At 37.5% G+C, this 135,919-nt stretch overlaps 1 long non-coding RNA gene and 1 pseudogene across 1 annotated transcript; both read left to right on the top strand.

Annotated features, from left to right (window-relative positions):
• The first annotated feature begins 17,683 nt into the window (after window positions 1-17,683).
• On the top strand, window positions 17,684-60,158 carry LOC144299583 (uncharacterized). Its single transcript, XR_013366272.1, has 3 exons — window positions 17,684-17,850; window positions 47,509-47,597; window positions 59,219-60,158. It is a non-coding gene; the product is annotated as an uncharacterized LOC144299583 (long non-coding RNA).
• A 71,896-nt stretch (window positions 60,159-132,054) lies between these two features.
• LOC144299582 (large ribosomal subunit protein uL1 pseudogene) lies at window positions 132,055-132,716 on the top strand (annotated as a pseudogene).
• The last annotated feature ends 3,203 nt before the right edge of the window (window positions 132,717-135,919 follow it).

Raw genomic sequence — 135,919 nt, 5'->3', positions numbered from 1 at the left:
AACTATAATCTTCCTCAGTTTAGTTAGTTCTGGAAATTCTTACCCATTTTAGCTTTATGATTTTAATGATACTAAAAACCTGTATTTGTCCTAAAAGTCCTTTTTATAAATCCCCTTGAAGATGAAGCACATTTTGCAAGAGAATAAGTACAATTACAAATGACAAAAACTCTGAAATGGACATGGTTAAAGATCTGATGAGAGCTCATATATAGTTGGCAAGGAAATCCCGGTATTTCTGTGACATGTAACATTTTAATAATTGGAATGTTAAGAGATGATCTTTTACCAGAACATATTAAAACTTTAGGAATTGCATGTCATATCTCTGGGATAATTAGAGCATTTACCCAAACATAACCTGAGGTCTATCCTTATTGGTTTGACTTATTAAGGTCTATTAATAAGGTCTATCCTTATTGGGCTTCCCGAGTAACTTAACATACCGAATAAACAAGCCTGGTTAGTCAAAGACTTCACTGACAATTTAAATCTGGAAAATGTGCTTTAAAAACCTCAGGAAGTTTTGAAGCACATGCCTAAATACCCTTGGTTATACTCCACATGTTTCTCATCCTCCTAGCAATGGCTGAGGGACAGAAACACACAGCACCGCACAAAGCCTCCTGAGTCCTAGGGTTGGGAAGGACACGCTGCCTCCTCTGCCACATTGTGTTGGCAAGTCACGAGGAAACAAGGATTGGGAAAATAGGCACCCCTCTTTATTGAGAGAAACTGAAACATTACATAAGAGAGTATGAATCCAGGAGATTTAAAGAGATGGGGCCAGTAAGACAGTGAATCTCTCACAGAGAGATTTCCTGCAGGAAACAGTGTTCAATAAAGTCCACTCTTGATAGTGACAAATTTTACAAATTGTTTAGATATTTTCCATATTTTTATAAAAGCTTACTTTTACTTTTTAAATTGTTATTTATCTTTGAAAGTACATTTTTTTTTTATTTCCTAGAAAAATACTTGGTGCTGGTGTTTAAGAGGAAAAAAGTACAAACTCCCTCCCCCTGCTAAAGAAATGTGAAAAAAAAAAATCAAAATGACAACATAGCACTTCATACCCATGAGGACAGCTATATTCAAAAAGACCAGCAATAATGAGCTTTGGTGAAGAGGTGAAGAAATGTAAGAAGAAATGTAACTCTTGTCTGTCGGTGGGAATGCAAAATGGTGCAGCTGCTTTGAAAAAAGTTTAGCAATTCCTTTGCAATTATGCTTACAGGTGTTATATTACCAGTGTCTTATTCCCCATTGCCCCTGCAAAAAAATCACCACAAACGTGGTGGTTTATCAAGTACATACACTATTATCCTACTGCTCTGAATTCTCACACAACTCACGTTCTGCATGTCTTCTATAGGAGCTCCAGGGGTGAACCACTTCCTTCGGCTTTTCCTCTTCTAGAAGCTGTCTGCATTCCTAAGCTCCTGCCCATCCTCCCCACGTCCCCATTTTCAGAGTAAGCTGTGCTAGGTTGAATTCTTTTCATAATAGGTTATTTCAGCCTCTTCTGTCTCTTTCCTCCACTTTTATGGACATGTGATTAGATTGGGCTCACGGGTAATCTAGGATAATCTATCTTCAGATCAATTTATTAGCAATCTTACTTTCATGGGCAACCCTTCCCATTTACCTGAATGTAATCACAGATTAGGGAATTAGGCTGTGAACATATCTGAGGATCTCTGTTTCTGTCTACCACACTTGCACTTCCACTCCTAAGCACACACCCAAAAGGAGGGAAGACATACATCTATGTAAAAACTTGCACATGAAGGTTCATAGTAGCCAAAGAGTGAACACAACCCTCCTCTCCATCCGCTGATAAATGGATGAACAACAATCATATCAATGGTGTCATTAATATCGTGTGATCTTTACAGGAAGAAAAATTCACAGTCAATATTAGGAAAATCACAGAATGCTTCACGGAGGAGGTGAAATTAAAGTTGAACTTTGAAAAATAAAAAAATAAAAATAAATTAAAAAATAAAGTTGAACTTTGAAGGAAAGTAAAGGGCAGAAACAATTACTATTATGCTCTTTAAGCTAGAGACACATTTTAATTATCAGGTGTTATTCCAATGACTACTTTAGCAGGACTCTATGCAGAATACCATCATATGATAGGTCATTATCCAATTTCATTTATTTTCTCCAGGAGAGTGGCATATTATTATTCTCATTAATCAAGTAAGATGGATTCCCCATGGCTGGCTTATATGGGATGATAGATCAAGCCACAACTGGTTCTGTTCGGGAAAAGCATCCTAACCCTCCTTCCTTTAAGATTAGAGAAAAAGAAGAGAATAGACCAGTTATCACTAAAGAAAACATTCACAGGATCCACTCTTCAATCAAACTACACATTTCATATTTGGGTCACAGTTTGAGTGTTTGCAAAAGCCCATGCCTTTGACAAATGCAGCACAGTATTGGTGCCTGCCCATTGTTCTGCTTGCTCATCCCTTTTCAAACAAGCAACATGTTCATCTCTCTACTCATGGGGACCAAATGCAGTTTAATTTACTCATTACTGGGATGCCTGGGTGGCTCAGCGGTTAAGCGTCTGCCTTCAGCTCAGGGCGTGATCCTGGAGTCCTGGATCAAGTCCCACATTGGACTCCCTGCATGGAGCCTGCTTCTCCTTCTGCCTATGTCTCTGCCTTTCTCTCTGTGTGTCTTTCATGAATAAATAAATAAAATCTTTATAAAAAATAATAATTGACTCCTTACTTCTTTTTGGCTATTTCAAATAGTTCAGTTTTGCCCAATATTGATTGTTTTGTAGCAATATAGAACACTTCTGAAGCTTTCCCTTCAGATGAGGAGAAAATCATCCAAGTGATCATTATCTCTGACATAATCTTGGGAAGTGTGAGTATAGGTGCTTTTCTCTACTTCCTGAAAGATGGTGAGGATGTAACACAAAGACAGAAGCCTGAATTAATGTATCAGGAGCTGGTGATGACTCTATTTTGCTGTTCTCTGCTCTCTTCAATGGTATTCTATTTGAATCTTTTACTATTTGACAAAAACTTCAAAAAGCAGAGTTCATGAAAATGAAATTGGAGTAGCAAAAAGAGACAAGCTACATCCCAGTAAAGCAAGTGGTAGAAATCTGAAGATAATCATTAGCGCCTTCTTTCTGTGGAAAGGGATCTCTTATTATTTTTGGCAGATTACCTAATGGCTGATAATGCAGACAGTGTATTTGAAATCCAAATGAGTTCTCCAAATTTCATCACAGATGTTGGTTGAAGGCTTGCCTCATCAGTGTACAGCACCTCTGTCTTCAAAGGAAAGGAGAGAAGAAAGCCCTTGGGTGGAGAGAAGGTAGAAAGTGGGAGCAAAGAGCTGCTGTCTGTTCACTTATACCCAAGTCCTTTTGACTTCAATCAGCTTCAGCTTCTTGGAAGGGAGAACTTCGCAGTGGGATAGAAAGTGGAGCTTCACTAATAGTAGGAAAGGGGATCAAGGCTTTCATGAGGAACTTAATCACTTGGATGCAGAGTCTTGGACACTGGAGAGTCCTAAACATTCTCCTGGCTTGGCCAATTTTATCTTTCCTGCAGATGGAACTTAGTGTGAGTGCTCATGAGATATGTAGATGCTGGAGCTCAGAACTGGATACGAGACCATCATAATGTTACCTGAGTGGTTTTCACTCATGGGTTACAGATTTATGGTGTTTGGATCCCCAAAATGAAACCTGCATTATAATGGATTTACTTAAATTAGACTTCCATAGTATCCTTGCTTCTTTTCCTCTTCCTCCTCCCCATCCCGATTTCTAAAACACGAATGACTAATAATTACGATGAGTGTTTTCTATGTGTCAAGTAATGAGCTATTTACCTTTACAAGCATTTCCTCATTATTTCTTACTGCAATCACTGGAGGTAGGAAACTTACAGCAAGGAGGGTTAAGCAACTTTTCTAGGTCACTTGCAGATGGGATAGAGGAAATTGAATTCTGGTTGGCATGAAATCATTGATGTTGGTGAATCAGATGATTGAGGACACTTGATCCTTCCTTTCTCTCCTACATAGAGAATAGGAAGGAACCTGGCAAAGGAATTGGCTTCCTATGCCAATTCCACTGGTAGACGTGTACCATACGCAGTTCAACCTGGAGCTAGCATGGTTGGGCTACGGTCACTGATTGGAATTCATCGGAAATATAGTGAGAGTTAAAGGTCGGGTGATCCCCACGCCTCAAGCTAACGGGAAATAACACAGGTCGAAGGTGGAATTGTCAGAAACAATATGTAAGGGGTGAGGCAGGAAGACTTGAAGAACAAACTGAGCCATCAGATCATCAGAAGACAATGGAGAGAAGAGGAAATCAAGAATGAGCAGTTTTGAAAAGGAAGTGAGGAGCCAACAGTGTGAAATTCTGCAGGACGAGAGTAAGGCAGTAACTGAGAGATCATAGGGATGGGTAGAGAAGACCGTGGGGTGATGGTGATGCAGGTGAGCACATGGCAGCACCACGGAGCAGCAAGAGGGAAGGGCTGGGAATAGGAAGGTGGACCAGGATCCTTTTTACAGGGTTCACACGTGAGAGGGATGAAGGGGTCGTGGGCTACAAGACACCTCACAATGGAGGGATATTCACTCCAGCCTCTACGATGAGGAGGGCGTGTTCCCAGGCTAACAAAGGAGATGATGGGGACCATGAATTTACAGAAGGGGCTGGTTTTATCACGTCTCTAATATTTTCTCCCAGAGTCTGCACTCATTTTCCTCATGTAGACCCTTCTCCATTCTCCTTAATCCTCTTTTTCTTTCTTATCTCTTCTTCTTCTTGCATTCATGCTTACTCTGGCACTTGCATCCAGAACCTGTCTGTTAACAGGTCCCTTCATTTGCACGTCTTCTATTTCCTCCTCTGCTATCTTAGGCATTTTGCCAGATGACTGTGCCTATCTTGATAGAAGTTTTTTCTGCTGATGTGACGTTGTTGATAACAGTTGATTGCTGGTTGTGGAAAATACCAGTATTTTACTCTGATAACACTTGTGTAGTTTATCAGTTATAGTCCATGCATATATTTAACCCCATGACCTAAGAAGAATCCCAGGTCCAACAAACCTGAAGAAAGAGTAGATATGTTTGCACCATACTCTAATACTATTTAAACAATAGTTTTTGAGAGAGAAGACACAGTGAATGTTGATTTTCTGCCTCAGTTGCTCAGAAAAGGACCAAACCTTCACTCACAAATAATCTGAAACAGAAACCTCAAAGATTGAAATTACATAACCACTTCACGCTTACTGACTCTCCTGGTTCTTTCAGATTCTCTTATTGGGAGGGATGTGACCATCTCCAAGCTATGAAACACTTAAACAAACCAGGGGAAATAAAAACTCTAAGTAGAAGCCTTATTATGACTGCTTCAGAAAGTTGATCAGAAAATAGTGTTTTCAACATGTGCTTGTCTTTGAGATTGCTGGATGGACATGGAAGTCACATAGCTGCTTCTTCCTTTCTGACTGATGCTCTACATGGAGTTGATGCTCTACACCAAGCTACTGCTCTGCAGCAACAAAGGAATTGGAGTGCATTTTCTTGGTGTCAGAGTGGACCACTCATAACCAGCAGAGCCACCAGCATTGGCTGATTACAAACTATCTCTAAAAACATCCACTGCTCAGATGCAATTTCAAAAATAGGATAGGCTTATATTGGACTACACTGGGGGATATTGTGCATTCGCTGGAGCAGCATACCTGTAATAGAGCAAACAGAAAGCATATCTGACAAAGATGATTCTTGAAAAACTTTACCTTAAATATATTTACTTCCAGTGTTATGGAAGTTGGTAAAAGATCTCAAGTTTATAGTCTTGAGAGATGGTAAAAACCAAGTTTAGACCACAGGCTTTTGGCTCACATACATCTAGTTTCCAACATTGACTTTGGTCTTAGTTGCTGTGTGACCAAAGGCAAGTTACACATCCTTCCTGCGCTGTTGTTTGCTTATCAGCAAATAAAACTACAACATCTATCTCAGAGGGCTCTAGTGAAGATTATGGCCTGATATTCATTAGGCTCATATATTACTATTCCTGTTGTTATTTTTCCTGTTACTCAGGAAATAAGTATAAGGGAGAGAGTGGTATGATTTGGGTCAGAAAATAAGAGATGGAGAAAGAAGAAGAAGAAGAAGAAGAAGAAGAAGAAGAAGAAGAAGAAGAAGAAGAAGAAGGAGGAGGAGGAGGAGGAGGAGGAGGAGGAGGAGGAGGAGGAGGAGGAGGGGGAGGAGGAGGAGGAGGAGGAGGAGAAGAAGAAGGAGGAGAAGAAAAAGCAAAGATTCAAACCAAAACAATTACTAAAGAAGATGGCAAGCCATATGCAAACCAAAAAGATCTTTTTTTTTTTTTTTTTTTTTTTTTGGTTAGTATTTGCCTCTGTTTTTTAGCCTAATGCTATATGGTAATTCTCTCGTGCTAATATTTTGACATTTTGGTATTAGAGGGCTGATTTTGCTCATTTATTTTTGGTTGGATGAGAGATACCCTGGCTTTCATCTTTCTAGGAAGTACTATCACACCTTAATTGAGTACCAAAAAGATATATTTGTCCTAGAAGTAGGAGGATTATGTCTATCGTCCCCAAAACAAATGTTATACAAAGCAGCCAAATTCTAGCAGCCAGGCTCTTAGAGCGGAGGCCTGTGGCCTTGGAAATTCATTGCCTCTTTCAGTAACAACTGATGGACAGTAACCTTGTCCTTCAAAGTGTAAAAATGAATGGATGAATAAACCTAAGGACTCATGATGGGTGGCCCTGGTGTGCGCAGGGTACAGAGGGTCGCTGGTTGGTAGGATGAGTAGTTAGATATACTAGGCATTTGGTCACATGACTGCACCATCTGAAGGTGCAATGAACTAAGATTTAGATACTAGAGAAGTGGAAGGAGAATAGAGAGAAAGCCAGCAAGGGAACAAACTTGATCCTTTGGAGTAAAGACCCAGCAGAGTAGGCCAGGGACTCAGCTGGACAGTTGGCCTCCCAGGGGGAGGGGGCTTCCAGTGGACTCTGCTCACCTGAAGCAGCCTTGTCCCCAGAGCTGAGCTAGTTGTGTGCTTCTTGCACTGGGAAAGTTGTTTGAGCAGCGGATGCTAGATGAGTGTTCTCATGAACACAGTCTTCCTACAGCAAGGAAAGGAGCTTGTGTGGTCCCCAAGGTACAGAGGAAGGGCAAGGAAGTACCCTATGCTCTCCTGTTTCCCTTCCTTCTCCACCCTGGGGGAAATGAGAGGCTCTGATTTTGATATTAGGAGATACCTGGAGTGGTGTACGCATGTATTCTGGGTAAGAACCCTATGACCTCGTCTTCACTTTGGCTTCTCACATAGATAACCTCAAAATTATAGATTGATAATATATACCCCCCCACACCCAAAACCTTGAAACTTCAAATATAAATCTATTTGCCTAAATTCAACTCACCAAAATCAAGTTTATCAATTGGGATAATTTCTGAATGACCTATTAGATACATTTGCACGTTTCTTTAAACATTTATAACATTTAGAGCAATGCATATATATTTTTTTTGATTTCTGAAACTTTTGAAGATCTCTATAAAGTTTAGTTATCTGGCTCCCATTTTATTTTGCTAAGAGTCTTTTAAGGTTTATTGCATTTACTTCTCTACCACACGGTGAGAGCTGAGGCTATGAAAGGGGGATCCCTCATCTGTGGGAGACTGTCAAGAGGAAGTTCCATAAATTGGGCATTTAGTACATACTGGGTGAATTGACTTTTGGCAAATTAGCTCTCGGTAAACTGGCTTGCTTTCTGGAACCTCAGGAACGAAATCTAAAAGATTGCTAACTGCTTTTCATAGGAGTATTCTTCTCCAGAGAAGAATCAATTTCCCAGCAAGTAGAATAAAATCATGCTAGAGGGGGGACAGGTGCCCTGCACAGGGTTATTTACAATTAGAGAAAGATGTGTTAACATGAAAAACAAGTCTCTTGTTAGATTAAACAAGGCAAAACCACAGGCATAGGGGGCTAGTGTTATGGAGATTTGGGGATGAAGAAAGGGTTTTCTGTGCAAATAACTGTAAAAATCCTAACAAGGATGATTTCAAAGCTCACTGAAAAGCAGAGTCTTCCACTAAAAGGGGCTGTTTTTCTTCTGGTTGTAAAAGAAAATCCTGTTGGAGAAAGGAGAGTGCTAAGTTATCCAGTGGTCCTGAGACTGTCAGAAGGAGTAGCTGTTGCTGGGAGGAAGAGAACATAAGGACAAAATTGATTAGAGCCATAAACGGAAGTCCTTCTTCTGGAGGGTGCATTTGCTGTTGTGGAGTGAAGGCATTCACACATGAAGGAGCACAACAGACTTCTTTCTTCTTTTCCACAAGTACTAGCATGCAACACTCATTGGTTTGCAAATAATAGGCTAATTTCCCTCTTGCTATGTTACATATATTTTTCCCCTGACAATTGGTGGGTGGGCATAAAAGAAAACTTAAACTCAAATTAGTTTGAAAATTATTAATATTGCCGATATAACTGAAAAGCAACTATGCTTTTAGAGTATTGTTGAAGTATTTGTTCATTGAATGTGACTTAGAGAAAGAAAACGGGTTTATTTTATAACAAATATACATTTAACTACAGATTTGTTGCGTCCATCAGAAAGGCTTAAAATTGGAAATGTAATTAGATACAAACAGTACAAAACTAACTGAAAATTTTTTTCTAAAGATTTTATTTATTTATTCATGAGACACACAGAGAGGCAGAGACACAGGCAGAGGGAGAAGCAGGCTCCCTGTGAGGAACCCGATGCAGGACTCGATCCCAGGACCCCAGGATCACGCCCTGAGCCAAAGGCAGATGCTCAAACACTAGACAACACTGAACCACTCAGGTGCCCCCAGAACTAACTTTCACAAAGAAAAAATAAATTCAATAAGGAAAAGGAGTTTTAAAAATTCTAGTCAGGGATTCTTCGCGCTGCCTTAGTATGAGCATAAGAAAACCTAGAGCAGTTATACAAAACATAGATCCAAGCGGACGTCTGTGGGACAAATTTCAGAAAGGAAGAGGGTTCTTCTCATGTGGGAAATCTTCAGGAGGGTCCTTAGACATTTAACCAACTCATTTCATCATTATGAAAGGACAGGTTTTGGGGGTTTTTGTTTGTTTTGGTTGCCTTTACTTCAATGATAAGTCTATGACTAAAACCACAGGTTTTCTTTCCATATGGAAAACAATACTGTCATTATTGATTATCAGGGTAGGAGTGATTTTCCCTGAGTCTGGAACCTTCTCCATCTCTGCAGAGCTCTAACGTTTAGTTTCATTGTTTCCCCATTAATTTTTGCAGTAGCTTATGCTTCTACAAATGCTACATATGCTTCTATCAATCCTTTCACTATCTTTCTCCATCGATCTTGAGTTTGAGGATATAAGAAGCAATCTTTTGCTGGTTTCATTTAATTTAAATTTGGCATCTTGAAAGATAATTTCATCATAAACATGTATATCCATACCCTGTTGTCCTCGTGTTGAATTGTTTTACTATTATTAACTGACTCCAAGGACTTTGTTCATCTTTTTCATTTTTATTAACTCTTCTCCCTAACTTGTACAATCCCTTAGATGTTTTATATTCACTCTATATCCAACATTTTGAATTTTAATGGTATATTTTTATGCTCTGCTTATTTCTCCTATCTCCCGAAGAGTGTCTCTAGAAGAGTTATGGATAAGTCATAAAATCCAATAAAGATGCATTTGTCAAACTGATTCATTTTCCCAACTCTGTCCCTGTTAAATTCATAAAAGAATCCAGATTTCTGCAGATATTTGACTACTGTAGTGGAAATGATAAGAAGTGCAAGAGTCATCCAGGCACAGATATTAAAGAGAGCCACATGAGAAAAAGCACTGTCGCTTAATGCTAAATTGTTTCTTCTCAAAAGATGAGGCAATTGCCTAAGTAGAAAAATTAATCATAAAGCATGTTAAATCATCAAGCAGGGTGAAAGTTGGCTTTTAGGATTCATAATAATTAGTTTGGAGAACTAGAAGTTGTAACTTAATAGACTTGTGAGATCAACTCACAACTAAGTAAGTTCATTTTACTTTCAGATTCAGCAGACAAGGCAAATGCTTTATAGAAAACAAAAGTGTCCAAATTTATTATAAAACCTACAGTTTTAAGTCATGGAGCTTCAGTTTTTATATGCCACCTGTTAAGTAAATAAATGGCTCTAATCAAAACCTTAATATAGAAGTTCATTCCCGTTTTTTTTTTGTCCCCTTTCCTTGTCATATTTCCACAAAATTCAGTGCTTTTTTTGTTCTTGTTCCTAGCATCCCATAAAATTCAGTCATAATAATAATAGTAAAGTTGATCACTCTGGTTTAGTTGTCAGAAGCAAAATAGCTGAAAATAACAGACTCAGATTTTCCCTTGCTTGTTTAAGGGAACAACCCCAATGTCTTCTGTGTCCTTGCAATCAACACATTTTTTTTTTAAATCAATTGTTTTACACCTTGTATTTTTTATCTTTTCCTCTGACACTGAAGACATAATCCACTTGTTTTCTGATCACTGTGTTTAGTTCCAGTGGGAAATTTGTTTCTGTTGTCTCTTTCATCATCCTGTTGGCTCCCAGATTAGGACAGGATTTCTGGTTGATGACACTGACTCAGATTTTTTTCCCCCTCAAATTTAGTGGACACCATACCCTATTTCTTTTCTTATCCTTTTTTCCATGTTCTTTTCTCTTCTTATTTTGAAGATACCTGAAGACACAATTTATGGATACCTTCCTTCCTCTTGCCTCTTTTCCCAAGGACTCTCTTACAAGGTACCTTGGGCTGGGCTAAAAGTCTGGTTGACTCAAGGGAGTATAAACACATTTTTTTTTTAAATTTTAATTTATTTATGATAGTCACACACAGAGAGAGAGAAGCAGAGACATAGGCAGAAGGAGAAGCAGGATCGATCCTGGGTCTCCAGGATCGCGCCCTGGGCCAAAGGCAGGCGCCAAACCGCTGCACCACCCAGGGATCCCTAAACACATTTGATCCTTCTCTTTAATGCTTTTTCATTGTCCCAGGACCAGACATCCTGTATCTTTTCACCCTTTACCCTCAGACAAGCCTATGGGGTTCTTCTTTGATATGTTAGTGGAGCCCTTATAGTCTAAGGGATTAGAGGTAAATGGCCTGAGGGTTGGCCATTAGACCAGTTATTAGTAACAGGATACGAGTTTTGTTTCCTTTCTTGCCTTCAATTTCATGGTAAGGCAAGTCCATAATTAAGGAACAGGCCTGGGGACATCTGATTTTGCTGTGGATATAAAGCTTAATTCTGTAGAGTCTTCATTCTGCAGGCAACACAAAGACACAACCCGGAATTATTTGCTTATTGATGAAATATTTCCAGGAGTTTTACATGTATATAACTGGTGGGCCATACTATATAATCATGTAAAAAATGGCTGCTTTTCATAAACATATTTCCCCTAATACAAATCTCTTGGGATTCACGCCTATCTTTTCATATGATAAACTAAGCCTAATTTAAATTAAGAAGGAATTGAAAATTGAAAAACCATGGTGTTCATTCAGCCTTCATCTTTAAAAAGTATGTGGCAATCATAATTATCAAAGTAACCCCAAATTAAGACAGTTTGTTAATCTTAATTTTACTGATGAGGAAATGAAGGATAGGGAGAGGTTAAGTGAGTCACCTGTAATTATACAAAAAATTAACAGTAAAACTTGGACAGAAACTAATATAACTGAATCCCTGGGTACCTTTGTTATTTGGTTTGTTTATTGTTTATTGAACAGTAATATTTCCTAATATAAAGAAAAATTGCCATTCAAGATTTTTAGCCTCCTATTATTAACTTACATTCTAAAAATTATAGAGAAAAAAAACATGCTTTGTAAAAATATTATGATATGAAGATGACTTAGACATTATTTGTATAGTTTATCAAAGACATTGTGAAATGGTGCTTCTTTGAGTCCACATAGAAAAACCCTTTTTGGGGGATCCCTGGGTGGTGCAGCGGTTTAGCGCCTGCCTTTGGCCCAGGGCACGATCCTGGAGACCCGGGATCCAAACCCACATCGGGCTTCCAGTGCATGGAGCCTGCTTCTCCCTCTGCCTGTGTCTCTCCCTCTCTCTCTCTGTGACTATCATACATAAATAAAAATTAAAAAAAGAAAAGAAAAACCCTTTTTGGAGCTATTGATACGTGTCAAGATCACAATCATTTAGATTCTTGCAGCATCAGCAAAATGGAGTTGAAAGTTAGGGAAACATCTCAAACACTTGTTTGAATGAACATATGTATAAAATATAATGATCTTCTAAATTCATTCTTTAATCAAACATTTATTGAGCCGTTACTATGTGTAGAATTTATTCTAGTTTTTTTTATTTTGGGAAAATGTGTACTTAAAAATGCAATTCTAGGGGAAATGTGTACTTAATACTCTCAAAATTAGGAGAAAGTAGTAAAGTTTTGGGTCTATCTTGAAAGCCATCCTAAATTCTATCAGGCCCTCTTTGGGTTCCTTTCTATCCTGCTATTCTTGTTTATAAACTCATTGTCAAATGATTGATTAAAATAGTGCCTGTTTCTATTCTGAATGTTGCCCTTTGTACCATGTCAGGAAATATATGAACTTACTTCCCTTTTTCAGTGTTTTATATCTCAATTGTCAGTTCCCAATTATTTCATTCTTCTTGCTCTGATTTATGATTTCAATTTCCCCCCTTTTGTTTACTTTGTTTCAGATTACCTATTCTATTTTATCTATTTTGTTCTTTTTTTTTTTTGATGAATATTTCTTTGACATTCCCTGACATCAAGGCAATAACATTGGATTTGCTAGCAAAGATTGGTTAGAAGTCTATTTCCTTTTGAAAAATAGCCATTTCTAGAAAGTGTTTATAAAACCAACTTTTGTTCTTTAGTAAGACTTTTTTTTTCAGCTTTTGCTTCAAGTATATTTTATCTGGCCATGGCACTTCATAATAAATTATAGACATTTATTGATTTTATTTTCCTGGGGGAAAATACCTGTTAAATGGCTAATGGAACCCAGAAAGAAACGAATATCTTCATGCTCAAGTGGAAAAAAATGTGTTTGATTCCCTTTAATCTGTTGAGAAAATGAATTTAAAATTTCTCAAAGATTAGAGAATATTGACATGTGATAACCCATGATATATTATGTGCAGTAATGAATCCTATGAAGTTAAAATAATCAAACCAAAATGACCAAAGATGATCCTTTGTCATTTTCACCTGAAGTAACCCAAGAGCATCTACTAAGTGACTATCTCAGTATTGTGAGTTTTAAAGGAATAGGCATAATTACATTTGATATTATTTTGGAACACATTTTAAAAGAGCACTAAAAAGGGAGGGATTCATGGCAAGACACACTACTCTATTCATAAATCTCCCCAAAGTAATAATTATTGCAATATGTTTTCTTCAAAAATGTATTAAATTTCATTTGATGACTTGTTTAGGACAAATGGCTACATCCATCGTAAACCAACACTTTCACTTCACATATATCAGCTGAAGTTCTTATAATTGTGAGTTTTCTAAGTGCAGAAAGAAAATACACTAAATGGTTTTTTATATAATTTCAAAATAGCAGATAAAAATTTAACCATATTCCTTGTATTTAAAGAGTATTTCTCCTTAAGAATATGTATCTTTAAGTATATGTTTAAGGGATCATCATGGTCAAAACATTGAACACTATCAGCATATATGTATTATTTACCTTCTATTTGAGTTTTTGTAAGATGAATAAGGTCAATGTTTCACATTTATGTTCACATGTATGTTCACTATCATTGTTCTTCCAATGACTACTAAAAATCAAATTGTAATACAAATATTAATATTCAAAAAATCTGGGATCCCTGGGTGGCGCAGCGGTTTAGTGCCTGCCTTTGGCCCAGGGCGCGATCCTGGAGACCCGGGATCGAATCCCACGTCGGGCTCCTGGTGCATGGAGCCTGTTTCTCCCTCTGCCTATGTCTCTGCCTCTCTCTCTCTCTCTGTGTGACTATCATAAAAAAAAAAAAAAAAAAAAGTCCATGAAAATGCTTCCTTAACTGACTATATTTGGGGAGAAGACTGGAAATAAAGCCTTTTTTTTTTTTTTTTTTGTAGAGATGGAGAATGAGAGTGGTGGGGGTGAGGGGTGGGCAGAGGGAGAGAGAGAGAATCTTAAGCAGGCTCCATGCCCAGTGCAGAGTCCAACACAGGGCTTGATCTCAGGACCCTGAGATCATGGCCTGAGCTGAAATCAAGACTCTGACACTTAACTTAGCAGCCACCCAGGTGCCTCAAACATTCTTTTTCTTTCTTTTTTTATTTATTTATGATAGTCACAGAGAGAGAGAGAGAGGCAGAGACATAGGCAGAGGGAGAAGCAGGCTCCATGCACCGGGAGCCCGATGTGGGATTCAATCCCGGGTCTCCAGGGTCGTGCCCTGGGCCAAAGGCAGGCACCAAACCGCTGCGCCACCCAGGGATCCCCAAACATTCTTTTTCTTAAATTCCTCCTTTCCACAAACCCCATCATGAAGTATAATTTTCATTTGGATGACTGCTACTTCCTTCAAACATCCTCCCTTTGGTTTTACTGGTGCCTCTTTAACTGATCCTTACAATTCCTGGGTTACTTCACTTGAAAATGACGTAGGATCATCTTTTATCAACTTGACTATTTTCACTCCATAAGAGAGATTCATTATTGCATATAATATATCATGGGTTATCAAAGTTGATGAATATTTGGAGTTTTTTTCTCAAATCTGCATAGAACTACATTTATTTATTGAATAGCAACCCACAATTAATATTACATTTTTTTACATTGCATATTATTTAGCTTCAGAATAATTTTTATTTCTTTATGACTACATGAAGGCAGATGACCAATCTCTATAGACTGTTACAGAATTGGTTGGCATAGCATGGTATAGACAACAAGTCCAATAGACACAAACCAGAGAATGGAAAAATCAAGTTTTTCTGGAGTCTCAGTAAATATTTCCTAGAAGAGTTGATATGTGAATTAGATTATTTTCTTGGATAAGTATAATATTTTAAAAATGTGTTTTGGGAGTGCCTGGGTAGCTCAGCCAGTGGAGCATCCTACTCTTGACTTCAGCTCAGATCATGAGTATTCATGATTCATTCACAGTATAAACAAATGTGGGACAAGACACATGCCAGCACATTGGTTTAACTGATTTTATAATGGAGAATATTAATAAAGAAGAACAAATAGATAAAGACTCAAAGTTTATACAGAAATAACCCTCAGAATATTCTTACTATTTGTAAGTGGAACTAGTTTTTAACTGCTATCACTCTGGCTTTGGTCGTTATTCATTTCTATATTTATTTAAAAATGAGAATAAGAAAAGAAAACAGGCAGTCACAAATTCCTGTGCTTTGAAGATGTCTCTATCTTTTATTTATTTTTTATTTTTTTTTATTTCTCTCTCTCTCTTTTATTTTTATTTATTTATTTATTTATTTATTTTTTTAAAAGATTTTATTTATTTATTCATAGAGACAGAGAGAGGGAGAGGCAGAGACACAGGCAGAGGAAGAAGCAGGCATCATACAGAGAGCCTGACGTGGGACTCGATCCAGGGTCTCCAGGATCACGCTCTGGTCTGCAGGCGGCGCTAAACCGCTGCGCCACTGGGGCTGCCCTCTCTCTCTCTTTTATTTATTTTTTTTTTAAATTTATTTATTTTTTTTTTTATGATAGTCACAGAGAGAGAGAGAGAGAGAGAGGCAGAGACATAGGCAGAGGGAGAAGCAGGCTCCATGCACCGGGAGCCCGATGTGGGATTCGATCCCGGGTCCCCAGGATCGCGCCCTGGGCCAAAGGCAGGCGCCAAACCGCTGCACCACCCAGGGATCCCTCTCTCTCTCTTTTAAAGTCCGTTTGCCACATCTGGGTAGTTGCCCTGAGAAATTTTTCTTGTTTCTCTTCATAGTTTTTCCTCTTGCTCCACCTGGGAGATTGTCTTTTTTGAAGCTAATGCCCGGCTTGTGGGAAGTGACTTTGGGGAGCTGGTCCAGAGGACTTGTAGTTCTTCAGTTTACATCTCCATCTAGAGCTGTCCCATTCTCCTGGGTGAGGTTCATCGTGATGCCTTTAAAGTTCACATCTTCTTCTAAATGGGACATTGGTGGCCTGTGGCTTGTTCATCCTGCTTCTCTGTGTCTCCTCCAAGGATCAGCAGGTCTTGAGGGCTCCTTTGAGAGCTCCTTTGAGCTCCTTTGCTGCTTTGAGAGCTACTTTGGTTAGTGTCTTCACGCAGACCATGTCCATGCCTGGCATTTCCAGCCAATGCCCAAACACTTTCCATCTCTCCTGAAGAATGACTGTAGGTACCTCTCCTCCTGAGGTCACTTTGAACTTTAGCCTTACTTACCATGAAACATTCTTTGTTCTGAACATTGAACATTTATAAACTGGACCAATGCACACTATTTATTTTACCTTGGGATCAGTTGCTTGGTAAATAGTTTTTACTCTCACATGAAAGTTACCACGTTGCTGTGTAGGAGGTAATGTAATGTAAAACTTGTAGAGTGTATCTTTCCTTCTCCACTAAAAAAAAAAAAAAATACTACGCATATATGGACTTGTTTTGTGAATTTGGTTTATAGACAGAAAAGACAATAGTTACCACATTTAACTGGGAGTAAATTATATTCTTTCAGTGGCCAGATACCTTTTTATTGAAGATCTTGGTGTAGTTAAGCAATAACTTGGGTACTACTTGGAACAAGGAATTAATAAAGAAGGAATAAAGGAGAAAAATGAAACACAACACTATGAAATAGAGGGGTGAGTGTGGTAAGTGCAAGCCTAACACCAATATTGGAACATGTGCCATAAATTTTATATGTGCCCTTGTGGGTTTTGTTACTTAAATTTATTAGGTACTATGTAAAATGATAACCTTTCCACCCCTAGTCAGTTTAAACACAATTTACCAATTGAGTACAAATGTTTGGTAATTAAAAAATTAATATTTATCATGAAATGAGAAGAGTTTGAAGATAATGTAATGCTATAATTATTTCAACCTTGATTTTTTAAATCTGTCTTATCTGATTTCATTCTCTCAAAACAATCTTTGAAGGTAATGAGACCATTATTATTATTCCCATATTACACTCAAAACTGTTTTTTCTAAGGCTAGTGCATGTTGGGGTCTGTTAATCTTAACCATCTAGTCTTAGTGACTTGGATTCAAGAAATTTCCTTCTCTTGTGTATCAGTGTGGACTTTTGACATGAAAGAAGCTATCTTGGAAGCTAATACTGGCACAGTGAGAGAGAACTTTCTTTATATTCTGGGCTATGGAGGCAGACTGAACATTTTCATCAGTGACTCAGACCTGGTGGGGAGGAAACAGGCTATGAGTAATGCTCCCAAAATTCTGTATTGCTGCTACATGAAGCAAAGGAAATGAGTATTAATGATATAATTATCAGCCTCAAGGGAAGGATTCTAACAGTCTAGCAAACACTGAGATGACTAAGAACTAACAACCAGAGTCCTGTCCCTGCAGTGAGGTCAAGGCTAGTTCTGAGCTCCACGTTTCCTGGTGCTGGAATCCTCCCTTACCTAGCTAGTGTCACTACTGGAAGAGAGATGCTTCATTCCTATTCCTCTACCCACCCAACAGATACTGTGAGGTCTTACCTTGGTGATTCCAGAATTCTAAAATAAATGGAAAGAGCCTCAACTATCAAACTGACAATGCAGTAAGTAGGCTCTCCCTTCTAAATTCTACATCTCCAGTTTTGGGGACATGCTTTCCATGTTTCATGTTTGCGCCAGACTTCTGGAATCCTTGTTCCAGCAGGGATACTAAGCAATGTCAGCAACATTAGAGGGAAAAAGGGCTTTCAGTGGATCAATCTAATTTTCTGTCTCTTCTCTGAAAAGCAGTATTAACTAGGCTTTATCTCACTTGGGCTGGATAGTCACGCTTGGAATTATTTTACTTACCATAACTGAAGTGGTAACAGACTTCGTCAGTGGGACATAGATTTAGAATTATTTACTATGTATATTATATCAACTCTGATCCTATTTTTGTACTCCAGCAAATTCAGAGAATATATCATATAATAAATAAAAGTTTACTTCTCTAATGGGAACTGCTCTTTTATGAGTTTCATAAGAATTGAATTGGTTATATTTGAGTTTAAGAACATTTAAATCTTTGGGGAGGAAAAATTTCTCTTGTCAATTTTAACAATTTTGACTCTCACTTTTATGATTTTATCTCATTCTTCCAAAATGGAAAGGTTCTGAGTTAATATTTCTTTAGGATGCATTTATAAGGTATAAATTTTGACAAGTGTTACAAATCTATCTCTTCGTAAGAATTTTTTACATTTCTGGTGTCTATTTTGATGATCTTAAATTGTGTTTTATTTAAACTATCTCCTGGGCAGATTGAATAGTGAAAATAAGTATTTATTAATACCAACTAAGTTTTGGAAGCCAGAAAAGGACTTATTTTCCTTAAATGAAACAAGTATATCAGATTGAATCATACTAGAAAGAAATAACTTAAAGAATTACTGCTGCTCATCTAAGTTATTTTTATCTGTAATTCATTTGGGATTGCTCCTTCAATTATATGAAGTATGAATTATGCCATATGTGATCTATTATTTATGACATGTATGTTAAACTTTATATATATGCATATCTTGGAGTAAATAGTATGATTTTAGATTTTTTTCTAGCAAAATTATCATCTTTAGTTGGCAAAGCATTCCTTGAATTATTATGCCACATTCTGAAAGCATTACAACATATTTAAAGGAACATTATTTACTAGATTCCAAGAATTGGATTCCAAGAATAAAGACTGAAACAAATAAAAAAATGTAAATGGTAGTTCATGAACATAAAGCCAAGGGACTCAGATGAGTTTGGGTATTGTTGACAGCTTTTTACTATTCCTTTTTTTTTTTTTTTTTTTTTGCTTTTTACTATTCTTACTTGGCTGCAGATAGTTTTCTGAAATGCTGAAAGAAAAGAAAGGCTTGGATCATGAAGAACTCAAAAGTAGGACTGAAATTTTTTCTCCAAGTGAGTAGTTTCATTCTGTGAAATGTTTTATTGTTTGAAGTCAAGAAAAACACTAGTGTATCTTTTATGTCTATGTTTTTACTGCAATGGTAATGCATTTAGGGACACTTTCAGGAAATAACAGACTGTAGGTTGTTGAAGATGAACATACTTGCTTGATTTCTGCAATTGTAAACCAGAACTGGAACAGGACTTTGTGTTTTCTACTGGGCAAATTTTTGGTCTAATTTGTAGTTGGCATGGCATCCTAAAGCCATTTTGAATGCCACTAAATCATCCAAAATGATTTAGAGACAGAGCTCTCAGGGGAGTGTTCCTGCTTCTGTTGTTAGAGTTGTAGTAAAGTCTAGTGATGAAGAGCTTTGAAGTGAGAAAGCTTGGATTTGAATTCTGACTTTACCACTTACTAGCCATGTGACCGTGGATAATCTCCCAAGACCTCAGTCTCTCCATCTGTACAATGGGGAAAACATAAATGATAATTACAAGGAAAAGAGAAAGGTTAGACTGAATCCTGTGTAGTTGGCTTAGAATTGCAGCTATTCATCTCTGTATATATTTATACATATATAAAATCAAGGTTTTATATATGTGTAAAATAGAGAAATGCATAAGCATGTACAAACATATGTATCTGGGTTTTTTTCATAGTTCTGAGAGGGCCTAGCAGTAATGAATTCCAGAACCAGAAAATACCCCTAGAGTCTATAACTTGTTTTCTAAACCTATTCCCTTCCTCCCACCAAGACCCAAGTGTGGCTGGATAAATGGTAATTTCAGAAAGTGTAAGATGAACCTGGAATATTTTGCATTAAAACAGCACACAAAAAGCTTCCTTTAAATCTTGAATATTTCCAAAGGTAGTTGAAACATCTGTTAAGGAAAATATAAGGTGATCTTTTAAGCCATTTTGTCTACAGGGTAAATGTAGTAATATTACTTTATTTTTATAGTGAAAATTATATCCTCTGTACACTTGTCTTTTAGTGTTTTCAGAACCCACTCATCTGACTGTGTGACTATTAGAAGGACAAGGACCATATATCTTTCGTACTTTGTTCTGAATTACCTTATCCATAAAAGCAAAATGATATAGATGGCAAGGTTGGGTTATGGTCATTGTTTTCTCCTCTTTCATACTAGAAACATCTCCCTCACATGTGCTAGATACCTCACATGTCTCATTGAGGGTTTCCTGCTACTTTCCATCAGAAATAAAGCATATGCCTCAGAACTTACCCAAGGAGTGCATTTGCCTCTGAAAACCCACTTATATCATTGCTTCTCCACTTTGCTTCATTGCTGTAGATATCTTGTGATATTGGTCTCCCTAAGAATCACATGACCACGAATGTAACCTCATGCAATCATTGCTTGAGGTCTATACATTTTAATTGGTATTCCTAAAAAGTTAAAAGAATAAAGCTCTAGTGGTATAATTTCAGGCAAATTTCCAGGCTGAGCTGAGAGAAGTAATTCTCAATGTGCTTTCCAAACTATACCGCATCAGTTTCGGTTTATTCTTTCTGACTATGATGTTGTTCCTGCCAAAGTCAGATATTAGTGCTGATGAGTAAATCAAATCATCCCACTATCAGGTTTGTTGAAGAAAAGAAGGGAAGGGGAGGTTATGAATGACTTTTCCGTAATCTATTTAAACATGTTTAGTGTCTTCTGTTTTAAAATAATGTATTCTAGTACAAACGGCTTACTTTTCTTTGCTTTTTTGGGCATCCCTAAAATTGAATTTTAATAGTTTCCTGTATAATTTTAGACAGAGAGCTGGGTGTAGGCGCTTGCTCTTGTGAGTATTTCTGTACATATAGTTGTGAACCTCCTAATAGACACAGGAGGATAGGCCAAGGTACAAAGTAGAGAGAAATAGAAGGGCTGGCAGGTTTGTCAAAAGAAATTAGCTATCTCGTGTTGATTTTGAAATCTCATGAAATATGTATTCGATGAATATGTTCCAGGAATGTGGAAAGGAAGACAGGAACTGCTCATTCTTTTACCCATTTACCTCCTCACGTTCTCATTCTCCCAGACCCAAGAGGCCCTCAGCACTGCTCACAGAGCCCATGATGAGAGCGCTCATAAAAAATAAGGGAAGATAAGAAAGTATATCTATAGGAAGCAGCATGACAAAAATTGCAGAAATTATAGTTAATGTATAGCTAAATTGAATTGAATAACATATGACACTCATTCCACCTTTAAGAGTAACAGTTGGGCCTGGCTATTATTGGGCTCAGAAACATTGATTTTTTTTTCTAAAAAAAAAAAGAAAGAAATAAAAGAAATCAAATAGAACTTCAGAAAGGAGAACCTTGTAGAATGTTAGTTTAAATTTTTTTAAAGATTTTATTTATTCATGAGAGACAGAGAGACACAGAAAGAGAGAGAGGCAGAGACACAGGCAGAGGGAGAAGCAGACTCCATGCAGGGAGCCTGACATGGGACTCGATCCCGGGTCTCCAGGATCAGGCCCTGGGCTGAAGACAGGTGCTAAACCGCTGAGCCACCAGGGCTGCCCTACATTTTTAAATAAATAAGCAATATTGGTTCCTTTACAAATTTTGAGATTATGAAGGCAAATGCAAATTAAAAATAAGAGATTTAATTCTTATAACTGAAAATAAGGGAAGAGTCTTCCCACCCCTTCCCTTTTCCTAGAATATTTACTTAAAAAAATTGTGATTTCAAGGTCTTTTACTGTCTCTTTGAAATGTATATTAATTTTTTAAAAAGCTAAATAAGTGTCTTACTAGCTTTACAAAACAAGATTGTAAATTGAAATTTTCTTTAACGATTTTTAAATAACACCTATGCCTCCGCAGGTCTGAGGGTGGAGGCCCCAGGCAGGAACCAGCCCTCTGGTTCCCCCTCTATCCTCACCAGGTCTCCCCCAAGAAAGCATTACCCACCCTCGGGGTGTCCCAGCACCTTGCGTGAGTTTCCTGTATGAAAACAAAATTGGGAAAGATAAACCTATACAAACACCATGATTGCAAGTAATAAACAGAAAACGAAACAAGTGAGTGTGCTGCCCACTTGTGGGAGGTGAGGGGGGGGTGTCTTGGCCATCCCACAGGGAGCCTCCCGAGAGCGATGGGTGGCCTTACATATCTGGGAGTGGCACGGTGGGTGAGTCTCTCCCTGAGAAGGGGGCCTGGGGTAAAAAAAAAAAAAAAAAAAAAAGGACCTGGGAACCACCTCCTTGAAATGTAGCCATTGGGGAAGATAGAGCACCAGCTACTGTGGAGATAAGAACCTAACTTTAGCAGGTGCCTACCTCCAAGATGTGAAACTACTGTCATAAAGATATTAGATAGGTTTTTCCTCTGGACAAAGACAGTTAGCAAACACATATTATCACCCATTATCAGGTGAATTTAGGATGACCTGTGTGTGACAAATGGTGCTGTCAAGTCCTCTAACTTAAGGACTAGTGATAGTTTTTGTTTTTGAGAACATGTATGTAAATGAATGTTTTTATTAGTAATATAAAAGGGTGCTATTTCTTTCTGCCTTTTGCGATCTCTTAGCAGATGTCCTGTGATGTGCATCATATTATGCTTTAATGCTTATTCAATAGTAATATTGTCTTCTGCCTTCAGGGAGAGATTTTCTGGTTTAGGAGGAGATTTATTTTATTTATTTATTTATTTATTTATTTATTTATTTATTTATTTATTAAGGTTTCATTTATTTATTTGAGAGAGAGAGAGAGAGAGTGTGTGCACAGGAAAGGGGAGGGGCAGAGGGAGAGGGAGAAGCTACTCCCAGTAGGAGATTCCCTACTGAGCAGGAAGGCCAATGTGGGGCTCAATCCTAAGACCCTGTGACCATGACCTGAGCTGCAGGCAGATGCTTCACTGACTGAGCCACCAAGGCACCCCTAGGAGGAAACTTGTTTTTTAAATTATATTTCTCCAACAGTGTATTTGGATAAAAGCTTTTAAAGTATATATTAATAATGGATAATGTTTATTTAACATTTAGCACTCTTTGGCTTTACATCTCGCACAGTCCGCATTTGCAAGTTCATCTAACTAGTAAGTTATGAAACCAAGATTTGAATCCAGGCAGAATGAATTACCTGCATATACATTTCACAAGTAGCTGTAATGCTTCCCTACACAAAACTTGGTGGGTTCCTGGTTCAATATTTTAGTCAAAATTCTCATGAAGATGGTAACTCCTCGGTTATTTAGGTGTAATGCAATGGTTGGAATTTCCATTTTCCTTACTAATTTTGAAAGAAAACCTCTGTGTGAATTACTTTGATTTGTTGGCCAGGAATTTGGGTCTACAGGTAACTGCTAATTATGTAGTGCTTTGAATCTGTTATCAGCTGTTAAATTGATGAGGAAATAATTAAAAGATTGAAATAATAACCAGTGCCTTCATTTGAATCTAAATTCTAATATAATTCTCTGCCGGTCTCCTGAAATCTTTTGGATTTTGCATTTGTTTTGTTTTAGTATGCATGTAAAAGCCCACTTTCATTTTCTTTTGGCCAACATTTTTTTTCTGGAAAAATATTTTAAAACTTGTCTCTTTAGATGGATGTTAGGAAAAACCAGGCTCCACGATTTGCTCGTAGTGGGCTTGGACTCAGATTGTTTTGGATATGTTAATAAGACTCCAGACCCATTGGTAGAATTCTGATTTAGGTTGAATAACAAGCCCACCCTACCCTTGATGAGGTAAGTTCCTGAGTGCGGGAGGTTGGAAAACATCACTTGCTTTTTCTAGGTTTTACTTTCCACCTTCCTGAATTGTGTGTTGTGGAGGGAGTTGCCGTAAATGAAATGATTTATAAATCTTATTTAGTGACGGTAGGATGGGGAGTGGTGGTGGTTGGCTGTCCTCATGTAGAAAGAGAAACTTTAAAAATCAGTGAGTTAAGGGGCACCTGGGTGGCTCAGTCAGTTAGGCATCTGCCTTCAGCTAAGACCCTGATCCCAGACTCTCAGGATTAAGCCCTGAGTCAGGCTCCCTGCTCAGTGAAGAGTCTGCCTCTTGCTTTGACCTTCTCATGCTCATGAATGGATAAAGAAGATGTAGCATGCACATGCAATGAAATATGAATCAGCCACAAAAAAAGAAGGAAATTTCACCTTTTGTAGAACATGGATGAATCTGGAAATGAAATTAAGTCCGAGAGAGAGAAAGACAAATACTGTATGATATTGTTTGTATGTGAAATCTTAAAAACAAACAACAACAAAACTGATTTCATAGAAACAGAGGATAGAATGGTGGTTGCTAGGGTTCAGGGGAGGGGGAATGGAGTGGTATAGATCAAAGGATACAACTTTTTAATTATAAGAAAAATAAGTTCTGAGGATCTACTGTACAGCATGGTGACTATAGTTGATAATATGGTGTCACACACTTGAAAGTTGTGGAGAGTAGATCTTCAGCATTCCTACCACATATACACACAAAAAAAGTTAATTATGTGAAGTGATAGATGTGTTAATTACCTGAAGTGAAGATATGTTAATTATCTTGATCTTGGTAATCATTCTAAAGTATAGATGTACATCTAATCATCATGTACACTTTAAATATATATGATTATGTTTGTCAATTATTCCTCAATAAAGTCAAAAAAATCAGTGATGAGGAATAAACATGAAATGGTCATCTGGCTCCTGCTGGTGGATGCTCCCCTCAGTTCTTCCTATATTTAGCATCTTGTTACAACAGAATCTTATTTAGAAATAAGTCTGTCATCTGTTTTCCAAAATAATGGCTAATGTTTTTTCATATCCTTTAGATTTCAGTTCCTTCTTTGGGAAATTCTTTAGAGAAGTTTAGTTTTCTTACCTCCACTCTAAAATATGCTTCTTCCCCTATGATTATTTTCTAAAATATCACTACCTTCTTTTTCACTTCTAATAATAATAAATCTAGCACAATGCAGAATATTTATAGCCAGTTCTCATTATTCAAGGTACTTATGTTCTATAAAGTCCTCACAAACACTAAATTAGTAAATAACTGAACCATCACTCCTAAGTTCCTGTGAATTGCTTCTGGTCACACATTTTCATCAGCTGAGTAGCACATGACTTTGTTTTACGTATGTTTCTGTTTACAAACATCTTATTTAGTATGTGTTGTTGATTCAATTAACATTGAACTCATGGACAACAGCGCTGTAACTCAGCCTGAACAAAGCTTATGTCACACTCATATTTTTCCCTAAGGCACATCACAGCCACCCAGATGCCTCTGTATGTTGAAATTCTGTATGTTAAAGTAAAATGTATATTTATCATTGCAATAGTATAATCCTGAAATAGTTGATGGTTTCTGAAAGCTGTACATTTCATATCCAGAATAAATATAATAAATTCTTTTTTAAAGATTTATTTATTTATTTTGAGGTAGAGAGAGCATGAGTGGAAGGGGCAGAGGGAGAGGGAGAGAGAAGTCTAAGCAGACTCCATACTGAAAGCACAGCCCAATGCAGGGCTTGATTTCATGACCCCGATATCATGACTTGAGCCAAATATCAAGAGTCAGACACTAAACCAACTATGCCACCCAGGTGTCCCAAATATTAATAACATTGAGATAGTTATATAAATATATTTTAAGTATGACTATCAAGAGGAAATATGCTAGATATATAACTTTATGAAAAATCTCTCTTGAATAAACAATATTTATAAAAAATTTAAAAATATAGCAGAAAAAGATGAATCTAAATCACAATTGAAATTTACTGAGTTACATGTATACTAGTGTATTTTAAAATTAAGATATAATTTACATATAGCATATTAGTTTCAAATGTACAATATAATGATTTGATATTTGTATATATTGTGAAATGATCACTCTAATTAGCCTAATTAACTTCTATCACCACATATAGTGACAAGTACCTTTTTTTTCTTGTGGTGAGAATTTTAAAGATCTACTGTCCTAGCAACTTTCAAAGTTCTACTAGTATTTAAAGAATAAACCCATGATCTTTAAGATATCCATTTACAAGGATGTGTGAGTGGCTTAGCAGTTAAGCGTCTCCCTTCTGCTCAGGGTGTGATCCCAGGGTCTGGGATCAGGTCCCGCACTGGGCTCCCCGCAGGAAGCCTGTCTGTCTGTGTCTCTGCCTCTCTCTGTTTCATGAATAAATAAATAAAATCATAAAGAAAAGAAATCCAGGGATCCCTGGGTGGCGCAGCGGTTTGGTGCCTGCCTTTGGCCCAGGGCACGATCCTGGAGACCCGGGATCGAATCCCACGTCGGGCTCCCAGTGTATGGAGCCTGCTTCTCCCTCTGCCTATGTCTCTGCCTCTCTCTCTCTCTGTGTGACTATCATAAATAAATAAAAAATTAAAAAAAAAAGAAAAGAAATCCACTTACATTTTCATTAATTAAATTTAAGTAATGAGTCATGAGTCTTGGACATGAGTAGAGTCACTTCTTTGAGGATATTTTACACCTTGGTCTTGGATTTTATTCGAAAAGGAATAAACAGTCTTTGAATGTTTTAAATGGAAGAGTGGTATGAACAAACTCATATTTTGCATTGATCTCTTTGGTTTAGGTGTGGAAGACATTTGATTTGATCAAAACAAGATTCTTAAATACCAATTATTAGATTATAGCATAGTCCATGTGAAAAATGATGAGAGGAATGGTTATGTTGGAGCAATGTGTAGGAAGTGAAATTAACATGCTTTCATCTTTTATTTCATTTAGGATAAAAAGATTAATCAATGACATTCCTAGGTTCTGACCTGCGTGACAAGATGTATAGTAATTTTATTAACTGAGACTGGATTAAAATTAGGAAAATCTGATTTTAAGCAATCTGAAGTTTTGAGTTTTAGATTTATTAAGTGTGAAGTACTAGTGTATATGTTAGCCAGTAGACACGTTTAGAAGTGTTTTGTCAATGTAGAGATTAGAAAGTGTTCAGAATATAGACAGAGATATAGATTATAGAGTTTTACATAAAATTATACAATAATTATTTAAATAGTAAGAATGGACAGAAAAAACAATAACATAACTATAAACAGCTATAGAACAAGGCCAACTTGCAGTCTAAGGTATGAGCAGAAGGAAGGGCTTCTATGAAGGTGGTGGAATTAAAATATTCTCCAGAGAAGTGTGAGAAGAATGATGAGAATATTATACCATGATAGCTCTTAGGAAGAGCAGAGTGTGAAGCCTCAGAAGAATAGTCAAAAAGGTAACTTGGCTGGAGCAATAAGACAATCATTGGACATTTTAGAAACCATGGGTAGAAGTAGGGATAAAACTCCAGTGGACGGAGTTGTGGGTGTGAGATCCAGAGGTGGATATTCTAAATAAAAGGTTCTGATGGAGTAAATTTGCCTACAAGGAATGGAGAGAGTTCTTAAATCCTTTTAATTATCTCTTTAACTTTCTGATATTTGTCTTGTTCTCTTTCTCTGTCACCAGACTCATTCGGTTCCCCTTCAACCTCAGTTTTATTCTAACAAACTGTTGTTTCTCCATTTCTTTTTTTTTAATTTTTATTTACTTATGATAGTCACACAGAGAGAGAGAGAGAGAGGCAGAGACACAGGCAGAGGGAGAAGCAGGCTCCATGCACCGGGAGCCCAACGTGGGATTCAATCCCGGGTCTCCAGGATCGCGCCCTGGGCCAAAGGCAGGTGCCAAACTGCTGCGCTACCCAGGGATCCCGTTTCTCCATTTCTAGTTTCTCCCCTTAACCACCAACCTGCTGTTCTCAGATCCTTGTTCCTAAAATGATGTTCTCATTATACGGTCTCTTCAGAAATCATTAGCAGTTCCTTATCTGCACCACTCAGGATCTTGCAAAATTTGATGTGTATCTAGTTTTCCAGGATTCTCTCTCAATAGTGTTGTATATATAACTCCTATACAAGTAAAATTAAATTGTTTGCGCGATGTTCTGCAGGTATGTTCAGCCTTTTTTTCCTCTGTCTTTGCTCTGACCCTTCTTTATGTCTCCTATAGTGCAAATAAATGACGCTCATTGAAGTGGAAGTTGGAGTTGGCCTGAGATTGAGTGTAGGAATAGCAGCGCTAGTGCTAAGAACAGGAAGGGTGATCTTAGCATTTCTGTCCCAACAAGTATCCCTGTGTATTGAATCTGTTATGAAGATAATGATATTTTCATCACACAAGACACTTGTTCAAAAGTTGTAGCTCCTGTATATTGTTACATCCTATGAAGATACTGTTACCAATATCTGTGCAAAAACACATGCTCATCTGGAAGAAAAGTAGAAGTTCACACATCTTTATGGCTTTTTTCTTGGAAGTGACATAACCAATCCCGGAAAAGGCAATATGCAGTGTCCACTTTGGGTCACCTTGGTACCCTATACTCAGATGTGCCCATTTCACTGATTGTTTATTTCTCTTCTCCTAACAGTGACTCACATCTCTCATTGAAACTACATCTCTTCCACTCTTGGTCAACATGCCTCTAGCATGGTTAATGCCAACTCACTCACCCATGACTTTAAAATGGCACATACTCCGCTAACTGGAGCACCAATATCTATTTTTCTTTCTTTCTTTCTTTTTTCTTTCTTTCTTTCTTTCTTTCTTTCTTTCTTTCTTTCCTTCCTTCCTTCCTTTCTTTCTTTTTCTTTCTTTCCCTTTCTTTTCCTTTCTTTCTTTCTTTCTTTCTTTCTTTCTTTCTTTCTTCTTTCTTTCTTTCTTTCTTTCTTTCTTTTTTCTTTCTTTCTCCTTCCTTCCTTCCTTCCTTCCTTCCTTCCTTCCTTCCTTCCTTCCTTCTTTCCTTCCTTTTTTTTCCCAGAGTGCCAACATCTTATTGGCAAATTTATAGCCCATATAATCCCAGATTTTTTTCAAAAAATAAACTTTATCTAAGTGAAATTTGCTTGGTTCATAGATTATATAATCGAAGTGGTTTTGTTCTTTTTATCCTATTTTGTGGAAAGATTCTCTTATATAAAAATTATTGCAGAGAAAATCAGAGCAGACAGGAAGATAGATGCTAAATGACATCTGAACACCTGAGCTGTGCTTTAACTGAATCTGAATGTGAGGCTATGATTAACCTTTTTTGTTAGTTTCTGTCACTTTTAACTCCACAAAATGATAATTGTGACAATGTTACATCTATAAGAATAAAAGTCACAAATCAAGGAAAACTGTTATGCCAACTCATCATAAAGCAGAATTAATTTAATGGTAGATGACAAAAAGAACTTTTGAAGTAACCTTTGTGAAGTATCTTAAAAACAATTTTCTTTAAAATATGCAACAGAGCTTAGCTTAAAAAGGAGAGGGATACCTAGGATATTTAACAATAATAGAGAAAAGTACAAGTCTTTCTGTAATTTTTTACCCCCACATGAAGACCTGTGTTGTCTGTGTTGTTTATAATAGTACCCGTAGCTCCTATCTAAATGCTAGGCAACATGATAAAGCTTCAAGAAATGTTTGATGAAGGAACACCACAAATGAATGAGGCCTGGGTATATTGACAATTACCTGAAAATTGAGAGAGGATGAAGGGATTATTATAAAGAACCAGAACTCAGGAATTAACATCGTATTCTTCAGAGACAAAGTGAGACAGAGAGAAAGAAAGAGAGAGAATATGTTCCCCTACATTGTATAGTATAATCCAAAAGCTCAGAGAGGTCACATAAAACAAAATTAAACCATACATTTGGTACATTAATATGTCTTGTGTAATGTTGTTAAATATTCTAGAGCAATTTTTATGAGAGTATTTTAGGATGGTGGGAAAAGAGAGTTTAATATGGATTTATTAGAGTGGAGAGTAGAGTTAATTTGCCTAATTAATTCTTTTATTCTATAATAAAATCTAATAAAGGATATGCCCCAGAAAGAAATATTGTAAGAATTGGTATAAAATAAAAGCAAAGCCAACTTAGATAAGGAGAGATTTTATTCAAAAAACATGTCACGGGGCACCTGGGTGGTTCAGACAGTTATGTCTGCTTTCAGCTTGGGTCATGTTCCCAGAGTTCTGGAATCAAGTCCCACATTGGGCTTCCTGCTCAGGGGGGAGTCTCTCCCACTCTCCGTGCTTGTGTTCTCTCACCATCAGATAAATAAATAAAATCTTTTTAAAAAAAGAGTATGTCACATATCAGATAAAATGGTAGCATTTCAAATCTATAAAGAATTTATCAAACTCAAAACCCCAAAACCCAAGAAATCCAGTCAAGAAATGGGCAGAAGATATGAACAGACATTTCTCCAAAAAAGGCATCCATATGACCAACAGACACATGTAAAGATGCTCAACATCACTCATCATCAGGGAAATATAAATCAAAACCAAAATGAGATATTACCTCACACCTGTCAGAATGGCTAAACTTAGCAAGTCAGGAAACAACAGATGTTGGTGAGAATGTGGAGAAAGGGGAACTCTCTTACACTGTGGGTGGGACTGCAAACTGGTGCAGCCACTGTGGATAACAGTATGGAAATTCCTCAAAAAGTTGAAAATCGAACTACCTTATGACCCAGCAATTACAGTACTCGATATTTATCCAAAGAATACAAACATACTGGCACAAAAACAGACACATAGATCAGTGGAACAGAATAGAGAATCCAGAAGTGGACCCTGAACTTTATGGGCAACTAATATTCGATACAGGAGGAAAGACTATCCATTGGAAGAAAGACAGTCTCTTCAACAAATGGTGCTGGGAAAATTGGACATCCACATGCAGAAGAATGAAACTAGACCACTCTCTTTCACCATACACAAAGATAAACTCAAAATGGATGAAAGATCTAAATGTGAGACAAGATTCCATCCAAATCCTAGAGAAGAACACAGGCAACACCCTTTTTGAACTCGGCCATAGTAACTTCTTGCAAGATACATCCACGAAGGCAAAAGAAACAAAAGCAAAAATGAACTATTGGGACTTCATCAAGATAAGAAGCTTTTGCACAGCAAAGGGTACAGTCAACAAAACTCAAAGACAACCTACAGAATGGGAGAAGATATTTGCAAATGACATATCAGATAAAGGGCTAGTTTCCAAGATCTATAAAGAACTTATTAAACTCAACACCAAAGAAACAAACAATCCAATCATGAAATGGGCAAAAGACATGAACAGAAATCTCACAGAGGAAGACATAGACATGGCCAACATGCACATGAGAAAATGCTCTGCATCACTTGCCATCAGGGAAATACAAATCAAAACCACAATGAGATACCACCTCACACCAGTGAGAATGGGGAAAATTAACAAGGCAGGAAACCACAAATGTTGGAGAGGATGTGGAGAAAAGGGAACCCTCATACACTGTTGGTGGGAATGTGAACTGGTGCAGCCACTCTGGAAAACTGTGTGGAGGTTCCTCAAACAGTTAAAAATAGACCTGCCCTATGACCCAGCAATTGCACTGTTGGGGATTTACCCCAAAGATACAAATGCAATGAAACGCCGGGACACCTGCACCCCGATGTTTATAGCAGCAATGGCCACGATAGCCAAACTGTGGAAGGAGCCTTGGTGTCCAACGAAAGATGAATGGATAAAGAGATGTGGTTTATGTATACAATGGAATATTACTCAGCTATTAGAAATGACAAATACCCACCATTTGCTTCAACGTGGATGGAACTGGAGGGTATTATGCTGAGTGAAGTAAGCCAGTCGGAGAAGGACAAACATTATATGTTCTCATTCATTTGGGGAATATAAATAATAGTGAAAGGGAATATAAGGGAAGGGGGAAGAAATGTGTGGGAAATATCAGAAAGGGAGACAGAACGTAAAGACTGCTAACTCTGGGAAACGAACTAGGGGTGGTAGAAGGGGAGGAGGGCGGGGGGTGGGAGTGAATGGGTGACGGGCACTGGGGGTTATTCTGTATGTTAGTAAATTGAACACCAATAAAAAATAAATTAAAAAAAAAAGAATACAAACATACTGATCTGAAGGGGATCCTGCATCCCAACGTTTACAGCAGCAATGTCCACAAACTAAAATATGAAAAGAGCCCCGGTGTTCATTGACTGATGAATGGAAGACATGATATATATAGATATCTATATATCTATATATATAGATATATATAGATATATAGATATAGATATAGATAAAGATATAGATATATAGATATATAGATATAATAGAATGTATAATAGAATGTATATATGTATATATGTGTGTATATATATATATATATATATATATATATATATATATCCCACAAAAATGAATGAAATCTTGCTGTTTGCAATGATGTGGATGGAACTAGAGGGTATTATGCTAAGCAAAATAAGTCAGAGAAAAACAAATACTATATGATTTAACTCATATGTGAAATTTAAGAAACAAAACAGAAGAACAGAGGGGGATGAAAGGAAAAATAAAACAAGATAAAAACAGAGAGGCAAATCATAAGAAACTATCAACTATAGGAAACAAACAGGTAGGTAGGTGGAGGGATGGGGTATGGGCATTAAGGAGGGCACTTAATGTAATGAGAATTGGGTGTTATTTACAACTGATGAATCACTAAATTCTACCCCTGAACTAATAATCCACTACATGTTGACAAAGTTGAATTTAAACAAAAAATTAAAAACAACCCACTTCCCCACAAAAAATCCAAAAAGGATGTCACAATATGGAGAGCATTCTGATCTCAGAAATGTGCAATCATGCAAGAATGAAACAGAAGTAAACACGACTAGTGGAAACTTTGAAGGGACATTGGCAAGTGAGAGAGAATGAGCAGACAGCATGATGGGGTTTGACCTGACAGTAAGTTGTGTGTCCTCATGGTCAGCAGGCTCTTTGTACCATTAATGGGAAGAGGGGCATGTTTTGCATTTAAACCCTTTCTTATCCTCAGGGGTGTGGTGGACCAAAGTGCAGAGACCTGTTGGGAGGAGGGAAGCCTGACCAAACAGGTCAAGACAAGACAGGGGTGGGCAATTATGAACACATGGTCGTTGGCTAGAATGATGACAATGCAAAATGATATTTCCAAGGAATATATAGAAATACTATAGAGTAAGTGAACATGAGTTGATAAGTCAAAACAATGGGAATTGGGCAGTCCGGGTGGCTCAGCGGTTTAGCGCCTCCTTCAGCCCTGGGCATGATCCTGGAGATCCGGAATCGAGTCCTGTATCAGGCTTCCTGCATGGAGCCTGCTTCTCCCTCTGCCTGTCTCTCTCTCTCTCTCTCTGTCTCTCATGAATAAATAAATAAAATCTTAAAAAAAAACCAAAACAAAACAATGGGAATTTATAAACGTCCAAGTTAAAGAGTCTGAAAGGAGGAGTTGATACCATTCACATGGGGAACTGTGATTGGAAAAAAAAATATTTCATATTTATGTCCCAATTAGTAAAGGCTTAATGATAGACCTGTCATTTAACAAGTATACTACGGTGTTGACAACATGAAAGGTGGGATTTGAGATACCGTACAAGTAGCCAGTTCTCTAGGGAGGTGAATTAGAAATTAGTATGGCATAAGGTATTATGAGCACCTTTGAACCCATGTACATGATGCTCATTATTCATCAAGTCACCAAAACATGTCAAATACAGGAAGTATTATTTATGCAAGAATAAAAAAAAAAACAGAACCAGCAAGTGAATAAAAACAAACTGATGCTCAAGTGAATGCCCTGTATATATTTTTGTGTATATCCTGTCATAATAAACAGTACTCTGAGTTTGTGGGACTTGAACATGCATTATAATTAAATGATGATATTCTAATAATAATGGCAATAATATAAAATAATCATTAAAACTCATATGTATTGCAAACAATATAATATGCGAGGCAGATTCTGAGCCCTTTATATGTAATGTCTTTAATTTTTACAATCTTCCAATGAGGTAGGAATTTTTTTAAATTTCTTTTTTACAAAATCGGAAACCTAGAAACAGGTTTATATTTAAAGATTGATATTTGGGAAAAGGTCATACTTTGGTCTTACCTATTATTAGATATCAATGGAGGGGGAGCAGATATCAATGGATTTTCTACCTTTTATGTGTGTGTAGGAACTTAAGTTCGACTCTCTTAGCAATTTTTAATTATACAATACAAAACATTGTTAACCATTAAAATGCTGTGTCATGCATTAGATCCTCAGACTTTATCTTGTAACTGAAAGCTTGTACCCTTAACCAATATCTCCTATTTTTCCCCGTCCCTCAGCCCTGGCAACCACCACTCTACTCTCTTTATGGTTTTAGGTTTTTTTCTTTTTTATATTTGGCATGGAAGTGACACCATGCAATATTTGTTTTTCTCTGGCTTCTGTCACGTAGCATAATTCCCTACAGGTTAATCCATGTTGTTGCAAATGCCAAGATTTCCTTCTTTTTTGAAGGCTAAATAATATTCCAGGGTAATGTATATGTATATACCCACTCATCTTTATCCAGTTATCCTTTGACAGATACTTAAGTTGTTTCCATGTCTTGGCTATTTATGGATTATTCTGGAGTGAACACAGGAGTACAGACATCTTTTTAAGTTAATGATTTCATTTTCATGAGATGTATATCCAGAAGTGGGATTGCTGGATCTATGGTAGTTAATTTTTAATTAACTGAATTTTAATTTCTTAAGAAAGTTCTATGCTGTTTTTCATAGTGGCCTTATCAGTTTACATTCCCATCAACAGTGTACAAGGATTCCCTTTACCTCATGCCCTTGGCAGCATGAGTCATCTCTGTTCTGTTTGGTAACAGCGATCCTCACAGGTGTGAGGTGACATCTCATTGTGGTTTTATTCTGTGTTTCCCTGAAGATGAGGGCTGGTCAACACTTTTCCATGTACTTCTTGGCCACTTTTAAATATCTTCTTTGGAAAAACGTCTATTCAGTTCCTCTGTCCATTTAAAATTGGGTTGTTTTTTCCTAGTGAGTTCTATGAGCTCCTTGTATATTTTGGATATTAACTGTTTATCAGATATGTGATTTGCAAATACTTGCCCCTGCTCCATAGACTGCCTTTTCACTTTGTTGGTGGTTTATTTTGCTGTGCAGAAGCTTTTTAGTTTGATGCAGTCCCACTTGTTTAATTTTGCTTTTTTCCTTTGCTATTGATGTCAAATCCAAATAATCATTACGAAGACCAGTGTCAAGGAGTTTATCCCTATGCATGCATTTTCTCCTTGGATTTTCATGGTTTCAGGTTTACATTCAAGTCTTTTGTCTTTAAATTGTGACAATTTAATTATAAAGTGCCTTAGTGTGGATATCTTTGTTTTCATCTTATTTGATACTCTTTGGGCTTCTTAAATCTGAATGTCAATTTTACCCTTTAGGTTAGGGACATTTTCAGCCATTTTTTTCTTTTCTTTTTTTAAAAATCATTTATTTATTTATTTATTTATTTATTTATTTATTTATTTATTTATTTATTTATGATAGACATAGAGAGAGAGAGGCAGAGACACAGGAGGAGGGAGAAGCAGGCTCCATGCCAGGAGCCCGATGCGGGACTCGATCCTGGGACTCCAGGATCATGCCCTGGGCCAAAGGCAGGCGCCAAACCGCTGAGCCACCCAGGGATCCCCCAGCCATTTTTTTTTCTGTGAATAACTTCCTGCCCCTTTCTCTCCCTCTTCTCATTTTGGTATCCCTATGATGACTATATTGATGATATTATGTAAATCCTTTAAGCCATCTTCACTCTTTTTCACTTCTTTGTTTTTGCTTCTCCGATTGAATGAATTCTACTCTCCTGTCTTCAAATTTGCTGAACATTTCTTCTAATTAATCAAATCTGTTATCAACTTTCTCTATTGAATTTTTAATTCAGTTCATACATTCTAGGCTCTGAGATTTCTGGTAGTACTTTTTTTTTTTTTTTTTAAAGAGAAAGGCCTGAATTTTTATTTAAAAAAAATTTTTTTTTGGCTTTTGACCATTTGACATTAAAGGGAAATATGGAGGAAAAATCAAAATGAATCAAGATGAATAATAATCATCAGTATTAACTGAGTGCCAGGCACACTAGATTCAATCCTTCAGTTATTGCTGAGAAGTAGATAAAGTTCTACTGTTCACATTTTATAGGTGAGGAAGCAGTCGGGTGACACAAGAGGCAGGCCCATGATGTGTAGGCAGCTGTGGCTTTGCTGCAGAACTCAGCCCTTAACCACTACACTCTACTGCCATCTAGGACACAGTGTACAAAGATCAGGCATTCAGATCCAGGAAATAGAGAGATCCCCCCTTAAAATCAATAAAAACCGTTCAACACCTCGACATTTAATAGTTAAGCTTGCAAATTCCAAAGATAAAGAGAGGATCCTTAAAGCAGCAAGAGACAAGAAATCCCGGACTTTTATGGGGAGGAATATTAGGGTAACAGCAGACCTCTCCACAGAGACCTGGCAGGCCAGAAAGGGCTGGCAGGATATATTCAGGGTCCTAAATGAGAAGAACATGCAACCAAGAATACTTTATCTGGTAGTTCTTTTAAAATATTTTCTCTCTTTGTCAAAATTCTCACTTTGTTCGTGCATTGTTCTCCCGACCTTGTTGACATTTTTGCCTGTTCTCTGGAGCTGAGCCCTGGTTTATAGCTGTGAGCCACATTCTGTGTGCATTTAAAAACTGTTTCTTTGCTTGCCATCACCCTGAGCAGGAGACTCAAAGTTTGAGGTGCTATATGTGTATTCCAAACCCTTTGCTCCTCCGGGAGAAGCTGAGAATTGGAGTTCTTTCCTGACTTTATGACTGTGGACCAGAGGTATAATTGATGGCAAGAGTTTGTCTTAGCCTTTTCTATCCATTTTGATACTAGTTCCTTTTCAGTTACCTGACATGTAGGAGCCACTCAACTAGCTTCTGGATCTTTCTCAGAGAGAATTGCTCTGTGTGTAGATGTATATTTGAGATGTCCATGGAAGAAAGGAAATTCCAGAGCCTCCTATGTTGCCATCTTTTTTGAAACATCATCTTGGCAGATAGTTTTTGAACTTTTTTTGGAGCAATATTTGAAGTTAATTAAATAATTACCGTAGGATGTTGTTTGGACTATAATTATTATCATCGTCAATATTAACCAGTTTTACATCTAACTTTGCAATCCTATTTTAGCATTACCTTTTCCATTTAAAATAAATATCCATTGTCTTAAATTCTTTGTACTAGGATACTATTTAGCTGTTTCCTTAATTAGTAAATTTTAGTCAACTTTGCTAACTTTTCATTTGTCTGAGAGTCATGTTTCCAATTATCTTGAAAACTATACTTTCAGGTCAATAAATATTGACCACGTTTAATTCTTTTGACTTCTTTTTATGAGCAGGTCACCCTCTTTAAGGTATACATTTTTCTTTAGATAAAGTAAAACCTGTGTCCAGATATAGTTGAGTTTATGAGCCTGGGAAACATTCTTTTACCTTATCTTAATATTCATTCAATTAATCACATGTTATTTCCCTAATACAAGTTGCCTTAAAATCTGTTCTATCCTGCCTAAAATGGGAATGCAAATATGAAACCTGTGCAAATAAATTAAAATAATCTATTTAGAGACTATTTAGAGATGAACCGTGCTCAGGAAGCTGAATTTTTATAAGTATCAGTCAGGAGTCTTCTCATTCTTACCCTGGGGCACCTCAAAGGTGCTGCTTATCTACTAATTTGATTTGAAATAGTAATTTTCTTTATTGAGTGACATTGGGTCGTAGTACAGTTAATAATTGTTTCATTAATCACAAACTATGTCTGGGTCACATGTGTATAGCTTCAAGTTTGGAAAGGTCAGAATTTAAACAACATTGTTAAATATGGGCAAATTTGCAGTCTAACCTATACGCTGGGATTGACTTTATGGATCTACATTGGGGAAGGAGCATGATTTCTAGACGCCAATGAATGATGAGGCAGTAAAAAAAAAAAAAAGAAATTGATCCCATTTACAATTGCACCAAAAACAGTGACATACCTAGGATTAAACAAAACTGAAGAGACATAGTTTTGTTACAGGTTTGACTGCAGTATCTAAATATTCAAGGTATGTAGGAGGCTCCAACATCAATAAAGAGATAAAATTCAGATTTTTTCTGCTCAGACTATGAAGGGCCAGGATCATGCAATGACTTCACCCATGCTACAGTCAGCAGGTGGTCCTTAACTTGATCCTAGGCTGATGACTGCCAGCCTCACCTCTTGAATCTAAGTAGATTTTGAAGTGTGAGTGTCCAGTGGGTAATAAATCCCTGTTGCTCTACAAAGCGAAGCAGGGTTTTCTGGATAAGGAGGATTGCCCTGGGAGTCTAGTTCTTCTGGAGAGTGCTTATGATTAACATTCTCCCAATATCTCCAGCTTCTAGAGTCTCACGATAGCATTATTTTGAAAAAGCTAATCTTTAGCAAGAATGCGTGATCTTATTTTCAGGAAGTGGAGACAAGAACACTGTGCCAGTCATTATTTAATAAAATCTTCAGTCAACTCTTCTTTTTTGCTCTTTTCAGATTTTTTTATTTTTTAAGATTTTATTTATTTATTCACAAAAGACACACAGAGAGAGGCAGAGACATAGGCAGAGGGAAAGCAGGCTTCTCGCAGGGAGCCTGATGCGTGACTCAATCCCAGGACCCCGGGATCATGACCGGAGGCAAAGTTAGTCACTTAACCACTGAGCCACCCATGTGCCCTTAGAATTTTTTTTTTAATAACCATATCTCTGAAAACAAGGCCTTAATATTTGTGGAACACATTGTATGAAAATTGTAACATCTTGGACTTAAACCAGTAAAATAAAAAGTATTTTAAATGTAATTATTAATTTTTGTACAAGTGTAGAAAATAATATTAATGTGAAAAACTCAGAGCTATAAGACCTGGGGGTGGGATCTAAATTTTCTTTGAGTCTAATTTTTAATTTATATTTCCATTATCTTAAAATATTTTTCCTTCTTTATGTTTCTAGTATTTTATCAGTAAGATAAATTTCTCAATTTTATGCAAACCTTTCTAAAGCAGGTCCAGATAAGATATAGTGTCCCCTCACTTTATTTTTGCTATATCCTTATTGGAACAAATAATCTAATGCAGGGAGAGTTATTAATTAATCTGATTAGTTAGCTTTTAGCTAAGTTATTTTTCTTTTTGATTATTTTTTTAAAAATTTTTATTTATTTATGATAGTCACAGAGAGAGAGAGAGGCAGAGACACAGGCAGAGGGAGAAGCAGGCTCCATGCACCGGGAGCCCGACGTGGGATTCGATCCCGGGTCTCCAGGATCGTGCCCTGGGCCAAAGGCAGGCGCCAAACCGCTGCGCCACCCTGGGATCCCTCTTTTTGATTATTATTTGTCTTTCAGAACTAATCCAAAATTTCTCTTGGCTTATATTAATTTTTTTCTTTCCTTTTTGAGTCATTATACTAGTGATTTATTTAGTTTCTGGGCATGTTCTGCCTGCCTCAATCCTCTATTTTTTAGTAATATTGAAGTGATTGAAATGTGGAAAAAAAGGAAGATGGATAACTTATGACAATCACTGATGTCTCAGAGTTCACCCCATACCTTGCATCAAGTAGTCAAATAATTATTCACTTGACTGGTTCTGCTAGATTTCATGGGTCCTGTGGTTTTACTCCAGACTTCTGATTTGTGCTGGAAATTAAGTCATTACCCATTTTCATTGCTTATTATGCCGTATCATAAGTAAACCTTATTCTTAGCAGCTTCTTGTTGAGGCTGCAATAGAAATTCCAGTAGGCAATATAAACATGAGGACCAGAATCAGAACCACCGCTCTTTTTGGCCAATACTCTACCTCTACCATGAAAGTATTTGGAGGAAAATACCTAATCTTTTCCTATGATTTTATCTAAAAAGGCCAGGAACAAGCCCTAAATATCAATCCATCAGCATGCATTTAATAAACATTGAATATTTATTCATTTCACTTATTCAGCAGCTGCTTACACACTGGGGCTCAGGACAGCTGGCCAAGTGTGGAAGATCTGGTGTCATTGTATGGGTCCAAAACCCTCATCTGCCACTTATAATCCATATAACTTGGGTGATTCACCTGAGCCATCTTTGTTCCTTACAAACACTTCATGCATCAAGAATCAAATTATCGTTATAGCATCTAGCTCATGGGAACACTAAAAGTGTTTACTAATATGCAATAAGATCATGCTAGCAACTGTGAGGAATCTAAAGTTCCTTCAGAAACTACCGCAACCTCTGGTAGTTTACAGTTTATACAGAAAACATATAAATAATATGTGCAACCTCAACACAGCTGATAACCTTTATTTTTACTTCTCACCCATCTTAGAGTTTAACTTTGCTTTTTGCTTCATCTGTCAATTCACATACACACAGGGACATTCTTGCATTGGTGATTCACGTAAACTTTACTGATGTTTTCTTTAGGAGCTGGAGAAGTTTACATAGCACATCGTGAATTCACGTGGATAGTTAGCCATTTGTTCTGTTTTCCATGTTTCTCTCTAATTAGCCATACAAGTGTCCAGTCATCACTTTCAGTTTTCTTTTCTTCTGCAAAGTTTGTCCTGTTCCAGAGCACTGGGCTTTTCTCCACCCTGCATATTGTACTCGGCAAAGCAAAACCATAGAAATGAGCAGATGCGACCTCATGTTCCACAGATAATGATACACGGGGCCAGTTCATTCAGTCCAAATACAACACGGTAAAAAGTGCTATATCAAAGGAATACGTGCTTTGTGGCTTCAGAGATGGAAGAGTTTATTTCTGACTAGGAATGCTGAGGGATTTCAGGGAGTGACAGTTCAGTTGGACTTTGGAAAACTTTAGAGTTATGGAAATGGATAGTGGAGAGTGGGAGATGAGAGAACAAAGACAGGGCATTTAAGATGGAACAATCTGAGTGCGTGGGAGCAGAGTGAACTGGCATGCTCATGTAAGGATCTGTTGAGCTAAATCCCAAATTGCAAGCTTGCATCAAGGACAGCTGTAAGATTTACTAAGATAAAATAATTCAAGAATATTACAAAGCAATGAGAAGATGGCCAATGATATGGGATGATAAGAGTTCAGAGGAGGGAGAGTGTAAGTGGGTTAGAGTAAACCTAAAGGAACTAATATATGTCTTAAAGGGCAGTTATGGTGTGGAGGGGTTGTAGGCTTAAAGACAATGTTTCCCAACACTTTTCCATGGATTCTTAATTCTCTAGATTTTTCCACAGAGCAAGGTGTTTCCATGGCTTAGTTAATTTTCGAGGGCTGCCATAACAAAGTACCACAAACTTGGATAGATTTATATAACAGAAATTTATTCTCTCATGGCTCTGGAAGCTACAAGTCTAAAATCAAGGTGCCAACAGGGCTGTGCTTCCTCCAAAACTAATCATCCACCTGCCTAGTTTAGCTTCTGCTGGTTGAAGCAATCCTTCATGTTCTTTGGCTTGTGTCACATAACTCCATTCTCCTCCCCTAAGTTCACAAGGTCATGTACCCTTTGTGTGGGTTGTGTCTAAACCTCCCTCTAATGAGGACACAGTCACTGTATTCAGGCCCACCGTAATCTAGTGTGACCTCATTGTAGCTTGATTAGAACTGGCGTCTTAGCTCTAGCTGATATAACACAACACTTATAGGCTGGGAGGCATAAACCAAAGTTTATTTTCTCATAGTTTTGGAGGCTGGGAAGTCCAAGATGAAGGGATGGGCAGATTCTGTGTCTAGTGAAAGTGCTATTCCTGGCCTGCAGATGGGTGCCTCCTTGCCGTGCCCTCCTATGGTGGAGAGAGAAAAGGAGAGGGAAGGGAGGAAGAATTAGGAGGAAGAGGAGGGTGGGAGTGGGAGGGGGAGAAGGAGAGAGAAAGAGGAAGCATGTCTGGTGCTTCTTTTTATAAGGGTACTAGTCCTACTGGACTCAGTTAACCTTAATTACTTTCTTACTTCAAATACAGTCACATTAGTAGTTAGGGCTTTAACATTTAAATATTGGGACACAATTCAGAGCATAGTATCTATAAAGGTTATTTCCAATAAGATCAGATTCACAAGTACCAGGGATTTAGCTTTCAATAAATCTTTTTGGGGAACATGATTCAACCCACAACAATGGCCAAATAAACTTTGGAAATATTCTTTATCTTTTTCTTAGATATTCATAATGAAAGTTTGCATGACTGAGGCGGGCACTTGACAGGATGAGCACTGGGTGTTATTCTGTATGTTGGCAAATTGAACACCAATAAAAAATAAATTTATAAAAAAAAAAAAAGGTCTGCATGTTCTAGGTTCTGAGAAGTTCTAGGAAACAACAACAACAACAAAACTTTTATGTTTACTAAATGCACATGCCCAGGAAACTGCCCCCTTTAAACATATATAACATCTATTAACTCATTCTGAGAAATGAACTCTGGGAAAGAATGTCCCAGGACATTTCAAAATTGGGAGATCATTTGTTCCCCACACTTAAAAGTGCTATTGGTTAGGAGCAGCTGTGCAATAATTCAGAAAGACAGACCACAAGAGCAGAAGCATATAGTGAATAAGAAACTCTTTCCCTTGAAACTTTTTTTGCCATCAATATCAAGGCCAGGGGAAGGGTGGCCTACCTGACAAGCCCCCTTCCCCCTGAATATTGCAAATATCCCTCAAATCACAAGTCACCATTTTAAAATGTACTGTTCCTCCATTTCCATTTCTATACATATATTTTTTAAAGATTATATTTATTTATTCATTAGAGACAAAGAGAGAGGCAGAGACACAGGCAGAAGGTGAAGCAGGCTCCATGCAGGGACCCTGATGTGGGACTCGATCCCAGCTCTCCAGGATCACACACTGGGTTGAAGGCAGACACTTATCCACTGAACCACCCACGTGCCCCTCTATACACATATTTTGTTTGCATAATTTATTTGAGAGTTGTGGACAGTGACTATACTTACTGACTATATGACATGGTGCAGCTTCAGAAGAACATACCCAAGAGTGACAGGAGGACACAGTCTGTGGGCCAGCGAGTGACCCTGAGACTGTACCTACCTTCCATGGGTGAGAGATGTGGTTCTGTTCCATGGCTCCTATGTCTCCAGGACGAGGAAATCTCAGCAGACATAGAATTTCAAAAGATGGGCTAGAGGAGGTTTTACTTGATGGGTGAAGGGACTCCAAGAGCTAACACTTTGTGACTTCTTCATTTGTTTTCAGATTGGAAATTAATGCAGGATTACACTTAGAAAATTATGTGCAGTTGATCACAATGAATTTCTTTTTTTTTAAGATTTATTTATTTATTTATTCATGAGAGACATAGAGAGAGAGAGAGAGAGAGAGGCAGAGACACAGGCAGAGGGAGAAGCAGGCTCCACGCAGGGAGCCTGAGGCGGGACTCAATCCTGGGACTCCAGGATCGTGCCCTGGGCCAAAGGCAGCTGCCAAACCACTGAGCCATCCAGGGATCCCCATCTTTTTTTTTTCATATATATGTATACTTTTATATTGGAGTTCGATTTGCTAACATATAGTATAACACCCAATGCTCATCCTGTCAAGTGCCCCCCTCGGTGACCATCACTCATCCCTCTGCCCACTACCCCTTGTTTGTCTCCCAGAGTTAGGGGTCTCTCATGTTTTGTCACACTCTGATTTTTGCCACTCATTTTCTCTCCTTTCCCCTTTAATCCCTTTCACTATTTTTTTATATTCCCCATATAAGTGAAACCATATAATGATTGTCCTTCTCTGATTGACTTACTTCCCTCAGCATAATACCCTCCAATTCCCTCCACGTTGAAGCAAATGGTGGGTATTTGTCATTTCTAATGGCTGAGGAATATTCCATTGTATATATAGACCACATCTTCTTTATCCATTCATCTTTCTTTTTTTAAGTTTTTTATTTATTCATGAAAGACACACACACACACACAGAGAGAGAGAGAGAGAGGCAGAGACACAGACAGAAGGAGAAGCAGGCTCCATGCTGGGAGCCCGATGTGGGACTTGATCCCGGGACCCCAGGATCACACCCTGGGCTGAAGGCAGGTGCTCAACTGCTGAGCCACCCAGGGATCCCCATCCATTCATCTTTCGATGGACACTAAGGCTCCTTCTACAGTTGGCTATTGTGGACATGGCTGCTATAAACATCGGGGTGCACGTGTCTCGGCTTTTCACTGCATCTTTATCTTAGGGGTAAATCCCCAGTAGTGCAATTGCTGGGTCATAGGGCAGCTCTATTTTTAACTCTTTGAGGAACCTCCACACAGTTTTCCAGAGTGGCTATACCAGTTCACATTCCTACTGGAAGCAGGACAATTTCTTCAATAATAGGTGCTGGGAAAATTGGACAGCCACGTGCAGAAGAATGAAATTTTGTGTCTTACACCAGTCACAAAAATAAACTCAAAATGAATGAAAGATCTAAATGTGAGACAAGATTCCATCCAAATCCTAAAGAACACAGGCAACACCCTTTTGAACTTGGCCACAGCAACTTCTCGCAAGATACATCCATGAAGGCAAGAGAAACAAAAGCAAAAATGAACTATTGGGACTTCATCAAGATAACAAGCTTCTGCACAGCAAAAGAAACAGTCAACCAAACTGAAAGACAACCTACAGAATGGGAGAAGATATTTGCAAATGACGATAAATGATGATAAAGGGCTAGTTTCCAAGATCTATAAGGAACTTCTTAAACTCAACAGCAAAGAAGCAAACAATCCAATCATGAAATGGGCAAAAGACATGAACAGAAATTTCACAATGATTTTCTTAATTTAACTTTCCCAAGTTCTTGTAACCATGACCAGAGCATCACCCTGGTAGTTGGACAAGTTTGTTATTTTCAAAGAGGTAGGCTCATTCATCCTTGATTTATAAGACTAATTGGTTAACTTTGATTTCTGCTTTACTATCTATAAAGAGACATTGGTGATTAATAGAAAAAGCACTAAGATTTTGCGAACATAAGTCATTGGTTAAAATCAGGAATAGCTGGAGCCAGACATATTCATGCTCCAAAGCAACTCACTACAAAGCCATGTTTTTCATGTTATCAGAGACTAATTCAGTTAAGATAGCTGCCTGCTGTCATAAATAAAGTACTAAATATCTTCCATAGCACTGTCTCCTAACAAGGGACACGTTAGGAGTCTTTGCTGGGTCTTTATCCTAAGCCTTCTCTGAAAAGGGCACAGTTGAATAGAAAACTTCATGGAACTGACTATTCAAAGTGCAAATAAATTTATCATTAGTCTTTAGAACACACAAATTTGGGAGAAGACTGCACCTAAGGAGTCATTTGGCCCATCCTCTAAATTATAGTGATGAGAAAAACTAACACCAAGAGAGGAAAATTAAACTAGTGTGCATTTCCTGAATGCCGTCTGTGCCAGGCCTTGTGCTAAATGCCTTCATATTTCATATTCACGGCCACTCTGGAAAGCTGCTACAGCTATCAAAGTTTTACAGTGGAGAAAAAATGAAGGTCTAACCTTTCCATAGATTGTACGGCTAGCGAGAGTTTAAGTGTGAACTTAAACCCAGTTTTTCTTCCATCAAATGTTCTTGACCTATTTTAAGATGAAATAATTTGCCCAAGGTCTAAACAAGCACATCCATCTCCTGACTTCTATTCTGACTTTTTTTTCTGGTCTTGCTGTATTATTTAAAGATTATTATGCTAAATTATTGATCCAAAGTCAATCTACTGAATATCCACCCCATGGATCAAGTAACACTATATAAAGAAGAACACCTGTAAATATTTGAACAGTAGTACATAAGCAGCATTTTAAAAGAAAGGAAATCGTCCATGCATGATGGATTGCTATGCGTTAGAAGAAAAGCACTGATTAATTTTCCCATTTGATGTTACACTATTTATCAAATGTTTTAAAGTAACCTTGCTTTCGGGTGTTGGTTAGGAAAGGCAGCAAGATTAAATAAATGAATATCGATTCTCTAAAATATTTTTTGGTGGATGCTGATTTAGCACCTCATTATTTCAGAAGGAATATTCATGTTTTTACCTATAATGCTCAGCAGCAAAACAACATTACACAAAAGCTTTTACCTGTTACTGAGTAAATACTTGATATTTATATTCAGAATAATCACTGATGGTCCTGTTGTGCCTACAGGGATGTAATTCACTTCAGGGATTTTTGCTGACCTTATACATCGCATAAATACTATCTGAGTGCTTTATTACTAGCTTCAGAATCATAAGGCTCAATTTAAAGCTCTAGAGTATTAGGTCTATGGACATATTTTATTTACCCAAATTAGGGAACAGGAAAGACACTTAAAAGTTGGGGTGCCTAGATGATGCAGCCTTAGTGGTTTCTGACTCTTGGTTTAGGCTCAGGTCATGATCTCAGAGTCCTGGGATAGAGCCCCCACGTTAGGCTCTCTGCTCAATGTGGAGTCTGCTGGAGATTCTCTCTCCCCCTGCCCCTCACCCTTCACCCCTTCTCTCTCTCTCTTTCTCTCTCAAATAAATGAGTCTTTAAAAGAAGATACTTAAAAGTTGTCCAATTATTTAGATATTTGTGGAATAAAGACAGCATGATAGTAAGTCTTATGTGCCAGCTTGGCCAGATTATAGTAAGTACATGGTTGTTTGATCCAACACCAATTTCATAGACATAGCTAATATTTACAATCAGTGGACTTAAAAAAACAAACAAACAGATTTCCCTCCATAACAAGGCCCCATGAAAGGGCCTTATCCAGTTATTTGAAGACCTTAAGGGCAAAGACTGGGGTTTCCTGGAGAAGGAATTCTGCTTTAAAGCTGCAGCATCAAATACTGCCTGGCTTTCAGCCTGCTGGCCTGTGATTTTCTACCTCATAATCATCTGAGCCAATTTCTTAAAATAAATCATAGATACAATATCTAATAACATATCGTAGTACCGGTGACCTTATATAATAAAGGTATGAGATTGTAACTTACTTTCAGGTTTTGTGATAATGAATACAATTATCCTTTAAGTGTTTGAATGGTTATTATTCACAACTCTTATGGCTGTAAATAAAGAAAATAAAATTAAAACATGGAAAAACAAACATGGAAAATTGTGGGTTCCTGCACCAGGAAGTGTAGTGATAGAGTTAAACCTTAGGGGCCCATGAAACCAGGTGCAAGGTGGGGAATGTTGTGCACACTCCATGTGCAGCCTTACTTTCCACCTATGTTCCACCCTCTTTCTCACCTGCAGGCCAACTTCACCTACCTGGTGGGAGAGGTTGCATCAAGCATTCTCAAGCAGCAAACCTCACAGCTTCTTTGCTCACTGAATCCCTTCCCTCATCGCCAGGTAGCAAGTCCTTGATGAAAGACTTGATTGGCTCAGCTTTAACCAGAGGCCATTCCCAGGACCATTCAAAAAACCAGAGGTGGGGCCAGGTAAGCTTTTTGTAGCTACTGTAGAAACACAGATGGGAGAAGGGATGCCATTTGGCTGACAAGACTGAAGATTTCTGAACCAGAATAAGAATTGACTGAATTTGCTCAGGATTTATTTCTTCTTTAAGTTAGGGAAATGGTCCTAATCAGATAATAACTGAATATGAATCAAGTAAGAACCCTTCAACAGAGTGAGCAGTTTTAAATTAGGAAAGAAATCATTAAAGGGTCTTGGCTTTTATGTTGGTAGTTTGGCAATAAACTTGTATACAAAATATCTCACCCAGCAGGGCAGGCATCTCAGCTTTGGCCTATGCAGGTTGATCTGATAAAATAATCCGTGTATTAAGTATAAAAAACTTGAATCATATTTCCTGTTGTAGATGAGTAATCATATTTTAAAAATGTACCACTTTATTTATGTTTTCTTGAAGGTTTTAGAAAAGAACCACTAAAATTTTTATTTTTTTGCTCAAATATAAATATTATCCCTAGTTAGAGAAAGTGCTAGTGGGATAAATACAGTAATCAAAAAGAGATTCTCTAATGGTACAATTTCTTCTCAATTAAAGAAATCATGAGTTGAAATATATTTTTAAATCTCATTTGCACACAGCTATGTAAAGCATCATGTTACCTTTCAGCTCTTTTGGCCATTTCCTGATCTATCTCTTTTCTTTGGAAGACCTTGCCTTTTCAGAGGTACTCTTCATTATGGCTCAGTATCGCTCACTCTACTTTACCTCTTAAGCCATAACTTCTATTTTCTGCTATACCAAAAGGATGGCCTTGTTTTAAGAATTAAATCAAGTTGAATTCTTCCGAGAACTCAAGGCACAGTAAGAGAAATGCCTATTGAATTTGGATTTCTACAAATTTCTACTCATCTCCCAATATTTGGGTCAGATATCAACTCCTTTTTGTAATTTACATACTTTCGATGCACCTATTTTCCTTTTCCAGACTGTGACCTACTTGAGAACAGGATTTTAATCCTAGTGATTTTCTTATCCCCAGGACTAAACACAGTGTCCCAAACATAGAACATTCAGTGAATGCTGAGTTGTGTTCAGGCTTAGTCTGCAGCAGAGTCCCCTGCAAAGGCACAGAGATATGAGAGGATATGTAGTAGTCAGGTACCAGGAGCATACAGTGCTTGGAGCCCACAGAGCTCAACCTGATGGTGGAAAGGTAAAATCAAGTGTCAGACATGTTCAAGACTGAACCTGAGGCTTTGGGGTAGGTTATGCAGAGCAGTTACTTGGATAGCCAGTGTTGCACCAGGAGCATACTGGCACTAGTCAAATAAATCTGACCCAGATTAATATGTTGGACTTGCAGATTCGGAATTAGAAGAAAAAGGCCTTTTGGCAAATGAAAAGATTTATTTGGATTTTCCCTTCTTTCTTCCCCTGTATTGACTGAAGATTGCTGGCTATGGGAAATAGTCCTGGGTTTTATTATGTTATAATACCTGAATTGGTGTGAGTAAAATTCCTTGCAGCAGCCAGGAGTGGAAAGTATCAGAGGAAAAATATTTTAGAGAATACTGCAGATCAATATGGGAAAAATGAAGATCAGTTGACTAGTCTGAAAAAAGAGAGAAGGGAAAAATTTTATTACCACCAAAACCAACTGGAGATAGAATGCAGGAGCATAAAGGAAGCTTGAACCTGGGAGAAGATAGATTTAAAAATGAGGGGAGGTAAGAAAGAAAGATGAGGGTGGTGGGGTATGTGTTGTCAGCTGCAAGTTGTGGGAAAGGCCAGGCTGGATTAAAGAAAACCAGTCAGGACTGGGATATGTGAATAAGAGAAGAATGGGTAACAAATATGGAGGAGTAAGAAATAATTTTTACTCATTTTATTTTATTTTTATTTTTATTCAAATGACTAAAATATAATGTGTTATTAGATTCAGGGGTAGAGGTTAGTGATTTATCAGTCTAATATAATACCCAGTTCTCACTACATTACATGCCCTCTTTCATGTCCATCACCCAGTTACCCCATCCCCCAACAACCTCCCCTCCAGCAACCTTCAGTTTGTTTCCTATGATTAAGAGTCTTTTATGGTTTGTCTTCCTCTCTGATTTCATCTTGTTTTATTTTTCCCTCTTTTGTCCTGTGATCTTCTGTTTTGTTTCTTAAATTTCACATATGAGTGAGACCATATGATAATTGTCTTTCTCTGATTGACTTATTTTGCTTAGCATAATATCCTCTAGTTCTATCCACATTGTTGCAAATGGTTGATTTCATTTTTGTGATGGCTGAACAGTATTCATATATATATATGTATGAATATATATTAATTCAATATGAATGTTCAATATATGAATATTCTCTCTCTATACACACACACACACACACACACATCAATGGACGTCGAGGCTCTTTCCACAGTTTGGCTGTTGTGGACATTGTTGCTATGAACATTGGGGTGCAGTTGCCCCTTCATTTCACATCTGTATCTTTGGTGTCTATACCCAGTAGGGCAGTTACTGAGTCATAGAGTAGCTCTATTTTTAACTTCTTGAGGACTCTCCACACTGTTGCCCACAGTGGCTGCACCAGCTTGCATTCCTAACAACAGCGTAAGAGAATTCCCCTTTCTCCACATCCTTGCCAAGATTTATTGTTTCCAGTCTTATTAGTTTTAGTTGTTCTGACTTGTACTTCCTTGGGGTTTTTGATTTGTATTTCCCTGATGTGCATTTTTTAATGTATATGTTGGTCATTCATATGTCATTCAAGACATTCATATGTCTTCTTTGGAGAAATGTCTGTTCATGTCTTCTGCACAGTTCTTGATTGGATTATTTGTTCTTTGAGTGTTGAGTTTGATAAGTTCTTTATAGATCTTGGATACTAGCCCTTGATCTGATATGTCATTACAAATATCTTCTCCCATTCTGTAGGTTGTCTTTTCATTTTGTCAACTGTTTCCTATGCTGTGAAGAAGCTTTTTCTCTTGATGCAGTCCCAATAGTTCATTATTACTCTTGTTTCTCTTGCCTTTGGAGACATGTCTAGCAAGAAGTTATTGTGGTCAGAGGTTTCTACCTGTTCTCTAGGATTTTGATGGATTCCTGTCTCTCATTTAAATCTTACTTCCATTTTGAGTTTGTCTTTGTGTATGGTGTAAGAAAGTGGTCCAGTTTCATTCTTCTGCATGTGATTGTCCAATTTTCCCCAGCACAATTTATCATAATATGTTCTGATAATCGTTTATATTTCTTTGGTGTTGCTTATGGTCTCTCCTTTTTCATTCATGATTTTATTTATTTGTGACCTTTCTGTTTTCTTTTTATAAGTCTGGCCAGGGGTTTATCAATCTCATTAATTCTTTCAAAGAACCAGCTCCAGGGACACCTGGGTGACTCAGTGGTTGAGCATCTGCCTTTGGCTCAGGTCATGATCCCAGTGTCTGGGATTGAGTCCCACATTGGGCTCCCTACAAGGAGCCTGTTTCTCCCTCTGCCTTTGTCTCTGCCTTTCTCTTTCTATCTGTCATGAATAAATAAATAAAATCTTTAAAAAGTAAAAACACAAACAAGGAACCAGCTCCTAGTTTTGTTGGTCTGTTCTACTGGTTTTTTGGTTTCTATTTCATTGTTTCTGCTCTAAACTTTATTGATTCCCTTCTCCTGCTAGGTTTAGGCTTATCTACTATTCTTTCTCCAGCTCCTTTAGCTGTAAGATTAACTTGTGTATTTGAGACCTTTCTTGTTTCTCGAGAAAGGCTTGTATTGTTATCTATTTCCCTCTCAGGATTGCCTTTGTTGCATCCCAAAGATTCTGAACAGTTGTGTTTTCATTTTCATTTGTTTCCATGAATTTAAAAAAATTCTTCTTAAATTTCTTCTTTAACTCATTCATTCTTTAGTATGATGCTCTTTACCTTCCGTGTGTTTGAGTCTTTCCAAATTTTCTCTTGTGATTGAGTTCCAGTTTCATAGCATTGTGGTTTGAGAATATAAAGGGAATGATCCTAATCTTTCAGTAGCAGTATAGACCTGATTTGTGTCCCAGTATGTGACCTATTTTGGAGATTGTTCCATGTGTACTCAAGAAGAATGTGTATTCTGTTGTTTTAGGATAGAATGTTCTGAATATGTGTGCGGCCCATCTGTTCAAGTGTGTCATTCAAAGCCATTGTCTCCTTGCTGATATTCTGCTTAGATTATCTGTCCATTGCAATAGGTGGGGTTTTCAAGTCCTCTACTATTATTGTATTATTATCAATGGGTTTCTTCAATTTTGTTATTAACTGATATATACAATTGACTGTCTCATCTTAGAGGCATAATATTTACAATTGTTAATTCTTCTTTTAGATAGACCCTTTAATTATGATATAGTGTCCTTCTTCATCTCTTATTACAGTCTTTGGTAAAATCTAATTTGTCTGATATTAGGTTTGCCACCCCAGTTTTCTTTCAATGTCCATTAGGATGATAAATATTTTTCCACCCCCTCATTTTCAATCTGGAAGTGTCTTTGGGTCTAAAATGAGTCTCTTGCAGACAGCATATTGGTGAGTCTTACTTTTTTATCCAACCTGATACCCTATGTCTTTTGATTGGAGCATTTAGCTCATTACATTCAGAGTATTGAAAGATATGAATTTAATGACATTGTGCTACATATAAAGTCCCTGTTTCTATAGATTGCCTCTGCTCTTCTTGGCTTGTGTTACTTTCAGGCTCTCTCTTTGCTTAAAAGATTGAACAGTGAATTGACATCATCATTTTCAATTTTATATCAATGTTTTTTTCACTATGAATGTTTTCATTATCTCCCTTTAAAAGATGAATATAATAAATACCTTTTGAAAGCTGTGCAAATACAAACTTAGGTGCTCTGTCAGTGTCCTTTAGCTGAACATGATGAGGGGGTGATGATCAAAAGTCTGCAGTAGATGAAAGTAGCATATTTGTGGTTATCTCTACATCATTTGTCTGTCTGTCTATGTATCTATCTATCCATCAATCAATCATCTACCTATCTATTGGTTGTCTTCTGCACTAAACTTCAACTGTCTTAATTTTAGTCTCCTGTGTTCTGGATTTTATTGTTTGTTGGCTATGTAAATTTCATCTCAGGCATCAAGTTAAAACCAATCAATGAACTAAAACAGACAAAAACCACTACTACCTAAGGCAACAAGTGCAAACTTGCAGTTACTTTCCTTCTTTATCTATTAAGAATACTTGGAAAAAGAAAAACATATCAGTTATTTGTCACACTGTTTCTCTTATTTCTAATCACCTTTCCCCTTCCAATTGCATAGAGATCCAACAGGTCAGATAACAGACCTTTTTCCTATCTTGGGTTGGCATGAGAACATGCTTGTGCATGTGATTAGGGTTGGAGAGTTGGATTCATGCTGGGCTTTCTCCATGTTTGGGCTCTCTCCATGGTCCTGGTATCCCTCCATGTTTCCCACCACTTGCTGGAACTCAAAGGATTAAAAGATAACCTTAATTAAATTCCTTCTTCCTTGCTAAGTGAAGAAGGCACAGGTTTTTTTGCATGAAGGTCGCTGAACTAATATCACATTGTCCTCTAAGCCAGCCCAAATCTGAGCTGAAGTCTAAAATCCTCAACTCTGTAGGAAAATTTTAGTTTCTAAAAATTTGGCTTCTATCATGGTGATATTGAGAGTGGGTGTACCAGTGACTTCTTGATTTTACATGGGTTTCGGTTTTAATCGCACTTAATATGATTTTATAAGATTTACAACTCTTTGGCTCAATGCTCTGTGTGCTTTTAGCATGAAGGAGTTCAATCTACAGTGTTGCTTCAGATTGTGATTGAATCTGGACCAAAGTAGGAGTTAATATTTTCATTGGTAAATATAGCAGGGGTATCCAGGTAATTCTGCTTCCAACTCTGGTATTAAAACTTATTATATAAATATTAAGCATCTACTACTAAGTGTTACTATAACACATTTCCTTACTGATGGCACATGAAATGTAAAAAAAAAAGTGCTGATTATTTTGAAGTACAATATGATTGGAAAACTAGATAAGAAAACTAATATATATTTCAAGAGCTGACTATCTCATTTAAATATTATAAAAAAAATTCAGAATAGTAACTCACATTCACATTTTATTGACCAAGAATCTGAGCTTATAGAGTTTAAGTGATTTGTTCAAATCTCATTGAGTTGTCAGTAAAATTGGGATTTAAGCTTGAGTTTTCTGATTTCATATCTGTATCTTTTTCAATTAATTATACTGTGGTTGCATATTTTTAAAAATTATTTTAGGGGATTCCTGGGTGGCTCAGTGCTTTGGTGTCTGCCTTTGACCCAGGGCATGATCCTGGAGTCCCAGGACATCAGGCTTCCAGCGTGGAACCTGCTTCACCCTCTGCCTGTGTCTCTGCCTCTGTCTCTCTCTCTCTGTGTGTCTTTCATGAATAAATAAATAAAATCTTTTTAAAAAATTATTTTTTTTTTCAGTTTTCAATGAATTGTCTGCCAAGAAATTTTCCCATTATCTTTATTATGGGGCAGAATTAGAGTTAAGAAATACTATTATAAACTTATGTCCCATGTTCTAGCTTATGGTAAAAATGAAATCCTATTTACATTAATAATATTAGGGATCCCTGGGTGGCGCAGTGGTTTGGCACCTGCCTTTGGCCCAGGGCGCTATCCTGGAGACCCAGGATTGAATCCCACGTTGGGCTCCCAGTGCATGGAGCCTGCTTCTCCCTCTGCCTGTGCCTCTGCCTCTCTCTCTCTGTGTGTGACTATCATAAATAAACAAAAATTTAAAATAATAATAATAATTAATAATAATAATAATAATAATAATATCAGTGGCTCCATACTTTTAGCCTTATCTGAGAGAATATTCTCTTTCAGATGGATAGCCTGTCTAGAGTAATAATCTTTGAGGTTCCTAAACCCAACATTTCACTCTCAAATATTCCTTCCTATCTATTGGAGTAGGTGCTACAGCCTGCCATTTTATGAATATTTGCTTCTATTTTTTTTTTTTTTTATGATAGTCACAGAGAGAGAGAGAGGCAGAGACACAGGCAGAGGGAGAAGCAGGCTCCATGCACCGGGAGCCCGACGTGGGATTCGATCCTGGGTCTCCAGGATCGCGCTCTGGGCCAAAGGCAGGCGCCAAACCGCTGCGCCACCCAGGGATCCCTGAATATTTGCTTCTAAAAGGACCCTTGGCCAAGTCTCTGGCCAGAGTCTTGCTGCCAACAAGTAGAAAATAAGCAAGGACCCCTTCCATGTCTGCCCAACACCACTGTCGGGGCTTCTTAGAACTTCCCATGAAAGAGCACATTTTAAGTGTCCTTCACAGAAGAAAACTTGAAGAAAGGGAAGTTGTGGACTGTGTTGCTCCTGGGTAGAAGTGATCCTGAAAAGAATCAGCATTGTACAGAGGGAAATAGAGTCTCAGGTCTTCTGAGATGGGGTCTCTGCTAGCATCAGTGGTCTGAGTGGTGTAGGAAGGAGAAGGAAGAAAAGGATCCTCCTCACCTAACCCGTTTAGTTCCCTGTGAGATATGGTTTTGAGGGTTTGAGGAACCTGTTGACTTCCTGAGCCCTGGGCTTGCCAACAGCGCCACAGTGCTGGAAAAAGAGCTTTGCAACCTCAGCAATATACTGAGTTTGTAACAGGTCCCTGGGTGCCGGTGCTTCCCTTCTTTGGGAGCAGTGGGAAGAAGGTATCACAATCCTTTCCTGTGGATGATTCCATTTTAGACTACCTTAAGCTCTCAAAGAAATTCTACAACATTGAACTCTGGAAGGAAAAAAAAAAGGTGGTTTAGATGTTATGATTATTTCTTTTACAAGAAATTCTTTGTTTTTTTTTAAGCAGAGATTCCCAGTTTCTCAAGTAGCAACCAGCAACAAATGGCAATACAAGAAAAGGGAGTATATGCCAAATTAAAAACTATATCTGTTACACTTATATGTAATACATTATATGATGATAATACAGTGTTTTTTTTTAAACAAATACTGGCATTTTGAAAATTGTAAATGATTAAACTTTGTTGGGCATCTGGATGGCTCAGTCAGTTAAGCATCTCTTGATTTGGGCTCAGGTCATGATCTCAGGATCATGAAACCGAGCCCTGTGTTGGGCTCCATGCTGGGCTGACTTAATAATGACTATATTCAACAATATCCAAGCCTTAAAATATGCTGGTATTTCATTTTAAATAAACTATACTTTTTTTCCTAAGTAACAGTTGTTAATTTAGAAAGACAGTGGAGAACTAGAAAATGCAAATTTTTCAGTTGAAAAAAAAATATCTTTGATCCAACCTCTGGAAACATAAAAAAATGTGTTTCTAATTAAATATATCACCATAGTGAACTTGAACACCTTTGACAATATAATATTGAGAATAGGTTATACCTTGTCTGACAATACATTTTTTTAACTTTTATTTATCTATGATAGTCACACAGAGAGAGAGAGAGAGGCAGAGATACAGGCAGAAGGAGAAGCAGGCTCCATGCACCAGGAGCCCGACGTGGGATTCGATCCCGGGTCTCCAGGATCGCGCCCTGGGCCAAAGGCAGGCGCCAAACTGCTGCGCCACCCAGGGATCCCTGGCAATACATTTTTAAGAGGCATTTTGTCTTAATATATTTGGCCTTGATAATTAACAATTAATGCTTTTATTTTTTATTTTATTTTTTTTTCAATTAATGCTTTTAAAAACATACTTTAATTTTATTGGTGCAGAAAGTATGGATCCTAAAAGTTAGTTGTCTCCTATAGTAAAGTCCTTTTGCAACCTAGTGCTTGCTGCGTAATAGCAATATACAATCTTTTCTATTAAGAAAGAAACCTTTATTTTCTTGGTCTTTTTTTTTAAAATTTTTTAACTTTTATTTATTTATGATAGTCACACACACACAGAGAGAGAGAGAGAGAGAGAGCGAGAGGCAGAGACACAGGCAGAGGGAGAAGCAGGCTCCATGCACCGGGAGCCCGACATGGGATTCGATCCTGGATCTCCAGGATCGCGCCCTGGGCCAAAGGCAGGCGCCAAACCGCTGTGCCACCCAGGGATCCCTATTTTCTTGGTCTTTGAGATATAAGGTGATTTTTCTTCTTCTGAAGCAAGTGACTGAATGTGCAGTTTTATGTATGGATCTGAGGCTGCTGTGTTATCACAGTGAGACAGCTGGGAAAGCAGATAGACTCTCAGTGTCAGCCATATCAGCTGTATTATGTGGGAAGAAGTAGCAGCCAGAGCACTTCAATCATGGCCATGTAAAATATTGTGCAGGTAGGAATGAGGGATGAAAGTGATTCTTGTTAATTCATTGAATGTTGCTATTAATGTGGCTTTAATAAAATAAAGAGGCAGACAGAGTGAGTTTGAGCTACTGCAAAGTGGGTAAGAGTAGATAGTAAGGCCATGGGAGAGGTGATTCAGAAAACAGTGTTAGAATTTGGGGAGCTAAAAGGTAGACCATGGCTTGTTTATCCAGTCACCTGTTAAAGGACATTTGGATGGTCCAGGCGTTGACTCTCATTCTAAAGTGGCTTCTTCAAGCTAACTCTAGGCTTCTGAGGGTTTATGGGCCTCCCATACCTCTGGGCTTCTTTACTATTCTTTTCTTTACTATACTGATATCATCTTCTTAGTCTTTTGATCTATATGGCCACTGAAAATTTAAGAACAGTGCTTCCATTTTACCTCTTCTACTATGGGTGGTGTGCCACCGCCTTAGGTCATGTGTGAAATAGCCACAGTTGTTTTTTTTTCCAAAAGCTTACCAGCTTCCCCTACCAAATCCAGTCAAGTTTGCCATCAGACCCAACAATTTGGACTTTCCCCTACCTATCTGTAGGTTAGAGAATAAATCTTCCTACCTCCCAGCATGCCTGGAAGCTCAGCTCCAGGGGGAAAGGGAACCCTCCCCCGTTCTTCTTTCCCTTTTCTCTCTACAATAAAAGTGAAGCATAAGAGGAAAGCTTTGGGTTTCCATCTCTACATTTCATATTTTCCTCCTTTGGATTCTGGGTGTATAATAGAACTCTATAATCCAATCTTCTAGTCTGTCTCTATAGAGGGAATGAAACATCTTTCAAATCTATTACCTTGCTGAGGATTCAACAGCTTTATGTTACGTATAAGAAACTCAATAGTAATTCCCCCTCTTTGAATTCTTGTTTGAGCAATTCTAATCACCCCCTAACCCTATCCATCAAGAGATAAATACATCTTGATTACTGGAGAAAAGATTAAGTACATTAAATACAAGGGTAAGACATATTCATTTGGCTTAAAATATTCTTCTAAGTATATGTATATAAAGATTTTTATTGTGTATAAGGATTTTTAGTAGCAACACTGAAAACAGTTTGAAATTATTTTAAATGGCGACGGAGAAAGATTGAGCAGTTTTATTACATTCACAGTAAGGATTATCATTCAACTATTAAAAAAGAATGAGAACTAAATGTACATAAATGTTATAGAAAACTATGTAAATCATGATTCCATTAAAAAATTAAATAAAATCTCCTGCAGAAGTGTATACATAATTCTCTATGTTAGTGAAAATATATAAAACCCGTGGAACAACAACAACAACAAAACGCAGTCCAACCTGTCAACTTTAGGTACTCGCAGTGGGATTGAAGAGGTTAAGGAATACCATTGACTTTCTGAAAATTTTATGCCTCTAAAATTGAATGTAAACATGTTTATAATGAAGTAAAATTAAGTTTTAAAATAAAAAAGAGAAAAAAATAAAATGAAAGCCTTATTAGGCATTGCTATAAACTGAATTTTGTCCCCACATTTTTGTGTTGAAGGAGTAACCATAGTGTGATGTTATTTGGAGTTGAGGCCTTTGAGAGGTTATTGGATTTAAGTGGGATCATGAGTGAGGGGACTTCAGGATGGGATTACTGCTCTTGTGAGGAGGGACACTAAAGAGCTTTCCTGTCTCTCTCTCTCTTCCTGCCAGGACAGGACAAAAGGAGAAGGTTGCTTTCTGCAATCCTAAGAGAGTCCTCACTGGGGAATTGGATTGGCCAGCATCTGGATCTTAGACAGCTTCCAGAACTGGGAGAAATGAATTCCTGTTTCTTATGCCCCTCAGTCTTTGGTATTTTGTTATATAGCAGCCTGAGCAGATTAAAATATTGGTACTGAGAAGTGTGGCAATGCTGTAACAAATACCTCAATATGTGGAAATGACTGGAGCTAGATAATGAAGAGTTTTGAAGTGCAAGTTAGAAATGTGGATGTTAAAGTGTTGAAGGAATCATTTGGTTCCTCCTAACTGCTTTTAGTAAAATACATGAAGAAAAAAATAAATTGAAGAAGGAATTATTAAATAAAAAGAAATCAGAACTAACTATTTTAAAATATATATATTCAATCTGGGGACGCCTGGGTGGCTCAGTGGTTGAGTGTCTGCCTTTGGCTCAGGGCATGATCCTGGAGCCCCAGGATCAAGTCCCGCATCGGGCTCCCTGCATGAAGCCTGCTTTTCCCTCTGCCTATGTCTCTGCCTCTCTCTCCCTCTTTCTCAAATAAATAAATTAATAATAAATAATTATTATATTATTATAATAAATAATTCTATTTATATTGCAGAAAATGAGAAAGTGTGTCTGGAAGACAGCACCGAAGATGTTGGACTGTCACTTGATAAGTAGATTATGGGGTCATCCCATCAGAAACACTGTGCATTTGAACTGAAGGGGACAGAGACGGGATAAAGTGAAGGGAGGTTGTCAGACTTCTTAGATATGACAGGGCTGGGCCATGGGGCTATTTGGATGTGATTGTGTGTGCTTTTCCAAGACAAGGGGAAAAATGAACCAAGGAATTTAGAGATCACTGGAGCTGCCCTCATGATTTCAAAGTGTGTGTGTGTGTGTGTGTGTGTGTGTGTGTGTGTGTATGAGAGAGGAGGGGGCTGTTTTGGTTTCAATAGGTGAGACGATTGCCACTTGGAACACTGGGAGGTGAGCTTCTTGGAATCTCAGGAGTTTGCCCATGGCCTAGCAGAGCCTTCGGGAAATAAGACCTGCTCCAGTGGGTTTGGAACGTATAGTACAGAACCAAAGAGGGTTATTTTCAAGCTTCAAGATCTAGCAATTAACCTTCTGTTTTGGGCTTGCTTGAGACCTATCACCCCTCTTTCTTTCCCTTTTTCTATTTTGAAAAAGAATGTCCATCCTATGTCTGTTCCACCATTATATTTTAGAAGCACAGCTCTTGTTTCACAGGTGCATCACTGGAGAGGAATCTTGCCTCAGATCTGGAATCTCACTCATTTTATATGACTTATGTTTTATTTAAATAAGACTTTGGGCTTTAGATTTTAGAGCTGATGCTGGAATGAATTAAGACTTCTGTGGATATTGGGATGGAATGCAAGTGATAAGACATGAACTCAGGGGTCAGAAACAGAAGACTATGGACTGAATTGTGTTCCTCAAACTCCATATGTTGAAGCCCTAACCCCCAATGTGATGGCATTTGGAGATGAAGCTTTTGGAAGATAATTAGGTTTAGATGAGATCATGAAGATGAAGCCATCATGATCAGGTTAGTGCCTTTTTAAGAAGACATACCAACAAGATTTCTTTCTCTTTCTTTCTGCCATGAGATGACAGCATGGGAAGGTGGCCATCAGCAAGCCCAGAGGAGACTCTGACCAGGGAACCTAATCCCCTGGTTGTCCTTGGACTTCCCAGCCTCCAGAGTTTGCATAATAAGTTCCTTTTGTTTTAGGCATCTGGTCTGTAGTATTTTGTTTTGGCAACTGAGTTGACTAAGGTAGATGTATAAAAATACATGAATGGAACTGATGTTGACACCTGCACCCCAATATTCATAGCAGCAATGTCCAAAATAGCCAAACTGTAGAAGGAGCTGAGATGTCCTTTGTCAGATGAATGGATAATGAAGATGTGGTATACACACACACACACACACACATACACACACAATGGAATACTACACAGCCATCAGAAAGGATGAATACCTACCTACCATTTGCTTTGATGTGGATGGACCTGGAGGGCATTATTTTGAGTGAAATAAGTCAATCAGAGAAAGACAATTATCATATGGTCTCACTCAAATGTGGAATATAAGAAATAGTGAAAGGTACCATAAGAGAGTGAGGGAAACTGAATAGGGAAAATAGAGAGGAAGATAAAACAAAAAGTATATATTATCGTACTGTATTTTTCTTTTGATTATCTGGGGCTTCTGTTTTATTAAAAATAGCTCATTTATTTTTTAATGGTTTAATTTATGCTTTTATATATTCTCCAAATGTCCTGCATTACTTTAATAATCATAACATAATATATTTTATTATGTTTTGTAGGCAAGTTTCATTTTTAATAAAATGAAATCATAGTATTATCTAAATTGCTCAGAGAGAAGGTTCACATAGCTAGTTGGTAGCAGTATTAGGATAAAAGGTGAGAACCCAAACTTATTTCCATGTATTTTCCATAATAACATGCTTTTTCTTAAAAAGTTATGTGTTGTCATTCTGCAATAGCAGGAGATTAACAATGATGGTATTTGAAGGCAATATGTTCTAAAATTTAGAGATTAATTGTATCAGTATAAAAATTTAAACAGTATATTACCTTCCATAAAATACTGATAACCTAAAAAAAATACTGATAACCTCTTAAACAAGACCTAGAAATCCAAAGTTTAGAGAGTCCAAATACATAAGTATTACATTTCAAATCAATGAGAGCTATTGTGTGGCAAAATGTATACATATTTTGTATGTTCTTTGTGTGTGGGTTTGTGTGTACGCTTATTAGTATTATGAATAAAAAGAAATGGAATGGCATAGAAGTTTCTTGATAGCATAAAAGTAGGAACAGGACTGTAGGCCTATATCGTTGCATGAGCATCTGATTTTTCCTCATGATTTTTAGAATATGCAAAAGCTGACCCTCTAATTCTCCCACATTAATATTCAGTTATAGGATTGTTTTGTATCACTATATTTCTTCTTTACCTTCCAAATCATAACCTACATGTCTATACGTTCATAGATAGAAAAATTTGAAAATCAAACCTAGATATCTGTGTACTTAAATGGAAATGAAACCCAAACTATTGTTTGTGCTAAATGATAATCAGTTATTATGTAAAATTCAGTAAGTGTTGTCTTGAATGTGGTCATATCCTAAATCACTTTCATGGGCACAGTGAAAGGTAAGAGTGTTGACTTCCTGGACCATTGAGGAACATGATAAAGAAACAACCAGGGAAAACAGAGAAATTGAAATGGCTGGAGAGACATAGACCCTCCATAGAACAGGTCAGTGGAGCCAGATTGTCTGAGTTTGAAGATTGGCTCTACAGTCTATACTGTGTGCATGATGAAGATAATTTAATTAATTTTTCTATATTGGTTTCTTCATCTGTAAAATGGAGATAGTAATTTCATTTCCTGCTTCAAGTACATGAGAACCACTCCATAATCTGAATAGTTCTGTAATACATTTTTTTCTCATAAATTTGGTACTAAAATTCAACAAGCAACAGAACTGGACTAGAATGTCTTTCATTTGCTATTCACAGATATTTTATTACATTTATTTATTCATTATTTATTTATTTATTTTTTGGTGACTTTGAGTTCAGTCACACTGGGAAAATATAAACAAGTAAACAAGTGTTGTAACTCCCACTACACCCCCCAACCAAGGTGTTATATAGAGAAGAGTAAAGGGAATATTTATTATAATCAGTAGTGCATAAAATGAAATTACTGCCTACATCTGATTGTCTGATCATTGCCGATTTTTTAGATGACTTTTACAAATAGAGTATCTAACTGAAATATCTAAAGAATATAATATGGGAAATAAATGTCTTCTCTCTTAAGGAAACAGTAAAAGAAATGGTTAAAGCTTCTCAGTGACCATGATAACCAAAACCTAATTAAAAAAAAAAAAAGAGAGAGAAAGAAAACGCGATCCTATGGAAAAATCAAAACAAAACAAAAAACAAAATTAAGATTTCAATTGTGTGTTGAGTGAGTGGACTCAACATCCAGGAAGTGAGCCTGAGTTACTGACTGCTACATGGAACACAAAAAAAATCAAGGATAACATACTATAATGAGATGAATATTGAGTGTGTTAACATCTTTTAATTAAAATAAATTGAGAAAATAATCATGTACCTGAAGACTTGAACTAATTTTTTATAAATTATAAGAAAAAATTAAATAGCAAACATCTTAGCTAAATGAATAGTTGGTGGGCAGAAAGACAGAGAGAGGGAAAAAGTTTATTTATCACCATAGTGATGGGCTGAGTCTAGGGAATAGTAGATACCTGTCTTAGAAAACACAGTAGCTAGAGTTGTTCTTTTTTTCTTTCTTTTTAATTTTTTTATAATGATACTTCAGCCATCAGAACTCCTCTAAGATTAGAGATATTGGGAAATTAACTCATAATATATTCTGTTTCTTGAGAGAACTTGTTTGCTTCCTTTCTTATATCCCCAAATTATTTTTTAAAACTTTATTTATTTATTTATTTTAAATTCTATATTAAATTACATATAGTGTATTATTAGTTTCAGAGGTAGAGTTTTGTGATTCATCAGTTGGATATAACACTCAGTACTCATTACATCATGTGCCCTCCTTCATGCCCATCCCCTAGTGACACCATCCCCTCGCCCATCTCCCTTCCAGCAACCCTCAGTTTGTTTCTTGTAATTAAGAGTCTCTTATGGTTTGTCTCCCTCTCTCATTTCATCTTACTTATTTTCCTCCCTGCCCCTATGATCCTCTGTTTTGTTTCTAAAATTCCACATGAGTGAGATCATATGATAATTATCTTTCTCTAGTTGACCATTTTCACTGAGCATAATATCCTCTAGTTATATCCACTTCATTGCAGATGGTAAGATTTCATTTTTCTGAAAGCTGAGTAATATTTCATTATATACACACACATACACACACACACACATAAATATGATACATCTTCTTTATCCATCTTCTTTATCTGTCAATGGACATTAAAGCTCTTTCCGTAGTTTAGCTATTGTGGTCATTGCTGCTATAAGCATTGGGGTGCAGGTGCCCCTTCATATCACTACATTTGTATCTTTGGGGTAAATACCTAGTAGTGCAATTTCTGGGTCATTGGGTGGCTGTATTTTCAACTTCTTGAGGAAACTCCACACTGTTTTCCACAGTGGCTGCTCCAGTTTGCATTCCCACCAACAGTGTAGGAGGGTTCCCCTTTATCCACATCCTCATCAGCATCTGTCATTTCCTGATTTGTTAATTTTATCCATTCTCACTGGTATTCTCACTGGTATTCTCATTGTGGCTTTGAAATGTATTTCCCTGATGGCAAGTGAGGTGGAGCATTTTTTTCATGTGTCTGTTGGCCACATGTAGGTCTTCTTTGACGAAATGTCTGTCATGCCTTCTGCCCAATTCTTGACTGGATTATTTTTGGAAGGAGCTGTTGAGTTTTATAAGTTCTTTTGGATATTTCATACTAGTTCTTTATCTGATATATACTTTGCAAATAATAGTCTTTGATTTAAAATCCAATTTGTGTGATATAAGAATTGCTACCACAGCTTTATTTGATATCCATTAGCATGATAAATGGTTCTTCACCTCTCACTTTCAATCTGCAGGTATTTTCATGTCTAAAATGAGTCTCTTAGGGTGTCTGGGTGTCTCAATTGGTTAAGCATCTGCCTTCAGCTCAGGTCATGATACCAGGGTCCTTGGAGAAAGCCCTACATCTGGGCTTCCCGCACAGCAGAAGTCTGCATCTCCCTCTTCCTTTGCTGCTCCCTCTCCCTCTCAATGTGTTTGTGCTCTCTCTCTGTCAAAAAAAATAAATAAAATATTTTAAAAAATAAAATAAAATGAGTCTCTTACAGACAGCATATTGGTGAGTCTTGAGTCCTGCTTTTTTTTTTTTTTTTTTTTTTTTTAATCTGATACCTTGTGTCTTTTGATTGGGGCATTTAACTCATTTACATTCAGAGTAACAATAGAAAGTTACGAATTTAGTGCCACTGTATTACCTGTAAAGTCAACGTTTCTGTAGATTTTCTGTTCCTTTCTGGTCTATGTTACATTTGGGCTGTCTTTTCACTTAAAGGATCCCTTTTAATATTTCCTGCAGAGCTGGTGTAGTGATCACAAATTCTTTTAGTTTCTGTTTGGCCTGGAAGCTATCTCTCCTTCCATTCAGAATGACAGTCTTGGGGATCCCTGGGTGGCTCAGCGGTTTGGCACCTGCCTTTGGCCCAGGGCGCGATCCTGGAGTCCCAGGATCGAGTCCTGTGTCAGGCTCCTGTTATGGAGCCTGCTTCTCCCTCCTCCTGTGTCTCTGCCTCTCTCTCCCTCTCTATGTCTATCATAAATAAACACATCTTTAAAAAAATAAAGTTACACAGCTAGTATAAAAAAAATGACAGTCTTGCTGGATAAAGTATTCCTGGCTGCTTATTTTTCTCATACTCAATATACTCAATATACCATACTAGCCCTTTCTGGATCTTTGTGGATAGGTCTGATACCAGTCTAATGTTTCTACTCTTGTAGGTTAAGGACCTCTTGTCCTGTGCAGCTCTCAGGATTTTCTCTTTATCTTTGAAATTTGCAAAAATCACTATTACATATTGTGGTGTCAAACTATTTTTATTAATTTTGAGGGGAGTTCTCTGTGCCTCCTGGTCTTGAATCTTGTTTCCTTACCCAGATTAGGGGAGCGCTTTAGCTATAATTTGTTTAAATATACTTTATGGCCCTCTCTCTCTTTGCCCTTCCTCTCAGACCCCAATTATTCTAATATTCTAATATTGTCTAATATTGTCTTGCTTTATGCTCTTGTTGAACTATCAAATTCTGCCCTCACAATCCACTGGTTGTTTGTCTCTCCTTTTCTAAACTTCTTTATACTGCATCATTTTATTTTCTATTTCACTGACTATCTCTTCGGTCTCATTTATCATAATGGTTAAGCTTCCACTTAAAAATATATATATATTTTATATATTTATTCAGGAGAGACATGGGCAGACACATAGGCAGAGGGAGAAGGGGGCTCCCTGTGGAGAGCCCAATGTGGGACTAGATCCCAGGACCCCAGGATCACTATCTAGCTGAATGCAAGTGCTCAACCACTGAGCCACCCAGGGGTGGCAAGCCTCCATTTTTTATTGCATCTCAGTAATACCATTTTTAAATTTCAGCCTGAATAGATTTTAGTTCTTTTATTTCTCCAGTGATTCTCTAGTATCTTCCATCCTTTTTTCAAGCTCAACTAGTATCTTTATAATTATTGTTTTGAATTCTAATTCCAATATCTTACTTACATCCATATTTATTAAATTCTTGGCAGGGGGGTACCTGGGTGGGTCAGTGGTTGAGCATCTGCCTTTGGCTCAGGTCATGATCCCAGAGTCCCTGGATCGAGTCCCACATTGGGCTTACTGCATGGAGCCTGCTTCTCCCTCTGCCTTTGTCTCTGCCTCTCTTTCTCTGTGTTTCTCATGAATAAATAAATCAAACCTAAAAAAAAAAATCCTTGGCAGTGAGCAGTGCCTCTTGTTCTCTTTTTTGGGCTGAGTTCTTATCATTATTTGCATAAAAGAATAGGTGAAAGAGAGAGAAAATACAAAAAAATAGCAATAATGACACCAGAAAAAAATTTACTACACAAATCAGAAGTGAACAGAAACCAAGAAGAAAATAAAAAGAAAAGGATAAAAAGAGAGAGCGAGAGAGAGATAAGATCAAGCCAGAAGTTGAACAGAATAATAAACTAGATCCTGGGTGTATTTTGGTTTGTTTTTTAGGAAAAAAAAAAAAAAACAGATCCCAAATACGACAGAAAGAAAAACCTAAATATGTACACAGTGAAAGTTTTCCCACCAAACGCCCATCTGTATGCTGGAATCTCCCGCTGGCCTTCTGCAGGTGGTACCCCATGCATTGATTTTCACGTGTCTTCCCTGGCGGAACTGGCACCACCCTTACCCCCAAGGCTGGGTTGAGTGTAGGCAGCTTTGGAACTGGTGTGGGGGGTGAAAATGGTTTTGCCCCAAGCTCTAGCCCAGAGCTGAAAGTTTGTGCCCCCCATTCCTCAGCGAGCCCTCCCAGAAAAGCAGTCAACCACTCTTTTCTCCTGGTTTCCATCCAATCTCTGTGTTCGTCCAGCCTGTGATCCAGTGTTTTTATCTCAGGCACAGGATCCCATGCTGAGTGTCCAAACCTTAAGGACTCCTGTGATAAGAACCCAGGCTGCTCCTCCAGGGAAGGAGGGGGGTGTCTCTGCTTCTGCCTTTTGCTGGGCCCTCGCTGGGAGAGCAGTCACCTGACTGTGCAACAGTTCTGGGTTTACAGCAACACTGGACAGAAAGTCTGCACCTGGGCTCACTATTTTCAGCCAGCCTCCCCCTCCAGTGCTTGGGAACTGCACTGTACTCAGACACCCCTTTTCTTTTTGTTACCCCTAGGATCCTGAGAACATGCTGTACCACCTGGGATACTATTCTGCTTTGCCTCCTGGGCGCTTTTCAGGCAAAATTCTAAACCTTCTCATTTTGCACTCTGTGGCTAATAACACTTTCTGGTACTCAGCTTATGGAGGCTCCCTTCCCCTGTGGTTTGCCTTCAGATATATTGCCTCAGATGCACATCTTTGCAGCTCCTGTCTTACAAAATGTGGTCACTTTCTATTTGTAGAGTTGTAGCAGTTCTTTCCTCTGATTTCTGGTTGATTTTTCAGGTGTTCAGATGATTTGATAACTATGTAGCCAAATTTCAGGGACCAGACAACTACTCATCCAACATCTTAATGATCTCCTATATCCACAAATCCTTATAATAACCACTTAATAGAAATAAGTGTTTGTACATGTCTTCCTTGCAAACTAAGATATCCTCATTTTATAAAAGTAAATGTCAGTGTATCATTCACTTGAGAGAAAATAGCAAACTTTTTATTGAATTTATTTGGGAATTATGTATTATACTTGATTATCTATAATTGACTCCTATTATTGCTTGGTTTTAAATGTTGTTTTCTATCATGATCACATTTATATAATAGACATATGACATATAAAACTTAGCTAGGTCCATGTCTTTGATTCTACTGATTTTGTTTCCAGGTAAGATTATTAAAAAGTTATTATTTTCAACTGGTATATTTATATAAGCCACTAGAATCACACTAATTAAGTATACATCAAAGCACTTAATTGTTTTCAAATGTTGAATCTAAAGATAAATTAGAAGATAAATTTGCAGCCAAAGATCTATTGTTTGATAAGATTGAATATATCAGCATCTTCTTTACCTTCTGTGAAATATAACATTTCTGGACAAACTGTGTGATATTTATATTTTTCTTATTGTTGGCACTGAGTTCCTTTCAAAGACTAATCTGGCATAGTTTGCTAAATCATGAATTAGAGGTAATCACTCGATTAGCTTGGGTAGCACTATGCAGAAATATATTACATTTAATAAAAAATGCTCCATTTTATACATTTGACATAATCTTGTAACTGTACATTTGAAGCTAGACTAAACCATACTTCTAAAGGATTGTCATTTTTTTCTGCAAAATGAATTATATTTAAATGTAAATTTAGTTTTATGAAACTTAGAAAATATAATTTTTAGTCACATAGAAATTTGAAAAAGGTAATGAAAAGAAATGCTAAAAAGAGCAGGAATAAGCCTTCAAGTCTTAATTAAAGAAAGAATATGTTAGCTGTTCCAAAAATGTCATAGTTATGACAAATTCAGAAATAATTATAATAAAGAAAAAGAGAAAAGGCATGTCATTGTCAAATTCATGTGAAAGGAAAAAATGAACTGATTCAAAATGAGGAAAACCTGCTGGTGGAGGTTTAAAAAGGTCTCTTTAGTAACATTATGCATTATTTCACAAATTTCCTTCTGAAGTCTGGAAATCCTGTCAGATAAAATAAGATAATGATAACTTACTTTGATTTATTAGGTTAAAAATGACTTTTTGTTAATGATAGGAAGTAAATATGTCATGTATAACATATGAATTTTCTAAAGGAAGGACTGTATATGCTTGTTTATTACTTATGTGAGAAACACTATCAGTAATGCAAAAAAGAGTTCATAGTGCCAATAATTGGAGCTATCAAGAGTGTGAGATATGAAGAAATATTTTTGTGTTTCTGTAGACGTACAGCTTTTTGAATAAATTTCGCTGAAATCCTGTGAGGCTAGGCTAAGAACAAGATGTGGGAAGTTAATTCACAACTGTATAGGTACTGAGAGAACTCCAGACAGGTTTTTCTAACTCCAGAGGTATATACTTAATCTCTTAAGGGAAGATAAGGCTCAGAATCGTGGAGCCATCTTAGGTCAGAAAAGCCAGAGACACTGGCTTTATCTGGCCCTTGGAGATATATATTTATATCCCAAAAGTTTAGAGTGAGATCTCAGGATCCTTTACATCCTGTCACCAAAGAGCAAAGGTTTTTCTCCTGCCTTTCAAGGAGGGAGAAGGCGGTAACTGTCTCTTTCTCTTGTAGATAAGCAGATAAAAAATAAATTTTCTCCAATACCCACCTGTAATATAGACTTTTAAATTTATGTAGGATATCTGACTTGGCTTTCATTGCATCACCTTCGGGGCAAGAATTGATGTGAGGAATCATGTGGTCATTATTTTTAAGTATACAATGATAACCTGTTTTCCATCTAGAACACGTTGTATGGGCATTCAGGATAAAATTAATAAAGGTGAGTGAATATTAAAACCCCAACAAAGATAAAGAGCAGATCAAAATAGAAGATGTGTTAATTAACATCTAGGTCCGGGATAGAGTCAGCAAGATTGACGATGTTAAATTTTTGAAAAGCCTTACTTTTTAACTTGTTATAGGTCATTCAACCTTATCAAAACATCAGACTATTTATGGATGATAAAGATTGCTAATATTCACCTGTAATTTAAATTGAATCACATTTAAAATCTGTTGTAAGCCTCAAAGGCAATAAAGTAGAATCCCACTAAAGTGCTTTCTTTATTAGTTTCTATGGTTGTAATTCATATTTTTTAAAGATTTTATTTATTTATTCATAAGAGACAGAGAGAGAGAGAGGCAGAGACACAGGCAGAGGGATAAGGAGGCTCCCTGCAGGGAGCCCGATGTGGGACTCAATCCTGGGACCCGGGATCATGACCTGAGCCAAAGTCAAACGCTCAACCTCTGAGCCACCCAGGCGTCCCGTGTAATTCATATTTTTGTTGTAATTCCACCTTTATAAGGATTAATTATAGCAACATTAATCTGAAAGCGTTTGTGAAGACTTTGCCTTATAGCAACAGTGTTTAATCTCTAAAAACAGTGGGAAAGTTGTTTAGTTACTTTTTATTTATAATTTATTTTTTCTTTTCTTTTCTTTCTTTTCTTTTCTTTTTTAAGATTTTACATGCACACAGAGAAAGAGGCACAGACACAGGCAGAGGGAGAAGCAGGCCCCATGCAGGGAGCCTGACATGGGACTCGATCGCAGGTCTCCGGGATCACATCCTGGACTGAATGTGGTGCTAAAACACTGAGCAACAGGGGCTGCCCTATTATTTGTTTTCATAAATAGTAGATCCAGTGTAGATCCTGCTAGAAAGCAATACTTTAAAAAAGCAACATCTCTAATATTTAATTTTTCTTACCTAGCTTCTTGCTGACTTAATACTTATTGGCAGCTAGACACAAGTATAATTTGAAAATCTGACCCCTGTGGACTGAGGATTGGAAAGTGTGGTTTGCTGTTTTCATGAAATCAGGGAAATCAATTTGAAATCAGATTTTAAAAAGTTCAAACAGATGTTGCTTTAAATGCTGCAAAAAAAAAAAAGACTTGAGAAGGTTTTTACATTGAAATAACTGCTATTTGATCAAATTGGACAGGATTTAAAGATCATACTGCTCAAAAATAAATAAATAAATAAAGATCATACTGCTCAAATCCAGTTTTACTTTTCAGTCCTGTAGTAAGAAATCCTACTAACAAAATATTTAAAGTTCATGTAACATGTATAACTTCAAAGCTTTCATATTGGCCACAACATAGAGTTACATAAGAAATATGTCATGTGTACTTAACAAGAATTATCTGTTTGCAGTGACTGAAAACCATTCAAAAGCCATGCATATATATTCACAGCCAGTACTGTCCTACATCTTGTACCATTTTTTATTGCAAAGATATTAAATGTTAGAGCCAACAACTGGTGCCTCGTAATTTCGATTTTCAAGACACTGATACACTGGTACACATGGCACAGGATTTAATCACTATTCTTATAATGGAAAATTTTCCCTCCCTAAGCTAAGTCTTCTAATATAAAAAAGTCTATGGACTCTGCTTTTACTAGGGCTTCTGGGACACATTACAGATTAACAGATCCAATAAATAGAGTTTTTGTGGAAGGATTTCAGAAGCATCTTTTTTTTTTTTTTTTCACAGCCCTTGGGGCCATCCTGTATTCATGCCTATCAACATTTTTTTTTTTACTTTGTGATTTATTTTCTTTTTTTTTTATTGGTGTTCAATTTACTAACATACAGAATAACACCCAGTGCCCGTCACCCATTCACTCCCACCCCCCGCCCTCCTCCCCTTCTACCACCCCTAGTTCGTTTCCCAGAGTTAGCAGTCTTTACGTTCTGTCTCCCTTTCTGATATTTCCCACACATTTCTTCTCCCTTCCCTTATTTTCCCTTTCACTATTATTTATATTCCCCAAATGAATGAGAACATATAATGTTTGTCCTTCTCCGACTGACTTACTTCACTCAGCATAATACCCTCCAGTTCCATCCACGTTGAAGCAAATGGTGGGTATTTGAAATGATTATATTTCATGCTGTCCTGCTTGGCATTCTGGGAAATGCATGACTACAACCACATCATTTCTCTGAGCTTAAGACACTGAACATTTTTGCCAATGTGCCAGAACTTTTTTCTAAGATAAGTTGGATTGGTTCGCTTTAAAGTAGTGGTTTGAACAAACACATTTATGCCTTTTCTCTCATGAAACCACTGAAAGGGGTGGCTCAGCCAGTTAAGCATCTGCTGGCTCAGGTCATGATATCAGGGTCCTGGGATTGAGCCCCACATTGGGATCCCTGCTCAGCGGGGAGTCTGCTTCTCTTTCCTCCTATGCTGTTCCCCTTGTTTATACTCTCTCTTTCACACTCTCTGTCCCGGTCTCTCTCTCTCTCTCAAATAAATAAAATCTTAAAAAAAAGAAACACCACTAAAGTGAAAGAAAAGGATTTTTAAGATGCTTGACCATGACAGAGTACAAGAAGGAAGATTCAGAAGGAAGATGATGACTGTGATGATTTAGCATGTCCAAGAAGGTTGGATTCTAACCTGGCAATGGGTAAAGTCAAACTATGTCCCCCTTAGAATCTCCAAAAGGCTCTGGGATTGCTAGAATTCAAGACCTATGTGAAGGATGGATAAAGTTAAGACTAATGAGAGGAGCCTTGTTTTAAGGTCTGTTTACAAGACCCATATCCTATCCCTATTCTTTAACCTAAATGACTGCCATCCTGTCTCCTGCCAAAGTTATAAAGATTTATTATTGAGATTTCTCTGAAGAGCATAAACAGATCTCTAGACTGAGAGCAAAAGGCACAATGCGAGGTACAGTTTACATACTAGAAATGAGGACAGAGTGAAAATTTACACAGTGACTATGGAGACTCTGTATCCTTGCTCACTTGATTTCTAGAAAATTGGAAGTAAAGGTTATATCATCCAAATAGGATAATAAAATAATTTGGAATGGAGTCTTTTCTTATGAGACTTAACAATGCTGAGATCAGAGTTCCCCCAATGAATCAGAATATTTCAGCAAAGCTCATAACTGGGGGAAGTCTGGGAAGATGGCATAGGAGGACCCAAGTTCACCTCGTCCAATGGATAAAGCTAGATAACACTCACATCAGTGTAAATAACTCAGAAAACAACCCAAAGACTAGCAGAAAATACTCCACAATGAAAGGTAGGGAAGACACCACAATGAAGAAATTCTAGTGGCAGCAGGTCTCATTTTGCAAACAAACCAGCACACTGGTCTTGTTAAAATACACTGCACCCAGCCAGGAACAGCACTGCCCACAGGAGGCAAGGAGAGCCTCTTCAGACAACTGGACTGAAGGAAAAAGTGGCCAGGACCCCTCAGCAGGGCAGACGTGAGACACATAAGAGACACTCCCTGAACTGCCAGGTCCTGAGGGACAGGGAACCTGCACTGCAGGGCACTACAGGACGTCTTATTCATAAGGCCATTACCTTCAAGAAGAGGAGATGGAGCTCACTTCCCAAACACTCAGGAACAGACACAGAGAGACAGAATGAAAAGAGACAAGAATTTGTCCCAAATGAAACAACAGGACAAAGCCACAGCAAGAGACCTAAGAAAAATGGATATAAGTAGTATTCCAGAAAGAGATTTAAAACAATGATCATAAAGAAACTCACTGCAATTGAGAAAAGAGTGGAAGATATCAGTGAGATCTTTAACAAAGAGATTTTTAAAAATAATCAATCAGAGATGAAAAAAAAAAAACACCAAATGCAATTTCAAATACACTTGATCGGATCAATAGCAGGCTAGAGGAAGCAGAGGAATGAATTGATGACCTTAGAGATAGAATAATAGAAAGTAATCAAACTGAGACGATGAGAGGAAAAAAAAAATCATGCAAAATGAGAATAGTCTTAGGGAACTTGGTGACTCCATCAAGTGTAATAACACGTGCATTATAAGGATCCCAGAAGAAGAAACATAATGAAAAGGAGCAGAAAACTTTTTTAAAGGAATAAAACCTGAAAACTTCTCTAATCTGGTAATCTGGAGGAAGGAAACAGATGACTTTCAGATCCAAGAGGCAGTGGTCCCCTAACAAAATCAACCCAAGCAGGTCCATAGCAAGACACAAAGTAATTAAAATGGCAAAAGGAGCGATAAAGAAAACATTTTGGAAGCAGAAAGAGAAAAGGTAGTTACACACAAGGAAAATCTCTTAAGGCTCAGTTGATTTTTCAGCAGTAACTTTGCAGGCCAGAAGGTGGCATGGTATATTCAGAGTGCTGAAAGGAATAAATCTGGCATCAAGAATACTCTATTCACTCATATGGGGAATATAAGAAATAGTGAAAGGGATTATAAGGAAATGGAGGGAAACTGAGTGGGGAAAAATTAGAGAAGGATACAAAACATGAGAGACTCCTAACTCTGGGAAGCAAAAAAGGGTACTGGAAGGGGTGTTAGGTGTGGGGATGAGGTAATTGAGTGATGGAAATTAAGGAGGGCACCTGATGGAATGAGCACTGGGTGTTATACTATATGTTGGCAGATTGAATTTAGATAAAAAAAAATTTTTAAAAGAATACTCTATCCAGCAAGGCTATAATTCAAAATAGAAGAAGAGATGAAGAATTTCCCAGAAAAACAAAAACTAAAGGAGTTCATGACCACTAAACCAGCCCTGCAAGAAATATTAAAAGTGACTCTTTGAGTGGAAAGGTAAGACCATAAGAGCATAAAACATTGGAAGCAAAAAAGCAATAAAAATGAGTATATTTGTAAAAATCAGTCAGGGGTTTCACAAAATAAAGCATATACTATATGACACTGTATACCTAAAACTCGGAGTGGAGGGAGAAGAGGAAAGAATGAATTCAAGCTTAAGTGATCATCAATTTTGTATAGACGGCTATCTACAGAAAATGTTATATATAAATCTGATGATGATCACAAATTTTAAAAAAAGTAATAGATATACAATAAATAAAGAGAATCTAAACATATCACTAAAGAAAGCCTACAAACCATGAAAGAGAGCAAGAGAAGAAAGGATCAGAGAGAAACAAACAAAAAATCCCCACAAAACAAATAACAAAATGGCAATAAATAGATATCTGTCAATAATTACTTTGAATGTAAATGGACTAACCTCTACAATCAAAAGACATAGGGTGACAGTGGTGAAAGAAAAAAACAAAACCAAACCAAAACCAAACCAAAGCAAACCAAGACCTATGTGCTGCCTACATGAGACTCTTTCAGACCTACAGACACTTGCAGATTGTAAGTGAGGGGATAGAGAAACATTAATCATGCAAATGGATGTCAAAGAAAACCAGAGTAGTAATCCTTACATCAAACAAAATAGACTATTTTCTTCAGATAGATCTAGAAGTGGATTGCTGGATCATATGGAAGGTTTTGTTGTTTTGTTTTGTTTTGGTTTGGTTTGGTTTTTGAGAAACTTTGATACTTTTCCAGAGTGGCTGCACCAATTTGCATTCCCACCAAGAGTGTGCAAGAGTGTGCCCTTTTCTCTGTATCTTCACCAAAACTTGTTATTTCGTATATTTTTGATACCAGCCATTCTGACAGGTGTAAGATGATATCCCAATATTCTTTTCTTTTAACTTATTTTATTTAGTATATGTGCTGCCGAAGCGAGCACAACTTATTTTATTTATTTATTTTTTTTAAGATTTTTTTAAATTTATATTCATAGAGACAGAGAGAGAGAGAGAGAGGCAGAGACACAGGCAGAGGGAGAAGCAGGCTCCGTGCAGAGAGCCTGACGTCGGACTCGATCCCAGGTCTCCAGGATCACACCCTAGGCTGCAGGCAATGCTAAACCGCTGCGCCACCAGGGCTGCCCAACTTATTTTATTTAAATTCAATTGTTAAAAAAAAAAATTCAATTGTTAACATACAGTGTATCATTAGTGTTAGATGTAGAGTTCAGTCATTCATCTGTTCAAATTAAACTTTAAAACAAAGACTGTAATAAGAGACAAAGAAGGACACTATATAATAAAAAAGGAGACAATCCAATAAGAGGGATAAAAATTGTAAATATTTATGCACCCAACATTGGGAGAACTCAAACTCAAAAAATAGCTAATAACAAACATGAAAAGACTAATCATTAGTTATATGATAATAGTGGAACTTTATTACCCCATTACATCAATGGGCACATCATCCAAACAGAAAATCAACAAGGAAATTGTGGCTTTCAATGACTGGATGGATTTAACATATATTCAGAACATTCCAAAACAGAAGCATACACAATCTTTTCAAATACAGGTGTAACATTCTCCAGAATAAAGCACACATTAGGTCACAAAACAAGTCTCAAAAAATTCAAAAAGTTGAAGTCTTACCATACATCTTTTCTGACCACAACACTATGAAACTAGAGAGATCATAAGAAAAAAATCTGGAAAGAACACAAATTTATGGAAGCTAAATAACATGCTACTAAATAATGAACGAGTCAACCAAGAAATTAAAGAAATCAGAATTACATGGAAATAAATGAAAATGAAAACACAATGCAAATCTTTGTGATGCTGCAAAAGTACTAACAGGGAAGTTTAGCAATGCAGGCCTACCTCAAGAAGCAAGAAAAATCTCAAATAACCTAACTTTACAACTAAAAGAGCTAGGAAAAGAAGAAAAACAAAACCCAAAACTAGCAGAAGGAGGGAAATAATAACGATTAGAGCATAAATAAATGAAATAGAAACTAAAAACAAACAAACAATAGAACAGATCAATGATACCAGGAGATGATTTTTATGAAAGTTTAACAAAATTAAACTTCTAGGCCTACTCAACAAAAGGAGAGAGAGAGAGAAAGAGAGAGAGAGAGAGAGGGAGGGAGAGAAAGGACTCAAACAAAACCACAAATGAGAGAAAAGAAATAACAACCAACACGACAGAAATACAGACATTTTAAGAGAATGTTATGAAATACTGTGTGTCATCAAATTGGACAACGTAGAGGAAATGGATAAATTCCTAGAAACACAGAAACTACCAAAACTGATACACGAAGAAATAGAAAATTAGAACAGACTGATTATCAGCAAGGGCGTTGCATCTGTAAAAAAACAAACAAAACAAACCAAAAGTCAAGGATCACAGGGTTTCACAGGCTCTTTCATTTTATTTATTTATTTTTTAAAATAAATTTATTTTTTATTGGTGTTCAATAAAGACATATAGAATAACACCCAGTGCTCATCCTGTCAAGTGCCCCACTCAGTGCCCATCACCCATACCCTCCCACCCCCCGCCCTCCTGCCCTTCCACCACCCCTAGTTCGTTTCCCAGAGTTAGGAGTCTTCATGTTCTGTCTCCCTTTCTGATATTTCCCACACATTTCTTCTCCCTTCCCTTATATTCCCTTTCACTATTGTTTATATTCCCCATATGAATGAGACCATATAATGTTTGTCCTTCTCCGATTGACTTGCTTCACTCAGCATAATACCCTCCAGTTCCATCCACGTTGAAGCAAATGGTGGGTATTTGTCATTTCTAATAGCTGAGTAATATTCCACTGTATACATAGACCACATCCTCTTTACCCATCATCTTTCGATGGACACCGAGGCTCCTTCCACAGTTTGGTTATTGTGGACATTGCTGCTAGAAACATCGGGGTGCGGGTGTCCCGGCGTTTCATTGCATCTGAATCTTTGGGGTCAATCCCCAACAGTGCAATTGCTGGGTCGTAGAGCAGATCTATTTTTAACTCTTTGAGGAACCTCCACACAGTTTTCCAGAGTGGCTGCACCAGTTCCCATTCCCACCAACAGTGTAAGAGGGTTCCCTTTTCTTCACATCCTCTCCGACATTTGTGGTTTCCTGCCTTGTTAATTTTCCCCATTCTCACTGGTGTGAGGTGGTATCTCATTGTGGTTTTGATTTGTATTTCCCTGATGGCAAGTGATGTGGAGCATTTTCTCATGTGCATGTTGGCCATGTCTATGTCTTCCTCTGTGAGATTTCTGCTCCTGTCTTTTGCCCATTTCATGATTGGATTATTTGTTTCTTTGGTGTTGAGTTTAATAAGTTCTTTATAGATCTTGGAAACTAGTCCTTTATCTGATACGTCATTTGCAAATATCTTCTCCCATTCTGTAGGTTGTCTTTGAGTTTTGTTGACTGTATCCTTTGCTGTGCAAAAGCTTCTTACCTTGATGAAGTCCCAATAGTTCATTTTTGCTTTTGCTTCTTTTGCCTTCGTGGATGTATCTTGCAAGAAGTTACTGTGGCCAAGTTCAAAAAGGGTGTTGCGTGTGTTCTCCTCTAGTGTTTGGATGGAATCTTGTCTCACATTTAGATCTTTCATCCATTTTGAGTTTATCTTTGTGTGTGGTGTAAAAGAGTGGTCTAGTTTCGTTCTTCTGCATGTGGATGTCCAATTTTCCCAGCACCATTTATTGAAGAGACTGTCTTTCTTCCAATGGATAGTCTTTCCTCCTTTATCAAATATTAGTTGACCATAAAGTTCAGGGTCCACTTCTGGATTCTCTATTCTGTTCCACTGATCTATGTGTCTGTTTTTGTGCCAGTACCACACTGTCTTGATGACCACAGCTTTGTAGTACAACCTGAAATCTGGCATTGTGATGCCCCCAGATATGGTTTTCTTTTTTAAAATTCCCCTGGCTATTCGGGGTCTTTTCTGATTCCACACAAATCTTAAAATAATTTGTTCTAACTCTCTGAAGAAAGTCCATGGTATTTGATAGGGATTGCATTAAACGTGTATATTGCACTGGGTAACATTGACATTTTCACAATATTAATTCTGCCAATCCATGAGCATGGAATATTTTTCCATCTCTTTGTGTCTTCCTCAATTTCTTTCAGAAGTGTTCTATAGTTTTTAGGGTATAGATCCTTTACCTCTTTGGTGAGGTTTATTCCTAGGTATCTTATGCTTTTGGGTGCAATTTTAAATGGGATTGACTCCTTAATTTCTCTTTCTTCAGTTTCATTGTTAGTGTATAGAAATGCCACTGATTTCTGGGCATTGATTTTGTATCCTGCCACGCTACCAAATTGCTGTATGAGTTCTAGCAAACTTGGGGTGGAGACTTTTGGGTTTTCTATGTAGAGTATCATGTCATCGGCGAAGAGGGAGAGTTTGACGACTTCTTTGCCAATTTGAATGCCTTTAATGTCTTTTTGTTGTCTGATTGCTGAGGCTAGGACTTCCAGTACTATATTGAATAGCAGTGGTGAGAGTGGACATCCCTGTCTTGTTCCTGATCTGAGGGGAAAGGCTCCCAGTGCTTCCCCATTGAGAATGATATTTGCTGTGGGCTTTTCGTAGATGGCTTTTAACATGTCGAGGAATGTTCCCTCTATCCCTACACTCTGAAGAGTTTTGATCAGGAATGGATGCTGTATTTTGTCAAATGCTTTCTCTGCATCTAATGAGAGGATCATATGGTTCTTGGCTTTTCTCTTGCTGATATGATGAATCACCTTGATTGTTTTATGGGTGTTGAACCAGCTTTGTGTCCCAGGGATAAATCCTACTTGGTCATGGTGAATAATTTTCTTAATGTACTATTGGATCCTATTGGCCAGTATCTTGTTGAGAATTTTTGCATCCATGTTCATCAGGGATATTGGTCTGTAATTCGAGTTTATCTTTGTGTATGGGGCAAGAGAGGGGTCTAGTTTCATTCTTCTGCATGTGGATGTCCAATTTTCCCAGCACCATTTATTGAAGAGACTGTCTTTCTTCCAATGGATAGTCTTTCCTCCTTTATCGAATATTAGTTGACCATAAAGACATTAAAGGCATTCAAATTGGCAAAGAAGAAGTCAAACTCTCCCTCTTCTCTGATTTGAAGAAGATTGATCATATAGTTGTGGGTCAATTTCTGAGTTTTCTCTTTTGTTCTATTTGTCTATGTGTCTGTTTTTGTGCAAGTACCATACTATCTTGATCACTACAGCTTTGTGTTATAACATAAAGTCCAGAATTGGGATGCCTCTGGCTTTTCTTTTTTCTTTTCTTTTTTTCCCCAAGATTGTTTGGGCTACTCAGCATCTTTTGTGGTTCCATACAGATTTTAGAATTATTTGCTCTAGCTCTGTGAAAACTGTTGGTATTTTGATAGGGATTGCATTACATTTGCAGATTGTTCTGAGTAGTATAGACATTTTAATAGTATTTGTTCTTCCAATCCATGAGTATAGAATATTTTTCCATTTCTTTGTATCTACTTCAATTTCTTTCATCAGTGTTTAATAGTTTTCAGAGTACAGGTCTTTTACCTCTTTGGTTAGGTCTATTCTTAGGTTATCTTGATGGTTTTTGTGGCAAGTGTAAATGGGTTGATTCCCTGATCTCTTTTTCTGCTGCTTTATTGTTGGTGCATAGAAATGCAGTGGATTTCTATATGTTGGTTTTGTATCCTGTGATTTTACTGAATTTATGTATCAGCTTAAGCAATTTTTGGTTCAGTTTTTTAGGTTTTCTATGTAAAACATCATGTCATCTACAAAGAGCAAAAGTTTGACTTCTTCCTTGCCTATTTGGATGCTTTTTATCTTTTTCTTGTCTGATTACTGAGGGTAGGACTTCCAGGACTGTGTTGAACAATAGTGGCGAGAGTGGACATCCCTGTCTTGTTCCTGATCGTAGAGGAAAAGCTCTCAGTTTTCCCCATGAGGATATTAGCTGTGGGTTTTTCATAGATGGCCTTTATTATGGTAAGGTATGTCTCCTCTAACCCTAGTTTGTTAAGGATTCTTTTTTTGAATCATGAATGGATGTTGTACTTAGTCAAATGATTTTCCTGCATCTATTGAAATGATCATATGGTTCTTATCCTCTCTTTTATTAATGTTGTGTAGCACACTGATTGATTTGCAAATATTGAACCACCCTTGCAGGCCAGGAATAAATTTCATGTGATTATGGTGAAAGATTCTTTTACTGTACTGTTGGATTCAGTTTGCTTAGTATTTTATTGAGATTTTATTTCCTATCCATGTTCTCTTTTTTATTAGAGTCTTTATCCAGTTTTGATATCAGGGTCATGCTGGCCTTGTAGAATGAAGTTTGAAGTTTTCCTTCCTTTTCTATTTTTTGGAATAGTTTGAGAAGAACAGGTATTAACTCTTTTTTAAATATTTGGTAGAATTTGCCTGTGAAGCCATCTGGTCCTGGACTTTTGTTTGTTGGGAGATTTTTGATTATTGATTCAGTTTCTTTGCTGGATATGGGTCTGCTCAAGTTTTCTATTTCCTCCTATTTTGGTTTTGGTACTTTTTAAGTTTCTAGGAATTTTTTCATTTGTTTGAGGTTGTTCAATTTGATGGCATATATATAGTCTTTCATAATATTCTCTTCTACTTGTTTGTATTTCTGTTGTGTTGGTTGTGATTTCTCCCCTCACACTGATATTATTTACTTATTTGATTGAATTATTCAGCACTTTGAATATAACATGCACTTTCTCCTGGTCTGCCAGAAGAGTTTCTATTGAGAAAACTCCAGCTAGCCTTATGGGTCACCCTTTGTACATCAAGGAATTATTTTGTCTTGCTACTTTTATGACTTTTTCTTTATCAGTGTATTTTGGAAATTTAATTACAATATGTCTTGGTGTGGGCCACTCTTGTTGATTTTGATGGGAGTTCTCTGTGCATCCTGGATCTGGATGTCTGTTTCCCTCCCTTTTTAACATGGGTTAAAGTTTTCAGCTATTATTTCTTCCAATAAATTTTCTCTGCTCTTTATCTCTCTTCTTCTTCTGGGATTCCCTATAGCAGGAATGCTATTACATTTGGTAAAGTCACTGAATTCCCTAAATCTATTCTCATGTTCCCTAATTCTTCTTTCTCTCTTTTGCTCAGCTTCCTTATTTTCCATTTTGTTGTGCTCTAGGTCACTAATTCATTCCTCTTCTTCTTCTAGCCTACTATTCATTGCATTAAGCCTGTTTCCAATCTCAGTTATTGTATTCTTCATCTCTGACTGATTCTTTTTTAATTAGGACCTCTGTGATAAGGATCCCCTAATGTCTTCCATTCTCCTGTTAAGCCCAATGAGTAGCCTTATGATTGTTGCTTTAAATTCTCCATCAAGGATGTTACTTATACCTCTTTTAATAGGATATCTGGCCATAGCCTTATCTTATTCTTTCATTTGGGATGAATTTGTCCCTTTGGCATTTTATCTAAATACCTCCTTCTTCTGTGTGTTAGAAAAAAGTTATGTTTCCTGTTTTTGAGAGTAGTGGCTTTATGAAGAAGAGGTCATCTAGTATCCAGGGCCTGGCACTTCAGGGAATATCTCTGGTGTGTGCTGCAGGTGCTCTGCTCTTGTCCATTGTCATGTGCTGAGGCTCTCCTTGCCTGCAGTGGGTACTGTTTTGTCCTTGGACAGGATGTGGTTGGTTTCAATTAGGTGTGCTCTGGTGTGCTTGTTAAATGAGACCTGACTATTTCCACTAGAACCGAAGCCCTGCAGGACTTTCTGGCTGGGGATGTGCTATGGGCAGAGGCTTTTACTGGTCATCTGAAGAGGAAGCCCATCATGCTGGGACTGAGGCAAGCTTGACTGAGAAGGGGAGTCCTTCCAGAGATCAGGGGTGTGGGACTTGGTTGGAAACAAGTTAGGTAGCCTGTGTGGCTTCCTGCAGGTGGCTCTGTGTTCATGCTGAAGAGTGAGGGAGTGAAATGATGTGAGCCAGCTACTTTGTCCCTGGAGAGGAACTCCCTGAATGCTGCCTCTCAGGGAAGCCCTCTGAGAAGAGTAAATGATCTTCCTGCTGCATGTCCTAAATGTTTTAGATTGTCATTTCCATACAGTAGCCTTCTCTCCAGGAGTGGGGCAGTGCCCTCTGGGCTCTATCCCAGCCACACCTGCTGACCTATAAAACTGGAGACTTTAGAGACATGGGGTAGATTGGGGCTTGTTCTGACCTTCTGGAGGAGGAGCCTGCTGTGGTAGTTCTGAAGCAAGCTTGATAGAGGAGCTGTCTTGCCAGACCCCAGGGGAACAGGGCTTGGCATAGGTAAATTCTATCAAACCTTTAAAGAAGAGTGCTTATTTTTCCCAAACTATTCCAAAAAATGAGATTGGAAAAAAAAACTTCCAAATCCATTCTATGTGGCCAGTATTATCTTTATATCCACTGTGCTAGGCCTCTTCCCTAGAAGACCAGTAGAAACCCATGCCCAAAAGACATGAAGAGAAATCTCACAGAGGAAGACATAGACATGGCCAACATGCACATGAGAAAGTGCTCTGCATCACTTGCCATCAGGGAAATACAAATCAAAACCACAATGAGATACCACCTCACACCAGTGAGAATGGGGAACATTAACACGGCAGGAAACCACAAATGTCGGAGAGGATGCAGAGAAAAGGGAACCTCTTACACTGTTGGTGGGAATGTGAACTGGTGTAGCCACTCTGGAAAACTGTGTGGAGGTTCCTCAAAGAGTTAAAAATAGACCTGCCCTACGACCCAGCAATTGCACTGTTGGGGATTTACCCCAAAGATACAGATACAATGAAACGCCGGGACACCTGCACCCCGATGTTTCTAGCAGCAATGTCCACAATAGCCAAACTGTGGAAGGAGCCTCGGTGTCCATCAAAAGATGAATGGATAAAGAAGATGTGGTCTATGCATACAATGGAATATTCCTCAGCCATTAGAAATGACAAATACCCACCATTTGCTTCAACGTGGATGGAACTGGAGGGTATTATGCTGAGTGAAGTAAGTCAATCAGAGAAGGACAAACATTGTATGCTCTCATTCATTTGGGGAATATAAACAATAGTGAAAGGGAATATAAGGGAAGGGAGAAGAAATGTGTGGGAAATATCAGAAAGGGAGACAGAACATGAAGACTCCTAACTCTGGGAAACGAACTAAGGGTGGTGGAAGGGGAGGAGGGTGGGGGTGGGGTGAGTGGGTGACGGGCACTGAGGGGGACACTTGACGGGATGAGCACTGGGTGTTATTCTGTATGTTGGTAAATTGAACACCAATAAAAAATAAACTTATTATTAAAAAAAAGAAAGAAACCCATGCCCAAACCAAAATAAAGACACTACAAAAAAGGAAACTAGAAGTTAATATCTTTAATGAATGTAGATGCAAAAAAAAAAAAATCCTCAACAAAATACCAGAAACTGAATCTAAGACATTAGAAAAAAATCATTCATCATTTGATAAAACCCAAATCAGGAGCATGTGGGTGGCTCAGTCAATTAAGTATTTGGTTCTTGGTTTCAGCTCAGGTCATGATCTCAGAGTCATGAGACCTAGCCCTACATAAGGCTCTGCACTCAGTGTGGAGTCTGCTTGAGATTCCCTCCCTCACTCCCTGCCCTCCCTCTGCTCATGCTCTCTCTCTCTCTCTCAAATAAAAAAAAAGAATAAAAAGACAAATCAAATGGGATTAATCCTTGGATGTAAGGGTGGTTCAATATTCTCAAATCAATCAATGTGATACACCACATCAATAATAGAAAATATAAAAACTGTATGATCATTTCAATAAATGCAGAAAAAGCATTTGACAGAGTATAATATCCATTCATGATAATAACTCTCAATAAAGTAGGTCTAGAGAGAACATACCTCAAGATAATGAAGGCTTTAAGTGAAAAACCTACAATTAACATCATATTCAATAGGGAAAAACTGAGAGATTTCCCCTAAGATCAGGAACAACAACAAAAAAAGGTGTCCACTCTCATCACTTTTATTCATCATAGTACTGGAAGTCCCAGCCACAACAATCAAACAACAAAAAGAAATGAAAGGCATTCAAATTAGTAAGGGCGAAGTCAAACTTTCACTATTTGCAGATGACATGATACTCTCTATAGAAAATCCACAGGACTCCACCAAAATACTACCAGAACTTATACATGAATGCAGTAAAGAAACAGGATGCAAAATTAAGGTATAGGAATCTTGGATTTCTATACACTAATCATGAAGCAGCAGAAAGAGAAATTAGCAAAATCCCACTTGGCATTGCACCAAAAATAATAAAATTCCTAGAAATAAACTTAACCAAAGAAATGAAAGACCTGTAATCTGACAGGTATAAAACATTGCTGAAAAAAATTGAAGATGACACAAGGAAATGGAAAGACATTCTATGATCATGGATTGGAAGAATGAATATTGTTAAAATGTCTGTACTACTCAAAGCAATCTACAATTTTAATGCAATCTCTATCAAAATATCAATAACATTTTCACAGAACTAGAACAAATAATTCTAAAATTTGTATGAAACCACAAAATACCCTGAATATCCAAAGCAATCCTGAAAAAGAAGAACAAAACTGGAGGCATTGTAATTCCAGACTTCAAATTATATTATAAGGTTAATATAACCAAAACAGTATGGTACCAGTACAAAAATAGACAGATAGATCATTAGAATAGAAAACCCAGAAATAAACCCACAATTATATGGTCAGTTAAACTTTAGTAAAGGAGAAAAGAATATCTAGTGTGAATAGGGCAGTTTCTTCAATAAATGGTGTTGGGATAACTGGACAGCCACATGTAAAACAGTGTAAGCAGACCAGCTTCATATACAAAAGTAAACAAAATGTACTGAAGACCTAAATGTAAGGCATGAAACTATGAAAATCTTAGAAGGCAGGACTGGCACTAATTTCTCTGACATTGGCTATAATGACATTTTTGTAGATATGTCTCTGGAGGCAAAGGAAGTAAAATCTAAAAATAAACTTTGAGTTACATCAAAATAAAAAGCTTTTGTGTCAAGAGGAAAATAGTCAACAAAACTAAGACAAGCTACTTAATGGGTGAAGATACTTGTAAAAGTCACATCCAATGAAGGGTTAGTATCCAAAATATAGATAGATAGATAGATAGATAGGTAGGTAGATAGATAGATAGATAGATAGGTCGATAGATAGAACTCAACACCAAAGAAACACAAGTAATCCAATTAAAAATGAGAAGATGTCAATAGATATTTCTCCAAAGAAGATAAACAAATTGCCAACAGACACATGAAAAGATGGTCACCATCGCTCATCATAAGGGAAATGGAAATCAGAATTACAATAAGATATCACCTCACACCTGTCGGAATGGCTAAAGTAAAAAACACAGGACATAACATGTGTTAACAAGGATGTGGAGAAAAAGGAACCCTTGTGCATTGTTTGTGGGAATGCAAACTTGTATAGCCACTGTGGAAAACAATATGGAAGCTCTTCAAAGAGTTAAAAATGGAACTACTCTATGATTCAGTAATGGCTGGGTATTTACCCAAAAAATACAACACTAATTTAAAGAGGTACATGCACTACTATGTTTACTGCAGCATTCTTCACAAAACCATTCCAAGTGCCATGGACTGATGAATGAATCAGGAACATATTTTATATATAAAAATATATATAATATATTAATATATCTTTATATATTTTATATATTAATATATATTTATATTAAATATATTAATACACATTTATATAATACATAATTTATATGATTATGTAATATATGGTTATATAATATATAAATATAATATATTATATATAATATATTTATATATTATATATAATATATTTCTAAATATATTTTAATAAATATATATTAATATATATTTTTAATATATATTAATATATAATATATATCAGTAATATATATATTACTGAGCCATAAAGAAGAACAAAATCTTGCCATTTGCAATGACATGGATAAAGCTAGAGTATTATGCCAATCAAAATAAAACAGAGAAAGACAAATATCATATGATTTCACTCATGAGTGGAACTGAAGAAATAAAAAAATGAACAAAGGAGAGAGAGAGAGAGAGAGAGAGGGACAAAGAAACAGTGTCTTAACTAGAGACAACAAACTGATGATTACCAGTGGTGGGGTGGGGTGGGAATGGGTGATATAAGCAATGGGGATTAAATAGTACAATTATCATGATTAGCGCTGAGTCATATATACATCTGTTGATGACTATTTCTACACTTGAAAAGAATATTAACACTGTATATTAACTATACTGAAATTAAAGTTTTTAAAATTTAATTTTAAAAAAGCTTGTAATTAGGGTACCTTAGAAACATAGTTGGTGAAGTGTCTTGCTTTCAGCTCAGGTTGTGATCTCAGGGTCGTAAGATGAAATTCCAAGTTGGGCTCCCTGCTCAGTAGGGAGTCTGCTGGAGATTTTCCCTCCTCACCCTCTGCCCCTCCTGTTCTCTCTCTCTCTCTTTAGTTATGTCAATCAATATGTAAATCTCTAAAAAGAAACCCCAAAAGCTCATAATCAATACACCGCACTCATCGACATGGAAATTCTAATCTACTTTTTATCGAACCACTATACAAAAAGAGGTAAGCAAGAATTACCAGACATTTGAGGATACCTTACATATGGAAGGCAAAGAAAGCAAGCAAAAAAATCACTGGAAGCAGAGTGTTCAGGGAGAAGAAAATTGCAGATGAAATATAGGGAAAAGAGAGAAAGAGAAATCAAGGAACAAGGGAAAGAAGAAATGGAGGTAGGGAGAGAAGAAAACACCTGGCTCTGATGGGTCTTCTGTATGCTCACTATGCATGTGGTAAGGGACAAGGAAAAACTATTAATCCCATAAAGACATACTTACTGTTGGGTTTCTTGGGTACTGAAGGGACTTTCATTGGTTGGCTGAGTGATCCATGGTATGAAGTACCCTTCCTGTATTCATGTGCCGCAGAGTGTGTCATTGGAGAGACATTGACTTTCCTTTAGCATCTGATTCTTGAGTGACTTTATGTACACAGAGGTGTGGGACAGCGAAGCCATAGAGACTACGACTTCAGACTCAGCACTGATCTCATAGGGTAACTGGGCAATTTTAAGATCTCTTCCTGTGTCTCACTTCCAGGTAGTCTGTTGGGTACAAAGCCATCAGTGTGAGCCTACCGTTAGTCACCATGGCCTGCGCACTCTCTCTGCTGGTGTGCACACAGAAAGATTTGCACATGCACACAATTTCTCAGAAGGACTTCTCTCAACAGTTAATCACAGCTAAGGAATTTTATTTCAGGTGATCTCAGTGGTCACGATCTCCTATGTTTATTTATTTTTAGAGATTTATTTACTTACTTATTTGACAGAGAGTGAGAGAGCAAGAGCGAGCACAGGAGCAGGGAGAGTAGGAAAGCTCAGAGTTTTCCACCGAGCAGGGAGCCCAGTGCAGGACTCCATCCCAGGACCGTAGAATCATGACCCCAGCCAAAGGCAGACGCCTCACCAGTGGAGCCACCCTGGTGCCCCATCAGTTTCCTATGTTTAGAAATTAAGTGGGGGCTGGTTCTTGTGAGCATACCTTAGCTACAAATCCCAAAGGCTGGGTGATTTGGACTTTGATCTGGCTGAAATTGGACTCTTCCCATCTTCAATGGTGGTGGGTATCACCTGGATGGGGGGTCAGCCCATTTCTAGAAAACCGTAGTGAATGCCTGCCCAGATATATATTTCACCTTGCTAAATTTCATAGAAATGAGGGGAAATGGCAAGAGTGCACACATACTAAATGTGCTGGAACGACATTTATCAGGGAAAATTTATGGAGACAGCAGTAACAGAAGTGTGTGAGTCTCCTGTTGCTCATTGAATTCTAGGCCAGTGCCAAGAATTCAGCTGGGGTGGAAATCGGACTTGGCAAGAGGCACTCTAACAATTTGGCAGTGGAATTTTAAGTTATGATTAGGGAAGCTCCAGCCCCTCTGGTGTGATTAGTGACTAAGAAACAATGGTAATATGTCTCATCAGAACCTTGTCTCTGGAGACTTTGATTATGGCAGAAGTCTGGCTGTATCCTGGGCCATGAAGTAGATGGAGACTAAGGGTACCCCCATAAGAAGAAACACTCCTGAAGACCCCTTCTTGGATGGAATATACTCATTAAGGATGTGTCCATACCTCTGTCCTGTTTTATATGATAGTTTTTTTTTCCAGGTCCAAACATTATGCCATGTAAGCACGATACTGGCTTGTCTCATTGTAGGATGAGTTCAAATTAGTGTAGCAAAGGTTAACTGATCTGGGCTGAGATTAACTGGTCTTGGCACTGTTTTCTCACATGTTTGGGTGTCCGCTGGCTGTTGGCTTGTCTAGAATGACCTCAGCTTTTTTCTAGATGCCTCATACATGCTTCCAGAAGGCTGGCTTTTTCTTATGGTGATGGCAGAGGTCAAAGAGAGAGCAAGAATAATAATAAAGGAGCTACTAGTCCCCATGTAGGTGACCGCTCTGGGCATGGAAATGAGGCTATGGGTAAATTCTAAAGAAGAAAAAGACCCTTGCCTAGTAAGACAGGAATTCACTGGAGGCTAGAAATGGGCACACACTGTCTTGCCCTTGGATTTCTCCAGAACTGCCATGAGACCATCCCCAATTCTTGAAATTTTAATGGGTGGTGACATTTTTGTTCATCTGTCTCTGAGCTTTCAACAAGGGGGAGGGAGAGAGAACATTTCCAGCACCTGCAATGACACTTACTGTGCTTCTAAAACTTCCTAGCAAACTTGATCTATATATCCTAGAATGACAAATGAAAGTGATTGTCAGAGGTGGATCTTAGATCCTAAGGTTTAAGGGAAAGTCATTTGGAATGGCTCCCTCTTTCTCCAGAGTGATAGAGATCATTGCAGATGCAGAAGTCTTCAGAAGACTCTTTTCAACCTTCATGCTATATCTGGTTCGAAGACTTGTTAATCCTTTCCATACGAGGTAGTGGATGCCTTTTGGACTGTTCATAAAAATGGTCTTACCCTCTCTTTCTTAGAGGAAATAATCTTAGGGGAAATAATCTACACCCTGAGGGTGGTTTTCAGGCATTGCTAACAATCCTCTAGTATCTTCTTTGGAAAATTCAGTGCTTACTCTCACAGTTTTTAGGAGATTGATAATGGAATGGGTTATTCTGTGTAGAGGACACATTCTGTGATCAGGGTAGCGGACTGAGAGGTTCGTGTTGATATCGTTCGTTTGAATCAACAAAACTCCGTGGAAACTGGCTATAGTCTAATAATTAATCCGGGTTAATCAACGAAACTCCGTGGAAACTGGCTATAGTCTAATACAAAATCCGGGTTTGAATCAACAAAACTCCGTGGAAACTGGCTATAGTCTAATAATTAATCCGGGTTAGCCATAGGGCTTGGAACTTTAATCCCGGGTGATGCCAGTGAAGATACAGGAGTTAGTTATTACTTCTTTTTTTTTTTTTTGAGTTAGTTATTACTTCTTAACAAACTACCTCAAAGCTTAGTGACTTAAAACAACCACCTTTATTATTCCTCACAAATCTATGTATTAGCTTGGCATAATGTACTGGGCTGAACGGGGCTGAGATTAACTGGTCTTGGCTGTGTTCTCTCACATGTTTTGCTGTCTGCTGGCTGTTGACTTGTCTATAACGACCTCAGCTTTTTTTTCCAAGTGCTTGTCATACACTTCTGGCAGGCTTGCTTGTTCCTTTGATGATGACAGAGGTTGAGAGAGAGACAGAGCAAGCATCATTGTGTAAAATAGCAAATGGAAATGCACATGTGCTTTTTAGTTTTCTGATTACAGTAGATTTTTTTAAATATCTGATTGGCCAAAGCAACTCACATGCTGATCTCAGAGTCAGAAACGGAAGGCATTATGAATTTACAGGACAAAGTGTGTGGATATGGGGACAACATTAATTGATGGCATTAGGCAATCAACCTGCCATAGTCCATCTTTTGTTCAAAATTATTTATTGCTTCTTATATGTAGAATACATTTATCCCCTTCAAGTCCTCACAGAATCTTATCCAATTACAAAATAAGGCTAAGAGTCCAGTATTTTATGGTATATTTTAAGTCAGGATGTGTTCTTCTTAATCCAGAGACCTATGGACAAGCTTGTTAATACCACATACACCCAGGGCAGTATAATCACGAGAGACATATCCATTCAAAAAAAGGAAGAAAGAAAACTGCATAGGAGACATTTGTCCATAGTAATTCTGAAATCTAGCTGAGTCTTCCTACTCTGAGGTTGGAGACTATTTCTTGAAAAGACCCAGTTCTGATTTCGGGGGTGGCTCTGCAGCTCACTGTTTTCCACAGCTCTTCTCTTAATCCTCCGGGTTGTTGTTTTCCCTGCTCCTTGCCACATGGACTAGGGCACTACTGCAATCTGAGCAGTTTTCTCAGCTTTCCCTGCCTGTAAAAAGTTGGTGCCCATTTAGAAGCAGAGTAGAAGAGTTGTTAAAAGTTCATCCCATTTCTTTAAGGTCATACCGGATCAATGTGATATTTTTTCACAAGAAAAATATGCTGTTGTTACCGATCATACATAACTATGATTCCAGGAAATAATCTCATCTGGTTGACTTGTTAATATTAACATTATATTTTATCTTAAGAATTTTCATGGACAAAAGAACAACACAGCATTGCCTGAGACCGTTGTGTGACCACAGACACAAGCCTCTTTCAATGAAGTATATTATGCAGCAACATTATCGTCTCATGTATGGGTGTCCTCTCACCCTGGGCATTGTCCTTTTTGTTTGAAAAAGGGAACTTGAGAATAGTATAGAAGAGCAATAGTGTGCCATTTCTCACTGACATTAGTTGTATCTATTTTATTACATTCTATGTTCCTTAACTGTTATGGTCAAGGAACTTTTCAGCCACCTATTTTAAATACTTTTTTTTTAAAGATTTTATTTATTTATTCATGAGAGACAGAGAGGCACAGACATAGGCAGAGGGAGAAGCAGACTCCCTGCAGGGAGCCCGATGTGGGACTCCATCCCAGGACTCTGGGATCACAACCTGAGCCAAAGGCAGATGCTCAACCGCTGAGCCACCTAGGCATCCCTTAAATACTTTTTAAAAGAATGACAATAGTTAATAGACCTTCAATATTTCCATAAGGGTTAATTTTGTGCATAATATGTAGTAAAGAAAGGGCTTACTATGTATATAATAAATGTTTGTGACTTAAAGAGAACTTGGTTAAATTATTTTCCTATGTTAATCATTCTCATATTTCACACTAAAATTCAATAAAATTTATGGCATTTTAATGCACTTCAATGTATTTGTTACAAAAGTCATGGACTTTTAAATTATTTTTCTCATTTTGACTATGTTATGCTAACTGATTTTCTCCAAGTCCATTCCATTCTATTATTATATTTATATCCTCTTTTCTCAATAATTTGCAGATTTTGGAAAGCAGTGAGTTATTTCTCTGGGATGATTAGTTGGATGGTAAATATACTTAAGTTTCTTAGGGAAGAGTTGTCATCAATATATTTTATAATTATTCTTTTAATTAATATTTGTCGATTTAAACTAATGTAATCTAATTACTCTCCAAATCTCAAGCAAGAAAATAATTTAAGGAAATATGCATATAAATGAGCTACTTCAACACAACAGTAAACATCGATAAGAGGAAGTAATTATATTTACTGTGAAGTTCCAAATGGGGGGAAAAGTATACAAATTTTGACAGCACGGGTAGCAATATAATCAACTGTTATTGCTACGAGAAAAAAATTAATTAAGAGGTAAGGGAACAGGAAATAGGAAACAAACATAAAATAAAAAAAACAGGTTAAAACAAAAACAAATAAATTTCTATGCCAGGTCTTTTTTTTTTTAAGATTTTATTTACTTAGTTGAGAGAGAGACAGAGTATGCAAGAGACTGTGAGCACGAGCTGAGGGAGGGGCAGAGAGAGAAGGAAAAGTAGACTCCCCGCTGAGCAAGGAACCTGATGTTGGGCGTCATCCCAGGACCATGAGATCATGACCTGAGCGGAAGGCAGACGCTTCACCAACTGAACCACCCAGGTGCCCTGCCAGGTCTTTATTTTAAGACTTGAAAGAAAGAACTCACTGTTTTCCTTCCTCCCTTCCTCTGTCTTTTCCTCCTTTCTCCCCTTCATTCCACCCTTTTTCTGTAATGTGAAATGATAAATAGCTATGTCATTTATGACACGTAAACATGATGACATTGATTTAAGGATGTCATAAGAAGAAATGCCCAGATAATTTCCCTTAGTTACTACAATAATGGCTATAGAGAAACCAGCATACAAGTCAAAGCAGAGTTTTTATTCAGCCACAATGATGACTACTTCTTTGAGCTCAGGGACAATGGATTATTATACTTTTTTCATTTCATTCACTTCTTAGGGATTAGTTTAGTACTTTGCTCTTGGCAAACTCTCAAAAAAATCATTTTTAATGAGAAAATATTTCTTAAAAAATGACAAAAAGATTTTAATTTCCATATTATTTTAAGGATTTTCCAAATCTAATGACAAGGGGAGAGAAAATGTGGTGTAGTAGTTAATGGAGATCAATCCCAAACAGGAGTATTCCATTAGCAAATCATGTACATTTTCTTGGCCTCAAATTTCTTGTGTATAACACAAAGGGTAGAACTAAAGGACCTTGAAGATGTTTACAATTCATGAGTTTTGAAAAATACTTTTAAAAAGTTGAATATAGGGATCCCTGGTTGGCGCAGCGGTTTGGCGCCTGCCTTTGGCCCAGGGCGAGATCCTGGAGACCCGGGATGGAATCCCACATCGGGCTCCCGGTGCATGGAGCCTGCTTCTCCCTCTGCCTATGTCTCTGCCTCTCTCTCTCTCTCTCTCTGTGACTATCATAAATAATAATAAAAAATATATATAAAAAGTTGAATATAAATTTGCTCATTATGATGGTTTCACCGCATTTTGGGGTATAATTTATTCTATAATTATGGAATACCAACTCCATGCCAGGTATAGTGTAAAACTCTAGGGTAGAAAAAATGGGTAAGATAAACTACTCAAGAGTTTATAATCTAGTTGGAGAGATAACAATGAATGTATTATTGTAATAAAATAATACAAATGCTATGATTGAAGATGCCCAAATGAGTAGTTCTAGTCTCACTGCTGGTCTTAATCTGTTTAGGTTGCTATAACAATATACCTAGGTTAGGTGGTTTACAAACAAAATAAATTTGTTTTGTCATGTCTCTGGTGACCCAGGCACCTGTAGATTTGTTGGTTGGTGTGGCCACCTTCCTGGTCCACAGAGAGCTCCCTTTTTGTTGGGTCTTCCCAGGTTGGAAGTGGCAAGGTCATTCTCTGGGGCCTCTTTCATGAGGGCGCTAATTCCATTCCTGAGAGCTCTGCCTTCAAAACCTAATCACCTCTCAAAAGCCCTGCATCCAAATGCCATCACATTGGGTGTGAGGATTTAACATATGGATCTGGGGGTGAACACAGTCAGTTTATTGCCCTGGAAAACCCTGATGGAGTGTTGAGAACTCATTTCTAGAAGAGATACTGAATGTTTGAGTTCTGAAGGAGGAACGTCTTTGCTCGTGGACGTGGTAGTAGAGGAATATTAGATGTAAGGGCAAGGATGTACAATGTCATGGTGCCATTGTGATAGAAGCACTGAAAAATTTTGTTCATTCATGTTTTCTTGCACAAAACTAAACATTTTAATGTTTCTTCAGGGCACATGGCTCTGGGGAGGTAGATTTCCTGGAATATTTTTTATTTTTTGTTTTTTCTGTTTGGCTTGGCAGTAGGGATATAGAAAATAAAGGAGTGAACTAAAACAATTGGAGAAGAGGAACTAACACTTTATCCTCCTTATTCTTACAACCGTTTTCCACACTTTATTTTTGCTTCATTCAACTGTTTTCTTTCAGGGCCTTTAAAAAAGTATTTCAGAGAAAAGCTGTGATCTGCTTAAAAGACAGTTTTTTTGTAAAACATTTTATTTATTTATTTGGGGGAGAGAGAGAGAGAGAGAGAGAGAGAGAGAGAATGAGCCCAGGGAGCAGCAGAGGGAGAGGGAGAAGCAGACTCCCTGCTGAGCACAGAATCTGACCCTACACTCAATCCCAGGACCTGGAGATCTGACCTGAGCCCAAGACAAAGACTTCACCATCTGAACCAGCCGGGTGCCCGTGAAAGACAGTTCTTTAAATTGAAATGGGATAAGTCACCTTCTCAATTGTTATATTGCTGCGGATGGTTATTTTTTCACCGGAGACACTGATGTACAGTGTGCTGGCTCGAGTGAGTCAGGAGGGTAACTGGTGAGCAGTGAAGCAATGGGAAGGGTGCTCAAATCAACCATACTCCTTGTTGTTGTTGTTGTTGTTTAATTGAGATGTAATTGACATACAACATTAGATTAGTTTCATATGTAGAATATAATGAACTGATATTTGTAAATATTGTGAAACGATTACCATCCTGTCTCATTAACATCCCTCTCCATACAGAGGTGCATACTGTTTTTTCTTGTGATGAGAAACTTTTAAGATTTATTCTCCTAGCAACTTTCAAACATGCAATATATAGCTACATTCACATACTCTCCTTTTCTTAGGGATCCCATAAGTAAGTCCTAGGTGACATATGAGAAAAGTAAAGTATATTTTAAAGCTGCCACAGTATTAGGTAAAATCTGGAAATTTATACGTTGAGAACAAAGTAATGGAAATTCTAATTTAAATCAGAGGAATGGGAGTTTTGTGTTTTATAGCAGCCACTGTGTGTAGAAATGATTTTGCAGGATTTTTCTTCTTCAGATACAGCCACTGGGCAGCTATTTGAAGACATAATTGGATTTGAGTCTCATCCAAAGAGTCAGAAAGACTCTTACGGGAAACAGCAGGAGTGTCACGTGAATACAAGCTTACAAATGACAACAGCATTACAGTGGACTCTGGAATTTTGCCGAGCACTAAGTTGTATCTGCTGGTATGTTTTACAAGTATAGGTCAGTCTTCTCATGACAAACAACCAACAATTATCCTAGACATCTGGGGAAATGTCTTTGGGAGTGGCCCACTGTTCTCATAAAATGTTCACATCCATGACTTCCGTATTCTGTATTCAGTTTCCATCCTAATCAATACATATGCTTTGCTAGACTGAATGGTTTATTAGAGAACCACCATGGGATCCACTGTGGAACAGCACATTTGCTCTAGTTTATGTCATCTAGAGAGGTTGTAAATGGCCTCAGAACACCGCTGCTTTTTCTCTTTGATACAGTTAAATCCCTCCTTGTTCCTTGAGTTAAAATTCAAAGAAAGCTACCCCGACTGACTGATGTAAGTGGTGTCTGAGGTCAAACAAAGTCAAACAACTTGTTTAGAATAGACTTCTAATTAATCTGGGCCTTAGGAGTGTAACCTTTATAACTTGACTTCAGAATCAACGCCTTTTATAATACTAGGTGTTCTCCAAACAGTCAAATGTCAGTTGTCTTACTATGTGATCATAGGGCTCATAAGGCCCTGGCTGTGCCTTCATAGACTTTGCATCATGCTTACGTCATCATTCTTTCTATCCGTTATGGTCTCTCATTAGATGGTAGTTCCACCCATTTCTTGGTCAGTTTGGGTTTTTTCCGCTAACCACCAGAGTTTCATCTTTCTTAGGTTAATGTCAGGTTTGGGGTGGATGTACAATAAGGCATAGTCAGATGGACATAAATGAAAAGTACTTGCACAAACAACATATATTTATTAAGCTCTGTATAGTTAGCTTTTAAACATATCTAAGAAAGAAAGAAATAATTAACCCAGAAAAAAGGCATCCTTAGCCTGAGTTAATTTTCAAAATTTCAGATCTTCCATTTTTTATATGGGTTTCTAAAATTGAGTTTAAATGGATAGTTCTGTGTATCTGCAGGGCTTTTCTCTCTTAAGAGACAAATTTTCCTTGATTTTTCTCTTTTTTAGTTTATTTGAAAAGACTAGCTTTTGTCTCTACACTTTTAAAAACTACAGAAATTCTTTCATATTTTGAGTAAATTGTGATCACTGGTTTGCTCCATATAGTAAATGTAACAGAAAAGATGAAAATAATGCTGAAATTTCTTGTGTTGTTTTCCTTCCCACTTTTTAAAAGAAAAGTTATGCTTTTAAAAGTTATGCTTACAAGGAACCTTGCAGGCCCAACTCCATAAGATCGAACACACTAATTGCTCAATCAATGTTGAGTGATGGAATAGTGGGGGCTAGAGCAAAAAGAAAAAAAAAATCTAAATAGCTTGAATTGGGTCCTCATATTTTTTGACTCACTATTTCTTTTTTTTTTTTTTAGATTTTATTTATTTACTCATGAGACACACACACACACACACACAGAGGCAGAGACACAGGCAGAGGGAGGAGCAGGCTCCATGCAGGGAGCCCGACATGGGACTGGATCCCGGGTCTCCAGGATCACACCCTGGGCCCAAGGCAGCGCTAAACCACTGAGCCACCCGGGCTGCCCGTTGACTCACTATTTCAACCTATTTTAAGTTACGTAACTTGCATTGGACTTCAAATAATTTTCAATAGTGAGCAATGAGATGAAATAGCACAAATAGACAACTTTTATACTGGAAAAGATATTTTTAAGATGCTCCTAATGAAAATGTTTCATCGTATAATTAAAATTTCTTATTTTATAGCAGCTGAAAGGAGCAGCTACATTAAGAAATTTGAACTCTTCTATTAAATAACTGTTTTTGTTTAAAATACTGTACATGCTAAATCCAAAGAAATATACTCATTTGGACAATCTGAACTAAAAATACACAAGGCACTGATCTCATTTCCATTGTAAATTCTGATCTGCATGAAATTAAGAGGCAGAGATTATTTGGAGGCAGATGGGCTTCTCCTTGGATGTTTTATTTGAGCTTACTTGTATAATTAGGTTTGCTCCAATGCTAAATAGTTGTCCTGAGGGGTGCAGGTCATGAGTCTGTACGTCAGCAGTTGACAAGCTAACACATCAAGTCAGCCAAGAAGGAAAAATAAAAAAGAGAATTCTGTTGAGCAAGCTGGGCTTGTTAAGCCAATGGCCACAAAAATTGTAAAAACTAGATAAATTCCACTGTATTAGCTTAGATGAAATTATTTTACACGTAGAAGGTTTTGGCTGGGAGGGACCCCGGAAAGAAAATAATCAGCCACCGAGCACGGGTTCCATTAGGCAGGTGGTGTGCTGCCTGCATTAGATCCAGGATCCCATTCATCCTCGTAACAATTTATGAGATAGGGACTACTGTTATTCGCACCTTATAGCTGAGGAAACAAAGGTTTTAAGGGCGAATAATGTTCGCAGGCTAATTAGGGAGCCAGATGTTGAACTGAAGTCGGAACGCAGTATGTTCTGCTAACAGTTCTGATATGCCCTTACTTTAGGAGACAGTGTTTTACAGCTTACAGGCTGGAGAGCTGGGGTTTGCACCTCAGTGAAGAGGATGAAAGTGCAATCAGAGACTTGCTGAGAGGTGCTTTCTCGAGATGATCACATCACATTTAAATGGGTCAGAACGGTGCCAGAGTTCCCTGCAGTTGGCGCTGAGCACACTGCCCATGTTTCAACGATTAATTCCTTTGATGGGATTGCTACAAAATGCCCCATTTTGGGGACATGGTAGCTGTGCCAATGCAGCTTCGTGTACCTGCGAAGCCTCCAGGTGGCACCCTCTGCCCTCAAGAGAGGCCACAGGGGCCACGGGCAAGACATCTGTGCTGAGCAGGTGTTTAGAGCAGCCCTGGACCACCTTTCATCCTCTGTTGTCTCAGTTCCTCTCTGAAGTACCCACCCTTCTTCTAATAAATTCAGATTTTAATTAATAAGGAGAAAAATAATCGGCCTAAGGCTTCGTGGCTGGTAAGCATTTCAGTAAGAGCTTTCCATCCTCACACCAACATTTAAGGCAGTTTTATCTCCACTCCTTTGAAATGAGGGAATAAAAGTGCCCACAACCCATCAGTGACGGAGGCAGGTTTTGAACTCAAGCCTCTGACACAAAAAGCAATTTGCATGCCATTCTCTTTCTGGGTAGGAGGACCATAGCCTGTACCCCAGGATGCTTGTCGCCTGACTGTATTGCCATGATGATGATTAGTGTCCCTTTTCATTTCCAAAGCGTCCAAGTTTGAATGATAAAGTCATGTTGGCAACATTAATGAAATCTCCATAAATTTCTCCCCTCTCAGTTCTGATGTCATCCTTCTTCAGCAGAGTTATCGGGTGCCCCGGGACTGTTGCTCTGGAGGAAAGCTAACATCTCTCTAGCTAAGAATCTGGAACAGTATTAAGAATCAGTGTGATTTTCTTTTTTTTTTAATTTTTTTTTTATTTTTTTTTTCAGTGTGATTTTCAAAGGACACCTTCACTGAAGGAAGACAAAAAGCCTAATAAAGTAGATATTTTTGTTAATACTATTTATAAAGTATTTGAACACTTTTTCAGTAATTCCTTTTAACCTCCTAGAAGTCTTGCAAGGCCTTTCTTTAATTATTTTCCCACCTGTTTTACATTTACAACTATGAGAGGACAAAGAGGACCATTCTCAATGGGGGAGATGAATAGAATCAGAGTTTCTTAAATCCATTGCTTTGCGGTGTTTTTCATTCTGTCACTTTGCTTCTATTTTTATATTTAGCTATTATGTGAAGTGTATCTTTTGGTTGTTTATTACTTTTCCTTTCTTTCTTTCTTTCTTTCTTTCTTTCTTTCTTTCTTCCTTCCTTCCTTCCTTCCTTTCTTCTTTCTTTCTTTCTTTCTTTCTTTCTTTCTTTCTTTCTTTCTTTCTTTCTTTCTTTCTCTTTTTTTCCCTAAGTGAAGACTTCATCCTGGCTGGGTTAGTTTCATAGATCTGAAACCATCTCACAGGGATACTTCTGAGTTTTGTCAAATGCCATGAATGTGTTTGCTATCATAATAAACAGAATTCTTGTGTGACCTCAAAAAAAAAAATTTCTCCCCTCTCATGGTGTTCAATGATAAGCTGTTATCTCTAGTTTAGCAAAACTCCTCATTCTGTAAAGAAATTTCAGGCATCAATGAATAAGTGCTTGTTCATTTGTGGAAGAGATGCCTGTGACTATTTCCATGAAGGCTGAAGCTGAAGATGGAGAAACTGGCATCTTTTGCACTTCCTGAGATACAGCCGTGCCCTGAACCTGCCTTCCACGGCTGTGATCTGAGGGCACTTGTATCACTTGTGTTAGTCAGTCTCTCGCCATTCAAATGACAAAACCTACATTCAGCGTTTGTTTAATCCAAGAAAGGAATTGAATTTTGAGGTTCCTAACTTGGAGTTCAAAGACGTGCTGTTGTCTGGACACAGCTGGCACCTGAGCTTCAGTCTCTCTGTTTCTCTGTCTCCTGCTCCCTGTCTTTTTCCCAGGTTTTTCCTGGCATGACTTTCATTTCTCAGAAAGGGATAAAGAAAGTCCCTGGCAACCTGAGCACTGCAGTCTTCCTTTGGCACCAGCTAAAAGTCTAAGGACGATTTTCCCTGGACTAAGTGGGATCACATGCTAATCCCTACCATCCTTGTAGGCCAAGGTACAGAATGTTCTGATTATACACACACGGAATCATGTGCCTATCTCTGGAGCTTTATAGCAGGACCGGCAGCAGCTTGAGAACACAGACAGAAGTTGAAGAGGAGCGTTTCCCTTAAAGAAGATAAAAATAAAGAATGGCCAGTGAATGGTGGGCAAAACATCACCGGGAAACAAACCAAACACATGCTGTTCACTGTTCTGCTGCTTTGGTTAATAGAAGAAAATATGGAATGAGGGAGAGAGAAGAAGTGTAAACTAAAAGGGTGTTATTTTCCTACAAGTGGTATAAATGAGTGCCCGTCATGGCCCAACATTCTGCACTGGAAGGGTCACAGGCATCCTAGGGCTTCCTCAAAGTGTGGAATACTACTTCGGGCCTCTTGTTCTAAAGACTGAGTTTGTGCAAGTGGATTGATTTGCAATTTCTGCCAAAACAGAATGTCAGAAACTAAGAGCTTCCAACCACACAAACTTATTATCTTACAGTTGCAAAAATCAGAAATCCAAAACAAACTTTATGGGAGTAAAAGCAAGTGTCAGTAGGACTGTGTTCCTTCTGGAGGCTCCAGGAGAGAAGTTGTTTCTTTGCCTTTTCTACCTTCTAGAGGTTGTCTGTGTCCCTTGGCTCATTACCCCTCCTGCCTCTTCCAAGTTAATTAGTCAAAGTTCTGCTCTCATCCTTACATCTTCTTGTACTTTCCTCCACCTGCTTCCCTCTTATAAAGACCCTTGTGTCTATTTTAGGCCTCTCTGAAGTATCTGGATAATTCAGGATAATCTTCTCAAGTCAAGATCCTTAACTTCATCACATTATCAGAGTTCTTTCTGCCTTGTAGACTAACATATTCACAGGTTCCAGGAATTAGGACATCGGTATTTTTGGAAGAGCCATTTTTCTGTCTACTACAGTGCACTTAGGTGAATTCGAGCAACCCTGGCCTTCTCACTTAGAAGTGGTTCCACCATCACTTCCTGGATCAAAACACTGAAGTTTTGGGAAATAAACCCTTTGCTTTCTATCCAGGCCAGACTCGATCTAGCAAGGGTGGACACAGGCAGTGGAAGGAAATTGGAGATTTCCTTGGAAGCTCCTTGGAGATCATGGCTTTGCCCTGTAACTTTAAACCTTGGAGGTCATGACTCTGCCCTATAACTTTAAGCCTTCTGTGTCACCCCATACCCTGTCCCACTAGGTCCTTTTACCTTACATCACACACAGTGAATAATTAGTGAATATAGGTGGAACTGAAAGGTGTCTTAGAGTCTCGAGTGTTCTGTGGATGCAAACATTTGAGAAGAGGATCCCAATCCTAGAGCCAGCGTTAGATTTGATGAAAACACCTGGCAGCACCAATAATTCTATTGTTTGCTTGTGTATTAAGGAAATTCATAATAGAGCTTGTGATAGATAAATGACATATGACCCTATAATGGCATATAACTTCTGTTATATATTATCTGTTCATTTATAAGACACATTTGTTGAAGGCTTACAACACACTGGCCACTAGGTCACTTACTGCTTTTGAAAGTGCCCCTGGTCCCACAGTGAAGTTTTTCTGTATCTCTGCTGAGATGCCTACATAGAGAAAAATCAGTTAATACCTGGCAGGTGTTCTTGAGGAGGACAGTGAAATTACTGAGTGAGCTTTACCAGCACACATATGTCCACTGACTTAAAAAGTCTGGAGTGCAACCTAAAGAATATGCACTTTACAGAATCTCCTCGGGTGATTGACACACACAACCATGATTAAAAGCGAACTTTGTATTCTCAGGCATTCCAGTTAGGAAGGCTCTAAAGTCCTTTGGTGCTTTTCCACTCCCACACGTCATCACTGTGATGTGACCATAAACATAACAGTAAAGAGGTACCTGGTCAATGAGTGGTTAGGATTCTTTCAGTTGCTCAGTTATTGGGAGCATGGAGGACTCTATAACATTCAGGGAAATCTTGACTTTTTGGGTAGAAATACTGAGGAATGTCCAATGGATAAGAGTAGCTAACACTTTATTTTCTTATAATGAGAATAAATCTATGGAGTTCATTTCTGTTTCACTTTTTAACTTATATGCAAGATATTTCTTAACTGGTTTTATGGTTATGGCTATTTGTACATCAGACAGACAACTATACAATAACTTTCTGAAAAGATATTAAAATACCATTATTGGGCAGGGATGTCACAGTAACCTTTGATTACAATTAAATACCCTCCTTCTCTACTTTTTCTTTTCTCTTTCTTTTTGTTCAAAAATAAAAGAAACCCAACTGAGACTTGTTTAGGGAATTTGCTGACATGTAACTTGGAATGATAGAAGTAGTACGGTCTTTAAGCACTGATATACAGAACCCCCAAAATGCTCTCTTTCTCTGCTTCTCTCTCTCACTTCTCACTGTATGTGGGCCTCTAGGTAATAAACAATTTAGCCTTGCCCAAAGAGAAGTCTGGCCTTTGTCCTCAGTTTCTGGGAAGTAATAACTGGGCTCTTGGAATGTATGCCTGAGAGGAATATCTTCATCTGCTGGGGATCATATGAGTAGCCTTAGAAATGTGATTTAAGGTGGAGGTGGAACACACCTGTGTAGTTTTAGGGTGGGGGTGGCCATGCCAGGATGACCAACAATGTGAGTTGCTGTGTATGTTGAGGATGAGGGGCTTTAGGTAATAATAGTGTAGTCTTCTTGGAGATTGAGATCACCCACATGGACAGTCAATCATGCCTACATAATGAGGATCCAAAAAAATTCAATACTGATGCCCAGGTGAGCTTGCCTGGTTGGCAATTCTCTGTGCATCTTGTCAAACATTGTGCCAGGAGAGTAATGCATCCAGATTCTGGGGCTTAGGACAACAGAAACCCTTCATTTGTAACCTTTCTGGACTCTGTCCTATGCACTTCTTCCTTAGCTGATATTAATCTGGCTCCTTTTTAAAAGATTTTTATAAATATTTTATTCATTTATTCATGAGAGACAGAGGTGGGGGGCAGAGACACAGGTAGAGGGAGAAGTAGGCTCCATGCAGGGAGCCCAATGTGGGACTTGATCCCAGGTCTCCAGGATAAGGCCCCGGGCTGAAGGCGGCGCTAAACCGCTGAGCCACCGGGGCTGCCCTCTGGCTCCTTTCCAACTGTGGAAGGAGCCTCGGTGTCCATCGAAAGATGAATGGATAAAGAAGATGTGGTCTATGTATGCAATGGAATATTCCTCAGCCATTAGCAACGACAAGTACCCACCATTTGCTTCGACGTGGATGGAACTGGAGGGTATTATGCCGAGTGAAATAAGTCAATCAGAGAAGGACAAACATTATATGGTCTCATTCATTTGGGGGAATATAAAAAATAGTGAAAGGGAATAAAAGGGAAAGGAGAAAAAATGAGTGGGAAATATCAGAAAGGGAGACAGAACATGAGAGACTCCTAACTCTGGGAAACGAACTAGGGGTGGTGGAAGGGGAGGTGGGCAGGGGGTGGGGGTGACTGGGTGACGGGCACAGAGGGGGGCACTTGATGGGATGAGCACTGGGTTGGCAAATTGAACTCCAATAAAAAAATAAAAATAAATAAACACAACTGTGAGAATCCTATCCTATGAATTCTGTGCATCCCCCAAAATGTGGGTGGTTTTCAAAACCGAGAGTTTACAATTGGTGTCAAGAGTGAAGGTACTTTGTGGAGAGCTGTGTGCCCTCTAATTTAGGGCAGTTGACTAATATTTTTGCCCCTAAACTCTTTTCATCCTTTAACTTCTCTACTGCCGACAGATGATTCTATATGAAACAGGTGGAAGGGAAGAAATGGATGCACATAGCCCCGAACTTGCATTGTTACAATTAGGTAGCCTCAGACCTTACACAGAAAACATCCTTCTCAGAATCAGTATAAAAAATGTGGGGTAAGGGGTGTAGATCTTTCTTTCTTGAGACATCAGCCCAAACTCTGGAATAACTACAATGGCTAATGAATATGATAAAATGATTAGAAGCCCTGCCAGAATGACATGAGTATGGATGGTGTGGGAGGAACAGTTCCCCAAAAGAAATGTGTGTGTGTGTGTGTGTGTGTGTGTGTGTGTGTTGGGGGAGTAGTGGGTAGAGTTTGAGAATTGTTTTGAAGTGTTTGAATAGGAAAAGACATTGGGTAGAATAAGATAACCTATTGTCACTAGTACTTTTCCTGAACATTAAAGCTCAAAAAAAGTCTGAGTTGTCCCAGCAGCCTCCCCAAGCAAAGTTGGGTTTCACCAAAGTTAAGTAAAGTAACTTTTTACTGATGTGTGAGAGCTGGAGAATTCACAGGAAAATATTGTTTTAGTTATGAAAACACACACTCACACCCCAGAGATAACAGAATATGGTAACCCAGTGTTTAATGTAGTCATGAGTATGTCTGTCTTAAGGGTTCAGTTTTGTTAGTTTTGAGTCATCATTCAAATAGTTCTCAGATATTGCTACTGTTGTCACTGTTTCTTTCTTTTTTTTTTTAAGATTTTATTTATTTATTCATGAGAGACACAGAAGAGAGAGAGGCAGAGACACAGGCAGAGGGAGAAGCAGGCTCCATGCAGGGAGCCCGACGTGGGACTTGATCCCAGGTCTCCAGGATCACACCCTGGACCAAAGGCAAGCGCCAAACTGCTGAGCCACCCAGGCTGCCCTCCCCCCCTTTTTTAAAAAGATTTTATGTTGTCACTATTTCTTTATGACTCTGAATATTATGGTATAATTTGATTATTGTGCAACAGAAATGGGAAGCCCCTGGGAACTTGATGTAGTTTCCTCTTCTTCTCACCCTCTTCATTTCCTTCCTCCTTTCCTCGTCTCTGCCATTTTGTCCTGTCCTTTTTAATAAGTACTAAGAAATTGGAAATTTCCTGATTAATCAAAATGGCAGCTTAATTCAAATAGCTAGTAGAGCAACAGTTTCCCGTATTTTTTCTCACTAAGAAATCTGGAAATACAAAATGTGACTTGCATCATTTCTTTTGCACATGGTTTTACATTTAAAATTTTTCATAAACCAAGATTATTTTAAAATTGTTGTCAAAGGAAACTTGCTAGCTATTTCTCTTATTTTTGTTTCCTGAAAAACTTATTACCTTTATGATTCACTCTGCAATTAATGACCTTTTCATAGTAAGGGGATTTGACTTTGACATTATACTAAGGGAAGTGAGTTTCACGAGAGCAGATCCTGCAGAAGGAGCTGAAGAGAGGATATCTCAGGGCACTGGAGAGAGATTTTCTTGGGAATAGAGAGGATTTCTTGTTCTATTCTTGCTGTGAACTTGAGTAGGCTATTAAGTCTTTCTTTCCCTCAGTTTCCTCTTTTCCAAAAGGAAAATAATGAAGTTACTCATCACAGGGCTGTTGAGAGGAAAGAATGGCTTAATATTTATAAATGTCAGAATAATGTTTAGCATGTAATAAATATAAAGTATGTGTTAGTCACTGTTTCCATCCTCGACATCCTCCTCCTTCTTTGGCTATTGGTAAAAAATTGTTACCCTTTTTCCTTTAAACTTGCAAAAAAACTACATTCCTAAGTTGTGGACAGGGAAATTCTCAGCTTTAAGTTGAGATAGTTGAAATGTTTAACAAATTCAGACTGACTGTAAAGTATTTATGCCAAAATTAGTGCTTGCTCAGGCTTTGTCTAAAATGTCTTTGTGTCTCCGGGAGCCTGGGTGGTTCAGTTGGTGAAGTATCTGCCTCCAGCTCAGGTCGTGATTTCAAGGTCCTGGGATCAAGCCCTGCATCAGGCTCCCGGCTCAGCAGAGAGTCTGCTTCTCCCTACCCCTCTCCACCTACTTACGCTCTCTTTCAGTCAAATAAATAAAATCTTTAGAAAAATAAAATGTCATTGTGTCTCATTCAAATGTATAAAAAATAAACTTTACTCTAAAATGTTTAAATCTTATTTTGAAGGTTAATTCAAGTCATTATCCTATCTGCATTTGTAAGAAGCTTAAAAAGAAATCACAAATTGAAGTTTTTAAGGGCCTAACAATCACATTATTGTGATTAAACACAGATATGTTGGTAGGAAATGTGGGAGTTCTTACGCAATTAGAAGTGAGTTGAAAGTACATCTAGGAACAAGGTGAAATGATCAGAATGGGAGAACTTGGTTACTGAACTGAAACTTGATCGGATTTTCCACTGTAGAGAACTTTTACTGTGAAAAGTTGAGAAAAAATGTTCAAGAGCACAAAATATTAAGTAAAGCCAGAATATGCAATGATGCACATTATTTTCTGAGACAGGAGAGTAAATTTTGCTTCTCAAAGTTATTCATTAACATTAAGGAAAATAAATTCATTAATAAAATTACCTCTATAATATACAGGGCCATTTCTCTATGAAATTGACAGTGGTTATTTCCAGATTCCACAGAGGCATATTCAGGCATTTAGTGATTTTCCCCCTGCTTTGTCTATCTCATTTGTCAAGATATGAATCCATGAAGAAGTCTGCTTATCTGATTTTGCCGTGTATGGGCACAAGCCTTCATGGTCAAGACAGAATGTTGACATCTTCTTATGATATTTGGAAGGTGTCTTGGGATTTTAAGAATATGTGAGAAGATAATTTTGCCATCCTCTTTAATGACAATTATATATTATTTAAAACTCAGATATATATGTAATAACACATCAAGGATATAGATTTTGTTATGAGTCTGGTTTTCCTTACTTGAAATTAGATGATACCCCTTAACCAGTGTTATTAAGCAAATATTTCCATGCTGAAGTAGATTTATCTTCTGTCTCTTGTGAATCACACATTGCCATGTTCATTACTATTTATTTCAGATGTCTGTTTATCTGCCAGTCTTTTATGAGAGGTAAATACTTGGTTTACACTTGCATAACTTACCTAGAGGCATTTGCTACAGCAAATTTTTCTTTTAGCACAATTTTTTGGGGGGAATTTAAATAACTTTATTTTTTATTTTCTTTAAAATCAATTAATTAACATATAGTGTATTATCAGTTTCAGAGGTACAGTTTAGTGATTCATTGGTTGCACATAACACCCAGTGCTCGTTCCATCATGTGCCCTCCTTAATGCCCATCACCCAGTTACTCCATCTCCCCCCACCTCCCCTCCAGCAACCCTGTTTGTTTCCTAGAGTTAAGAGTCTCTTATGCTGTGTCTCCTCTGATTTTGTCTTATTTTTTCTCCCTTTTAGCACAATTTTTGAGAGGAATTTGTAAGAAAGGTTTTTGCTACATTCAAATATAATTTTCAAAATTCTGGATGCTAGCTCTTTGGCTGATGTCAAGAATGTCTACATGAAGCTTTAGCCTTTGTTCCTCTCTGTGCTCTTGGCCAACGGGGTTTCCGCAGTCCTGATCAGCATCCTCTGCCCAGAGATTGATGATAGTCCTATTTAAAAATCTTCAATGGAAAAAAACTATTTCCTATTCAAAATTAGCACTGAAAAATGTCCCACTATGATACTTTCTCTGTAGTAGTATTAAGCATTTCAGCACCTAAAGCTTATTACAACCTTAAATACTTCAGGCTCAATATCCTATCAGGTACAAGATCTGAAGCCTAGGAAATGAGGGAAGTAAATCATCCTTTAACACAAAAAAGACAGCTACCAAACTTTTATTATCTAGTTCAACACTGAGCTTTGGTTATCCAAAAAAGAATTTTCATAACTGTATTTATAATGAGAGACATAAAGATCAATTGTTAAGTGGATTATTTTGTTAGGGCTGTCATAACAGACTGGCTGACACTAAAATAAAAAAAGTTTATTTATTTTCTCAGAATTTTGAGAAATCCAACATCTAGGTGTTAGTAGGGGTGTTTTCTTCTGAGACTTCTTTCCTTCTCCTATAGATGGCATCGTCTCCATCTTTGTTCACATCATCTTCTCTGCACTAGGCTGTGTCCAAATTTTCTTTTCTTACAAGGACACCAACTCATTTTGGATTAGGGTCCACCCTAATGACCTCATTTTAACTTAATTACCTCTTTAAAAACCCTTTCTCCAAATGTTACATTTTGAAGTGCTGGAGTTTAGGACTCAGCCTAATGAATTTTTGGATAGATACAATTCAGCTGATAATATTAAGATATTCAGAAAATTGACAAAGTAGGGATACATTTTGAAGAGTCTGGCAACAAGGGTGATGACCTCAGATACTTATTTCTTCATCTTGATTAATGCTTTTCCATTGTTCACATCTTTACTTTATACCAATGGATGACAATAACATGAGAAGAAAGGCAAAGACAATCTTGACCAGGTAGAAAATTAAAATAGGAATGGATATGTATTTTTAACCTGAGCAGTTTTTAGGGAAGGAGTTCACATAATTTGGGAAGGTGTTTTGGGCAAACCAGTTATATGTTATGTGTCATTTCAGGGGAGCCATAAACCACCTGAAATATTCTAAGCACTGTGTTTTTATGTTTGTTTGTATATTTACAGATTCATGGAGAATATTCCAATCTTTACACAACTTTTAAAACAGGTCTATTTTCAAAGAACATTTAAGAACTTCTTTTTTTTTCATTTAAGAACTTCTAGTTTGAGATACTCTTTAAGAAATGAAGGAATAGTGGAGTATCAGAAAAAGTCACAGAAGAAACATGACTTGAGCAAAGAACATATGCAAATCATTGACTTATGAATACTTTTATATGTAAACATGTAAGTTACAGAGAGTTTCCAACTTATCAGTCACTGAAATGTCACCAATTCAACTATGAATGGATTTTTTAAGATCCTAAATAATGGTAAATAAACATATTTTTTGATCTACTAATTCCCCCTACACATTTAAGTGATAATAGTGATTTAGATAGTGGGGTCAAGAATTAGAGCCTGGTTCAAATCCCTTTTGTACTCCTTAACTATTTGTGCCCTACTTTGGGCAACTCATTCATTTATTTTAAGCCTCAGTTTCTATATCTGTAACACAGGGAGGGAGTAAATAACCTCTTCATATGATTGTGGTGAAGATTAATCGAGATGAGGCCTAAAATCTACACTAGGGATAATGGTTAGATCTTTGTACGTTCATAAAAATATTAATGTTCTTGTTACAAGTGTACAAACTATGCTGTTTTCATCCTCTTCTCAAAACAGAGAGACCATTTCTATTAATCATGGATCTTTAAGTTCATTGCCTAGTAACTGTTCTATTGCATAGTTTGGGTGAGTCTCTGAAGAGCCAGATAATTTATCACATTTTAAAACACAAAATTTTAGAATTTTCAATCAAATGGAGAGTTCTGGTACCTACTATCGTTTAATTTTGTTTCTGAGACAGTTTTCTTCTTTTCCCTCCAAGGTAAAACATTCTATTAATAATGCTTCCAAATCGCTTGCTATTTCATTTGTATTGTCACAGTATACTCTGTCCAGGTTATGATTTTAAACTATTCAAAAAATAAAATGTTGCCCCTAGGAATTTATTAACATTATAGTAGCCTTAAGCGACTTGTAGATAATTTTGAGTCTTTTGAAATATTTATATATGCTAAGTGACAGAGGGAATCTTAAATGAATTAATCTCTCCCCTGTTTATAAAAGAATCATAAGTTCATTGTATAAAATTTAAATGAAGAAGACAGGTGACAAAAATAGAAATCTCCCTAATCCCATGGTTAGAGAAACGATTTTCCTATAATCAGGTCTCCTCCTGTCCTGGATAATTAAATATAGAATAGAGGAGGTTAGGGGCACCTGGGTGGCTCAGTCGGTTAAGCATCTGACTCTTGATTCCAGCTCAGGTTATGATCTCAGGGTTGTGGGATTGAGCCCTGTGTTGGGGTCCATGCTCAGCACAGAGACTGCTTGAGATTTCCTCTCTGCCCCCACCCCTGCTAGCGTGCTCCTATGCTCTCGCTCTCTCTCTCAAATAAATAAATCTAAAAATATATATATACAAGGGGTTAGGAGATTTAAGTTTGCTCTAAACTGTCCTCTGTGCCATTGATGAAGTCAAGAAAGGGTCAGGTCTAACCTGATCAGAGAGCAAGAATTTCATGAGGTTTTATATGATTCCAAACTCCCAGGTCTTCACCTATACCATTCCACTCTTGATACTCTATCCATACTTTCTCCACCCTACCTGTGTGGTAATTGACACAGCTGTCACTCTTGTCTGAGTGGTCTCTGATCCTTGCTAATACTAACACGTTATTGAACTTCATGACCTTTGGCACCACATAGAATCCTCAAGAATCTGACCTAGATCTCTTAAGGACTTTATGACAAGTCCTAAAAATCATTCATTCATAGGCCACATATGAAAAGATGCAGAATCTTTACTTTCCCATCATCTCTGGCCTGTGTACAGAGGTGCTGGAACTCACTCGAAGGTCTTATGTATGCCTTTTAAGAGAGGAACTCTGGTTAGTTAGCTGGGCATGAAACAAGAAAGCACACCCTTTATTTTTCCTGATATTCTGCTGAGCATTGAACTAAGGGGGGAAAGCCCCTTCCAACACACACCTGTTGCATTTTATTATTAGATCTCTACATGAATATCAATAATAAAATTAAGTGTATGCCTTCATGATAAGCACTGTTAATGAATTTTCTGAAATGAATGATCAAATTGGTAAGGAATGTGGAAGTATAATTATAATTAAAATTTTGTGCCACATGCCACAAAAATAATATTAGACAATGGTGTGAGATGGATACAGGTTTAAAACACATCAAAACACCCTCAGGCTAGCATGTGGTTGTCAGGAAAGCTTTTCCAAGTCGATCTTTCTATGTCAGAGTTCTGACCATGACAATTACCAGCTCACTTCTCAGGACTCCACAATGTCGATCTGACCAAATCAGTGACTTACATTCTGTAGCAAAGCTCCAAGAATTTAGCTCCAATCTTATCTCTTACTACTTGAATAACATCTTTGATACTCTCTCAGAACTATACAACTAACTGATAAAAGTCATTCAAAACTACTTTTGACACATAAACAGCTTAGGTAATGGTTAAATTGCAAAAAGCAAGTTAGTTTATACCCATCCCTTTCGATTTCTTGCCACCAGGCTTATGAACTACAGCATCTTTCAAAGCTTAATAACTTACTAGTTTGATGAGTCATATTCTGAAAGTAAATTTTAAAATAAAACTTAACAAGTGGGCATGACATTTATTTATAATTTAAGATCTATTTTTTGTTTTAAGGAGGCCTCTTTGACCCCTTCCTTCAAATTAGGTTACATCTCCTGCATAATTTTATACTTTACCTTTTATAGCATTTTTCAGTACATTTGGGATTAGTCATTCTACTTATTCCAACCTTCTGAGATAGTAGGAATCATGAGGACAGATTAAAAAAAAAGATAAAAAGAAAACATGCTTTATTTTGAAGTGCTTGGGTGACTCAGTGGGTTATGTATTCGACTCCTAATTTTGGCTCAGGTCCTGATCTCAGGGTAATGAGATCAAGAACCACCTAAGGCCCTGGACTGGGTGTGGAGTCTGCTTAAGATTCTTTCCCCTTCTCTCTGCCCTTTCCCTCCACTCTTTCTGTCTTAGAAAATAATAAATAAATAGCTTGCCTTATTTTATTTTTCTGCATCTTCTTACTCCCTATTCTGCATCCAGAGTGTCTAGCACAGAGTATAATACATAGCAGCTGCTTGGAAGATCAGTGCTGAATAGAAATTAATTTCCCACTGCTTTTCTGTCAGAGTCTCTAAAATGTCACAAAGACACTTAAAGCTTATCCTAAAACAGAAGCTGTGAGCTCCCAGAATTTCACGATACCCTACTAGCCCTAGTGGAATCCTCCCGTGTGTTTCATCTCCATAGATAGGGGCCACCCCATACATCCAGAAAGCTGGGTATCATTCTTACTACTTCACCCCTTCTCCTAAGGATTATTAATTTCATTTCCTATGCATGTTGAGACTCCTTCCAGGTCTCTGTATCCCGCTGCTACCACCCTGTTTAGGCGCCTTCATCCTTTATCCAGCCAAGTCAGCAATCTGCTTTTATTTTTTATTTCTCTTTTTAGAAGATTTTTTTTTTATTTATTTGAGAGAGAGCACAGCAGCAGGGGCAGGGACAGAGAAGGAGAAGTAGGCTCCCTGCTGAGCAGGGAGCCTGACTCAGGGCTCCATCCCAGGACCCTGAGGTCTTGACCTGAGCCAAAGGCAGATGCTTAAATCTATCTATCTATCTATCTATCTATCTATCTATCTATCTATCATCTATCTAATCTTCTATATATATATTTATTTTTTATTTTTTTAAATTTTTATTTATTTATGATAGGCACACAGTGAGAGAGAGAGGGAGAGACACAGGCAGAGGGAGAAGCAGGCTCCATGCACCGGGAGCCCGACGTGGGATTCAATCCCGGGTCTCCAGGATCGCGCCCTGGGCCAAAGGCAGATGCTAAACCGCTGCGCCACCCAGGGATCCCTATATATATATATTTATATATAAACATATTCTTCTTTATCCATTCATCTATGGATGGACACTTGGGTCACTCCTGTAATTTGCCTATTATAAATAATTAGGCTATAAACAAGGAGTATATATATTTTTGACATTATGTTCATTTTCTTTGAGTAAATGACCAATAGTGGAATAACTGGATCATATGGTGATTCAATTTTTAATTTTTTGAAGAACCTCCACAGTATGGAGCTTCAGAATTTTACAAATGGCTCCACCAGTTTGCATTCCCACCAACAGGGCACAAACATTCCTATTTCTCCACATCCTCACCAGCACTTGTTGTTCCTTGTTTTTTATTTTACCTATTATGACAAGTGTCAGGTGATATCTCATTGTGGTCTTGATTTGTATTTCCCTGATGATGAGTGATGTTGAGCATTTTTTCATGTGTTTGCTGGCCATCTGGATGTCTTCTTTGGATAAATGCTCATGTCTTCTCTCATTTTTAATTGGATTATTTGGGTTTTTTGATGTGGATGTGTAAGTTTTTTATATATCATGGATACTACCCCTTATCAGATATATTATTTGCAAATATATTCTCCAATTAAGTAGGTTGTCTTTTTGTTTTGTTGAGTATTTTTCTTGCTGTGCAGAAGCTCTTTTTTTTTATCTTGATGTAGTCCTAATAGTTTACTTTTACTTTTGTTTCCATTGCCTGAAGAGCCATATGTAGAAAAATGTAGGTATAGCTAATGTCAGAGAAATTACTGCTTGTGCTCTCTTCTAGGATTTTTATGGTTTCAAGTCTCAAGGTCTTTAATCCATTTTGAGCTTATTTTTGTGTATGGTGTAAAAAAAATGGCCCAATTTCTTCTCCTTCTCCTCTTCCCCCTCCTCCTCCTTCTTCCTCTTCCTCTTCCCCTTTTTCTTCTCTCCTTCTCCTTCTCCTTCTCCTTCTCCTTCTCCTTCTTTTTCTTCTTCTTCTTCCTCTCCTTCTCCTTCATCTTCGTTTTTGTATATAGCTGTCCAATTTTCCCAACACCATTTGTTGAAGAGACTTCTTTCCATTCCATATTCTTGTCTCCTTTGTCATAGATTAATTGACCATATAACCCTGGGTTTATTTCTGGGCTCTCTATTCTGTTCAGTTGATGTGTCTTTGTGTGTGTGTGTGCCAGAACCATATTGTCTTGAATATTCTGCTTTGTAATAGAATTTGAAGTCTAGGATTATGATATCTCCAGTTTTGTTCTTCCTTTTCAGGATTACTTTGGCTACTCATGGTCTTTTATGGTTCCATAAAAACTTTAGGATTATTTGTTCTAATTCTATTTTGAAAAGGATTGTAGTTAATCTGTAGATTGCTTTGGGTAGTATAGACATTTAACAATATCCATTCTACTCATCCCTGGAGATGGAATATCTTTCCATTTGTCTATATTGTCTTTAATTTATCTCATCAGTCTTTCACCTCTTTGGTTAAGTTTATTTCTAGATATCTTATTATTTTTGGTACAACTGTAAAGGGGATTGTTTTCTTAATTTCTCTTTCTGCTACTTATTAGGGAATAGAAATGCAACAGACTTTTGTATATTGATTTTGTATACAGAGACTTTATTGAATTCACTTATAAGTTCTAGTAGTATTTTGGTGGAGACTTTAAGGTTTTCTACATACAGTATCTGTTATCTGCAAATAGTGGAACTTTTACTTATTCCTCATAAATTTAGGTGTCTCTTTTTTTAAGATTTTATTTATTTTTTCATGAGAGACACACAGAGAGAGAGAGAGAGAGAGAGAGAGGCAAAGACACAGGCAGAGGGAGAAGCAGGCTCCATGCAGGGAGCCTGATGTGGGACTCGATCCCAGGACTTCAGGATTACGCTGTGGGCTGAAGGCAGGCGCTAAACCGCTGAGCCACTCAGGGATCCCCAATATTTGACTTTTCTTATGTTCCCTCTAAACCTATATTGTTGAGGGATTTTATCATGAATGAATGCTGCACTTTGTCAAGTGCTTTTTCTGATTTTATTGAAATAATCATATGGTTCTTATCCTTTCCTTTATTAGTGTGATGAATCACATTGATTAATTTGGAATATTGAATCACCCATTCATCCCAGGGATGAATGTCACTTGATCACAGTGAATGATTTTTTAATATATTTTTTCAATTTAATTTGTTAATATTTTGTTGAGGGTTTTTGCATCTATGTTCATCAGAAATACTGTCCTGTAGTTCTCTTTTTATGTGGTATCTTTATGTGTTTTTGGAATCAGGGTAATCTGACCTCACAGAATGAATTTGGAAACTTTCCTTTCTCTTCTAGTGTTTGGAATAGTTTGAGAAGAATAGGTATTAATTCTTCTTTAAATGTTTGATGGAAATTACCTGTGAAGTCATTGGGTCCCATAGTTTTGATTGTTGGGAGGTTTTGTTTTCTGATTCAATTTCATTGCTCTTTATTGGTCTGTTCAAATTTTTCTACTTCCTCCTGATTCAGTTTTGGGAAGTTTTATGTTTCCAGTAATTTATTCATTTCTTCTACGTTGTCCAGTTTATTGATTTTTTTCACAATATTGTTTTACAATTGTTTGTATATCTGGGGTGTCAGTTTTTATTTCTTCTCTTTCATTTGTGACTTTGCTTATTTGAATCCCACCCTCCCCTCTTTCTTTTATGGGTTTGGCTAGAGGTTTATCAATTTTGTTGATCTTTTCAAAGAACCAGCTTTTGGTTTCATTGATGTGTTCTATTGTTTTTAAGGTCTATTTCATTTATTTCTGCTACAATCTTATTTCCATCCTACTAGTTTTGGGTTTTGTTTGTTCTTCTTTTCCTAGATCCTTTAGGTATGAGATTTGATTGCTTATTTGAGATATTTCTAACTTCTTGAGGTAGGCCTGTATTCCTATAAACTTCCCTCTTAAAACACCTTTTGCTTCATCCCAAAGATTTTGGACCATTGTGTTTCCATTTTCTTCTGTCTCCATGTGTGTATTGATTTCCTCTTTGATTTCTTAGTTGACATATTCCTTGTTTAATAACATGTCATTTAACTTTCATATATTTGTTTTCTTTCCAGATTTTTTCTTGTGGTTCATTGCTAGTTTTGTAACATTGTGGTCACAAAATACGTGTAGCATGACTTCTGTCTTTTTTAATTTGTTGAGACTGGTTTTGTGGCCTATTATATGATCTATTCTGGAGAATAATCCATGTGACCTTAAAAGGAATGTTTATGCTGCTGTTTTAGGATGTAATGTTCTGAATATATTTTTTTAGATCCATCTGGTCCAGTGTGCCATTCAAAGCTACTGTTTCCTTGTTAACTTTCTGTTTGGACAATTTATCCATTGATGTAAGTGGGATGTCAAAATCTCCTATTATTTGTATTACTATTGATTTTTTCCTTCATGTTTCTTTCTTATTTTTTTAAAGATTTTATTTATGTTATTCTTGAGAGACGCACAGAGAGAGGCAGAGACATAGGCAGAGAGAAAAGTAAGCTTCCTGCATGAGCCTGATGCAGGACTCCACCCCAGGACCCCGGGTTCACACGCTGAGCCAAAGGCAGATGCTCAACCACTGAGCCACCCAGGTGTCCCTCCTTCATGTTTCTTAATCAGTGTTTTAATGTATTTGGGTGTTCCCATGTTGGATGCATAAATATTCACAATAATTGTGACTTCCTGTTTTGTTTTCTTTATTGTTATATAGTATCCTCTTTATCTCTTGTTACAATCTTTGTTCTAGAGATTATTTTGTCCAATATACACATTGCAACCCTGGCTTTCTCTTCACTTCCATCTGCATGATAAAAGCTTTTCTATCCCTTCACTTTCAATCTGCAGGTCTCTTTAAGTAAAAAAAATGTATCTCTTGCAGACAGCATATAGATGGGTCTTGTGTTTTATTCCATACAGCAATCCTATGTCTTTTAATTGCAGTGTTTAGTCCATTTATATTCAGGGGAAACTATTGATAGGTTTGTACTTACTGTAATTTTGTTACTTGTTTTATGATTTTTTTTTAAGTTCATCTCTTGCTTTTTTTCTTCTCTTGCTCTCTTCTCTCCTGGTTTGCTGGCTTTCTTTAGTTATTATACTTGGATTACTTTCTCTTTATTTTTAACATATTTATTACCAGTTTTTTATTTGCTATTACCATTAGTTTATATATAACATCTTATGCATATAGCAGTCTATATCAAGTTGATGGTTGCTTAAGTTCGAATGCATTCTAAAAACTAAATTTTTACTCTTCTCCCCCCACATTTTAGGTATATGGTGTCACACTTTTCCAACCTTTTATTTTATGAATCCATTGACTAATTTTCAAAGATATACTTAACTTTACTGCTTTTGTGTTTCCTACTTTTCATACTCCTGCTTACAGTCTTTCCTTACCACTCAACGAATCCCCTTGAACATTTTTTTTCTTTCAGTACTTTGAATATCATGTCACTCTCCTCTGGCCTGCAAAGTTTATGCTGAAAAATTGACTGATAGCCTTTTGGAGTTTCTTTTGTATATAGCTGTTTTCTTTGCTCTTGCTGCTTTAAATTTTCTTCTTTCTTACTAGTTTTTGCCATTTTAGTTTAGTAACTATGTATCTTGATGTGGACCTTCTTGGATTGATTTTGTTTGGGGCTTTCTGTGGCTCCCCGATGGGGATTTCTGTTTCTTTCTCCAGATTTGGGAAATTTAAGCTATTATTTCTTCAAGTAAATTTTCTGTTCCCTTTTATCTCTCTTTTCCTTTTGGGATCCTTATAATGTGAATATTATTATGCTTCATGATGTTGCTGAATTCCCTTCTATTCTCACTTGTCATTCTCATTTTTCTCTCTCCTTCAGCTTGATTGCTATTATTCTGTCCTCCAGGTCACTCATCAGTTTTTAGTTTCATCTAATATTCTTTACGTCTAGTATATTTTTAATTTCAGTTATTGAGTTCTTTATCTCTGAATTGTTCTTTCTTATCTTTTCTATCTCTTTTTTGAGAGCCTGACTGAGATCCTCCATCTTTTCCCAAGTCCAATGAGTATCTTTATGATCTTCATTTAAAAAAAAAATATTGGAGTTCAATTTGCCAACATATAGCATAACACCTAGTGCTCATCCTGTCAAGTGCCCCCCTCAGTGCCTTCATCCAGTCACCCCAACTCTTGCCCACCTCCTTTAACACTACCTCTTATTTATTTCCCAGAGTTAGGAGTCTCTCATGTTCTGTCACCCTCACTGATATTTCCCACTCTTTTTCTTTCCTTTCCCCTTTATTCCCTTTCACTATTTTTTGTATTCCCCAAATGAATGGGACCATATAATGTTTGTCCTTCTCCGATTGTCTTACTTCACTCAGCATAATACCCTCCAGTTCCATCCATGTTGAAGCAAATGGTGGGTATTTGTCATTTCTAATGGCTGAGGAATATTCCATTGTATACATATACCACATCTTCTTTATCCATTCGTCTTTTGATGGACACCAAGGCTCCTTCCACAGTTTGGGTATTCTGGACATGGTTGCTATAAACATTGGGGTCCAGGTGTCCTGCCGTTTCTCTGCATCTGTATCTTTGGAGTAAATCCCCAGCAGTGCAATTGTTGGGTCATAGGGTAGCTCTATTTTTAACTCTTTGAGGAACCTCCACACAGTTTTCCAAAGACCTTCATTTTAAGTTCTCTGTCAAGCATATTATCTCCCTTTCCTTGCTGTGTTTTGTCCTCTTCTTTCATTTGGAACACATTCCTCTGTATCTTCATTTGCCTCACTCCTTGTGTCTGTTTCTATGTGTTAGAAAAGTCAGCTAATTCTCCTATTCTTGCAGGTAGTGATTCTATGAAGAAGAGGTCCTGTAGTGTCTTGCAGCGCAGTGTCCCCCATTTACCAGAACCTGGTGCTTCAGGGGTGTCTCCTATGGGTGTAGTGTGTGCCCTTGCTGTTGTGGCTGAGCTGCATTTGCCTTCAGTCCAATCATCTACAATGGCTCTCTTTGCTAATTGTGGGCATGGCTTTGTCCTTGTGTTTTTTAGAGAACTGTGGAAGGCATGTCTATAGAAGAGCATGGGAGGGGGACAGGCCATGTTAGCAAGGTGTGTTCTGGTATACTGTGGGAAGATGAGACCTGTACTTGCTTTGGAGAATTGCTGAGGGCTGAGGTGAGGGGGAGTTTGCAGAAGAGTGTGGGAGTGGGACACGCTGAGGTAGAGAGTGTTTGTGCTGTGCTGGTCTTTGCAGATGTACCTGTATTCAGACAGATAGTGGGATGGGAGGTGGGGAAAGAAGTGGTACCTACCAGCTCTTTTGGTTTTGGAAAAATTTCCTAATGATCCCTGCCCCTCCAGCACATGTTCTGAGATTAATAAATAATCTCCCTCCCATACACCTTAGGCAGTTTTCAAACTGCTGCCTCAGTGCTATATCTCAGTGGGGCTGTTTGTTATGCTGGCTCTTAAAGTGTAAGAACCCAGTTTCTTACAGCTCTCCAGCATTCTCAGAGCAGGGCCCACTGGTTTTCAAAGTCTCAGGCATTAACCTTTCTAATCATAAGAACTCACACAGGTAAGCCCCTATGGTTTTCAAAACCAAATGTCATGGGGATTAATCTTCCTAGTGTGAGTCCCCTGTGCCTGGGCTGGGGTCTGCTCCTCTTCCATCACTGTGGCTGTAGTAGCTCTCCTTCCCCAGACACTCTTGGAGGTCAGTTTGATTTCCAACTGCATCTCTGCCCTTCCTACCCTTGTGGAGGTGGCCTTTTTTGTTCAGCTGTGGAGAGTCTGTTCTGCCAGGCTTTGTGCCATTTTATGGGTTATTTACACTGATTTGGGTGTTATCTAAGTGTGTCGGTGGGACGAGGTGAGTTTAGAGTCCTCCTACTCCACCATCTTTCCTCTGAAGAGATGGTCTTTCGGACTTTGAGGACTTTAAAGTAGACACAGTCCCTTTCTGTTCATTAAGATTTTTCTTCTGCAGAATTTGTCTCACCCTTCAGGTCACTGTTAGGTGCTCTTTCTTATCTATTCACCCTGTATTCTGTCCTTTGTCCATTAAACAATAGATAACATATACACAGTCTCTAATGATTTTTAATACAATATGAGATATAAAGAAGTGACACTTAAAACTAAATGTTTATTATTATATTATATATAGCTTTATATATTATGCATTTTGTTATTATTACATCACACAACAGAGTTAAAACTAGTTAGAGATAAATACATTTATTTAGTCAGATATGTGGAGATCAAAATAGTATATGATTTGTTTTTAAAGATGAGGTTAGAAATACAACTTGATATGTTAGCTAAGTGGTCTTATTTTATATTATATTACTTAATTAAGTTTTCTATGCAGTCATGAAGAACACTGGCAGACCTATACAAATGTGGCATAGAACATCAAAAAGAATACTCTCAAGGAGCAAGCAGGAAATCTGATTCCAAAAGATGGACAGGAGGTGAGCCTGATAAGCATAGTTCCTTCTGCCAAGTTTACAATAATAGAGACTTTTCTTGTATGGAAAACAAGTGAAGTAATGTGGATAGGTCAGGGATATCACTTTCAATTCACTATTGGTTAAAATAGAAAATAGTTTTTAAAATTTTCCATTTTGATAGAGGCTTTTAATTTTTTCTATCAATACCCTTTATAGGACATAAATAATACATTAAATATATCAAGATCACTTTTAGTTACTTCATGTTCTACTTTTAGTCATGTTTTGAATGTCTCTAAAGGCAAGAGCCTTTTTACTTCCAGAGAATTGGGTTTGACCCGAGGAGATAATATTCATAAGAGTCATCACTGCCTAATGACTGGCAACTGCTTGAAATGCTGTGAGGTTTTGTTTCTATTCCATCCTTCAAAGAACACTTATGGCTGCAAAAAATGGGCAAACATCTTTTGCTGTTTTAGGAAAGGAACCAAATTATAAATACTTTTTGAAAGAGTTATAGGGGCACCTAACTCAGTTGGTTAAGTGTCTGCCTTTGGCTCAGGTCATGATCTCAGGGTCCTGGGATCAAGCCCCATGTTGGGTTTCCTGCTCATCAGGGAGTCTGCTTCACTCTCTTCCTCTGGCCCCACTCCTGCTTGTGCTCTCTCTCAAGTAGATAAATAAAATCTAAAAATATAAATAAAAATTAAATAAAATAAATAAGAGTTATGAACTAAATGGCTTGAGAATGCATGATAGGCATGCCTGGGTGACTCAGTGGTTGAGCATCTACCTTCGGCTCAGGGTGTGATCCCGGGGTCCTGGGATCCAGTCCACATCAGGCTCCCCACAGGGAGCCTGCTTCTCCCTCTGCCTGTGTCTTGCCTCTCTCTGCCCTCATGAATAAATAAACAAAATCCCCCCCCAAAAAAAGAATGCATGATATTGAAAGCAGTGAGTATTTGAAATTAGAAGACTTGACATGATGTGATGATTTATCTGTGTGACTTAATTTCTGATACACTGTGGTTTCTGTAATAGATGGCATCTAATATGCCTGCCAGCGCTGGTGTTCCATGATTAGGGCATGAGGCATTTGCATCTGTTATTTAGATCACTGTTCTAAAAATCAGTTTGCTAATTAAAACCTCTGGGAGCTTAGTAAAACATTGGTTCCCAGTCTCCATCCCCAAAGCAGATGATTCATTACTTCAGGGATGGGACTCTGGAATCTGTATTTAAAAATATCTCCAGAAATGAACCAGGTCATATTATGTAGATCTAATTCAAACCACAATGAAATGAGTAAAGACTGGAACAATGGATTAATTTTGTGATTGAGAGAGTCTTAAAGTTATTTTATTTTTAATTCTAAAGTAGAAAATCTAAGTTATAAAAACAATGCAATATGCAAAACAAGAAAAAAGTTTTAAAGTCATTCATAACCCCACTATCTAGAGCAAAAACTGTATTAACATTATTTGTTTATTTTTAAAATTTTATTGGTAAATTGTGCATGTATGTATACCTATTCATATTCTAAATATATAAATTACTTTTCTATCTGATTAGTTTTATGTCACATTCCACTTTGCTATTTATTTATTTATTTTTACCTAAACTCAAATATAATGAGTATTTCCTATAATTAAAATTGTTTGAAAATACAATTTTATCATTTGATTTCATTTTTGTGTATAAAAAGCATTATTAACTGCTCTTTATTATCTATTTCTAATTCTTCACAATAGCAAACAGAAAGACTGAAATAAATATCTTTGATTATAAATGCTAGTTCCCAACTTTTATTAACTCTTCAGTATAGAGCCCTAAATATGGGATTACCAGATCAGAGGGCTATAGCAGATTGAAATGATCGTGTGAAATGTTGTCAAAGATTGAATGAAGATTAATATGGCCATGAGAATCAGAAAGATGAATTAATTGGCTCAAGATTATGCACAAAGAGGTAAATTTTATTAATTGAGCCTTCAATTTGTTCTGTCACAAACAAGATTATGTTGCATAGATAAATAAGGTATAACTACACAAGAGGAGAGAAACTGTATGTATCAGGCATCCAGGTGCCTCTTAACCTTCTGTGTGTGTATAGCGAATGATTGAATAATTGACATCCTATCTCTTAGGACAAATGTGGACAACATATGATTGAATAATTGACATCCTATCTCTTAGGACAAATGTGGACAACATATCAACTTTATGACATAAAAATGAATTCATTGAGTCCTAATGAAAATCTTTAAAACTATTTTCTAAATTGTGTTTTTTTATTTTTTTATTTTTTCAAATCGTGTTTTTTTAAAGGAAATATTCATCATCACTGTAAAAATATGATTTAAAGTCTCCCCAAATGTCTTTATATACATAATGTATGTGCCTCACTGTTAACTGGTCAGTTTGAATTACTTGCCACTTCAGAAAACTGAATGGGCATTTGGTGAAACTGACAAATGAACTAAAAGAACAATTCAAAAAAAAAAATATCTGAAAGAGAGGCTCAACGTCTTGATCTAAAAGACTAAATTTCAATCCCAACTCTGTTATATCATTCATGAAATGTTAACTGACTGCCTTAGATCACTGAGTTTTAAGGCATCTTAAACTAGAACAGCTACATAAAACATAAGGAAAATAGTGATTTTGATGTCTCAAAGGAGTAAAATGCACCTGAATAGTACGTATGGATTGTTTAAAGTTAGCACTTAATACGTTGGATACCAAAGTGTTATAGTTATTCATTTAATTACTATAATAGATAATGTATTACTTTAACAACAAGAATAATTGAGCAGTTGAAATTTTGGAGTGTAGATGCTCACAATTCTTAGTAAAAGCTACTGCGTGCGTGTTCTAACATCTGTTATTAGGGTTCTGTTCAGGAAATTAGGAACATGATGCAGCATTGTGCTAGATGTTTTTAAATCACCTAATCATTCATTCAGTTACTTATTCATTAAACAATTATTTACTGAGTGTTTATTATGTGATGGCACTGAGTTTGGTGTCTGGCTCACAACAGTGCTTCCTCACTCTTGAGGAGCTGTCATTCTGATGAGCATAGATGTAGGGAGCAAGACAATGAGCAGACCACCAAAGAGCAAGATGTCAAATGGTGATATGTACTATGAAGCTGATAAAACAAGATGATGTGAACAGGAGCGAAAAGCAGGTGCAGATGCTTCTTGTTGGGATGTCAAGAAAGATGCCTATGTACTGACAATTAAGTGACAGCAGGAAGCAGGCCTGGGGATGTGGTCTTCTAGCAGAGCCAGAGGCTAAAAGGAAGGCCTGAGACTTTCAATCTTGTATGAGAGACAAGAGTAAAGGTAATATATCTGTCAATAGTGACAGAGGACAGCAGAAAGGTGTGTAGGAGCTATGTACAGTATGAATTTGGATTCTCCTCTAGGAGCAAAAGGAAGCTATTGTAGGTCATGCTCTTGGGGGTCATTGGCATGTTGTGTTGTTGTTGGATTGGTGGTGGTTATTTTACACACTAATTTATTAATCTTCATTCCTTTCTAATTTCTATTCTTATTTTTCCTACCTTAGGACTTCCTCTGACTTTCCGATTAAGACTTAAAAAAAAAAAAAAAACTATCCTGGAAAGGTATGCGTTCTGTAAATGTCTAGTCTATTGTTTTTGCTAACTGAATACAATTATTCAGAAATATGTAAAAGCCATAAGAATAGCTCAACAATTGCAGACGTTAAACACACCTGTGTAAGGGAATGAAAAGATAAGCCACAGAGTAGGAGAAAATATTTGCAAGTTATATTTCTGACAAAGTATTTCTATCTAGAATATGTGAAGAATTTTCAAGATGAAACAGAAAATAATCCAATTTTTTAAAAAATGGGTAAAAATTTGAATAGACATTTAAAAAAAGATGTGACATGAAAAGGCATATAAAAAGATATTCAATATCATGAATAATTACATAAGTACAACTTAAAACCAAAATGAGATGCTTTTACATAGTTAGAAGAATGTCCATAATGAAAAAACTGGCCATGCCAAATAGTAGTGAGTTTTTAGAACACTCAGACATTGCAGATGAAGATACCAAATGTCACATTCACTTTGAAAATGATTTGATGATTCCTTACAAACATACACTCACTTGCTATATCCCGCGCCTAGAAATATTCCCCAGAGAAATGGAAACTTGTATGTATACAGCAGGTCCTAGCAACTGTTTATAGCAGCTTTATTCATAATCACTAAAAACTGGATACGAATCCACATGTCATTCAGCCAATGATGGGATTGTCAGTGCCTTCACACAAAGACACTTGGAACACACCTGCAGGTGAACAAGCTGGCTTTATTATTCATTGAAGTGAGGAAAATACTTACCAGGGAACTGTGAGGTAACTGAGCCCAAGATGTCAGGAAAACCTGACATGATTTGGTTGATTCTGGGGAGTCTTAGGAAAGCGAAGTTCACTCTAGTATTATAGGTAAAAGGGGTGGTTCTACGATTGGGCATCTCAATAAAACTTGTCTATAGAGAGGAGAGGAAAGAGAAAGCTTAAGCTGAAATTGGTAAAGAAGTGGTAGTTACTCATTTAGGGAGAGAAGGGAGTGTTTTGTATTTTGTGGTTTGCACAGTAACTGCCTGAAGTGGATATTTGTAAGATTGCTTTTGTCAACAGGAGAACAGTATAGCTCAGCTGCAAATACCAGACGAGTCTGAAATAACATCACCACCTAGCGATGAACATCAGTTCCTGAACTTCAGGGCCTGATTTTTTCTTTCTCTGGATACACAAAATGTAGTATATCCATATAATGGAATACCATCGAGCAAGAAAACTGAATGAGCTTTTGATTCACGCATCGACACTGATGAGTCTTCAATGCATTTCGCTAAGGTGCATTAAAAGAGCTCAGAAACTAATCTTAATCTTACACAGAAAGACTCCTTCTTGCCTGATTCCAACTATATGGCACACTGGAAAAGGCAAGACTGTAAGGAGGACAACACGAATGGTTGTGGGGATTGGGAATGAGGAGAGCAGTTGTATATAGCATGGCAAAAATCTGGGGGAAGGATACCCTTATGGATGGAGGTGTAGTGGTGGATATGTGCCTCTATACATTTGTTAAAATCTACAGAACTGCCCACCACAAAATGTGATGTTTGCTAAATGAACACAAAACCAAAACCTATATTTGGTAGAGGAGGGGAATGCAGACTGTGGCAAAATGAATGGTACTGCACTATACAGTAATCACATAACCACACAAAACACATGGATGTGGTCAGTGCCCTTCATTGAAGAAATCATAACAAGAACTCCAACAACTGATGTGAATAACATTGGAAAACAGTGTTTTGACTGGTTACTATAAAGCAAAAGGCAAAAAGAAGTATATCCAAAAAATAGACCCTAGTTTGAAAAAAAAAAAGTTTTTAGGAATCTAGGTTAGGAATTCTGAAGTTATTTTATTTGTATACTAGTACTGAACAAATAAGTAAATATAGATAAAGAGAGGGAAGTTTCTCATTGTTTGAGAAAGAAATTACAAATAAGAAAACAGGAAGGCTAGAAAACGCCCTGTCATGCTAGACTGGAGTGGGAGGTACCAATATGGATTCATTTTTTAAAAGTTATGTATAATGTATAGAAATATGGATATGTGTCTGTGCACAAGTTGGCGTATATGTATATGTATATATATACATATATTTCCCAGCTCTATATACTGAGAACAGTGTAAATCAGTGATGTCCCAGTAGCAATGAGCACACCTAGAACCGAGATCATAATTTCTAAATACTATTTTATGATAAAAAGAATCATGGCTTTTTGGAACACTGGTTTGTTTCAGGAGTAGAGCATGGAAAATATAAGATGGTTTTGGAGCATTTTGTGATAACAGAATATAAAGAAGTGCCTGAAAAGTGGAGGTGCATTAAAAGAGCTAAAAAACTAATCTTAAAGAGTTCTCAAATGCCAAAGCTAGAACTACTTGAGTAACAAAATAAATATAGCCATGGATTTCAAAACAAAGAATAAAATAAATATACACAAGTTCATATAAATAACTGAATAAATGATGGAGGAATGAACAAAAATCCCCTATGAAAATTATAATTAATAAGTATATAAGGAATGAGAAAAAGTATAAAATCACCATTGGGATTGCCATCGGCAAAATCCATGGAGGGGAACTAAAAGAACATGTAAAAATTGAAGCCAAAACAGGATATATGCATAGTCTTATATTTTGTACCCTGAAATATTTAGTGATTATGAAGGGGAAACTTCCAGGGGCAAATCCTGCAAGTCGCCACCTTAGATAAGTGATCAAAGTCGATATCTCCAATAAAACATATCAACATCATGTACCCTCAAAAGCACCACCTCTGTGCTATTCTTCCAAATAATGCAAAATGTCATGAGAAAACATTAGAATAGACCCAAGTTGAGTGCCTTTCTATGAGGCAATGACCCAGTGTTCTTCAATGGTGATAAGGACATGGAAGTCTGAAGGACTTTTGTAGAAGGAGGAGATTAAGGAGACATGACAAGTGAATGCAGTGTGGTGTCAGTTCATGGGAGAAGAGGCAAAATCTGAATAAATTCTGTGTGTTGGTTAAAAGCGGTATGCCAAGCGTTAACTTCTTAGTTTTCTTAGTTTTGCACCCCTTCTATAGATCTAGAACACAAAAAGAGAGCTGGGTTGATAAGAAGTGGCCATAAATGGTGATTTATTTATTTTTATTTTTATTTTTTAAAGATTTCTATTGATTTATTCATGAGAAACACATAGAGAGAAAGAGGCACAGACAGAGGCAGAGGGAGAAGCAGGCTCCATGCAGGGGGCCCGATGTGGGACTCGATCCTGGGTCCCCGGGATCACGCCCTGGGCCGAAGGCCACGTTAAACCGCTGAGCCATCCGGAATGCCCCATAAATGGTGCTTTAGAGGCAAAGAGGAGAGGTCTTCCACGGGTAGTATCAACAGCCATGGGCAGCTAAAATTTCTGAACACTTCCCTAGATATACTCAAGTGTTTTAAACACTGTTTCATTCAAACCTCACAACAAACCTATGACGCATATACCATTATTTTCCTGCTCTAAGAATGGGAAACTAAGGATGAACAATTTTAAATTACTCTGCTGAGATCACGTAACTGTAGTTGAACTCACTTCATGTTTCTGGATTCAGTACATTTAACCTGCCAACACTGGTCACCTGAATTAACAGAAACCGGGGAGAAATCCAGATTTCCTTTTCTAGGGTTCATCTTGGTTTGTGCATTCTCTCAAAGTTCACACTTCAGCAGATTATTTATCCCCTGCAACTGTTTTGGTTCTTTTTGGCAGTCCTACCAGTTCATAGCTTGTTGGCACGTGGGTAGCACGTGGTATCAATAGATGCTGAAATTCTTCATCAGATTCTGTTTTATTGTATTTGCTCAGTGCAATATAGGATTGTGGACCTATAATACTGACTGTGACAATCAGAAACAGTCCATACAATCCTCGAATCTGTATGTTATGTCCTAGGGGATTTATGAAATGCAAGACATTATGAAGCAAAATATTGTAATGTTACTGAAATTAATCCCTTAAAAACATATACATTCTACAACCTTCTTCACATACAATGAAATATAAAAGACATAACATTCTTGAAATCTGTGCTCATCTTTATTTTCACTAGATATAATTTGCCTCAAATAGTTTATGCTTACCTATTTGAGATCCTTTTCTGGGTTTCCTAGACAGGTGATGGATGCTGATGTCTGTTTTCGCTTTTGGCTCTTATTACCAAATCTTAGTATTTGCATGAATATGCACTCAGTGTATAGACGTTTAGTATTGATTATTTTACAATTGATTTTTCTTGAAGCTTTTGCTTCCCTCCATTAAATACATGCTCTGGCAATGTCAACTCAGGATATTAGTTTTAATCATCAAATATCCCCACTTAAATGGGATACACATGCTGTGCAAATTATCTGCTGCAATTTTTTGGAATAGCCTATTTATTTATTTATTTATTTATTTATTTATTTGGTTAGTTCAGTGATTAAACATTAGGAAATATCTCTTGATTCCATTGACTTTTTCAGGATTGTGTGTCTAAATATCTCAAAACATACAAATTTGCCTTTTAACTTGTCATACCTGGGGCAGCCCGGGTGGTTCAGCTGTTTAGTGCCACCTTCGGCCCAGGGCCTGATCCTGGAGACCCAGGATCGAGTCCCACGTCAGGCTCCCTGCATGGAGCCTGCTTCTCCCTCTGCCTGTGTCTCTGCCTCTCTTTCTCTGTGTTTCTCATGAATAAACAAGTAAACTATTTATAAAAAAAAAAAAACTTGTCCTACCTGGTTTGTATTTGGATTTCTCTAGTGTGGTCTGGAGCAGCAGTGACAGGCGAAATTCATCTATGGAATGAGCATTAGCTATTTAGGGAGTATCAGTCTCATCCTGGTTCTAAGGACAAAGAGCAGCAAGATCTAATGTGACATATGTCATGATTGGAAGCCGAAGTGGCAACTTGCATGTATTAGCCACCATGAAAGGTGTGTAATTTTTATATTTTCTTATTTAAAATCTCATTTCTAAGTCATTTAATAGAATTTGAATGTTACAGTCTACCTAGGTCAATTTTGTATTATACAGTTGGAAATTTTAATTGTCTGATAACAAAAACTGTTTCTACTGTATTGTGACAAAAGTCTAAGATGCAGTGGCCTGGGTCAGTCTCTGAGCCATGTTTATTGCTGTTAATGGAAGGAGCCAAGGCCAATTACTGCCTGAACGAGGGGAATGTCAACTTCTCAGCCACAGCACGGTATACTGAAAAAGGCCAAGTTCAGAAATAGAAAGGAGAAAAATGTCAAAGTGGACCAGCAGCTAGGGTTTCTTTACCCATCTCCAAGAAGGAAAAATGTCATTTATCTTTTCCTAATTATGATCTGTCTCCATCTGATCCCAGCTGATTTTGCTCCTAATGGATGGTGCTTCTCTTATATCCACACACAAAAAATTGGAAAAAGGAGAATGATAGTACCCATCCTGAAGGACTCTTCCAACAATTTCATGAGATTATATATGCAAAATACTTAGCATGGTCCCAGACATATTGTAACAAGCCAATCAATGCCAGCTGTTAATACCATTATTGTACCTACCAAAGCCTTATGGTAGCGTAATATATTATGATTCAGCCATTTCCTTAATCCTGTATCACTGCAACAGCCCTGGAATATCCCACTGAATCTTAAGGATTTTTCTTTATTCATATTGATTTTCTTACATTAACACTTTGTTTATTACTAGCTGTCACAAATTTTCAGTGATTTTCTCTTGTCTAACAAATTAAACCTAAGCTCTTAGAGGCAAAGCTAAACACTGTTCCAAAATAATCCAATTAAGAAATGGGCAGAAGATCTGAATAGACACTTTTTCAAAGGAGACATCCAGATGGCCAATGGACACATAAGAAAGATGCTCCCCATCACTCATCTCAGAGAAATGCAAATCAAGACTATAGTGACATCCTGCCACACACCTGTCAGAATGGCAAGTATTAAAAAGATAAGAAAAAGCAAGTATTGGCAAAGATGTGTGGAAAAGGGAACCCTCTTTGTGCTGTCAGTAGGAATGTAAACTGATGCAGCTGCTATGGAACACAGTATGGAGACCTTCCAAAAATTAAAAAAAAAATAGCTTGCCATGTGTGCATGTGCAAACACAGACACACATGTATACAGACACGCACCCACACAATTTAATATTACTCACCCATGAAAAGGGGAGATATCTTCATTTGTGACAACATGGGTGGACCCAGAGGGTATTATGCTAAGTGAAATAATATAGAAAAAGACAAATACCATATGATTTCATTTATATGTGGAATCTAAAAAACAAAACAAAGGAGCAAACCCTACAGAAACAGAAACAGAGGACAAATTTGTGGTTGCCAGAGAGAAGGGGGCTGGGCAAAATAGGTGAAGGAGATTAAGAGGTACAAACCTCCAGTTGTGAAATAAATAAGTCCTGGGGATGGAAAGTACAGCACAGGGAATAGAGTCAATAATACTTAGTAACTTTGGATGGTGGTGGGTGGTAACTACATTTTATCATGGGGACCACGGTGATTCAACCTGGAGCAGATGGTGTTTGCTCTGAGCTGAGGCTGGAAGGACAAGCCATGGGAAGTGCTCGTAGGGGTATTAAACTAACTGTTGCTTTGTTCTCGTGGGCCTGGAGGACTCTGGAAAGCTGAATGTCGTCGGCTCCCAGATCTTTTCTCCTGGCACCCCCTCCTGCTGATGTGCTAGGAGTGGGTCTCAGCTTTTCCTGCCTAGGCACGTGGATGTTTTCTCAGGGACCCTGGGTAGGAATCACTCATCCAGTTTCTGGATTTCTCTTAAAAGGAACTGGGTCATGTTTAGCTAATTATTTGGTATGTCCACAAGAGGATCTTCTGATCCCACTACGTCGCTGTTCACTCAAGAAGCGATGACCTCTGAGAATATTGTATAAAATATACCTCAAATGACTCCAAATCATCAAAAATCGTTAAATACTGTTAACAATTGTCTAAGAACACTGAACAGTCTACATGAAAAAGGTTTCCATCAGGAAAGGTAAAAATACACGTTAAACACGTTAAATTGCTCAGCTTAAACATCCGGAGAGCAAGCCCCTGTCCCCTCAAGTGGGCTGGTCCATGCTTTTACTGAACAGGTGCATTCACTTCAGAGCTGAGACGTTACTTCATCTCTACCCTGCCCTGAAGTTCTTCTGAGATGGAGACAAGCTCCCTGGGTGTACATTTCAAGCTTCTACATGGAAACAAATATTGTTGCATTTTTCCTCAGGTCTTCAGAACTCCAAATATGAACATATTGGTTCCCTCTTCCTCCTCCTCCTCCTTCTTTTATAAGTATGCCAGTGTTGATCCAAGTTGGGGCTTTAGGACTATGCATATGAACAGGAGATAAACTGACCAATTGCGTGTGTTGCTTTAATTTTTTTTGTTTGTATAACCATTCTTTAATATATTTTGAAGGTGTGAGTTGTATTTTTAGTAAAAAATATGGTCATTCATATGCTGGTGGGATGTACCTTCATCACCAGCGTCATCGATGTACATTTGGATCAGGAAATGCCAACTGCTAAAAGCTAGGAGGAAATGGATTCAGAATCAGGGCAAGAAAAACCTTAAGGTTCTAATTATAACTTTTGTGATCTTACTGGGCCAATCTTGCAGAATTCAAGTCCTGAAACCTCAGTATGGTGGGGTCAGTGAAACAGCTTATGTGAGCATCTTGGCAATTTTTTAAATGCCACAAGAATGATTTGATCGTTTTTGCTTATGATCTAGGCATTTGCAACCTTCAGTAGGTGACCAGTCAACCAATATATAAAGCTAATGAGAATTATTCTGATTTGTGATTCCCTATGAACGATTTTCAGGGTGAGATGAGAAATCAGAAAGAATCTACTCTTAGTTATAAATTAGTAGCATCTGAAATTCTTCTTTCTTGAATTCACTTTTCATCTTTATCTTGTGACATTGCTAGAAATTCCCAGAATATTATCTCCTAATGTGGGCAGGACAAATCCTTGTTAAACAAATACTAGTTTTTGGAAGGGATAATACCTAAAATAATGTTGTGAAATAAAGAAAATGACTAAAACAGTCTTGATGAATAGGGTTGTAATGGGAAGTAGAGTTGGGTGTCTAATGCTTGGATTGTCCCGATTTGGGCAGGAGGTGGTCTGGTCCTGTGAACACGGGAGGAAAAGTATTAGAGACCCACAGAACAATGTGTCCTCTCAATGGAGTCATCTAAATAAAATAGATTTGGGAAGCAAATACTTTGTCTAACATTTGAAGACAGATCTTAGACAACAACAAAGCATTGAATATATAGGACATATTGTATATATAGTTACTTCTAGAAGAAATGGTATTTTGGGGGTAGATTATATAGATTGGAGAACTGTACACAAATTAATTTCATACTTTCATTCACATAAAGTTCCAAGTCTAGTTTATGGTGTTAGGAGTCAGGATACTATCCTTGGGGACATAGTAACTGAACACAGCAGGGGGAGGTCCCCGGTGCTGGTGATTGTCTTATTTCTGATCTCACTCCCCTATCCATTCTGGAAACACATGGACTGTGCATATGATTTGAGGACTTGTCTGCATCTAATGTTATACCTCACAAATTTGAGGAAAATGTAAGCGAGCCATGAGAAACAAAGTCTCCTGCAACACCCTGTACGAGGTCCTGCATGGGAACCAGTGCAAGCACCAGAAGTTTCTGGAGATGGTGGAGCTGCAGATCGGCCTGAAGAACTATGACCCTCAGAAGGACAAACGCTTCTCGGGCACCATCAGGCTTAAGTCCACCCCCCGCCCCAAGTTCTCCGTGTATGTTTTGGAGGACCAGCAGCACTGTGATGAGGCCAAGGCAGTGGACATTCCCCACATGGACATTGAAGCGCTGAAGAAACTCAACAAGAATAAAAAACTAGTCAAGAAGTTGGCCAAGAAGTATGATGCCTTTTTGGCTTCAGAATCTCTGATCAAGCAGATCCCACGAATCCTGGGTCCAGACCTGAATAAAGCTGGCAAGTTCCCTTCCTTGCTGACCTACAATGAGAACATGGTGGCCAAAGTGGAGGAATTGAAGTCCACCATCAAATTCCAGATGAAGAAGGTGCTATGTCTGGCAGTGGTGTTGGCCACGTGAAGATGACGGAAGATGAGCTCATGTACAACATCCATTTAGCTGTCAATTTCCTGGTGTCCTTGCTCAAGAAGAATTGGCAGAACGTCCGGGCTTTGTACATCAAGAGCACCATGGGCAAACCCCAGTGCCTTCGCTAACGGTTTAATAAATCCTAGTGCTACCGTAAAAAAAAAAAAAAAAAAAAAAAAAAAAAAAAAAAAAAAAAATTGAAGAAATGAAGAAAGATTCCATTGCTAAAAATGTTTGGAAAATAATGTTCCATAAGAAACTGTCTTTTAATTTGTTAATATAATGTTTAACATAATTTCATTTTCTAAAACAAATTGCTTGATACATTTCAATTCTTAAATTATTCTGCACAGTGGGAAAACTTCTACAAATTAGAATACTGGAGACCTTCCAAAAAGATAACTTGTAAAAAATTGAAAAACTACCCTAAAAATATCAGTCTATTTGCTTTAGACTCTTCTGATAGGCAGCTTTAAACAAGTTTTCCATTCTTGAATTAATAATGTACTTCTTAAATATACTTATTGTTATAAATCTGAAAAGATGTTTTATCTTCCACCTAACACAATTTAACATCTTCACACATCAACTTTGTTGTGTTTTAATAGCTTAGGCACATTTCAATAATGTTGGGTTTTATTTTGTGATTTCATTACAAAACAGCTTGCGCAAACCAAATTCAAACAATCTTTTTATTTAAAATTCCATCTGAAAATTCATTTCTGGGTTTTAGTTTTTCTTTAAAAAAGAAGCAAACATTTAGCCATGGCTAAATGAGCCATGGCTCACAAAATGTAAGAACCAAAAAGGAAAAAAAAAAAAAAAAAAAGTTCATTTTGTCTTTCCACCAAAATTCCTTTGTTTTACAAAAAAAAATGTTTTCAAACTTTAATTGATATAATCATACTATCTTAGAAGGAAATTTTGCTTTGTTTTGCTTGGTTTGATTTTGAATTTTAATGGGTAGTCTAATTTTTTAAAGATTTAAAAAATATTTGTTATCTAGATTAAAACTTTATTAGAAACTGTATGGAAATCAGAATCATAAACTCTGAGTTCTAGTGCTATTTTTACCATTAAATTTCTCTGGGCACCCATTTCCTTGCTGGTCTCAGCGTCCCCCAAAGTTGAATCTTTCCCATAGGCAGTCTCTGATTCAGCCTCCCACCAAGTTCTAGGCCTGACTTTTTCATGACTGTTGACACACTGTGGAGTCCTACTGGAGTCACCTCACCCTATCGCACATACTTTGTAGGGTTCTGAGGGGTGAGAACTGGTTCAAGGGGAAAGGTCACTTGAGTCTTCTACGATAAACCATTTACAATGTCACACATTTTTGTCCCATGTCCCTCAAAATTCAGCGTGCTCCAAATCTCGATCTATCTCCCTAATTGAGCAATGTCTAGTCCACCTGTGACCTCTCTCATGTGCACAATCATGCTCAAAGTTGAGGTGCCTGTCTTCCTGTCTATGACAGTGAAAGGGGTACGAGGAGAATCCCCTCCTCTTATGAAAACACAGACGTATTCAGCCACAGGAGAGGAAGGGCATGGACAGCACACTTTAGATAGATGGCTGAGTTTAAAGATATTTCATAATGAATCTCAAGTTGTTTGTCTTTTAGGATAAAAATGGATAATGGGCTAATGAGGTGCTGGGTATTGCTCCTTCTCAGCAACAACTGTATTTGGAGCAGAGCTATGCTTTGAAATCAGTAGTTTTTGGTTTGGATTACCAGCCAAAATTATTCAGTAGGAAAAGAATCCCATTTTTTACACATCAAGAATATTATGGCACATGGATAAACTAAGTATACCTTTCTATGTTTTGATCTCCCACAGTGTTAAAATAGAATTTTGATGACTTTACTATTTCTTATGTTCCTCTCCACCCAGAGGTGATGATGATGATGATGATGATGATGATGATGATGATGATTTGTGTTAGAAATACATCAACCACCACAACCTGAAAAGAATATGAGGAAAATAGGGTGACAGGAGAGCATGAGTTTTCTCCTGGGCATTTACAAATAACTCACAGAAGTAACTGCCACTAAAAGTAGAAAAGATAGTTTAGGACATATTATTGATGATATTGATGACTATAAAATTCTAAATAGCTTTTGAGATTGTTTTTATTTGAAAATAATTTCAAACTTAAAAGGAGATTCTAAGTGTAGTACAGAAACATTCTTATCCGCTTTACCAGATGCACTTATTAACATTTTACTGATTTTGCTTTATGATTTTTGCTCTATCATTATTTATCAATCTATTGTAATTTATCATCATATTTCTGTCTCTGTCTATAGTGAGCAGAATTCTAAAAATCCCTCCTTCCAGCTCCCAGGTTCCTGTTTCTTGGTCATTCGATCAAACGTTAATATAGGTGCTGCTGCTATGAAGAGATTTTGCAGCTGTAATTAAAGTCCTAAGTCCTTTAACCTTGAGATACAGACCTTACCCTGGTAGATCTTATATGATCACGTGAGCCCTCTAAAAGTCAGAAGTCGGAGAGAGTAGAAAGGGGATTAGAAAGACTCAAAGCGTGAGAATTCAGTGTGTTGTTGTGGATTTGAACCCAGTTGTACACAAAGGAATGTGAGTGGCTCTAAAGACCTAAGATTTTCCTGGCTGACAGGAGGGAGGAATGGCCCTTCCTATGCTCTTACAACCAGAACTAGCTTATAAGTGTCGTATTCACAATACTCTTATTTTTCTGAATCATTCGTGAAAATTATATCCCCTCCCTGGATATGTCATTGGGTGGTTCTTAAGAATAAGAGTACTCTCGTAGTTATCAACTGAAGCACATTTATCTTTGATATAACAGTTTTATCAAATATGTTATTTATAGTCCAGTTTTTGACCTAATAATGTTCTTGGTGGCATTTTATTTTTATTCTAGGGAGCATCTCTGCTACATCCGTGGGCACATCCCTATTACTTTTTTGAGTGGTTCTTTATTTTCTAATATAATAATATGACCAGACTCATCTTATCTATACAGAAACTTGACTTGGCATCAACCCTTTCCCAAGAATACTTTAGAACCTTAGATATTTTAACTGAAGGGATTATATTGAGATTGTGCTGTAAGAACATCCCAGACATTATTTGTATCCATATGTTATCCATTTATTCAGTGTCCATGGCACTGTGATATTTATTTCTGAATTGGAGCAAGCTTAGTCACTGGTAATCAGTGAATGTATTAATAATAGTAATAGCAGTTGTCACTTATTGAATGTTTTCTTGTGCCAAACACTATGCTTAGGATGTGTATATTTCATTCCATTGATCATGCCTTGTCCTTGAGAATTATAATAATTTTATTAAAGTTCAACATG

Source organism: Canis aureus, chromosome 27 (assembly GCF_053574225.1).
Source record: "Canis aureus isolate CA01 chromosome 27, VMU_Caureus_v.1.0, whole genome shotgun sequence".
NCBI classification, from domain to species: Eukaryota; Metazoa; Chordata; class Mammalia; order Carnivora; family Canidae; genus Canis; species Canis aureus.
This window is presented reverse-complemented; position numbering and strand designations above follow the sequence as displayed.